Here is a 144,179-nt window from a genome sequence, read left to right on the forward strand (position 1 = left end):
ATGGCTAACACATTTCAATCTAGTTCTAGCTATTTTCAAGATGGGGAGGAAAACAAAGAGAAAATGCAAAACACCATGCTCCACTTACGGAATATTTTTTTTTTTTTGGCCAACACTTCAATACACATCTGTAACACTTCAACACTTCAATACACATCTGTACTAGTTCAATTCACACTGTAGTGCTTCAATTCACACCGTAGCATTTCACAATAAATATTTATATATACATATATCTATATATACACGCATATATAAGTATATCTCCTTAAAAACCTAGATATGAAATATATTATAATATATAATATATATGTGTGTGTATAAATATTTTTACCGCCGACATCACCTGTTCTCAGGTCATGTTTGTGAAGACGATGGAGCGATGCCCCGTGAGCATACAGGCGTAGCCCATGAAGTAGCCCATGAGCAGATTGTGTTCGATGGCACAAGTTTCATCACCAGGTAGAAATTCTACAATGACACACAGATAAATGAAGTTTAGTTAATGTACTTTGCAGTACTTTGAAGATTCACATTTCCAACTCCTTATTTCCATGTCATACAAGTTTAGTCAAGTAAGGGTTATGTCAATTTTCCCTCTTTGTCTCCCAATCTCCTGTCATGCCATTAGGGTTAGGGAAACAGGAAGTGAAAAACTCACGATATAGATTTTCCGACTTCTCCAACTTTGTCACGTGCTCATGTTTTTGGGCTGAGACAGGTGGTATCAACTGCTTGCTTTTGGGTGTCGAGGGTTGGCCTCTCATGAGTTTTTTAACCTTGTGTTCCAGCTCGATCAGTCTTTTGGCAATTTTTCCACAATTGCACTTGCAACACTGGACTGGACTTGTCTCGATTGAGCGCAACAGGGGAGGAAGGCAGAGGATGGCTAAGACCAAGCCCACTGGAGCAGGATGTCTGGCAACTTGAGGGGGTCAAAAGGGCATAAATGCACTTGCGCCCTTCTGGCTCTGACTACTTCTGTATGTTCAGAGTTAAGCCCTTTGGTTTTTGTTTAATAACTCTAAATTCATTAATGTTTTACTTCTAAAATTGTGTCAGTAGAAAGAGCTCTCAGCGCTTTCAGATGATATAACTCAAATTTGACCAAAATGTCACTTACGCCCTCTTCGTTCTCCGCCCCTCGATATATTCATCACCATTCAAAGATACATTTAAAAACACAATATTTAGTATTTTCCAAAACTAAAGGTGCTTTCCACTACATTCAGTCTACATTTCCCTATTCATACACTGAGATCCATCTGGTTCTAATTTTATCAAACCTCTGGGGGACCACTGTCTGGTTTCTCCAAATAGTCTGGTCTGGTCTCTGTAATAATGTGAGCTACTATCATAGACCTGGGACCACAGATGGCTTCAATGTGTTTTGTCTCACTGATGGGCTTTCCAGTAACAGCATTATATGATTATTCATTCGAGTTGAAATATTTAAATGCATGCAAATTTAAAATTTGCCGCATTTCATTGTTCAAGATTTTGTATATAAAAAAATAGGGCTGCATGAAACTTTTTTTCTTCCACTTTTGGTGTGAACACACCTTTTGAGTAAACACATTTGAAGGAGCTGCTCATCACTGCATCAACTCACTTACACTGCTGTTAATTTCTGGCCGACAATAATGTAATTTATTTACGACTAACCTGCACTCTCCGTTAGGTTTCATGGGAGATGTGTTTTTTTCCCCCATACAGAATACAAAATATTTTATTGGTGTGTATCTCACTCATTATGTTGGAACCATGGGCTCTGAAACTAACTGCAGAGATAAAACATGAATCAGACAACTGTTTATTTTCAGTGTGTTTTTTTTTATTAGAACATGGCATGAATGGAAAGAAAACAGACAATTACAAACACATCAGGCTGATATACTAAAAGCAAACCTCCCCACCTTTGCAGGGAAGCTGAAATGAAGACAACGATGGTAGTACTGTTAACTCAGTAGAGAATAAAAGTATAATGGTATGTTCAAGTGCAATACAGTATTCATAACCACAGTCATTTTTGTTCAGCAGTTGGTTCATTGTGAATGTGTGTTTGGGTGCATTATGTTTATTTGTGGTACAACTTGAAATGAGTGCATCATTTTAAATTCCTTCTCTGTTTGGTAATGTCTTGTATAGTGTTGCTGAAAATTCCATCCGCTGTCCTGAGGGTCTGATTCTTGCAACACATTTACCCTCTTAAATGTAAAGTTAAAAAATATACCTGTAAAGGAATCATGCATTGAATTTGTAGACACACAAAGAATCCCAAGTTATAAAATGTGTCATTAAAATACAGATCAAGGTTGAATTCTTGTTTTCTCATCATTCAATATGGCTAGACTTGTTTCCGCTACAATCCACAATTCGGTTTAGTCCCAGAGTCATTTATGTTACTATTCATTTTAGTTTAGGAATCATGGGTCAAATTCAGTTCAGGATTTCCAAGCCTTGCTCAGACACTTTTCTGTAGTATCCAATGCTCTTATGTAATATCCAATACTTTCCAATACTGATAATATTTAATATGTATTAAAGAAATGTTTATCCAGGGGACACTGCCCGTTTGGATTATATCATTGAAATCAAAAATATTTAAATAAAAATGAATAATGACACTTTCAGTGGATGAGAAATGGGATACAGAAGTTTTTGTACATTAAAGATTAATTTACAGAAAAAAATATCAGCAGCAGGTCATATCAGCTGTTCTTAACTTGTGCTTATACTCGATAGTCTACTCTGTAGAATTAGAGTGGAGTTGAGGCCTTTACACACTGGTGGCATTTTCTTTGTGTGATTCATTTCCATGTCAATTTATTTTTTTAACAGTAATTTCATCTTCATTACATGCCCACAGAATGTGAATATTACGCAGCAAAAACGGAAAATACCTTTTCTTTCATAACAGGGTGGGTGTTTCCAGGGCTCTCAAGTCTCACACGTGAGACATCCACATTTCAACCTGTTCACACGCTCACACGCCACATCTAGTATTTCTCGCACAGACAAAACTGTCTCTTATTTTATGAAAATAGTTCACCGAAATGTGTTTCTGAAAACATTTTATGCATGAAATAAACAATGCAGTTGCTGACTCTGTCTTTACTTTAGATCGACAATGGTTAGTTTAAAAGATTTCGTCTCTCGAAACTCACCGCTTTGCAAAGGCATTGCACGGCTTCTTACATAGACGATGAATGGGAAGCGTGGAAATAACGGTGCCTGTGGACACGTACCTTCAGCCAAAATCTCACTCTGAACTAAGTTAAAAACTTGAGAGCCCTGTGTTTCTGAGCTTTCTCAGAATGACTTAATAAAGGCATCAACTAATCACATTGTGCGGTTTTAATAGGAGTCTGGCCGTTGGTCCTTAAATCTATTCAAACCTTTTATCGAAAAAGTGTTGCAACTGTGGAAAATTAGCAGTGCTCCTGGTTTTTGATGCAGTATTTCTGCAGGTAGGTTTTACATAATGGGCTGCACGGTGGTGTAGTGGGTAGCACTGTCGCCTCACAGCGAGAGGGTCGCGGGTTCGATTCCGGGTTCCTTCTGTGTGGAGTTTGCATGTTCTCCCCGTGTAAGCGTGGGTTCTCTCCGGCTTCCTCCCACAGTCCAAAGACATGCAGGATGGGGATAGGTTAATTGATGACTCTAAATTGCCCGTAGGTGTGAATGTGAGTGTGAATGGTTGTCTGTCTCTACATGTTGGCCCTGTGATAGACTGGCGACCTGTCCAGGGTGTACCCTGCCTTCGCCCAATGACAGCTGGGATCGGCTCCAGCCCCCCATGACCCTAAATACAGTAAATGGTAGACGATGGATAGTTTTTCATAATTTCCTGTTGTTTTATTCTCTCTCTCTCTAACTATATATATATATATATATATATATATATTCACACACACACATATTGGCTAATTATCACATGCACAGTATAGTACTCCTTAAACTGGAGTGGTTACACTCACGTAGGCAGCTGTGTGTATTGGATGGACTTGGTACTATCTATTGGTAAAGTAATTAAGAATTGATCATCAGGGTGGATGCATTGCGAACCAGACCTCTAGTCCATTATAGCCCTTTGATTTCAGCCGCACTTCACAAGCACCAGCAGTCTGCCTGTGACCACATAGATCACTGAGCTGAACCACATCGAGATGCTTTTGTTTTGTTTTGCATAGACATCAGTTCAAGTCAGACTCATGCAAATAGACGAAAAACACTTGGAACAAACAAAATAAGAGAAATGCTGAACAAAACACGAGTGTTTGTGTCGAGGACGTATGAGTGATGTGATTAAACACGGTGTCCACAGTTCAGTTCATCAACAAGATCATTGGACTTTATAAAAATAAGTGAGCATATAACACATTAAGCATTGTTTTTTAAACAAAAAGGAACAGAGGACGTTATGCATCAACAAACCATCAAGTTAAATATTTATGTATTTGTTACAGTTGAGATGTTCTCACACACACACACACACACACACACACACACACATACATACATTTGCCTGCCAATGTGTAGCTACTCATCCAGCTCTGTTTATTATTGCTTTTAGTTCACACTTTCAGTGCAATGACCGAGGCCTGTTTGTGTGTTTAAAGTCCGTTGGTTGTATCTGTGATTGGGTTAAACTAATTCAAGTTCGTTTTGGTGTGCGTGTGTATGTGTGTGTGTGATGGAGTCCAAGCAAATATGCAGCATTCGTCTCTGACACTGTTGTCAGAGACCAGCTGAGCATCAGTTTTTTTCGAAAAAATCAAATCAAAGGACGTTGCTTGTATACTTTCACATGCAGAGGAGGGACTCTGCCACAGAACTACAACAAGTAGAAGAACCCCAATCCTAATGCATTGATCCATCGATAAGCATAACACAGCAGGAGAAATGGGAATGATTGATAACCAATAAAAACTAAAGTCTGACAATTGACGGCATTGGACACCACCACTCATTTAGTGTGTGAGTTTTTATATGCAAGCAACCACCCACTGCATTGTGGGTAGGGCAAAAAACATAAAACAAAGAGAGAGATAGTGGATGGGTCAAACAAACAAAGGACTTTAACCAAGGAGACTGCTGTTAGTCTCCCGTGTGGAACTAAAAGCAAACATTGACATTTTGTCATGTCACCTGTTAGTCACGTCACTTATTAGTCAGTCAGGAGAACATCAGCCACAGTCTTTTCCAAAAACCAAATAAGTGGTTTTAATGCCTAAACCATATTTACTGTGAAGAAAAACGTTTATTTTGAAAAGACCCTATGATGTAACGAGTGTGTATTGACAGGCGGTCACTGACATGCGATTTTGTGACTTGAGAGGAATCCGTTTTTGAGAAAGTGTATGTAGAGTTACCTCGTTTAGTCCAGTGGTTCCCAAAGTAGGGGTCGGCCCCTCTAAAGGATCACCAGATAAATACAAGAGGTCCTGAGATTATTAATGTTTTTTTGTTTTTTTTTACATTTTTCCAATGTTTGCTTTTTAAAAGAAAGTGATATTGTATAATTTGGGATTATTATTACTATTATAGTATATATTCTACTATTTTTTAATGAAACCACCTGAGGAACTGTTGACATTTCTGTCAATCTGACAACTGAAATCTGACAACAGGCCTGAACTAGACAAGAATGTATGCAAGCAGTGCAAACTACTGGTTTTATCTTCAAAAATGCATCATCATATATTTTTCCAATGTACAATCTCAATCTGAACAGTAAAAACTAGAACATTTGTCTCTGAAGGGTAGCAGATTATAATTATTAAGTGAATCTGAATGGTTGATATCTCAAAGTTGTGCTTGACTTTACACAACTGATGACAATAATGACTTGTATACATTTATTGAATGGGAAGAGCTCAGTGAACCTGGAAAGTGGGATCATTACAATTTGATTCATACCGATATGATACTGCTCATCGCTACTCACCATCATTTGTAAAACATTTCTGAAAGAAACAGATTTTTAAAAATGTCTGATTAAATAAAAAGTGTCCCGAATTTTTGTTGTTTAATTTTTCTTTTTTCTTATCCATAAATCATTTTTAAAGTCTCTGCATTCTGATCATTTAGTTGCATTTTGTCATGGTTGTAGTCTATCAATGATATATCATATACTGAATCATGTTTGAATATGAATCCTAGCTCCAAAAAGTGCATTTTACATCAGTTTTAAATCTATTGTCAGATGATTTTGATTTATTAATGAACTTATACACCACAACATGTTGTTTTTGTCCATTATATTGTGCATGCATGATAGATTGTCCCTTAAATCTAAGGTGTTTGAGCCAGATTTTGGCTTCCTGGTATCACAGTGTGGTCCCTGATATAGCTGCTGATAGCTGACCTGACTGGGTTATTGATCAATTTACAAGATGAGTCACGATTCCAAAGCTTCTCACTGCGGTTATTTCGCTACAAATTAATTAAATTTTTTTGAATATTTTTGTAAAGGTCAACACGGCAGCACTATGCAGAATTGTTGCACCTTTAAGTCTATGTTGGGAAATCTGAATTACTTATGGTACATCAATCTTTGTCTACTGAATTATAGTTCTGTGGCTGTGGCAGAGACACTTGTCCCGAGTTAGAAAGTATGTGTGTGAAAAGTGAAAATGAAAACACAACTAATTTTCCAACAAAAAATATGGTTATTAGCATTCATGGTAGTGATGGTAATTATTTCCCATTAAGTATTCATGTGTAGCCATGTTGGGGATTTTTTTTTCTGAAACTGCAAATGTGAACTGCAAACTCGTCTTAATAAGTTAAAAATAATTTAAACACATTTCAAATGATAATTGTGACCAAAAACAATTACATAGGCCTACTGTTATCTTTTTATATCTGTTGTATGTTTAAAAAAAACAAAAAAAACTATATACAACAAATATTAAAAATAAAGAAAGAACATACAGGAAGCAGAAAGGAAGTTGTCATATACCATTATACATCATTGTATGCAAAAGCTGAGTTGTTCAGCTCAGGGTTAGTGACCAGTGATATAAACTCTCTGAGGGAATATTTCATATTAGTCAATAAATATGAGAGTATCCAATAGAATAAAGAGAAGGGAACAAAAAGAGAGCAGGAAAGAGAAATCAAGTGAAAAGCTCAAAAGTCTCTATGGCTTTTACAGGCTTGGTGGCCCAATAACCTTTAACATCATCATACAGTTGCTACAAACACCCAAAAAACCCTAAAAAATGTATCTGATACGGGCAGAGCTATGGACAAGTCATAAATAAAAACTTAACAAAACTGACAAAGTGGGATTGTTGGAAAAGGCTGATGTAGGAGCCTAAATCACTCATACGTGCTGGGACAGTTTAGATTCTGATGAATAAGACTTTGAAGCTGTATTATGTCTCTGCATGACTTTACAGAATCATCATCAACGGGGGGTAATAAGCTAGGGTTCTGAAACCGACACAAAGTCCTTAGTCTGCATGCTGCTGAGCCATATCCAGAGAGTAAAGAAGTAGCACTAACACGTATTCCCTTGGTCAGGGACAATGTGACACATGTTATCATTTCATTCGTCTATTTGTGTTTAACTTTAAATATTTTTACTGAAGCTTTAAACAACTTTTCAAGATTGAGTTGGCTTAGCATGGAAGTAGCCAATGAACCAGCTGCTGAAGCTGTTATCTTAGATGGAAATCAAATACCTTTGCATGTTAGATTGTCGCTCAGATTTTGTCATATTATGAATTCAATAAGCTGCATAATTACTGTATTCAACTGGTATTACACGTTAAAAGCCCCTGAAACTTATATATCACATACACAAATTAGTTAAATGTATATCAGTATAATTTGCTTACATGTTGTTGGATAGGAACAAAAAAAATATGGTTGCAGGAATTTGTATGTGCCTGAAGGAATCCATGATCTGACAACGCTCACAGGAGATTGTTTGTATTGTTTTTAAGTATCCGGGATGAGAACTCCACCTCTCAGCGATATTGTGTGGAGTAGCCACATTTCTTTGTGGCAAATCCGTTTCTCCAGCAGGCACTGGCAAGGAAGAGCTGTAATGTCATTAGCTGCATAAATAACAGCTCAACACGGTAATATTGATGTGTTGTTGTTATGTTTTCCATTAGCATGTGGTTGAAATGTAACAAAAGCTAGTTAATATATATATATGTGTGTGTGTGTGTGTGTGTGTGTGTGTGTGTGTGTGTGTCATAGCGGAGGGTGGTAGGAATTGTTTAAATGTATGTTTTGTATGTGAAACCATTGATGGTATCAACAGCAGCCTACACTTTCAGTTCTGGAGGTGTTTGTCACTGCTGAGCAAGCAAACTTGTCAACAGACCTACAAGCTGCACACAGAGACATTAAGACACTAATTGGTTTGGATGTGTAGTCAGGGAAATTCGTTTCTCCAAGATGTTCAAAATTATCTAAAATTCAAAGGATATATGCACATTATGACGAATGAGCCAACTTTGTGAGCTTTGGCTGCGTTAAAGACCACTTGAGTAGAGAGGAGCAACCCTGAGTGGTTTATTAAACCAGTGAATATCTGCACAGCTTCGGTACTTCAGCACTGCTAACGAGCACCAACATAAAGCAACACAGCAGCTGTATAGAGTAATTCATCACCCATAGGAAGCTGCTGTACATGATTGTCTACTTTTGCAGATTTTAAAATACAGATTTGTAAACACAGACATGAAAAGTGAAAAAATATCACAGTGTTAGGATCACAGCGTTGGATATTTTTGTATTTTCAGTAGGCTACAACATCCTTGCCATACTCATCTATAACTTTGAATATTCAGGTCCTCATAAAACTTAACTCCATTCAATGAATGTGGTGTGGAATGGTATGGTATGGAATGTATTATTTCTTGTTCTTTAACTACTAGCAGTGTGGAAATTTGACAACATCGCTTATTGCATTTCTGATTACCCATGAGCAACTGCAGTCTGGTTTCAGGCTGTCACACACTGAGTGTGGCAGCAGGTTCTGAGTTCATTTGTATGAGTTTGCAGAGGAGATAACTACTAAGATTTTGTCGTTTCTGATTTAGCCACATGCAAAATTACAGCTAGTGTTAGTATCGCCCCTTTAGTTGCTCTTTCATTAGGTTTCCCCCATGGGCTTTGGGCTGGTCCTCTTTAGCCACAGCAGGGTCGACCACAACCAACCCAGCATGGTCGCAGCATGGCTCAGGGCAACTAACCCATTGAAAAAATTGTTTTGTTGCTGGACATGGCTTCCATGTCATCAAGTCTTACCTGAAATCACACTCATTCCAATGATCCCACTTTGACATCACATCAAGAGGAAAGGAATAAGAGATAGAAGAGAAGAATCCGAATTAGAAGTATGAGAAAAGAGAGAAGTAAAGAGTGTAAAAGAAAGAAAATAAAAGTGCCCTTTCATCTAAAAGCCAGCCTTATTCCCCGATGATACGTCAGTGATGCAAACTCATCCTTCATTAGTATGGCGCAAATTTCTGTCTCTCTGGCTTCTTCATCCCATTGGCAGAGGCTGAGATCTTGGCCGTGTAGGACGCCAGGGCTGCCGCCGCATGAGCCTGGACCGGAATGGCTGCTGTCGCTGCTGTCTGCATTGAACTTGGCAACATGGGAGCGCCGATAGCTGCCGCTGCTGAGGCAGGAGGGGTGGAGAGTGCCAGGTAAGGGAATGATTTAATTCCCAGAAGGCTGGAGAGGGGAAGGGCATAGGGAGCACCCAGCATTTGAGCATGGGGCAGTGTGGCACCCATCGCTGCCAGGGGGGAGGAGGAGGACGAGGAGGCGGGGGGGGCAGGTTGGGTGAAGCTCATGGTCAGGTCAACGGGAGACGGCATGGAGGAGGACTGGGCAGTGGATTTGGCGGTCTCTAAACTGGAGGAGGGGAGGGATGGCGGGGAGGGAGGAAGGGGTTGGGAGGGGAGGTGGAGGGAAGGGACGGAGGGTGAAGGTAGGGGAGGAGAGGGGTATGGGAGAGGGAATTTTGGATGGAGAAGGGTTAGAGGGTTAAATAAAAGACATGTTAAAATAAAAACGAGTACAAACCAAAACCAAACAGGATATTTTGGAGAATATAAATGAAATAAAGGAAAATTGACAAAACTCAAATCATAAGACAGGTGTGTTTTGCTGGAGGTTGCAACAGATTATTGTAGGGGAGTTCGCTGTACGGATGGGGGGGGGGGGGGGGGGGGGTGCTATATATGTTGGGGTGATGGCTTGGGAGGGGCTTAGGAAGGAGGGAACAAAACCATTATAGATATATTAGGATGGAAGCTTCGTCAGAAATGATTCAAAAACAGGAAAAAGAAGCAGAAAATAAACACAAAAACATATTAAATCTGCCTGAGGCCTGTGTCTGTTATATTGAGAGCCTGACTAGAAGCTGATTCTCATTTTATCATACAAAAGTTGTCAAGTGATCCATCCTACAGATCAACTATATCAAGCACAACAGACTAAAAGTGTGCTGTAAAGTTGTTCCACTTAATAAAACAAAAGTATGCTGTAATCTTTTAAGACATTTATGGTATTCTCCTATTGTATGGCAGAATGTCTGATTGATGCATGCTTATAAAAACTATAATAGCAATAAAAACTTGAACAATACCTTAATATTAACGATAATCATTGAACCGTAAAAGTAATTAAAGTTTAATCAATAGAAATGAAAATGATGGATTAGACTGCATGAGTTGTGTGAGAAAACCCCACTTTCAGGATACTTGCCTCATTATCTGGAGGCAAACCAGTCAGTCATACACAACTCCTTACACACTAACTAGTGAAAACAGAATGGTTTACTCTAGTAATAGCCCAACCCTAAACAAACCCTAATCTTTACAGGTCCAGCAGCCGCTTCCATTAACTTGTTCTACTGGAGTGAAAGGACACATATTTGGCCAATAATGCTGAATCTGATACTGATATCAGGGTGAGGTGATATGCCAGTATTGATGATAATGGTGACGTTTAAAAAATTAAATATTGATATCATGTCAATAACATACATGAGTATATTGTGTTAATGTCCTTTTATATGTACAGTTATGGCCTCTTCAGCTCCCTACACTTGTATTCTGAGTGTTTTTTTCCAGAAAAAGGACAAAACACACAAAAAAGTCTGTAAATAAAGTGTAAATTATAACTTGAGATATCACTGCTGATGATGGTTTACAGGTACATGCTGAGTGACACAAAAAATGGAAAATGTGTGCCCGTATAAACTAATAAGTAGAACTACATTTCGTGAGTATTTCACATACTGCACAGAAGCAACACAGTGGCTTTCGGCAGTGATTTCTCCAGTTTCCTCAGTTATATACGCTGCATGAAATGATTAATCATCATGATTTTGGGGATTAGCTCAGGAGGTAGAGCGGGTTGGCTGGTAACCGCAAGATTGCCGGTTCGATCCCCGGCTCCTCCTAGCTGAGTGCCTGGTGTCCCTGAGCAAGACACCTCACCCTAATTGCTCCTGACGAGCTGGCTGTCGCCCTGCGTGGTTGACTCTGTCGTCAGTGTGTGAATGTGTGAATGAATGGGTGAATGTCAGTCATTGGTGTAAAGGGCTTTGGATAAAAGCACTATATAAATGAGGCCATTTACCAAGAGAAGAGAGTTCTTTTTGTCCGTGATTTCAATTTTCATCTGGTTGATCAGATTCAGCTTCAGATTCAGCTTGATTTAAAATGGAACTGCAGCAGTAAGAGGATTGTGTATGTGTATGTATATATATATTTATATTGCTGGGTGCTGTTCAGTACTGACCATAAACTTAACACTGGACTGTACGAGTGTCAGTAGTAACATGACAGCAGCTGTTGGATCCAGGTTGAGTTGAACTAGTGCTTTAGTTTGGATGCTTACCATGAAGTGATCAAGTACTGAGCCAGGTTGATAGCTATCGGCGTGCCGGTGATGGTGACGTGGCGGCCACTGGTGCTGTCAATCTGACTGCCGATCTTGATTTGAGCCCCCGACACCTGCCGGATCTCGTTAATCTTTGTGCCCTGGCGACCGATGATTGAGCCAATCAGCTGCGAACGACACAGAGAGGATTATGTACTGCAACGCTTCTCCAATTTTTATTTTCAATTAAAACATGCTTGTTTTGACAGCAGGAGAAAAGCTAAAGTTTGGCTATAAACAAACTACATCTATTGGGACCTATTTAATAAGGAAGTGATATTTTCTGCAAGTTTCCATTAAAGCCTTTAAGAATAGAAGCCATCATCTGTCACATATGTTAAACTTTATAACTTTATTAAACATTGTCTTACCCTTCACAATAAAACCCCTAGACATGTAATATTTGCAGGTTAGTTTTTGGCATTTCCATGTTGTTCATGCATCATGCCCCTGGTGTGTAAAGGCATTTTCATACAAGATGCAATGATGAGCAGAATATACCACCCATTTATGTAAAAAAAATAAAAATTGTCACTTGGTTATTATTTTAGGTAAGCAGGTGTTGAACTCATCTTATTTCATGAGCAAAAGATTTCTGTGCTAAACTCGTCCTACAGTCATGCAGTCATTGGAACAAACAGATTACTGTGCTGATTTGGGTGTCAGCTCAGACCAGAAATACTTTTTGTTACCTTTTGTTTTATTGTAAGAGGAAAACCAAAGATTCATGATGACTAAACATCTTTCAGTTAATGTGTTTTTAAAGGATGGTTTTTAGTAGAATTGAATCATAAACGACTCATAACCAGCAGGACTCAGCACCTCATATCTCTGGTCTTTGACCGTCACTACAGGATTTTTAAGCTCAAATGTATGAGGACATGATGGACATAATCAATGTTCGCTACACTGACCTCACTTAGGTTTTTGTCTCGTTCACAATTAAGTTATTATTTCTTTAATTGTTTGCATTTTACTGAGACCTTTGCAACTGTGCATATGCAACAATGGTCTCCTAACACCCCGAAATACCGAGACGGTGCAGTCTGACAACGTAGAGCTCCATTTTTGATTTGCTGTTGGAGGAGGAGGGAAAAAGGCTGTATAAAAATACATCCTGAAAAAATAGAGGGCCCTAGTTTCGTAGACCAGGCGCAGTCAGCACTCAGGGCACCTGCGCCACGCCGACTTTGCAAGTTTCGTGCACCGCGCAGGCTCGCGCAGGCACACCTCCCGTCACTCCCACCCGTGCAAGTGGGAAAGAGGGAGGAGAAGAAGGCGTGAGTGGGAGACGAGGAGGAGACGAGGCGTGGACTGGGATTAATACAGCCGATTCAGATCTTCACCAATCAAATGAGCTCCTCTCCTCACCTTTAATGCGTTAGGGGAGGTTCAGTGCAAGTTCCGTCACTTGACAACCCGATGACAGAAGCAGCGCCGCCGCTCCCACCACGCGCATCACGCGCTGTGCGTGCGTATCATAATAATAACAATGCCCATATTATAAAAAACAGGAGAGAGAGAGAGGGAGATGTTTTGGTCCGAGAGGCTGAGTTTCCGTTACGCGTGCCATCCGCCTTTGATCTGACGTCAGATGTGACGGGACAATCTATATAGATATAAATTCACGTGTTGATTCAATTAGTTGCATTAAATAGTGTTTGTTGTGATTATTTATTGCATTTAAATGTGCCTGGAACTGTGGAAACCTGCCTGTGAGGTCTCGGTGACGTGTGCGCACTGCGTGCCGTCAGCCAAACTTCCACTCCGCCAGCTGTGATTCGCCTTGAATGAATGGACTTTATTTACGCCTTGCGTCTTGCGCCGAAAGTAGACCAGGTTGGAGCTGGCGAGCTTTCAGCGCAGTCTCGGCGAGGCTTTTTGCCACGAAACTTCCGCTACGCCAAGCTGAATCTGTGACGCCTCCCCCTGCTGCGCCGCCACACCCATCTTGGCGCAGGCGATCCACCAAACTGCCAAACTGACCATGCGCAAGGCTGCATTACGTCGGCTCCGCCACCCTCCACCGCCCTGCGCTGCGCCACGAAACTAGGGCCCAGACAGTTCATCCTTATTACACTTGCTCGATCTGATTGGCTGCCTGGACCAAATGTGATGAGGTGACGAGTGGTGCAACAATGCGCCTGGCGGTGAAAAGTTGAGAATATTTAAACTATTACGTTTTCCAACAATCCTGCAAGAAAAAATGTGACAGCATGCAAGAGAGGAGCACATGTCAAGCACTAGCGATGTGTATTTTAGCGATGTGTTTCTAGCGGCATGTTTCTTGCGATGGGATTGTAGCATTTTGGAGCTTTCTGAAACCAATTTACCAAATAAAATCTAATTGCTTTGTTAAATTAGGAACATTGAAGCTACACACAAATGTCACACTTTTACCACGACAAAAGAAGGACCCTCAGTGGGAAAACATGCCTTGGCTTTTACACTTTCTACAAGATTGACTGCTCTGGAGATGCCCCTCCACTCTGAGCAGCTTTATGTAGGAGCTGATGGGTTAAATCAGCTATAAGCTGGAGAGGAGGAGGAAGAGGGTGGGCCAAGGGCTATTTTGAGGCAATTTGCTGTCCTTGTTATTTGGAAAGGTTTACTGAAGGAGAGAGAGCAAGTGTGTCACACAGGGTGGTTGTTAAATCTCTAACTATGAATTACAGGACGTCATTAAGCATATCACACACTTACATGCACAGTGTAAAACCATCTCTGCTCTTTGCTGTATGTGTGAGCAGTGAGGGTGTCATTGTGTGTCTCTTCACAAACGATGACGGTGATGCTTAATTTATACATGACCCTAATTTATACGTTAACCCTAACCCACCTGCAGAGGTTTGATTATTTCATCAGCGTTTCCTGTCAAACTCGACTGTCTGTCCCTCATTGTCACAGACCACAAATACATATGTCAATATAATACCAATACATGTGAGAAATCCTCATCAGAAGGCTGCCGTTAAATACTCAACTACTTTTCTGTATGACTTGATGTATTGTGCTGTTTTTTATTTATGGATGGATGATGACATGATGGGCCACGGAGCACAGACATGTAAGAGGCCCCGCAACCTGCTTACATAGGAACAACACTGCCAAATGTTTCACGTCAAACTATTTGTAGATGTTTTACATTTTATTTAGTGGTTTTGTGTATCTTTTTGGTCATTTTTCATCTATTTCTAGTCAATTTGAGTCCTTTGTGGTAATTTTGCATGCATTTTAAGATATTTTGCATTCCATGTCGTCATTTTAAATACATTTTTAGTTGTTTCGTGTGTCTTTGTGGTCAGTGTGCATCTATTTCTTAGCATTTTACATTTGTATGAGGTCGTTTTGTGTGTCTTTGAGTCGTTTGGGGCTTTTTGTAAAATATATTAAAGAGATTTCCATGAAGTGCTGTCCAGAAATAACCCTTTTTCTATTAGCAGTTTGAATAGACGCCAACAACAACAGCCCACTGGCGCTAGCTTAAGGTTGAGTTAGTGGACCTCAGTACTTATGGTTTGTCTTCCTGCCAACAGCACTGCTGTTTTTAACCCAGTGTTTTGACTGCAGAAAAGAAGCTCTAAGCAACCACTCAATGACAGGCTGAATGATGGAACAAGAATGGATGGTGGATGGAGGCAAAGTGGGAGATGAGTGAGAAAGTCAAGTGAGGCATAAAGGGGCGTAGAGCCTCTCAGTGCTGATGAGAAAATCCGACTTGCTGGCTGTTCCCATTTTACCAGCCAACACCACGGATTAGTAGAGACTCAGGGAACCAAATCCAAACATTTCTGGTGCTTTCATTAAACTGTCATGAGACTCAGATTACATTTCTGTAAACCAAGAAGAATTGCTAACTTTAATGTGAGCAGGAACAGACTGTTACTTACATCTGCATAAAAGTAGAACATAGTGCATAACCCACGTCATCTTATCACACCTAACACATAGAATTGTGAGCCAGGAAGTCCAGGAGGAGGGATGAGTCCATGCTGTGGTTCTGTCTGAATGTATAGTGGGAATTATTATACCCTATATAGTGGACTCAAAATATCCCACAATTCATATCGAAAAGTAGTGCACAAATGATGGTCAGTAACCGAGCATTATTACCTCTACAATAACAGTGAATACTGCTACTTCAGTTCTCACTTTCACAATAAAAGCCTTAGATATATACATGGCTTCACTGCTAACGATAGGAACATAAATGAGAACAAATTAGCTACACGCGCATCTATATATTACAAAAATATGTAAGTGTGCTCCAACAGTGACATAATTTACAACGCAGGCAAAATGCCCGTTTAACCCTTTTAGGTCATATAGCCGATAATATTGTGCACCTATTTAATGATATATGCAAAAATTGACAAAAAATCTGTTTCTTTATATTTCTATATCAAAATCTAAGGTTCTTTTCTTCCTGTAAATTAAAATGACGTGTGCTGATGTACGCTCGTACGAACAAATTCCAATGTAAAATAAGAGCCCTCACATGTCAACCCATCATCTCTGGCTTCAGTTAGTTCCTCTCTGCTGATGTTCACAATGGCAGTTTGATTCTGAGCTGAAAGAGTAAATAATGCCCATAAATATGGAGGTTGTGTGGTTGTGGTCATTATATATCATTTTTATTTCATCAATTTAGATTTAATGACCACATGTCATTTTCTTTTTTGGCAGCTTGGTAGGGGGGTAGGCTAATGCTTTTACAGACTCATGTAAACGGCGTAAAAGCATTGATATTGATGACTTCCTCCCTGTGATGGATGGGAGGACGGGGAGATGAGCAGGAGAGGCACAGGCCGTCTCATGAAAAAAAGGTTTGAAACTTTGAACAGTCAACATGTCCGTCAAATGTCAGAAGTCCTTGAGCGTGAAACTGTCTGTTTCACTGCCTGATGAAAGCAAACAGTCATAGCGACGTGTAGTTGCTGCTCTACTATGCTGGAATATGTACACATATGGCTTTAGTGCTTGTGTGATAAGATACAGTTGAAAAGGTCAGAATGATATCTGCTTTACATCTCCCACTCAGGAATACTTGTAGCGGTGCGATTGATTTTTGAAATGTTTGAACGCCTTCAAACCCCAGAACACATAACTTTTCTCAACACTGTTATAAGTGAGTAGAAAGCAGACCAATTAAATAGTCCTTTTCAATAAATTCAACCGGAAGAAGTTCAAGTTTCAAATGAGGTATTTTAAAGCAAAAGAAAGAGAAAAACCAACAGGAACTGATGGTAGACATGTCCAACAGCCTTTCACATTAAAAGTGTTTCCTGTGGAGGGACACTGTGACTGACTGACCTGTTTTATACAAGGATGGTCCTATACTAACAATGTTCTACAAGAACAGATTTGTATATGTTACACCTGTTGTACTTACATCGTTTGGAATGAGAAGCTCCTGAGATGTGGTTTGAGAATTGGCATCTACTCCTGAGAGAGAAAGAGAGATGGATTCATGTTTACTGATTTCATTTAAAGACCTTATCGTCCTCCAACATACAGGCCTAACAGTCACATTCAGTACACTGTACACTGAATATGTTAAGACTGTCTGCTGACCAGCTGGAAATGGCAAATGTGGAGGATGAATAGTAAGAAATGACAAATGAAAAAAAGTTTTCAAAATAATAATTTGTGAATTTAAAGTTCAACTTAACAAGATATCTGAACACTAACATGATTTTTAAAAATAGTTCAGTCTGCATGATCAATATTCTTCCTTCATTTTCATTTCCTTCCTTCCTCTCTTATCCACCTTCTGTGGCTCCTCTTTTCTTTCTTTCTTACCTTCCTTCCTTCGTTGTTCCATGCCCTTTCTCTCTTTTTCTCCTTTACTTCCTTTCTCCCTCTCCACAGGGAGTGTTTTGGTAAACATTTACATTTAGATTATTTGTCCAAAGCGACTTACAATAAGTACATTTGTGGAAAGAAAGAAACCACAACATATCATTGCCGATAAAGTAAGAGCTAAAAAATAGAAACAAGTGTTAGGTCCTCATCTGAGTAAAGTAGTAGCTGTTCAGCAAACATACCTTAAGAACAACAGTGCTATGATCAGAGTGCTACAGGTAACAATATGCAAGTGCAAATTATTATTATTATTTTTAAACCAACACTTTCTCGTATATTGTGTATATGAATTATTTGCTAGACTGACTTTAATACCTGAGACATAACGGAACAATCATCCTTCCATATCCCTGCATGATAATCGGCTCTTCTCCCTCCAGTTTGCATTTGTTTGAAAATGACGTCCGTTTAACAGTGGAGGGAAGTCATTAACTAAATCTGAACCAACTAACACAAGTTTGATTTCACATGGTCCACACTTTTATTATTAAATTAGAATTATTGATGCATTGTGTTGTATACGATGTGTTCATCAGTTTATTGCTGATAAAAGAGCTCATTTAAATCATTTATATTGTAATTTGGAAGTTTGTGAATTTCTCCCCTGTAATGATGTTTTATTTCAACCTTTAATAACACATCATAATGTACTTTGAACATGTACATGTTATATTATGAATTTGAATTTGTTTTTTAAACTATTAACTGCAAAGTAATTAGAATTTAAGTTATTAAGTAAATGAAGTTGAGTCCAATGTAGATCGAACTGCTGTCACTAAGTAACAGTTGTGTAGCAGCGATGTCACATATGAGTACCACAATCACAAAGAACATGGATTATCTGGAGCCTTCTCTGATTATGTGACAGGTTTTCCAGCAGAAGATGAGCTGTCTAACATTAATAAGCTACAATTATCAATGAGCCGTACCCACTGCACGGATCAAGGTACATGGACCAAGTTACAGTGGACAGACATCTTCTATATCTGGAAAAAGAAAGTCTTGTGATGATGGCCAGGACATTCAGTTCTGATTTTGGTTTTTACAGAGTGTCATCATGACAACGTCCTCTATCTCCACAGAAGTCAAAGCCACTATGGCCTGCGTTCACATGATGTTGTGAACTTTACTGTCCCGCGTGATCCACAAACCAATGGTGAAGCCACAGTGATGATGTCCACTTCTTAAAGACAGTCTGTGGATTTGAGAATTCAGGTCTTGACTCAAAACTAATCATTCACAAACAAACAAATATGAGAAAATAATATCAGACTTTGGTCTTTCTGATCAGATCTTCACAGAGGTGTGTGCATGTGTGTGTGTGTGTGTGTGTGTGTGTGCATGTGTGTGTGTGTGTGTGTGTGTGTGTGTGTGTGTATGCTTGCACATACCTGGTAAAACCTGTGCGGCTGATTGGCCGATGGGGGCCAGGCCGTGTTGCTGCATTGACAGCTGGTGGAGCTTTGCCATCTGAGAAGGACAGAGAGGTAAAAATAAATCGTAGTAGCATCATAAAGTCACATAATATATCATGCGAAGAGGGTTGTTTTTTACCTCTGAATGTGAAATTCCATAGTGACTCTGTACTGCATATGTCTGAAATAGAAGAAGAAAGAAAAACGTGACTAAAGAGCACATCAGTATTCACGCAGCAGGTTCTGGTACCTGAAGGCATCGTTTCCAAGAGCGGAAATTATATTAATTTAATTTAAAGGTGAGACAATTTTGAGAATTCTTGCTTCCATAATATTCAAAATATACATTTAAGTGTTTCAAGGTATGAGTATTAAAAATTATAAAAATGTATTACAACAATCACTAGCTGCAACAAGAGCTGGCACAGGAAGTGATTCAGCTTCTCATTATGCCCCACCTGTTGTATTTTACAGGTATCATTAGCACCATTTGCTTGACGGTCACTTGGTTTGTACCTAAAATTTCTAATCTGTTTTATGAATTGTCCAAATCTTCCATGCAATCATAGCAGATGCCTGTTTCACAAGTAGACACGAATCGTCTCCCGATTGCTTTCAGATCAGTCACACATCACATGAAGCCAAAAGGTAATAAATCCCAATGTCTCCTGGTATGTATGGAAAGTGAGATTGCTGACTTCACTGCTTTTAACGCTGCTAACATTTCCAGGTAGAATAAAACCGATGCAACAGAAGATATCTCTACTTTCACTTCTTTTCACCATTATTTTCTTTCCTGTATCTCCTCTATTTCTCCACCGTATTTCTTTGTTGGGCCACGCTCTATTTATCACTTTCTTCATTTTCCATACTTTCCATCTTGGCGGGACCTTCGTCTTCACCTTGGTTACCATGTCCCTGCATGTCTTAGCCTTTCACGTGAAGAAGAATCGCCGTCTTTATGGAGCCTTCTTGTGCAGAGGTGTTATCTGGGATCCTTGAACTCTCTGGCCATCTATTTTTACGATGCCATGTGACTGAAATCTGTCCCTGATTCATGGAAGATGACTGTTTACCTGCACAGCTCAAGGCACCATATGAAGAGATTTCTTCAAAAAAATATTAAAAAATCAAGTGATTTATCACTAGAAAAAGTACAGCTGTATTGAAAATGAGAATTTGTTTTGATGACACTGACAAGAAAATTGGATCTTTCACGCTGCAGAAGCACCGAAGGTTGAATTTAAGCAGTGATTTGGGGTTTTATGCATTTCTAAATGGTTCTCTATATGAGATTGTATGTATTTTAAAGCCCCCCACCCCCAAGGCAGCATACTCACTTGCTGCAGGTCCATTCCTCCCTGAGCCACTGAGAACAGAGGGTGAGAGCCAAAGTCTGACGCCTCGAACACCTTCAGCCACCACAGAGAGACAAAAGACTAAAATGAGAAATCCAAATAAACTGGATTTTACTATAACACTGAATTCTTATTGAATCCTATGGGTGCTTGGACACCTGGAGTTTGGTTCAACCCATTGACAAGGCAGTTTTTACATGCTCCCTTGTGATTTGCACTTAGTTCATCTGTGCAAGCAGCTGGACCTCAAGCTCAACCTCTCATGGCCAAAATAATTATGACAAAGAAGAAAAGACAACAGGAGCAAGTCAGGTGACGTGTCAATGGAAAGCCGATTTTGATCCTTTTTCATGATGGACATGTGAATTAAATGCATCCATGTGACTTTGCAACTTCCAGATCTGGTGACTATTATTAAATACTGACAAGGGGGTTAATATAGTGACACTGCGTTCATCCACAAATACACGAAACCCCCCAGACAACACAGCAGAGAGACATCCACACGTTGAATTGCTGCCACAGTCCATTTGTGACCAAGCACAGACAGATCATTCTCTCAGGGAAAATCATCCCAAGCTCAAACTGACCCAGGCTGCTGAGCTCGAGGTTCAACCAATTAAGCATCATATGAGTTTCTGTGCATGAAAACTTTTCGTAGCTCCAGGCACTTTGAAAAACCTACAGGAAAACACTATTGATGAAGGGTAATGAAGGTTTGGTTTAGTCATACTTTTAATTGGGCCTAAACAGGTTAGATTCAGCAGTTACTTCTATGTACTTTTGTTGGCTTAAAATAACATCTGTGCATTTTTGTTTTCCACTTCTATAGTCATTTTTAAGTTTTTATCTAAACCTAACAATGTAGTTTTGTAGCATTTTGGTTGTTAACCATGTAATGAACCTGCATTTATATAGTGCTTTTCTAGTTAACTATCTACTCAAGGCACTTCACACTAAATTCAGTCACTTTTACTCACTCACACAAACTGGGGGAACTGGGATTCGAAAATCTATCCATCTATTCCTCACCATCCTCCCATTGTCTATTAGTCCATCTATCCTTTCATTGATCTCTTTCTCTCCTCCTCTCCTCCCTCCTTCCACCTATTATCTATAAATATGTCCATCCCTCCCATTGCCTTTAAATCTATCCATCCATTCACTTAAATATTTCCGTCATCAATAGATGCCTCCCCAGTTTCTGTTTACCTCATGCATCATTTATTAGTCATCTTGTAACAAAGTGTGGAACTACATTTTATGTTCTGTTCTGTGTCGATGCCCAAAGATTTCATGGAAGAGCACATGGTTTTACCTGGTTTCCTGTGAGCAGCACGGTTCCTGGAGTCGGACTGGGTCGGTATGGAATAGTTGCTCCCTTTGGAGGAGACTGAAGGGAAGGATTGAAAGAATGAAGAAAAGAAGGGATGAAAAAGACAAAAAGAATGTAAGAAATGATTCAGGTCCGTGTCTACCAAGCATCTCAGTGTTGTAAAGATGATTTTGATTTTCTTAACTTCAGAAATGAATCCTGCATTTCAGGCGGAAATAATCTGGGCCAGATTATGAACGCATTTGCATCCACTTGAGGTGCCCTCCGTTCGCAACTAACACGTAAAAACAACGGTACCGGACCGGTCTATGTGGAGATACCAGAGACTGATAGTAGCTCACATGAGTCCAGAGACCAGACCAGACTATGTGGAGGAACCAGAGACTGTCTGTGGTCCCCCAGAGGTCTAGATAGACCTGACTATGTGGAGGAATCAGAGACTGTCTGTGGTCCCCCAGAGGTCTAGATAGTAGCTCACATTAGTCCAGAGACCAGACCAGACTATGTGGAGGAACCAGAGACTGTCTGTGGTCCCCCAGAGGTCTAGATAGTAGCTCACGAGTCCAGAGACCAGACCAGACTATGTGGAGGAACCAGAGACTGTCTGTGGTCCCCCAGAGGTCTAGATAGTAGCTCACATGAGTCCAGAGACCAGACCAGACTATGTGGAGGAACCAGAGACTGTCTGTTGTCCAAACATCAAGGTTACTGTATTTCAGCATCCTTTTCATTTGGTTATTAAGTCAGAGCTGAATACTTTATTCTGGTTCCTCCAGCTGTGGTGAAGCAGCCCACGTGTATCTTGCTAGATTCAGTGAATCCAGCTTGGTGAAATCCACCGAGCACCTCTGAATGATTTCATGATGATGGCATGAACCCAGAGAGGATGGTGTTTGGTTTCCTGGTGTTTCTGGGACTTCAACATGTACAAAGCAGCATGAAATCTACAGATGCAACTAGAAAAAGTGATGTCACACCAGTGATGTCACACTCTCTCCAAGGAGTCCTTGTACATATTTGTATTAGTCCATTAAAATGAATGAGTCACCTCCAGCAGCACTACTTGTTTTAAAAGCAACAGTGTTTCATTTATTTTCACTGTTGTGATGTTTCTGAAGGCTCATTATCACAAAGTTAATGATTGTGTTTTTTAGTTGCTTTCTACTAGAACCAGGGACCAAATATTATTGCTTGATTTATTTATTTATTTAGTCACTATGGTTCCGGTTACACGTCTTTCTAACCAGGAATCTTTTGGTTAAAACTGATCAGATATGTCTTCACTCTTATTTATTCATGCCTACTTCTCATCATCCTTCATTTAATTTTTCGGTTGTTATCACCAAGGGTTCAATGTCTCTGCAGCTGCTCTTTCTTTCTTCTATCCTGTCTCACCTTCCACTGATGCTGCATAACCAAACATCAGCTGATTTCTTTAATTCCGTGTGTGTCTGATGCAACAGCAAGACATCAAAGAGACTTTCAATGTGGGGCAAAATAATTTATTTTTTTGATAAAGTCTATATTGTTCTTATGTAGAAGTTGCTCTGCTGCTGGATGTTGCTGTGTTTGTCTGAACAACATTTATTGCTGGTTGGGTCCAAATCTCTATCTGTTAGATGGTTTTAATAGTGACTTTTCGGTGCTTAACTTAAATATACTGTCATATCCTGCAAAATACACTTTTAAAATGTGTGTGTTTGACCATTGAATTACATTTATATAATTTGTTCTCTCTGGTGAGAAACTTAATTGCTGTGTGGATTATGTTCATGAGTGAAGGAACCACACAGACATTTTAGATTTAGTAGCAGAGGAACTGATGTAGTATGAAGAACAGTAAGTCCTCTGTGAGTGGAAGTAGCTGTGGATAGCTCAAACAAACATAGGACTTTCACTCGGGGAAGAGTTGAGTGATGTTACATTTCAAACTCAGAGCTCATTCAGCTTCTACTTTCAGTCATTTCCTTTTAATTCAGAGCTTTTTCTGTAGGCTGCATGACGGAAACGAACCTCGAGGATAACAGTGCAGATGAGTTTAACACACTGGATGATGGCGTCCTGGCTCCCCGATATCGTTACCTCTCTCTCTGTGGAGTTGGGCAGGAGGTCACCTGCCACCTGCACCTGGGCACCTGTCAACTGCACACACACAGACACACACACACACACAGAACACAAAGGAATTATGACCTGGAAGAACATTTGTGGTGTTGTTCATAATCTATAAGAACTTGTATTAATTGACACAATGGAGTGATCACGGGATATATCTCTTAAAATGTGGCTACTTCCGTTTGTATTTTTGCTATGGAAACAAGCACATAGAGGCGATGATAGGCAATTCATATTCAGTTCAATGTTAAGTAGCAGAAGTGACAAAGTGACAGCCTTTGTGAAAATGTTTCAAGATCTTGTCTCTATTCATATTATTGTTCAGTCTGTGTTTTAAAAATCAAAATGATAAATGCTTCATTATCGTTATGGTCATTTATGGTTCTTCCTATCTGGATGCAGAGACCATTTAACATAGGATGTTATGATTATTCTCATCACACTCACCTCTCTGATCTCCTTGATCTTTGAGCCGCCCTTGCCAATGAGAGATCCACACTGACTGGCTGGGATGACCAATCGCAGGGTGACTAGAGGTTTGCTGCTCACTGTGCCATTGACTACCAAGGCTGTCAGGTCCTGAGAGAGACACAAACCCAAGAGTCCTTTATTTTCAGATATGCAACGCTTGACCAGTAAAACTGTGCTGTAGATATTTTGGGAAAACAAATCACATTCATCCCTGCGACCCTGAATACAGGATAAGCAGTAGAGATTAGATGATGGATGGATCACATTCATGTGAAAGACCTTTTGGTTAATTAGTCACACCTCCGATGTGCAAAGGTTTTAAAACAAAATTAAATTACAGGATTAACACTATTAAACAGACAGTGTGAATGTCTCAGGCTTTCTTTTTTTTGACGACAAAAACAAAACTATATTGGTTTAGATAATAAAACCTCTTAGTTGCATTTAGACAACAGAACATCTTGGGTTTAGATAACAAACATCTCAGTTAGGTTGTGACAACAAAACCCCTTAAATAGGTTAAGACAACAAAACCCCTTAGTTAGGTTAAGATAACAAACCCCTTAGTTAGGTTTACATAACAAAACCCATTAGTTCGGTTTAGGCAAGAAAGTATCTCAGTTAGGTTTAGGCAGTAAAATCTCTTAGTTAGTTTAGACCACAAAACCTCTTAGTGATTTCAGTCAACAAAACCCCTTAGTTAGGTTTAGACAACAAAACCCCTTAGTTAGGTTTAGACAACAAAACCCCTTAGTTAGGTTTAGATAACAAAACCCTTTAGTTATGTTTAGACAACAAAACCCCTTAGTTAGGTGTAGATAACAAACCCCTTAGTTAGGTGTAGATAACAAACCCCTTAGTTAGGTTTAGATAACAAACCCCTTAGTTAGGTTTAGATAACAAACCCCTTAGTTAGGTGTAGATAACAAACCCCTTAGTTAGGTGAAGATAACAAACCCCTTAGTTAGGTGTAGCTAACAAACCCCTTAGTAAGGGTGTAGATAACAAACCCCTTAGTTAGGTGTAGATAACAAACCCCTTAGTTAGGTGTAGATAACAAACCCCTTAGTTAGGTGTAGATAACAAACCCCTTAGTTAGGTGTAGATAACAAACCCCTTAGTTAGGTTTAGACAACAACGTCAACAAATCCTCTCATCTATTTGTCTTCAGCCTTTCCAGAGATTTGTAGCGAATCAAAGCACTGCCTATAAAAGGCGTTTGAAGAAACATCCTGTGAGCTTGTTTTCTTAGTCTTCATCACAGACCTTCACTTCCATCTAATCTCCATCTTTCTCCTCACCCATCTCCACCCCTCGACTTTACTCCAAAAACTTCTCTTCTTGATTGTCCATTAGACAGAGAGCCTCTCTGGCCATGTTAATTGAACACTCTCTTTCCCTTCAACAGATCTTCGTATCTTTTACTGTGAACTTTCTTACCTCACCGTCTCCCCCGTTTCTCATTACGTACCATCTCCCCCTTTGGCAGCTTAAAACCCCTTTTTTCTCTCACTGTCCATCTCTGCTCTCTTTAATACTTCCTCTCTTTAATTAACTCAGGTAATTAATAGTAGCCTAAATCACCTAGTCTTAATACGATTGGTTCCATCATTTAGGTTGTGCCCAACTGGCGCCTCATTGTATTTCAGATGTAAATAGCACTGCCGTCTCATCTGAGCTGCCCGTCACATGAACGTGATCTGAATAGATGAACACATATTTCTATTAATATCATGAATAAATGGCCCGTTTCCTTGCGTTATCGTCACAGTAATTGACAGCCTTCCACGCTTGCAGCAGCTTTCATGATGCTAAGTTAAACTGTGAAATGCATTTGTGACTAAATGTGTCGGTGGAAAGCCAGCTGATTTTCGTGATCCTGGTAAAGTTGACCATTTCAGCCCCTTTTCCGTTTTGTCTAGTGCTGCTGAATGTGATGTTTTCTGGTTATTTTGAACACTGCTGCTTGTCTCCCTGCTGGGTTACTTTGGATACATAAAGCCATATTTCCCATCTATATTTCATTGCATTTCAAAATAAACTGCAGATTGCTGAGCAACATGTTGTGATATTTGTTCCATCTCAGTTTTACTCTGTCGTTCCTCAGTCTTCCATCTGTCTCCCATTACACATTTTCTTTAATGCACTCAGCTCCTCCTCCAGCAGCTTAATCTTAATTTATCTCCAACTAGATCACTTTTTACTTTCTCTTTTCAGTGTCCTGCTTTATTTCTTTTTTTCTCGTTCTCCTTTCTTTAATGGAATCTCAACTGACAATAATGTTCCTCATATATTGAAATACATCAGTTCATCAGCCATTCTGCTTTATAAAAACTTTCAGATTCCTTTAATTTAATTTGTTTTTTGCAAATGTATTCTTGATTAAATGTGTGGACTATAAAATTAACCAGGATTTTAATACCAGCTGCTTGGATTTCATTTCTTGGTACTTTCTTGAACGACAAGACAAAGACAACCACATGCAATTCAACCCAGAAGAAGACATGCTGATTCTCTCTGGAAATCATCAATTCAGATTTTCCCTCCCTGTCATGCTCTAACTAGGGTCCTTAAAGCTGCATTCTCTCTACTGAGTGTTCTCTGATTGTACTGTATATAGATTAATACAGGAGGATTGATGGGGGTCAGAGGCACGAATCAGCAGACACTGTGTTGAGACGGCATGGGAGCATAACAAAAAACCTTCTGTACCCAAACAATAAGTTGAACCTGGGAACGTATGGTCCAAGGCCAATGTCGGTGGTACGTAGCAGGATGTTGTCATAATGTGTATCAACAATGTGGAGATAAATTAGGTACGAATACAAACTGTGACACTACTGTGAGCGAGCAGAAGTTCTGAGCTGTGAAGAACTCAACTGAGCCTGTAAATCGACACACTAAGGTCACTCGATTGGAGACTTGTCTAATATTGTACAACAACGTTTTCAATCAATCAATCCAACAGTCCACGATGGAGTTGCTGAGCTGGTCACTGAATGCCATCGACAGAGTGTTCTCAACACGGGGTGCAGGTTCTGGTGAACCTACGTGCCCCGATGGGACCTTCATGTCCGGCTACATCATGGATGGTTGGGGAAAGTGGAGAGTCATCTGCCTCGCTGCTCTGGATGTGGAGGACGTCGAGGACGTGTACGTGTTCACGTTCATGACAATTGGAATGATCGCCTTGGGATGTGGAATCTTCATGCTATATCGGAGAATGAGAAAGATCGCTACTGAGCTGACCAGTGTGAGGGCGGACAACGCCACCACTCGGACTGCTGTGGTCGGGCTGCGCTCTGACATCTCCGCAGTTCGCGAGTTCACGGCACTGATGCAAGTTGAAGTAGCCACTAATCGGGCGGACATGGCGAAGTTAACGGCAGCGAAAGCTGCAGAGGAGATTGATGAATAAAATAAAAATGGCATAAAAAGGGCCCTCACACCATCCCAACAAATAATATCTACACTGGACTTTTGCTCTCTGTCGATTGGACCACCTTCTGACTTTGTGTCATGCCTGGCTATAAGATGAGACTGTTGTTCACTCATGTCGGACAAATATGGACACGTGTGCAGACACACACGTAATCTGTATGCACTGTCTAGAGCTGGACCTCAGCTCTCTATACCACCTACTGCTGTAACATGTTATGTCAAAATGTAAAATGCAAAAGATAAGAAAAGATGATGATGAAGATTTTATCCTGTGGGTAATGGGGGCGGGACTAAGCTTTGGCTTCTCCCGCTTTCCCTTTCGGCCATGTGTATTGTATTATTTGAACAAAGATGAAGTGTGATGATGACGATTGAATTGACATGCCCGAAATAAACAAATAAATAAAATAAATAAATATATCACCAAACTCCACTCTTGATTTATGATCTCAGTAAACATTGTTAAAATGAGTTTAAGGTCTCTCCCTATGTCCACTTTTTATGGCTGCACAATTCCACTGAATGTAAATATTCATGCTTCAAATTTCCTCAAAATTCAGCCAGAGATTTTTTACATCTTTGAAACTTTGGAATCTCTACTATTACTAAATAAGGTTTTGTTGATTTGAAGCATGTTTTGAGTTTGTAAGCAGGAGGCTGTTTGTTGGATCTCACAATGCATCAACAACAACTACTATTCTGTTGATGCCATAACTTTGAAGAAGGAGCTTATTTAAACACATATCACATGGAGGCCCTCGTTCCTACAAAATCATTCCTGTTTAATAAAATATTGAAAATATTATCTTGTTGCAAGTTTTAATCCAGTGTTGACTATTTCAATGTGTAGCATTATGATCCTTAATGTTTTCGTGAAATCCAATCCTATTTTTTGTATGACACATGGTCGGCAGTAGACATTCAACGTATTTACATCCTGAAAATATCGAATCTTTCATTTTTAGAGGCATAGTCCGCCATTTGTTATTTAATCTGATTGATATCAGCATCACTGTTCAATGTATTCTCATAGAAAGGTTTGGCGCCTGGTCAAATCCCTAAAGTCCAGAACCTGTTTAGGCGACAAAACTATTTTGTTAGGTTGAGGAAAACATTGTGGTCTGGGTTAAAATAACTACAGAAGAGACAATACTGAAGTATGACAATTATGTGACAAATAAATCAACGTTGACTTCTGGTTTGACTTCAAGGTGAAGGTCTGATGGTTTTAGATGCACCTGCCCAACCCGACCTCCTGCCCACAGACTTTGCTATGACCACTCCTGGCTGGCCATTATATGGATAAGATATGAATGGATTACATGGTTACATTGGAATTGTAGTGGATTTTTCTCCACAGTTATGTGTTAAGTGTCAACAGTATGTTTATTGTTAAGTCTCTTGCAGCTGTATCACAATTGCTAAAGCTAACCCAACATGTCTGCGTTAGGATTTTGAAGACGTTACTTCTCACATCCAACAGGCTCATTGAACTCTAACTGACTGGTGGGGAGTTCAGGTGTTTAACTTCTTGTAGGGTCCTTAATACTGAGAGCCCCCCCACCAGCCCCTAAGTGAAACCTGGATAAATAATAGTTGTATCATCAGCAGTTGATCCATGGATTGGATCGTAAAACTAGACATTCCCATTAACAGTGGATGAGTTGGGGTTGGATGAAATACATTGTTTCGGACTAATGGTACGTGGTGACTAAATCGCACTCACAATGAAGCAAATGGAAATGGGTTAGGGTTAGGTTTGCTCCAGGTTGCTGCCTAAAAGTCTGTTAAGTCAGTTTTCCCCACCACTAGGTGGCGCTGTAACACTTTGCTCCTGGTGATGTATGGACTCTGAAAATCATGATCCTGTTCGAGTCCGGATCCTGTTCTAGTCCTGCTTGATGTGTAAAGTGTCCTGAGATAACCTTTGTTGTGAGATGACACTATAAATAACATTTAATTTAATTGACAGATGGAGTCACATGTGTGTGTGTGTGTGTGTGTGTGTCTGTGCGTGTGTGTGTGTGTGTGTGTGTGAGTGCATGTGTCTGTGTGTGTGTGTGTGTGTGTGTGTGTACCTCCTCCAGTTTGAGTGTGATCATGGTGAATGCTCTGAACACACAGTCCGTCTGACCCGTGATGGTGATGATCCTCTCTGGACAAGAACCCTCTGAGATGTTGATCCTTGCGCTGCTCTGAGGGTCCGTCCATGGATGGAGGAACAAGGGAGGGATGGAGGAGTCATGGGGGAAGGGGGGTGAGTGGATAATGCAAGGGAGGGGAAATGAAGGGAGGCATGTGTGGGAGTAGAGTGGAGGTGAGTTACGAGGGAAGATGGAGGTTATGAAGAGGGGGAGGGGAGGAACACAGGAGAGAAAAAACACATTAGCGGGAAGGAGGGGGATATGTGCGCCAGGAAAGAGAAGAGGAGTAGAAATGTTTACCACACTGCCCCCTAAAGGAGATTCACCTGTGATGCAGGAGGAGAGGGATTACAAGGAGGCTGCAAAAGGGGAAGAGAGAGGGAGGCAGGACAGTGAGAACAACAGCAATGTAGTAAACCAAGGTGGTTAGGTAGGAAGGAGAGGATAGGAGTAAATGAAAAGGTGGCGAGAATATTGGGGGAGATTAGGGAGAGAAAGATTAAGATGATTTGGAGGAGGAGGAGGAGGAGGATGGTAATCAAGCCCAGGAAATGAAGGGAGAGGAAGAGGTTTATTAAAAGAAAGAGGCGTAAGGGAAGTCGGAGGAAGAGCAGTACAGAAAAGTGAAAAAAGGGATCAGAGAGAGACAAGGAAGTGAAAATATTTGAGGAGAAGGTGGAGATATAGAGGAAGAGACGTAAGAACCATTCAAGGTTAGATGAAGTAGTGTAAACAGAGAAAAGAAGGACAATAAGAATAAGGAGAAGAAAAGGAGAAGAAGAATCTATATCTGTTTTACCAATATGTTCTGTCTATTTACTACCTGGTCTATTTATTTGTTCTATCCATCTCAATCCATTTGTTCTAGTCTGTTGCTGAAACCTAACTATGTAGTTCTGTTGTCTCAACCTAACTGTATTTTTGTAGTCGAAACGTAACCCCGTGTTTTAAACTGTTTAACCTGTTAAGTCCTATAATTGTAACAGTCCTGTCTTTTTTTTTTTTTTTAGAGTAAATGTGTCATAAAATGTCCTTTTTTGCAAATTACTTTGCTCCTTTTTTCAAGAAGTGTAGCTTTAAGCTAAATGCTTAAAACAGTGTGTAAAAACAAAAAAGTAAAAAATGTATTTTCATTTTCATCAGGTTTCTCTTTATGAACCGTTGTAAATGTACACGACGGACATTTTTGAGATTACAGAAGTAATCTTTTTTTACATCTTATCAAACAGTTTTGTTTACATAGAGCTTTCAGTGTCCAAGTTAAGTGTCAGTGTCCTCTCTTGCATTGGTGGGGACATGAAAGTGGACTTGAGTGGGGGGCTTAGGTGGGTCATTGGCTTCTGCTGCTGCTCCTTGTGCACAATAAAGCTTCTAGCGCAGACTCTGCTGTCAGGAGCCGTAGGGATTAGAGCGATCGTGTGAATGGTTGAGGAGTTATGGTATTTAGAATTCTCTATGTCCATTTCTGTCGCCGGCAACAGGATCGTACTTAAATGGTTAAAACTGTTAAAAACTGTGAGTTGAATGCTGGATGAGGTTTTGAGGTGGATGAATTACCACCAGTTCTGGTGATGGGGGTCCCGACCGATACCAAGCTAGTTCCGGTGTCTAGATAGATAGATATTTATGTGTCCTTTATGGCTGTCAAAATTGCTCAAAAATGACGTTTGAATATTCCCTTTAAAAAAAAACGTGTCTTGACGGGGGTCCACCCAACTCCAGTTCCTGTCTGCGCTGGGCCGCAGCAGTCTCCGGTTCCTGTCTGCGCTGGGCCGCAGCAGTCTCCGGTTCCTGTCTGTGTAACAGTTGGATATTTACTCAAATATAATTTCACCAAAATATTCAGTTATTGTTTTATTTTTCGCAATGTTAAGATTTTTCTCCTCTGCCTGTCTGTTTTGGGGAGCTCTGTGTGTGTGTACGTAGGGGAGGGGCTATGACGGGGAGTTTTGAGGTGCTGCGCCTGCGCGTTCTGGTCAGAGTCTTACTGGAACATGTCTGCAGGTAGGATGTGTGGAAGCTTCTCTCCCACTAAAAGTACTAAAATGTTGTTTTATGAGACCGTTGTTTAACGGGACCAGTGCGGTTCATGCCGGGATGTTGTTGGGAGTGTTTTCGGCCGTTAACTGCATTGTGTGTGTGTAAAAAGTAACTCCGAAGCAGTTTGTGAATATCGCTAGTTAGCGTTAGCTTGTGCTAATGTTCGCATTACACGTTTCATTAGCCGAGAGCCGATTCACGGTGTTTTTGTTTTGAGTGTGACTCTTTTTCTTTCTCCTCGGCAGAAGTGTCGACAACCTCCTCATGTACGCCGCTCAAGTCTCTCCTGTTTATGTTTATTTTGTGACAGGTATGGAGATGGTTAATTACGTTTATGATATGTCCACTGGTTAATATGTGGGGATGCTATTTGCATGTGAAATGAATGAATGAGAGTCCTCTGAGAATAATTTAAGTTATTTCAGTTAATTTATTTCTATTTAAGTCAATTTAATATAACGTTTTGGGAATGATATTTTACATTCTTTACATATTATTTTCTGGTTTCTTTGATAAAAACCACTCTTATTTGATGGGTAAAAGAGAGTCTGACTGGAACATGTCTGCAGAAGTGTCGACAACCTCCTCATGTATGCCGCTCAAGTCTCTCCTGTTTATGTTTATTTTGTGACAGACTGAATAAAACGAGTATCAGAGCGCACCAGCCCGTTTCCCTGGTTTCTTATCGCACAACACATCGCAGAGTACCGGCAGAGAGGGTTCTACATGGGTTACATTGGTGCCGTGACCCGGATCATCAAGCATCGATGCCATTCCGATCGCCGAGGGAAGCTCTTCATGCACACCTTCATTTAAAGTTTGGTCATTTCATTTGAGTGGGACATTTTCTGATTGTTGTTGACACATTTAACAGTAATATAGCAACATAACTGAGATTCATATTGTTGTGTAGTTTTGATATGTGATTTACACTGGGTTTTTTTTTTCTTTTTCTACTGCTACTTGGGGTTGTTAACATGCATTCAGCAACTAATATGGGAGACAATGGAGTTCCAATAGGGGAAACTTTTTCTACCACAAGTTTTGGGAGAGGGTGGTTTCTCAATGAGGGAGTTCAGACACCCAGAGTGGGCGGCTTGGGGACCCCTAGGATTAGCTCCACTCGAATCCAGGTTCCCCCTTGTGAGCTTCAGTCCCCACAGACAACACCCCGTGCTGATTTGAGTACTCTAATTTCAGAGCTGGCCGATCAGATTGGTCAGTCCATTGCTGCCCAATTGCGAAGTGATAAAAATACTACTGAGCCTGTGTTAACAGAGAGCCCTAGGTCAGAGCAGGGACATTCTGGGCTGAACCTGTCTGGTGTAAGACTAGTCATGCAGTCTGACGTTAAAGAGCCACCAGTTTTCAGGGGTGACAGCAGTGATAAATGTTCTGTTCGCGAGTGGGTTGATTTGATGAACATGTATTTTGTTAAGAGAAACACTCCAACAAAGCAACAGTCACAGGAAATATTGTCTAAATTAATGGGCAAAGCTAAAGACGTAGTGAGGGTTACACTTCGCAACAACCTTTCACTTGACCACATTCAGACCCCAGGACTGATATTTGACATCCTGAAAAGGCATTACAGTGAGTTGACATACTCCTCCATGCCAATGGCTGACTTCTACAACACTAGGCCACTGCAATACGAAGGGGTTATGGAATATTGGATCAGGCTGAACAATGCTATTGACATCGCTGATGAATGCTTACGGCGACAGGGACGCAGTGTTGAGGATCCAGGCCGAGAAGTCACAATGATGTTCATTAAATATTGTCCTGATCCTGTCCTGTTTAATAGGCTCAGCTTCAAGGCAGCCGAGGAGTGGACAACCAGCGAAGTCCAAGAACGCATCGATAGCTTCCTACGAGAGCTCAGGACACGCTCTCATGCTGGAAATCGAACCCCGCATAAACATGCTGTCAGCCATGCCCAGACCACCATGTTGCAGGGAACTGAGGTATCACATGCATCACCACTGCTCTCCACCCCCCAGTTCACCTCACCAGCCTCACCTACAGAAACTTACCTGACGACACCAACTTCAGCTCCCACCTTTCAGCTCTCACCCACAGCTGACCAATTCGTCCCATCTTCAGCCACAGCAGTGACTCCTCGTGCCTCCCAGGCAGCAGCATCGGCCTGCTCAATACCAGCGCTGGCCTCTCAGTACACACAGTCAGCTGCATGCCCGCCAGTGTCCCAAGTGGCTCACCGCCGTCCTGCCCCACCAGTCACTGCAGCCATAGACGGGAATGGCATGCAGGCTCTGATAGGTCTCCTGGATCGAATGATGGCTCGTCAGGAAGTGCAGGTGGCAACATCTTCGCCAGTCTCACCACAACAGTTTGCTCCAGTCCCTTTCCAGAGAAGGAGCTGCAGGGTTTGTGGGGACACTAGCCACACCACACTTATGCACTGCAGAAAAGAGAAGCTGTGCCATTCATGCTACTCACCTGACCATTTTAAAAGAGACTGTAACAGACAAAACCAGAGGCAGGGGGGCCCCAATAGCTCCAGCCAGAGTCAGCCTCAGGGAAACTAAGACACCCACATTTGGAGAGGGGCAGTGTGGGAGGAGGACAAGAAACCCTCAAGGAAAGTGAAACAGATCTTGAGCTTCTCTATGTTAACACCTGTTCGGCGGTTCCTGAAGGTTACCAAGTCGTGGTTCAAGGATCAGCAGAGGTGCCAGCCTTCAGTGAGTTATTCTACACACAAGTCGGAGTGAATGACAAGGTTGGATTGAAGGCCATGATTGATTCAGGATCCATGGCGTGCACCCTAAATGAAGATGCTAAAGGGTTGCTTAGAGAAGCCGGTGCTCTTGTGGGAGAACCACAGTCAGCAGAAAAGATTGTGTTGGTTGGCTGTGGAGGCAAGCAGACACACCCAAAATGTGTGTATGATTTAACAATGACTGTTTATGGAGTGAAATGCATCGTCCCTGTTTTAGTGGTGCCCGGCCAACGAGATGAGCTCATCATTGGCTCGAATGTCCTCAAACATCTGATGCATGTCTTGAAAAGTGAAGTTGACGACTGGAAGCTCACGTCCATTGGATGCAAGCATTCGCTTACTGACTATGAACACTTCTTAGATATGATGTCATGTACCACCAGATGGAGGGGTAATGAGGTCCCAGACAAGATCGGCTCTGTGAAATTGCCCCATGCTGTCACATTACTTCCCCAGCAAGAACATCTGGTGTGGGGCAAACTCTCTAGCAAAGTCCCTGTGTCCCCTGGCAGCACAATCATTGTGGAGCCTTGCACTTCCAAGTCCAGGCCAAGAGATGTTCTGGTCGGGCGGGTTATCACACCGATGTGGGGAGATCGGTGGGTGCCACTGAAAATCACTAACCTGTCTTCAAGGCCAACCCTCCTGAAGCGTAACTCTCTGGTTGCAGAAGTGTCACCGTGTATTGCAGTGGAGGATTTCAAAAGAGCAGGTCACCAAGTCCACTCCCACTACAGCCAACCTCAAGGCCAGACTCTCGGAGCTGGGGCTAGATGACCTCGACATTGACTCATGTCACACAAGCATCCAGTCAAAAGCAAAGCTTGTTGAGCTTGTTGAGCAGTACGAAGACATCTTCTCCAGGCACTCGCTTGACTGTGGTGAAGCTAAGGGGTTCATTCACCGAATCCATCTGACTGATGACCGGCCAATTTCGCATGCCATATAGGAGAGTGCCCCCGGCCCATTATCAACAGTTGCGGCAGGTACTGACAGACATGGAGGAGAAGGGCATCATCCGTAAATCCATCAGCGAATATGCGTCTCCTCTTGTCATGGTCTGGAAGAAGGATGGAGGGCTACGGATCTGCACGGATTTCAGGTGGCTTAATGCACGAACACTGAAGGATGCTCACCCCCTTCCTCACCAAGCAGACTGCCTTGCGGCCCTTGGAGGCAATGCCTTCTTTAGCACCATGGACCTGACCTCCGGGTTTTACAACATCCCCATGTGCGAAGAGGACAGAAAGTACACAGCCTTTACAACACCTGCTGGCTTGTACGAATACAACAGGATGCCCCAAGGACTCTGCAACAGTCCAGCTTCGTTTATGCGAATGATGTTGAACATCTTTGGTGAGCTTAACTTCACAAGTCTGCTTTGCTACCTAGACGACCTGCTCGTGTTCGCCCCCACTGAAGACGTTGCGGTGTGGCTGTGGACCCTGCAAAAGTGAGCGTGATTTCAGACATGCCAAAAGAGGCTCTGATGGAAGAGGATGGGAACACTCCCTCAGTGAGGCGGGTTAAATCCTTCCTGGGCATGGTCTTATTTGATCAAAGTTTCATCCCAAGGTGCTCAGCCATTGCTAAACCCCTATTCGCTCTGACGGCGGGCCAGAAGAGGAGAGGGCGGTTTGGCAAGGCTGGTGGGGGCGCTGGCCTGTTCAGGAAGCTGACAGCTGATGATTGGAGCCCTGCTTGTGAAGAGGCTTTTTATAAGCTGAAAAAGGAACTCGTCAATTGTGCAGTGTTGGCTCACCCTGATTTTTCAAGACCTTTCATTCTGTCTGTGGATGCATCTCTAGATGGACTTGGCGCTGTTTTGTCTCAGGTGCCTGTTGGAGAAAAAAAGGCACGCCCCATAGCTTTTGCTAGCAAGACCCTTAGCAAATCACAACAGAGATATCCCGCCCATCGCCTCGAGTTCATGGCCATGAAGTGGAGCATCACAGAGAAATTCAGTCATTGGTTGAAAGGACATGACTTCACAGTGTGGACAGACAACAACCCGCTCACCCACATCTTGACCAAGCCCAAGCTTGATGCATATGAACAGAGGTGGGTGGCCAAGTTATCGTCTTACAACTTTGATCTGAGATACATCCCCGGTCCGAGAAATATTGTAGCCGATGCTCTCAGTCGTGACCCTTTCGCCTCTTCCATTAGTGGACGTCTCATCCAAGAGCCTTATGACAGTTTGGTGCATGAAGCAGATGGTGCAGAGGCTGACAAGGTGCAAGATGTTTTCAGAGCTGGCATCCAACACCTTCAAGTAATCCAGCAACATGAACCCACCTTGGTAACACCGGGTTCCTGCAGCTCATCTGAAATCAAGGCTGCTTTGCTGTGTCATAATGACTGGGAGAGTCACGTAGAGACAAGAGCCTCAAGTCTTGTTCATCATGTCCAACAGCTGCAACCTGCTGGTCAAGACACCTTGCCTTCACTTACCTTACAGGAGCTCGAGGACCATCAGCTTCAAGATCTGACCATCTCCAGTGTTTTGCCCTTTGTAGTGCGGAAAAGACGTCCGTCCCGTCGAGAGAGGCATGGTATGGGAGCAAAATCGCTGGCTCTGCTGAAACATTGGGACAAGCTCAAGGTTCAAAGTGGCATTATGTACAGGGAGACAAGAGACCCTGTGAGCAAAGTAAAGAGGCTGCAGTTGGTGTTGCCAGCAGGCTTGTGTAGGAGAGCATTGGAGGGAGTTCACGACTTGGCGGGTCACCAAGGGCAGGCCAGAACTCTTCACTTAGCGAGGCAACGGTTCTTCTGGCCGAATATGGAGAGGGATGTAAAGAATTATGTGCGGTGTTGCGAGAGGTGTGTGCTTGCCAAGACTCCTGAGCCCTCAGCCAGAGCCCCATTGGAGAGTATAAAAACCACCAGCCCCATGGAGCTCGTCTGCATCGACTTTTGGACGGCTGAGGACAAGAACAAAAACTCTGTGGACGTGTTAGTGGTGACTGATCACTTCACGAAGATGGCACACGCTTTTCCCTGTCGTAACCAGACTGCCAAGCAGATTGCTAAACAGCTGTGGGACCGGGTTTTCTGTGTCTACGGGTTCCCTGAACGTATTCACTCGGACCAGGGCCCCAGCTTTGAAAGTGAACTGGTGTCCGAGCTGCTGCAACTGTCTGGTGTCGCCAAGTCACATACCACTGCTTATCACCCGATGGGCAATGGTGGCACGGAGCGGTTTAACAGAACCCTCGGCAACATGTTGCGAGCCCTCCCTCTTGGTGCCAAGAACAACTGGCCACAGCAGATCTACACGCTAACCTTTGCCTACAATGCAACTGTGCACGAGACTACTGGTTATGCGCCTTTCCACTTAATGTTTGGACGTGTCCCGAGGCTCCCAGTTGACATTGTGTTCAAATCTGTGCTACATGATCCCTTGGTGACAGATTTCAGCAGCTACTCCAAGACTCTTCTGTCATATCTCGCTGAGGCTGCCAAAATCGCTCAGCAGCACGCAACCAAAGAGCAAGAACATCAAGCTCATCAGTATAACAGGAGAGTGAAAGGAGTTGCTCTCCATATCGGAGATCGCGTGCTACTCACCAATAAGGGAGAGCGTGGCAAGAAAAAGCTGGCAGATAAATGGGAACCTGTTGTGTACACAGTGGTTGAGACAAACCCTAAGACCCATACAAGATCGGTAATGTTTCAGGCCACTGCAAAGTTGTGCACAGAAATCTACTGTTGGATGTGACTTTTCTCCCTGTTCAAGACACACTGGAGAGCCGGTCTCTGGACACCTCCTCTGGTACTGATGGCTTCAGTGGCGATGGTGAGGCAGATGAGCTCAATAGCTTGGAGAGAGAGTCCTCTCAAGCTCGAACGTCCTTGTGGGTTGAGTCTGAACTGGATCAAGGGGATGATGGTGATTCTGTGGCAGATGAGCTCGCATCACTAGTCTCGGACAGCGCTGATGCTCTATGGGATGGTGTTGACAAGGCGGACCTACCCGACCCTCAGGTCAGCACAGCCTCAGACTTACCTGATCCACGGGTCAGCACAGCCTCAGACTTGCCTGATCCACAGGCCAGCACAGCCTCGGACTCACCTGATCCACAGGCCAGCACAGCCTCAGACTTACCTGATCCACGGGTCAGCACAGCCCCAATCCCAGTAGTTTCCCCTGCTGACTCTGAAGAGGCTCAATCTGCACTGACTGCTGACCCTGACATACATCAGTCTTTGAGTCATGATCATCGACACACTGATACACAGTCCGACCTGACCAGATATAACACTGACCAAGTTGCAGTCCCGGGTAGGGTGGTTACTAGAGCTGGGAGGGTAGTGAGGTCGGTTAATAGACTCATTGAGAACATGGTCCAGAGACCTCTAACATGGCGTAGGTTATCGCCACAGAAGGCGTTGTCTGTAGCATGAAAAGGAGTTAAAGGGTGCTTGACTTTGTATATTGGATGTGTAATTTGATTAAGACACTGTAATACATATGAGCTGCTAAGGAACCGTGTGTAAAGAGGTGTAGACTGCACCTTTAAATTCCTGAGGGGTTGGAGGCCTGATCAACCTTCTAACTGCTTTTGATCTGTGTTAACGGATAGTTTTTTAACTGACCTGAGAGATGTAATCTTTTGGTTTACTGGTCCAGAGAGCGAAGAAAATGTTTTAGTGTTCTTGTACATCCTTCATTTTAAAGCGCCTTTGTAGCCCTGTGTGATTTTGGTGAAATTCGGAAGGGGAGAATGTAACAGTTGGATATTTACTTTAATATAATTTCACCAAAATATTCAGTTATTGATTTATTTTTCGCAATGTTAAGATTTTTCTCCTCTGCCTGTCTGTTTTGGGGAGCTCTGTGTGTGTGTACGTAGGGGAGGGGCTATGACGGGGAGTTTTGAGGTGCTGCGCCTGCGCGTTCTGGTCAGAGTCTTACTGGAACATGTCTGCAGGTAGGATGTGTGGAAGCTTCTCTCCCACTAAAAGTACTAAAATGTTGTTTTATGAGACCGTTGTTTAACGGGACCAGTGCGGTTCATGCCGGGATGTTGTTGGGAGTGTTTTCGGCCGTTAACTGCATTGTGTGTGTGTAAAAAGTAACTCCGAAGCAGTTTGTGAATATCGCTAGTTAGCGTTAGCTTGTGCTAATGTTCGCATTAGACGTTTCATTAGCCGAGAGCCGATTCACGGTGTTTTTGTTTTGAGTGTGACTCTTTTTCTTTCTCCTCGGCAGAAGTGTCGACAACCTCCTCATGTATGCCGCTCAAGTCTCTCCTGTTTATGTTTATTTTGTGACAGGTATGGAGATGGTTAATTACGTTTATGATATGTCCACTGGTTAATATGTGGGGATGCTATTTGCATGTGAAATGAATGAATGAGAGTCCTCTGAGAATAATTTAAGTTATTTCAGTTAATTTATTTCTATTTAAGTCAATTTAATATAACGTTTTGGGAATGATATTTTACATTCTTTACATATTATTTTCTGGTTTCTTTGATAAAAACCACTCTTATTTGATGGGTAAAAGAGAGTCTGACTGGAACATGTCTGCAGAAGTGTCGACAACCTCCTCATGTATGCCGCTCAAGTCTCTCCTGTTTATGTTTATTTTGTGACAGACTGAATAAAACGAGTATCAGAGCCCACCAGCCCGTTTCCCTGGTTTCTTATCGCACAACACATCGCACATGGGTTACATCTGCGCTGGGCCGCAGCAGTCTCTGGTTCCTGCCTCCCTGGATCCCCGGAACGGCCTCCTGCCCCGCCTCCAGAGCAGCTCCACTCACCTTACTTTTCCTTGAATCCTTCCTCCAGACCCTGACTGCCCAACTGACCTGCTCTCAGTTTGGTGTGATTGCATTTAGATACATGTGTGAGTTTTTATTGGTGAGCCTGTTGTCCCTCGTATCATCCTCCATTGACTGAAAATGGAATATGTTTCCATCCAAGCACCTTCTGTACAGCATTTGGTAATAAGTCTTTCCCACTCTCAATTAGTATCTGAATAAAATACATTTTCTGCTGTTTCCTCAATTTGTCTCATCTATCATCCATCTCTTCTTCTCATTTCATCCTTCCCTCTAACTACAAGTATGCCCTTCCTTTCCTCACATTAACGTCAGTATTCGTTTTTATCCCCTCATCATCCATTCCTCCACCACTACCATTCCCTCCTTCATTCATCTCTCCCTCTGTCTTGCATCCTTTTATCTAATCAATCTCATTAACAAAAAAATAACAATACTTCCCCCGTCAACTACTACTTCTACTACTATTACTGACCCTCCATCTTAACCCCTATAGTATCAATTACCCTCTCCAACCCTCCCTTGCTTTCAGCTTTCTCCTCCTCCTATCCTTTCCTTTCTCCTTCTCTTCCTCCCTCTTCCTTTGCTTTATGAAAACAAAAGCCACTTTGAGCAGCAGATCACTGTCTTGCTGTTGCAGAATCTTATCTCCATTACTCTTTATTTGGAGCGGAGGAAGAATGAACAGCATATCATGCAACTGGATTACTCTCTCAAGCTGCATGCATGTGTTTGTGTGTGTGTGTGTGTGCGCGTGAGCGTGTGTGCGCGCATGTGGAGCTATTATGAAGAGCTACAGCCTGACATCGCTTTTATTGACTCGATGAAAAATAATTCTTGCATTCCACGTCCTCTCCTTGTGTGTGTCTCTTTAAAACCCGGCATTGTGTGAAAATGTAGCCTTGAAACTCTGGATTTAGTCAGTTCATTAGGGAAAGTGTGTGTGTGTGTGTGTGTGTGTGTGTGTGTGTGTGTGTACACATGTGATCAGTTTGCATACACAATGACTGAGGGAGTGAGGTAGTAGGATGGGGAATAAAGAAGTGTAATAACTGTAACTTATGAGTCCAGTCTAACTGTATATCCAGTTTTGTGCTTTGTCCTTGAGAAGAAAATATCCTTTTAAATATTCATCCATTTAAATATTCATCCATCCTCTTCCTGCTCTGTGAGTTTCTTTGTCAGACATAAATGCCCATTTTCTTTTCCTCTACCTCCAGATTACTCACTTCCTTGCTCCATGTCTCTTTGGATTTTTTTTCAATAACACAATTATTTATTTATTTAGTTGTTGCACTTTGAGTTCTTACAAAGTCGTTTTATGTCTAATCCTGAACCTAGTGCACCATCATAGTCTTTGGTAGGTTGAACTTGTACATCCTCTGCTGTGCCTGTCTGGTGATGCAGCTGACGTTCTGCTCCCACTTGAGGTCCTGGCTGATGACTGTACCCAGGAAGCAGAAGGACTCCACAGTGTTGACTAGGGAGTCACACAGGGTGATGGGGGAGGGTGGGGCTGCGTTCCTCCTGAAGTCCACAACCATCTCCACTGTCTTTAGAGCAATGAGCTCTAAGTTGTTTTGGCTGCACCAAGTCACCAGGTGGTCAATCTCCAACCTGTAGGCAGTCTGATCTCTGCCAGAAATGGTCCCAATGACGGTGGTGTCATCCGCAAACGTCAGGAGCTTGACAAACTGGTGACTGGAGGTGCAGCTGGGAGAAGAGCAGGGGGGAAGAGCAGGGGAGAAAGAACGCAGCCTTGAGGTCAGGCAGTTGGAGACGTGCTTCCCCAGCTTCACATGCTGCTTCCTGTCCATAATAATAATAATAATAATAATAATAATAATACATTTAATTTAGAGGCGCCTTTCATGTCACCCAAAGTCACCTTACAAAGTATAAAATCTTAAAAAATGTAAAAACAAACATCATGCTAAAAACAAGACAGTGTGATAAAAACAAGTGAAGTGCATACTGTCCAGTTATAGAGTGTAAGCCAGTTTGAACTGGTGAGTTTTGAGTTGTGACTTGAAGGTTGTGACGGTGTCTGACTGTCTTATGTGTGGGGGGGAGGGAATTCCAGAGCCTGGGTGCTGAGCAGCTGAAGGATCGGGCACCCATGGTACTGAGGCGCGATGTGGGGATGGTTAATAGTCCAGCAGAGGTGGAGCAGAGGGAGCGGGAGGGAGTGTATTCGTGAAGGAGGTCGCAGAGGTAAGTGGGGGCTAGGTTGTTGAGAGCTTTGTAGGTGTGGAGGAGGTTTTTGTAGAGGATGCGGTTTTGTATTGTTATTGTAGCCAGTGAAGTTGAATGAGAACAGGGGTAATGTGGTCAGCTGATTTGGTGTGGGTGATGATCCGGGCGGCTGAGTTCTGAATGATTTGCAGTCTGTTGATGAGTTTGGTGGGGAGTCCAGTGAGGAGGGCATTGCAGTAATCGATGCGTGATGTGACAAATTAGTGAACCAGGATTTTGGTGCTGGATTGGGTCAGTGATGGGCGGAGTCTGGAGATGTTGCACAGGTGATGTGTTGAATATGGGGTGCAAATGAGAGGGTGTTGTCCAGAATGACGCCGAGGCTCTTGACTTGGGAATAGAAGGGTACAGGGAATCCGTCGACTATGATGGGTGGAGCTGGGGTGTGCTGTGATTTGGTGAGGGTGGATTTGGAGCCGATGAGCAGGGCCTCGGTTTTATTGCCGTTCAGTTTTAAGAAGTTCCTGCTCATCCAGCTCCGGATGTCGTCAAGGCAGGTGATGAGGGAGGTGGGAGGAATGGCAGCGGTGGGTTTGGAGGAGATGTAGACCTGTGTGTCATCAGCATAGCAGTGAAAGTGGACCCCATGGTGACGGAGGATTGTGCCCAGGGGGAGGGGGTAAATGGTGAAGAGAAGTGGACCCAAGACTGACCCCTGGGGGACACCCAGTGAAACACCCAGACACCGAGACTTGTGGTTCCTTAATTGCACAAATTGTTGACGGTCGGTGAGGTATGATGTGAACCAGGAGAGTGCAGCACCAGTGATCCCAATGCGAGCCAGGCGGTCCAGGAGCATAGGGTGGGAGATGGTGTAAAATGCTGCGCTGAGGTCAAGGAGAATGAGTATGGTGAGTAGTCCAGAGTCAGCTGCACGGAGGAGGTCGTTGGTGATTTTGACTAGGGCTGTTTCAGTGCTGTGTTTTGGACGGAAGCCGGATTGGAAGGGTTCATGGAGATTGTTTGTGTCGAGGTGGGACTGTAATTGTGCAGTGACCACCCTTTCAAGTGTTTTGGAGATGAAGGGGAGGTTGGAGATGGGCTGATAGTGGTTAAGGTCAGCTGGGTCAGCACCGGGTTTTTTCAGGATGGGTGTGATGGCAGCCAGTTTGAGAGCGGGGGGTACAGTACCAGTAGTGAGGGAGGAGTTAATTAATTAATTGGTGATCATGGGGGAAATGGACGGCAGACATGCTTTGACAAGGGAGGTGGGAAGAGGATCAAGCTGACAGGTGGTAGTTTTGGCTTTATGGATGAGTTCCACGATGGTGTGTTCTGATACTGGGGTCAGAGAGGGGGCTGATGTGAGGTTGGCCGGTGGTGATCATCCAGGGTGGATCGGGGGTGCAAGATGAGGCCAGTTGTTGGTGAATGGTGTTGATTTTAGAGCTGAAGAAGTCCAAGAAGGCAGTGCACTGGTCAGTGGAAATGCCTGGAGGGAGGGTTTGAGGAGGCTGAAGTAAGTGGCTGACTGTAGAGAATAGGACTCTATTGTTACCTGTACCAGTGTTGATAATGTTGGAGTAGTATGAGGATTTGGCAGTGGTGAGGGCGTTCTTGTAGTGATGGAGGTGGTCTGAGTACATTTGGCTGTGTACAGTGAGTCCAGTCTTTTTGTAAAGTCGCTCCATATGTAAACCCCTTCTATCTTACATGTTCTTATGTTTTTGTCATGCATATTATTTTTCTGCTTACAATCCTAAAGCACATTGAGTCCACGCCTTTCGTATGAAATGTGTAAATACACTTGACTCAAATTTGATTTTTCTTAAACAAACAAAAGCACCCTAAAAATGTACTATTACATATGGAATATTAAAATATTGTCTTTGTCTTTGTATGAAAGCACATTCATCAGTTTTCATCAGTTTTCTTCTGGTTCTGAAGGCTGACTGATCCACAGAAACTCGACTAAATTCACGTTTCATTTCATTTGTTGATAAAATAAAGGAATTCCCTGGACACATGAATAGAAAAAAATGATCCGTTCCCTCCCTCCAGTGTCCTGATTCATATGCAGTCATCGTCAAACTATTTCTCTGAGGACACACATTTCTAAAACTATTTCTTCCTTCTGAATGTATTTGCGGGAAATTATTTCTCTTTTTTTCTTTCCCCGGGAAGTGACGGACTAAACTGAGCACATTTAGGCTCATTAAAACACGGTGGAGTATTATGTTCTTTTTGAAACTTACCGGAAGCTGTTCTGTGACCTAATTTTACTCAGAGGCTTTTATTTTGCTGGGTTGATGTGATTTCTGCAATATAACAATACGGGTTTGGTGACATCATCCTTCTTCCACCAGTGTGATATGAAGTCACCATTTTACAATAAAGGCATACTCCCTTTCTTTAACTGCATGTCTGTGTAGCCTCGTCGACAAGCTCTGCTCAAACCTTTAGACAAGCCTCAGGATTCCCATCATGTGTTGCATGTATTAACAAGCCACTGATGTCGCTGTGGTCTGTATTCAGAGACATGAACGCACAACATTTGAAGTTATAGATCCACATGTTTAAATATGCATATGGCTGCAGCAAGCAACCCGGTTGCAAATGTAGTGTTTTTTGAAAGAGGAATTATGGAAGCCCACAAGAGAATGTAGGTTCATTGTTTTTTATTGTTTATTGCCTTTCTTCAAATAAAAACTGTTGATTGAAAGGTTCTTTTAAACATACAGACTTTCTATTAACAGTCGTGGTGTCCCAGTACTGGACTACTACTGTTGATACTATTGCTTCTGTTAATACCACCACTACTGTTAATGCTACTACTACTATACTACCAACACCAAGGAACCCAAGGGCCTGGGCTGCACCAGATTTCTGCCTAAAAGCCTATTAAGGCAGTTTTTTCTCGCCACTGTCGCTGTAACGCTTGCCCCTGGGTGATGTTGGGACTTTGTATTGACTCTGGACATTTTGAGTGTATTCTAGTCCTTCTCAATGTGTTAAGTGTCCTGAGAGGACTTCTGTTGTGATTTGACACTATAAATAAAATTGAATTGAATTGAATTGAATAGTACCGGAGGCCTTTCACTGAACTCAGGTCATGAGGTATCTGTTACACCGGCAGTGGTGCGTTTAGCCATAATTACACACAGCAAATAGACCTGCATTTATACAGCACTTTTCTAACTTTATAGCTAATCAAGGCGCTTCACACTACATTCAGTCACTTTTACCCGTTCAGTCACACATTCTTACACTGATGGCAGAGGACCGCCTGCACATCAGGATCTAACTCATTCATACAATTGGGGGATCAATATCTTGCCCAAGGACACTTCGGCATGCAGATTGGAGGAGATTTGAACCACCAACCTTCTGATTGGAGGACAACTGGCTCTGAGCCACAGCCGTCCTGTGACCAGCATCAGGCTCTTAAGACAACACAGCAGTTCCCTGTGACCCGGTGTCTCTGTCCTAAACACCTGGTCGGCCAAGTAACAGGTGTGTGTCAAAATGTCACCTCAGGTTCCACATTGTTCATGTGAAAACAACTCAATCCTCAAATTCTTCAGTTTGGTCAGGGCTTCCAGCGTCACTTCCTCACGTGTCAATGACATCATGTGAAAATACGCTGGAGAGGAGATGCAAAAGCCTGAAAATATTTTTAATTTAGATGCTGGAATGAACCCTGCGCTCATTCCAACTGAAAGTAACCTCTTTCATCTGCTGTACTTGATTATAATGCAGAAGCATTGCTTTTGTGTTATTGGATTTCTTTTATAAAGCTGATGGTTTTCACCTTCCAACAACCGGTTCATTAAAATGTCACAAACAACGTCTGATGGAAAGTGTTTCTGGTGCCACAGACACATTCAGCTTTCTTACTTCCTGCATTGAGAGTAATCTATATCTACCTCTGTCTCACTCTCTCTCTATTTGCATCTGTGTTTCCTTGAAAAGTGCAGAGGACAGATATTGCATAGAGGAGCGCCATGTTCACAGTCCTGATACCATTGTACATGTAAATGTCAACATGTATACCATCGCAGCAGGACACCAGAAATACAAAACAAACCTTCTACAAATAGATGGACGTGAGGAGAAACTACACACCCTATTACTATCTATTAGCATAATGTTTACTATTATCAATGGCGCAAATGCTTCCTGTTTCTAGATGGATTTGCACAGCATTGCACTGGTTTCTGATGATGCTATAATTAGCAGAATGTGAGCTGCCTCTGAAGGGTTGTCATGGATTAACAGCAGATAGCAGAAGGCAACAGAAATGAAAGAATATGCAGGGTGGGGGTGGGTGGCAGGGTCTTACCTCTTCTCGTATCCTCTTCACAGTCTCCCCTTTCTGTGGAAAGACAAGAGACACAAAGCTGAGCTCCAAACTCTTCTGAAAATAGTTGAATTAAAGTCTCTAAAACAGACCACGAAGCTAACAATAGCAGTTGTTGAACAAGTTGGACGTAGTCATGGTGATGTCACCGCAGGGGTTTTGAAACATTGAGTGCGTCACCATTTTGGATTTGGGCCTCAAGGGTCTTTCGGAGTAGCATTTATTCATAACAAACCAACTGGACACAGAGTGAGGTGCTACCTGTGAAGTATGGAGGCAGACACAGCTGACGGGCTTGTGTCCATGCTACCTATCAGACTGGTGTTTGTTGCAGCTGGGCGGCTTGTTAATACATTTTATTTGTATTTGTTCGCTGCAGAGAGCTTAACGTCATATAGTAAAGTAGAATGGAGGAAGTTTTAAAGTATCGAACCAAATAGCCGACACTGGTGTCAGTATGAAATAATGTGAGTGTCATACACAAGTTTATAGAACAAGAAAAAATGGTTCCTTTAATACATAAACCCTGTCACATGACCCAGATAGGACAGCTTTAGTTCAGCCTTGTTTAAAACTAGAAGAAACCCTGCAGACGCTGACCCGACCACAACTGTAACACACTGATGTCATTTTCATGCCATCTTAATGTCACAGTCTGCGAACTAATAGACCACACACTGTAGCTGATGAGGAGGGCGGGTGGGGGTCTAAATATATGCTGAGGGGAATCAGCCTCAATCATGGGTTGGTGAACGTGCCGAGAGGGAATGGTCATTATCACACTTGGCAAGAGTCCTCCAGGGGTTTATTTCACACATCCACAGTGAAATTGACTCGCAGCTCCTTTTCAGTAAAACGAGATTACAATGACATGGCAATGACTGGAAAGTTATACACTATGACTTTTTATTTCCTTGTGGCAGGATTACATTGAACATTATCTGGTGCGGTGTTGATTCTAGAAAAGCACAGACTGGAGATGGGGAGGATTTTTCTCATGTTTGCTCATGCTGCTCAGAAATGACACTGAATGACTATAACATGATAATGTGCACGTGCTTTAATTTGTTCCATTGTCAAAGACATCATATTCTACAGAGAAATTCCTGGAGATAGATTTGAATTGCCTGGCATTCAAACTTTTGTCTTTTGAGTGCAGTGAAGCAACATATGTTGAGATTGAAAGAGAGTATAAGAAGGGAAAAACTCACCTTGCCGATGATGCTTCCTACTTCCTGTGGAGAAAGAGATCATGTAAATCCTCAAAGGACAGATAGAAACACACATACAATCATCAGAAACATTGTAGTCTTTTTTCTCATCATGAATTACATCCTAAAAATCGACCTATTGGACTGCAGATGCAACGATTTCAACCCCGGGACTGTTTGACAAGCTGACATGATGTTGGTGTATTCCTGGTGATGAGGGAACATGTGACGGCTCACTGATGTGTTTTTATTGAGATAGATGAGGTACTACTTAGATGCTTAGATGTGTTCAGTGTTGGTTTGGTCTGTACAAATAAAGATACAGAATACTGCCAGCCTTATGTCATTCCCATGTCATTTTCCCGCCTCCGTCCTCACCTTTCCATGCATGAGAAGGCGCAGCGTGAGCGTGACTCCCATGGCTCCGTCTCCAAACTCCTGCTCACAGCTCATGGTGGTGGTGGTGTGGGTGGAGGTGTGGGTGGACTCTGCTGCTGGGAGACGCATGAAGGTCCGAGGTCCCGAGGCGTATGGAGTGACCCAGAACACCACGCAGAACCCTTTGAAGAACCCGGCGAGTAACCCTTAGAGAGAGCTGTGAGAGGGTGAAGGGAGGCTGGGTTCGTGGTATCGGGGCAGTTCTTTCTTTTGAATCTGTGGAAAAGAGGAAGATGAGGACATAACTGTGATGATTTAACTAATCCACATCATCCTTACAACCATTTTCAATGATGAACACTTCAGTATTTTCTATTTGCTGAACTTCAACAGAGGCATCATCACATGCAACCAAAACAAAGGGCCAAAAAAATTACTTAAAAAAGTGTTGATTAACATAACAGATTGATCCAGCAGATACCGGATAAAAATAGGACACAACACAGCAGGACAGACTGACTAGCAGCTGGTGTGAAAATGCAGCAGCACGAATGAAAATATGCTGGATGCATGAAAATATAAATATATAAATATATGTATTTAATCCGGGAACAGTATGCAAAGTCAAACTTTTCAAATTAACAACTTAACACTACATACGAGAGAAAATGTGACCTGCAGTATATTTTTCAGCATCATGTTCATCATTACATTCCAAGGGGAACAAATTGTGATACTCATTTTTTGTATTGATCATTTTCTGAGTATCATTTTTTTTGACAACCCTGTGTAGATGCAGTGTACACGTAGTTAGCAGCTTTAGCTTAGCAACACTTTGAAAAAAATACCATCATTGTAACAGGCTCACAATGAAAATGCTAACGTACTGATTTTAAGCAGTTCAAATGTTTACTTTTGAAAACACATTGGTACACCAAATTAGGTGGACTCAGTTAGATAAGGGGACGATGCCATGGTGTCTCTGGTTTACCTGGTCAGTGAAGGTTAGCCGAATCTCGTTCTGATCAAGAAGCTGCTTTAAACTGCTACAGGAGATGTAGTCAAGGTCCCCACAAACACAGTAACAAACATTTGTCTGTCTGCTGCAGCCACAAGGCCTACGAGGTATTTCATCGATTCATACGAGGAGCGAGCCGACTGCGCTGCAATAAGAAATGAACATCATTTCTTACGTGTCAGAAGCTCGTCAACATGTCAGCGTGGTCATTTAAAAATTAATTGGGAACTATGTTTAAAAAGCTCAGGGGGCAGGAATTAAATAAGCTCTTGGCCATGGAAACACACTCATGCGTGATGATACTCCGGCATTTCCTTTTACCCCAAACCCTGCAAAACCAGAACACACACACACACACACACACACACACACCACCTGGTAAAGGAAACAGGAAACTGATGAAGAACCAGTGATAGAAAGGAGAGGAAGAATGACATCGTTTTGAGAATGTGTTTGTGTGTGTCTGCAGCGACGTGCATGCGATTGTGTATCTGAGGACGTTGAAACTGTGTCACTGTGCAGGACTCTAACATGTGTGTGTTCTCATTGGACCACTTGGGTATTTGTGTGCATTGGAGTATGTGTACTCGGTTGAGTGATAAATGCATTTACTCTTTTTCTGGAAAGTGTGTCTGTGTGTGTGTGTGTGGTGGTGGGGGGGGGGGGGGGGGGGGGGGGTGTTCGGGGGGCATATGAATTATTGAAACTCTTTGAGATCTTTCACGGTCATACATGATCGAACACACACACAAAGCTGTTTTCAGGATTTTTGACGACATTAGATTTAACTAAATTAATTTCCTGAAGACTTAAACCCAACCAGAACGGTTATGACTGTCATTAACCCAGACCTAAACTTACCTTACCCTAACCTTGTCCTTACAAGTCTTCACCATAAAATGTGATAATGTACATCAGGACATGTGCCGATCCCTACAATAAAGATGAATCCCCACAATGTAATCAGCATCAGATTTCTGTCCACACACAAATAAGGTCCCATGGTGGACACTGGAAGGGGTGGGGCTTAGCTTCTGTGTTTTATGTACTCAGAGTAACTGAATCTGACCACCAATTGCTAGTTTGTCCCAAATGTAAAGAAACCTGTCCAGGGGTTCCTGAGATATCGTGTTGATGGTTTTGATATATGACTGGACAACCTGAAGACATGATGTTGCAGACCTCACAGACACATGTTACTACTGACACATTAAAATATATATATATTTTTTTTAAACTCATCCATGCATTTTTTACCTCAAGGCTGGATTATGGTAATTCCCTATTATCAGGCTGTTCTAATAAATCCCTTAAAGCTCTCAAGCTGGTCCAGAATGCTGCAGCTCGTCTTCTGACTAAAACCAGAAGAAGGGATCACATTTCTCCTGTATTAGCTTCTCTGGCTCAAAGTAAAATCCAGAATAGAATTTAAAATCCTTCTCCTCATTTACAAGGCTCTAAATGGTCAGGCACCATCATATCTTAAAGAGCTCATTAAACCCTACTGTCCTCCTAGAGCACTACGCTCTCAGAATAAAGGCTGTAGTTCCTAAAGCCTCCAAAATTAGAACAGGGGCCAGAGCTTTCAGCCATCAAGCTCCTGGAACTGTCTTCTGGTTACGGTACAAACAATACAATCAACTGTATAAGTGAATTTTGCATTATATATAAATATTAAACACAATATAAATTGCACAATATATGTGTTTTGTCCGATTTATGTACAGTGTAATATACACGCAACCTACAGTACAGACTATAGTGCAGTACTACTGTATATGACTTCATATTCAATACATTTCATTTGTATTCTTTAGTTTTTCCTTGTGATTTTCTGCCGTGAGCCAGTTTTCCTACAGTCGTGACATTTTAGGCATACATGATGACTGCATGCACTGTAAATGATATGCAACTACACATTAATGCGTGTGCAGTTTCTGAGGCTAAAGCAGAGAGGTCTGTAAGAAAGTCGTGCGTGTCATTTTATGTGTTTGTTCTTGTTGTATGATTCACATAGTTGTGGGTGTTTTAAACAAAAACGGACAAAGACAAAGGTCATTGTGATGGGAATTTTTAATTTAGTAGTTTATTATTTGGGGCGGTTGTGGCTCAGAGGTAAAGCGAGTCGTCCGCCAATCAGAAGATTGGTGGTTCGAATCCCGGCTCCTCCATTCTGCATGCCGAAGTGTCCTTGGGCAAGATACTGAACCCCCAAATTGCCCACGATGCTGCGCCATCTGTGTGTTCATGTGTATGAATGAGTTAGATCCTGATGTGCAGGCGGCTCCTCTGCCATCAGTGTATGAATGTGTGTGAACGGGTAAAAGTGACTTAATGTAGTGTAAAGCGCCTTGAGTAGCTAGTTAGCTAGAAAAGCACTCTATAAATGCAGGTCCATTTACCATTATAGGTTAATTAGTAAGTTGAGTAGCTTTGACTTATAATATTCCTGTGTCATGAGGTTACCTGAACTTTGCACTTACTGTATGTCACAGGTTATATGAGTGTTGGAATGGACCATGTGCCAGCGGTACACCTGGCAAAGCAACATGGACCCTTAGACACCAATGAGTGGTTCGTCAATTATGGACCCCACAGCCTGGACTAGGTCTACACAAACAACGGAACAATGCTTCCCTGATAACACATCACCAACAACTGTATACAAAGTTTTTCTCAAGACTGGAGAAAGGTCAGACTCTTGAGGAGTCTGCCCCTATCTGGCCAGATAGTTTAGACTTTGTCTGTTTACAGTCTGTCTGTAGCAACTACTAGCCTAGGGCAGACAGAGTGGGAGGAGGAGAAGCTGGAGGAGGTAGAGGATAAGCTGGAGGAGATGGAGGAGAAGAGGCTGGAGGAGGTAGAGGAGGAGAAGCTGGAGGAGGTAGAGGATAAGCTGGAGGAGATGGAGGAGAAGAGGCTGGAGGAGGTAGAGGAGGAGAAGCTGGAGGAGGGAAAGTAGGAGAGGCAGGAGGAGATGGAGGAGAAGAGGCTGGAGGAGTAGGGTTGTCACGATACCAGAATTTCAGTAGTCGATACCAATACCTGTGAATTTCCACGATTCTCGATACTAATTTGATACCACAATTAAAAAAAAACAACAACAGGACCCATGTACTTTTAAATTCACTAATTTATTGAAAACTGCTTCAAACTGTCAAGTATTTAACACCACTGTGCTTTAAGATCATTTTGCACAGAATTTAAATTGCAGTACCAGCTGCCAACAGACCTATAGCCATCCAGTATAAAAACAAACAATACTGTGCTTGTAAGGCTTTTTGCATGTCGGCTTGTTTGAATCAAGAATTGCTCCGGATTCATCCGCCTCGAATGCAAAATATTTCCACACGCGACTCTTCGCACCTGTCTTGTCGACGAGCCGACGTGTTGTGCTTTCGCTCCCACCTGCTCAAGCCATTTTTTTCAAAGACGGCAAGTTTTCTTCTTCAGCGCCGCTTACTGCTCTGTGCTGCTCACACGCGTATACTGCCCCCGTCAGTTCCGCCAAGAATCGACACGGCTCGCCGAGTGAAAAGTTGTATATTCGGTTCTGACGTTACCAGAAAAAAGCAAGTATCGAATTATTTTTTTCGTGTCGGCATCGAATTGGTACCGAAGTATCGGTTCTTGTGACAACCCTATGGAGGAGATGGAGGAGAAGAGGCTGGAGGAGATAGAGGAGAAGAGGCTGGAGGAGGGAAAGGAGGAGAAGCTGGAGGCTCACAGGTGAGGTTGTCATGAGATTAAGCATTGTGACAAATGTCAGGGTGATGATAATCTGTATCAGAGCTTTCAAAGTTCAAACACCATGCATCTATATATTTTGTCAGATGAAACAAGCAAACTGTACAGTTTTATATTGAGGCCGGTGTACTAAAAAGTCTGTGTAAATGTGTAAAAGTATTATTTTGTTGGTAGGAAATAGTAGCGACTAAGCACCAAGCTCATGAACTGGGTCAGGAACTCACAGTAGGGAGGGAATATTTTTCATCATTATTGTAATTACTGACATGATGCCAGTTTGACCTGTGCTATGTAAATGAGGTCTGTTTACCATATATTCCAAAAATAAGTTGACTAACAAGGTGAAACACAGACGTAGCAATATAAAACTAGAAGCACTAGTAGAAAACACAGTGAACTGAAAGAGTTAGAGTTTTATTTAAAATACTTGTGTCCCCCCCCACCTCTGAAAGCCTCCTTACTGGTGTGTGTGTGTGTGTGTGTGTGTGTGTAGACTCAGGCCGTGATGTAAAGGGGGATGCATTTTTATAATCTTGTTTAGGATAAATGATTTCATGTAATTTTTTTTTTTTTACAAACACTGTACTGTTGTGCTTGATTTTATGTGGACCCCAGGAAGAATAGTCTGCATCATTATGTAGACTAATGGGGATCCAAAGAATACAATAAACAATAAACATCATGGCTCAAAGAACAGAATTACTGATGCCAGATGATGACATTTGAGTGTCAATGTGTCTCATGTCTAACTGACATGAGACACATTAACTGACAGCTGAAGACGCAACGTTCTCTCATTTCATGACAAAATATTTATTTGGACGTCATATATAAATCATAATAATAATAATAATAATAACTTTATTTGTATAGCACCTTTAAAAACAGCAGTTAAAGGAAAACACCACCGCATTTCCATACTGAACTATGTTCTGCTCTGATCTTAGACGAGGTGATACATACCTCCCTCTCCTCTGTGCGTGCACTCAATGGCTCTTGAGCGCACTCCGCGCAGCGCTAATTTGCTAGTATGTAGCTTGTCCCAGTATATTCCTTAGGATCCAACGGGGGGTGAAGTTAGAAGCGACCAAGCACTTCCACATTGTCCCTATTTAAATACGGTTACGTGAGTAGTTACACGACCCAAGTTTGGTTACACAAAATGAAACATGCCAATTTTTCTAAGCGGATAACAAGGATAACTATATAGTATGGCGGAATAACAACTGGAAGCACTTTCAATGAGTCTATCCAAATTTCCTTAAAAACATGAGTGTCAGACTTTTTCCAAATTCTTTCATTTTTTCTACAATCTCTGTTGGTGTGTAAAATCGTTGTGCCAGGGCTGTGGATTAGAATTCTTCTTTTTCATTTTAAAAGGGGCAACTAAATCCAGAGAGATTGACATGTTAGGTTAAAATTGGAGACCAGCTCCTTATTGTTAAAATTATGGTTAAGAGCACTAAAAGAAGCATAGGTAAAAAGTTCAGAGAACTTAAAAGCAGACAGAGAGGTAAAAACTCAGGAAACAGCTGTTTCCTGAACTATATGTAAAACAGATAAAACCACATTAAATATAATTGCTTTATGATCGGACACACATATCCTCAGATCTTAGGTTCTTGGGACCACAGTATAAAACCAAGTCTAGTGTATGACCTTTACAGTGGGTGGGTACATTCACAGCTTGAGTGAGATTAAAAGAATCTAAAACGTCTAAAAAATCTGTGATAAAACTTTGGGTGGGACAACAGACATGGATGTTAAAATCACCTAAGATAAGATCCCTGTCATATTTGCACATAAAATTAGATAAAAACTCTGAAACTCTTGAATAAAAACACTGTTTGGTTTCGGGGGTCTGTAAATGATTAGAATTAAAACTGGAGTGTTTGAGTTTAACATAAAACCAAGATGTTGCATCATAAAAGACGGGTGCATTTAAAAACATTTCTAAAAATGACAGCAACCCCCCCGACCTGTTAGCCGGGGTTGATGTAAAAGCTTGTAATTTGGGGGGGTTGCTTCCGTCAGTGAGCTGCAGTCTTCTTGAGTGTGCCAGGTTTCTGTGATGATAAAAAGTCCAAAAAATTGAAAGTAATAAAATCATGAAATAAAAAGGACTTATTGTTCAAGGAATGGACATTTAAAAGACAGAAGTTGACTGGAGAAGATGGGGTGTTGCTGGCAGAAGACCAGGGGCCTCATCTATCAATGTTGCGTACGCACAAAAACATGGCGTACGTAATTTTCCACACCAACGTTCAGATGTATCAAAAGTGAAATGAGCGTGGAAATGTGCGGTGTCCCACGCCAGCTTCATGGCTGGCGTACGCACGTTTCTACAGCTATTGTTCCTTTGGCGACGCTCTGAGGTGATGCTGGGAAACTGTTAATTATGTGAAAACAATTAGTCCTCAGAGTAATGTGCACATCAGAGACACATTAATGGACAATTAACACACACGTGTTTGCAATCATATGGATGAATATAAAAGCATGCACAAAGTGATGAAAAAATGGCATTAACAATGGCAGCATGGCCTTGTTAGAAGACATCGCAAACGGTAACATCAGACGTGAGAGGGTGTTTAGAAAACGGGAGGATGTTAGCAAATGACGACAACTGGCTCATGAGTCGTTTAAGGTTGCCGAGGCAAGTGTTACTGGAGCTGTGCGCAGAGCTGCGGCCGGCCCTAGAAAGAAACACAGCCAGGAGCCAGGGGTTGTCCGTGCCCACACAGGTGCTGACCACTCTGGGGTTTCTGGCAACAGGAGCCTTCCAGAGGGAACTGGCCGATGCAGCTCACCAACATCGTGGCAAGGTGGCCTGGTTCAACGCTCGTTCATTCTTACTAATAGCATGGTTGGTAACAGGCTGGAGGCTGGCACGGTGCGCGATGGGTGGCTTCTCGGTGAGTAAATGTATCCGTTTAATTGCGCCCCGAATGTAAACCAGCACGATGCCCATTTGGGCACGTGCATTCAAATATGTGCATTTGTTTTTCCCTGGTGAAAATAGAGCTGCAGAGCTATCAAACAAGCCCTTTATTGTCTCCTTGTGTTCAGTATTTGTGTCGATAAATGCGTGCGTAAAGTTGGAAATGTCACACTGCAGTAGCCACGGCGCACTTCTGCAGTCATTAATATATATAATAATATAATATATTATATATTAATATCGATAGGTTCATTGATGACTCTAAATTGCCCGTAGGTGTGAATGTGAGAGTGAATGGTTGTTTGTCTCTACATGTTGGCCCTGTGATAGACTGGCGACCTGTCCAGGGTGTACCCTGCCTTCGCCCAATGACAGCTGGGATCGGCTCCAGCCCCCCCGCGACCCTGAATACAGGATAAGCGGTAGAAAATGGATGGATGGATGGATATATTAATATCCTCCTGTCCCCCCGCCCGTTGCGGTCACGCTTCGGCGGTGGGCCGAAATCCTCCGCTTCACCTCCACCTTCACGTCGGACCATTTCTTTTTTATTTCAGGGAGTGTGCGCTGCTCCGACCCCACAGCGTTCACTGCCTCACACACACGCTCCCACTCACATTTCTTTTTTTGTGTGTTAATGCCTGATGAGAGGCTACCAAATAATACTGGTCTTCGAGTCTCGATTTCGTTTAAGAGCGTTTCGAGCTCAGACTCGGTGAAGTTGCGCTTCTTCCCTTTTTCATTTTGTGGATCTGATGGTGCAGAGAGGGGAATCCCCGGTGCAGGCCCTATTTAAATTCATTTGCATATTTAAATTGAGGTGTGGACAGGGAGGAGTTTAGCACTTCCACATGTGCGCTTAATTCCACGTTGATTGGGATGTACAAAGGAAAAGTGCTTGGATCCATGTGTACGCACACTTTGATACATCTGATTTTTTTTGTGCGTAGGACAGTTTCTGGATTCTAGCGTACGCCATTTTTCAGTAGGAAATCCACGCAATTCTTACTACATGAGGCCCCAGGGATTTTTCAGGGGGATCCGAATGAGATTTTTATTGTGTCCATGGTGGGAAATGGCGGTGGCCTGAGATATGTCGTGTTGATGGGGGTGTCTGAGGCTGATGCTGCTTTTTAATAAACACTCACACATATCGTGATTTAATTGAAGAAAACAGGCCAACATGTGATACAGCTAGCTCATGGAAGAGGAACACAGAGGTTGGATGCATAGGCTTCTGGGACAAACAGGCAGGAAGTAATGGACTCGTTATTGAATTAGATGCTCCACAGAACCAGAGCAGTCATTATTATCCTGCTGAGATCCTGACACAGCCACTGATAACTGGATCCATTAACCCAACTGTCTGCACATTCATTCATCACAAGATGTTTTAAAATGTTTAATGTTTTATTTCTCATATGCTTGCTATCATTTGTAGCTGGGCTTCGGTTAGTCTGACAGGATATTAATCTAGACAGCTCCATCCTTGCTGCTTTTACTCATTTCAATACAAAAACAAATTAAGCACTGGCCCCGAACCAGCAAAGCAACTGCTTTGGTGGAAAAGGGGTAAGAGAGGGACCAGAGAGGAACTAGAAAGGGGAACCAGAGTTGGGCCAGAGAAGAACCTGAGAGTTGACCTGATAATAAAAGCATTTCTAAAAATTCAGCGAAACTTTTTCAGACTCTCGCGACAGAAACACCTGGCGTCGCCGCAGCGGTAGTGTTAGCAGCAGAGGGTAGAAGCTATCAGGAAAGTGTTCTTTTAAATAAACTCCTGGTGTACTTACAAACTTTGAAATGCTTCGTTTTACAGACCCTATGTGTACTACTGCAGAAGTTTGGTAACATTCCATGCATTATTAGTGGGGTATTTTACGAGATAAACACACTAGGGTTGTTCGGTATACCGGTACTAATTTGGTACCGGGGTACTGAGGCATTTAAAACAGTACTATATTGCATTGCAGAGGGAGAGAGAGAGAGAGGGAGAGAGGAGCACGGAGAGGAGAATGGCTGCTGCTACCGTCACCACGCCGCAACTTGTGGACAAACCAGGGTCGCGAAGTGCGATATGGCCCTACTTTAGCTAAAAACAAATGTGCAAGGCGAGGCAGTTAACGCCGAAGCACCACTGTGTAAACGGTGTTTAAAACATGCATGGCTAATGGCGGAAACACCTCCGACTTAGCCAAACACTTAAAGGACAAGCACCCAGACCTGCACACTGAGCTCAGGGAACGACAGGTCATTTACTCAGGAAGAAAAGCCACATTCAGTGCTAAAAGCAAGCGCCACCGCCCTTCACTCTTAACAGAAGTAGCTCTGGAAGAAAAAAAATAGAACTGGTCAATGGAACGGCACCCATCTACCTTCAAACACTGGTCAAACCTCATGCCCCGAAGCGAGCACTTCGCTCCTCTACTTCAGCTGGCCGGCTGGTACCACCATCGCTGAAATCAAACAAATGTGGCTCAGCAAAGTCCAGACTCTTCTCTGTTCTGGTCCTCAGTGGTGGAACGAACTCCCAGCCAATGTCAGGACAGCAGAGTCATTGCCATCTTCAGGAAAAGGCTCAAGACTCACCTGTTCAGACTTCACCTCGACTCTACATAGCATGACCCACTAACACCCCCCCCTGATCATAGCACTGTTGCTCTTGAAGTACTACTTTACTCAGATGAGGATCTAACACTTGTTCTATTTTTAGCTCTTACTTTATCGGCAATGATACGTTGTGGTTTCTTTGTTTCCTTCTTTTGACAAATGTACTTATTGTAAGTCGCTTTGGACAAAAGCGTCTGCTAAATGACCTAAATGTAAATGTAAAATGTTTATTTATATTATATTTTATATTATATTATTATATTTATATTTTCACAGTGATTTTTAAACTTTTTGCCATACATAATACATGCATAATTGTAAAAGTGTGTGCATTAGAAAAGTCTTTGTGGTATTTTGTTATTTACTGATTAATATGTTATTGTTCCAAGATTTTCTATTAAAATAAAGTCAGTAATTACATTTTTTGCATTCTCTTTTTATTTGAAAATGTAATGAAAAGTATCGAAATACATGTTGGTACCGGTACCAAAATGTTGGTATCGTGACAACACTACACTGTACCATTCGCGCCAGTACTAACCCATTCGGCTGATAGCCCTATCTTGACCAATGTTGACCATCGCTTAAAATGCTTCTGAGGGGGTATTTGGCTGGATGTCATGGTGCAACGTATTCTCAGGAATTTTCGTATGGAAACGTACTAAAAGTTATGTACAATTTTTTCCTGTATTATCCTACGAATTTCGAAATAACACCAGTGCCAGGGCTCCAGACTGCGACCAAATGGTCGCATTTTGCGACTTAAATCTGTGACAGTGCGAGTACATTTTTAATCTACTCGCGCATGCGCGACCAGTAAATTTGCTGTTTTTTGTTTTGTTTTTTTTTTTATATTTTTTGTTGCTGACAAACTTACAGCCCACTAGTTGGCGGTAATGCAAAAATGAGCTGGTTTGCCAACCGACATTAACTCCAAAAGAAGAAGAAAGGAGACGGCTGGCCAATGTGCGTGAGAGCAGGGGGGGGGCGAATGACCACTGTGGTAGGCTAATATGTGAAAAGAGGTGGTTCTTTGGGGTTATCGCGCGAATCCACAGATTTCACATACCGGCATCAAAACAATGGACAATGGCGGCGAAGCGGACTATCAGCTCGTACTTTCTACCCAGTTGTGTTAAGGCGGGTCCACACCGCACCGACTGCCCGACTCGCGTCGGTAAATGAAGTCGGGCTACTTAATATGGCCGACTCGAATGGCGGATTACACATTTGAGTCGGCTGAAATGAACGCCGACGTGGGCCGATTCGAACGACCACACCAAGGAGACTCATGTCACGGACGCCGACTCTCTCAAAGACGCCGATTTTCGGTCCGGTGTGGACCCGCCTTTAAACATAATGTTCCGGAGGACACAAACGTCGAGAATGAGTCCGACTCAGACTGTGAGGAGACGGTCGTGGCGAAAAAAGCCAGGAAATTCAGCTTTCGCGACGAGTGGCTCCGCGAGTTCACCTGGCTGAGGTATTTCAGGCAGACGAATTCAATGAACTGCAAATTCTGCTGTCGATACCCACAACATGCGGGGAACACACAATTTGCCGACAAGACTGGCACTACACAATTAAAACATGACACATTGACCAAACACAGTGCCAGTCTGAAACATAAAATGTGCTGCGACCTGTGCAATGACAGTGCAACTCCATTTATCAGTAATACAGTGAAAATTATAGGAAAACTTTGCAAGTCGATTTCGGTGTGTGCTCCTAAATTTTCTGCTTGCGCCCCTAAAATTTTAAGTTAGGGGCCACTGTGCTCCTAGTGAAAAATGTTAGTCTGGAGCCCTGAGAGCGCATGCGTAATTTTTTCGTGTTTTATCCTAAGAATATCAAAATGACGCCAGTGCGCATGCGCGATTCCCTGCAGTGAAAAATGGCTTCCATTCCTTTCATTCATAATGGAAAATGCAGCATAATGCAGCATTTTAAAGCTGTTTCGGCATTTAAGTACATTTTAATGTAATTCCTAGCGAAAAATATGCATTTTGTTCTCATATTAATCCTTCAGTGAATGTATATGATCTTTGGTTTGTTGGTTAGGATTGGGGTAAAAGTTAAGGTTAGGGTTAGAATTGGAGGAGCCTGGGATCGAACCAGCAATATTGCAGTCGCCGGCTAACCCCCTCTACCTCCTGAGCTAAACCCCCGACGGTTATGGTCTGATTTAGGTCTGATGGTCTCTAACTACCAGCATAAAGCGCATCGTTTATGTGACTACGGCTCTGTGTAATACGTAGGAAATCATGAAAATATCGTGCTTTACTTTTCGTACTTTTAGAACGAAAGCTGAGTGAGAGCAGCCTGCATGGTGGAAATGACACTAGGGTGCATTTTACTCCGAACCATCGCTTTAAGCAGGAGTCGATATTATCACTTTAAATCAAATTCTTCCTCTATTTTTCTTCCACCTCATTTACACCTTTTTCTTCAACACCTTACATTCTCCTTCCCGTCTTAGTTTATTAGATACTGTTATTAAATCACTGGGTCACCTTCCTCTTATTGCTTTCATACCCAGTTTTGTCTGCAGTGACAGTTTTGTGGAAGCTTTAGTGGGGGACATTTTGTTTTTATGTATCCTAGCATACACATCACAAATCCATGTCACTTTCCTTTTCTCTCGTTATTTTGCTTCGACATCATCTTTGGGACCCGACTTGTCTTGCAGTAATTTTAGTCTTTCAGTAATAGGTCTTATTGAGTCCCCATGTCTTCAGATTTGATCAAAGAGGAATGTTGTTTTCTTCCCATACCACATGACCAGTCAGCCTGCAGCAAACATAATAACCAATCACTTCACAGACCTGTCAAGATCACAGCACCACTCTATTTATATGCTAGACTTGCCATGGATTTCTTTTCAGTGCATGAAATTAAGATGCCCTGGCTCCAGCCTGATGGGTTTTTTAAACCCATCATAGAGATCTGGAGACAGCTACCCAGTGTTGTCTACTTCCAGGAACATTTTGTTCAGGTGTCATGGAGAGTTCAGGGAGTCTCAGCTGGTTCTAGAGACGTTACCATACCATTTGTCCCGATACTGATTCTAATACTTGTACTTGTGTCCATCCATCATCAACTGCTTATCCTGGGGGGGGCTGGAGCCCATCTACTTCTTTCATTGCAGTGATAAGAGCATGTTAATAGTAGCAGCAGTAAGATATAAACATCTTTTAGTATTTTCCCTTCTATGAATTTGCATCAACTTATGCATTTTAGGTTTTTCTATTCTTACATCGATTTAATGTTATTTTTTTTACTTTACATTTCTTTAATCAAACTCATTAAAACTTAATTAAAAGAAAGAACAAATATGTATCTTTATCTGTTATAAATTCCATTAGGATCATCAAGTGCCCGCATGGTCATTTGGGGGTCCAAATATGGGGTTCCAAAAGAGTCACCTCTGCCCGAAAGGGTTTTTGGACCCCCATAAAACCCCCATCAGTGGTACCATACCTTTCAAAATCATTTTGGCAAGAGCAAAGTTCCCAAATATAACAAATAATCCTGTTTAGAATAAATATGATCATTAATCGTGGTGCTAGGGGCACCCAAAAAGTGAAAAATCACACATGGCGTGTGAATGTTGATTCTGCAGAATTGTGTAGTAAAAACTACAATGAAGTAACAGACCAATGTTTAGCCTTCTATCACTATTAGAACAGAAGTTATTGCCCTCCAAACATGCCAACAAATTAAATGCAAAATTCCAATGTGTCAAAAAGGGGTGTGGCTCTTGAAATTCAAATGGACGCCACGGGCAAACCGTTTGAGATATTGGCCTGAAACTTCAGATTCCCTTGTTTGGTGACATAAGGCATATTTTTACCGCTTTTCCGCAAAAGAGAGGTGTCATGTACAAGGGTGGCTGAGTTGGCATGGAATTACCCTATATATATATATATATATATATATATATATATATATATATATATATAGACACACACACACAGACACACACACACACACACACATTAAGTAAATCTGATTTTAAGAGATTTGGGTCTACTTTAATTTTTTTTAAACTTCTAAACCAGTTCGTTTCACAACCTGCGTTTTCATGGTTGAGTGGAGCGACACTCAGACAGACTCAGTCATGTCAAGTGATGAATCTTTCGTGGTATGAATTCATTTTGCAACATACATTTGTGCGGTGTTGTTCCAAAATCCATGTAACGTAATCTATGGTAATCTTCGGATATGGCTATCTTTAGGTAACGTTTAACTTGTCATCTAAGCAGTGGTGTAGTGCAGGGTATACCAGGTATATGGCGCATACATGTAACTGACGTTACTTATTTTTCCATTGATATTGTGTATATCCACTTCTTAATCCTCTCTGATGCGCATCTTCGGTTTTTGCCACTTAGCCCTTGGGACTGGAAGCGAAATGCTGCCCGCTTACCGTCAAACTTAGCCGTTTTCTGCTTTTGTCCACACTAACTGGCGACCCCAAAGACTTGTCACCCCTGACTACACAGAGATACCACGAGATACCAACGTCGTTATTCTATTGGCCCACAAGCCTTGCTAGAAGCCGCAGCCACACATCACAGATCTACACAGAGGTAAACAAAAAATCAATTTTGGACCCGTTAACATTTTTTAAAATGATTAATTCACAATCAAAAAATGATTTTCACGAGTGATACTTTGATTCTGCACCTTTCTAAAAGCTCTGTGGATGTATTATTTTTTTAAATTATTCATTTAAATAAAAATGTTATCAATATGACCTTTAAGAGCCTTCAAAATCTAAGTTATCATACATACTGATAAAATAGGTGTAAACATGTACTATTATAATCTTTGTTTTCAAGTGTTTTTTATGAATCGTTGGCCCTTGAGAGTTGTGTCCCAGATTTTTGTCAACTGTCAAATTTTGTGTCATAAAATGTTGTCATTAAGAGAACTCTTCAAACTTAGCAACTTTGAACACTAAAATGGCTATAATGCCTCTATCTATCTATACAGTACATAATTAGACAGGTTAATTTCATTGTCAGATATTCTGTTTGTGAGCCAAGTTTCAGATAGAGCATTGACTTTAGGCTTATACTGTTCACCCATACTCTTAGTAAATTGACTGATATTCAGATGTTTTATTTTAAGACCTTTAGTACGATCCAGTTTGACATGGATTTTAGGAGAAAACTACCACTAGCCAACCAAAATAAAGCACAAAGGATCCCAAAGAATACATCGCAAGACATGTCACAAATATAATGATTTGACATCACATACACAGACATAAAGACAGGACACACACTAGACACACACTCATCCACAAACCCACACATACAACAAAAATAAATAATAAAAAAAACAAGACCAGCCCATTCACCCTTGACCCCATAGGCCCAAGGCTATGGGGAGGAAGCCAAAAGAGCTATAGACTGCTTAATAGAACTGAAATGAAATTGAGCTCAAAGGGAATTGAGAGATACATAAATAAATGGAAGGACCACACAAAAACAAAGGACAAACACAAGGTTGCTCCATGAGTGTTAAATTACTCCCATCAGCACCACATCCTAGTGGACATCCTCTCTAGCTCACTACTCCTGTTTCTTCTACGTCTCTCCTCCTGCTTCCTTTCCATCCATCCCTTCTTTATCCTCCAAGCTGATCAGTCTCTTTTTGCTCTGTTAAATGTCCTGACTCTCGCTTCTCTCCATGTCCTTCCTCCACCAGCCTCATCCCCTCTGGTGTGTCACATAATCCTCATCTCCCTCCCTCCCCCCTTCTGTCTCCATACAGTAATGATTGAGAGAACCTGAGACCAGCCCAGAGGGACAGAGACTAAAGAGGGATGGAGGGATCAATAGCTTTTAACAGGAAGGTTCTCCCAGTCCACATTATAGATTTCTGATACACACACGCAATATTACATTCACACAGGCACATGCACTTACACAGAAAACATCCACAACCCCAAATTCAATCTCTGACAATAACATGCAGGAAATAAAGTATGAAATCCTTCAAAAAGATTCATACACAAAAATAACACGATATTAAAAAATAACAAAATATATTTAAAAATTAAGAGAATAAAACAGAAGAAGGAACCGGAGGAATCTGGTCAACAGACAAGATGCACAAAAGAGCTTTGACTGAGATATAATGGGTACAGTTTTAACAAATATTTACATTTTAAGTTGACTAAATGATACTTGAGCCCAGTGAAGGAGCGAGTAGTGCCATTCCACTTCAAATATGAATATGATATTGGCCCCAAAAAAAGATATAGTGTCTGCACCACATGTTCTCACAAACTCCATTCCTCTCACATCACTTGTAGCATTCAAATTTAACAGAAGTTCAGTCAACAAAAGTTTGCTTTAGGAAAAGAGTGTGGTTGACGACAAGGTTCCATTTTAGTTTGACATGAGACACTAACAGCAGTCTCCTGGGTTAAAGTCCTGTGTTAGTTTGACCCGTCCACCTCCCCTCCCTCCCAGTGTGGAATAGGTAACCCTACCCATAATGCACGCACGCATGCACGCACGCACGCACGCACGCACGCACGCACACACGCAGACACACACACACACATGCATGCACGCACGCACGCACGCAGACACACACACACACACACACACACACACACACACACACACACACACACACACACACACACACACTGGGAGTTATGAGTTCCACTGGAGCCCTCAGAACCACAGAAAAGTCCTAGAACATGGTAGTCCTAGAACATGACAAACCAGTGTTGAGACCAGGAAGCAGAGTTGCAGTCTTACACACTTCTCTGCGCCTCCTTTAGAGCAGTCACCCACCCAAAACCAAAACCACATAAGAACGGTGTCTGTCCCCCGACCAACCAAATTAATAAGGTCAAACAGAAGAGAGTTTTCACATGAAAACCTAATAAAAATTAGCACTTCCGATGTAGTAAAACAAAATAAGAGAATTACATGTGGACTCTTAAACATTAGATCTCTCTCATCCAAAGCAGTATTAGTCAACGACTTAATATCAGATAATCATATTGATTTATTCTGCCTGACTGAAACCTGGCTGCGTGATGAAGACTATGTTTGCTTAAACGAAGCTAGTCCTCCCAGCCATATTAATACTCATATATCTCGAGGCAGCAGACGTGGAGGAGGAGTTGCAGCCATTTTTGATTCAAGCCTGTCAATCAATCCTAAGGCAAAACTAAACTATAACTCATTTGAGAGTCTGATTCTCAGCCTTTCGCACTCAAACTGGAAAACAATGCAGCCAATTCTGTTTGTTATAGTGTATCGTGCTCCTGGTCCATACTCTGAATTCCTATCTGAATTCTCTGAGTTGCTATCAAGTTTAGTCCTTAAATCAGATAAAGTAATCATTGTGGGGGATTTTAATGTCCATGTGGACGTTGTAAATGACAGCCTTAGTGTAGCATTTACTTCCTTAATAGATTCTATTGGCTTCAGTCAGAGTGTACATAAACCGACTCACTGTCATAGCCACACTCTCAACCTCGTCTTATCTTATGGCGTTGAAATCGAAAACTTAATAATCTTTCCTCAAAATTCTTCTTTGACCATTACTTGATAACCTTTGAATTATTGTTGCTGGACTTCACTCCTCTAGGAAAAAGCTACTACTCTCGGTGTCTATCGGATAGAGCAGTAGCTAAGTTTAAGGAAGTAATTCCGCCAGTCTTGAGTTCACTTCCATGTCTTAATGAAACGGAGGACCTTAATGCTAATCTTAGTCCCTCCCAGATCGATTCTCTTATAGATGAATCTGGAAGCTTACTGCGAACGACTCTCGACTCTGTTGCTCCGCTAAAACAGAAAACTATAAAGCATAGGAAGTTAGCTCCCTGGTATAACTCCCAAACTCGTAAATTAAAACAAAAACTGCGTAAACTTGAAACCATCTGGCGCTCCACCAAACTAGAAGAATCCCGCCTAGTTTGGCAGGACTGTCTTAAAACGTATAAGAAGGCTCTCCGTAATGCCAGAGCAGCCTACTACTCATCTTTAATAGAGGAAAATAAAAACAACCCTAGATTTCTTTTCAGTACTGTAGCCAGGCTGACAAAGAGTCACAGCTCTACTGAGCCATGCATTCCTAGAGATCTTAGTAGTAACGATTTTATGAACTTTTTTAATGATAAAATTCTAGCAATCCGCGACAAAATTACTTGCATCTTGCCTTCAATTGGAACCGCGTTACCCTCAAACTCAGGAGTTTTAGAACTAGCATTAAGACCTGATATATATTTAGACTGCTTTTCTCCAATCAACCTAAACCAACTAACGTCATTGATCTCTTCTTCTAAACCTTCAACCTGTCTCCTAGACCCGATACCAACCAGGCTGCTGAAAGAAGTCTTACCCTTAGTTAGCACGTCGCTATTAGATATGATCAATGTGTCTTTATTAACAGGCTATGTGCCACAGTCATTTAAAGTAGCTGTAATTAAACCTCTTCTTAAGAAGCCTACTCTAGATCCAGGGGTTTTATCAAACTACAGACCAATATCAAATCTTCCTTTTCTCTCTAAGATCCTTGAGAAAGTAGTCGCCAATCAACTGTGTGACTTTCTCAACAATAACAGTCTACTTGAGGACTTCCAGTCAGGATTTAGAGTACATCATAGCACAGAGACAGCTCTGGTAAAAATTACAAATGACCTTCTTATTGCTTCTGACAAAGGACTGGTTTCTGTACTTGTTCTGCTAGATCTTAGTGCTGCATTTGACACCATTAACCATGAGATTCTAATATGTAGACTGGAAAAATTAATTGGCATCAAAGGAAACGCATTAAGCTGGTTTAAGTCCTATTTATCCAATCGATCTCAGTTTGTGCATGTCAATGAAAAATCCTCCAGGCACACTGAAGTTAAATACGGTGTTCCTCAAGGTTCTGTGCTCGGACCAATTCTTTTCAACTTATATATGCTTCCTTTAGGCAACATTATTAGAGGACACTCTATAAACTTCCATTGCTATGCTGATGATACTCAGTTATATCTATCGATCAAGCCTGAAGAAACCAATCAGCTAGTTAAACTCCAGGCATGTGTGGATGACATAAAATCCTGGATGACCTGCAATTTCCTGATGTTAAACTCCGATAAAACGGATGTTATTGTACTTGGGCCTAAACTCCTCCGAAGCTCGCTGTCTAAAGATATAGTGACTATTGATGGGATTGCAGAAACCTTGGAGTTATCTTTGATCAGGACCTGTCCTTTGACTCGCATATTAAACAAACCACGAGGACAGCCTACTTTCACCTGCGTAACATTACTAAAATTAGGCCAATGCTGTCTCAAAAAGATGCAGAAAAACTCGTCCATGCATTTGTTACCTCAAGGCTGGACTATTGTAATTCTTTATTATCAGGCTGCTCTAATAAATCTCTTAAATCTCTCCAGCTGGTTCAGAATGCTGCAGCTCGTGTTCTGACTAAAACCAGAAGAAGGGATCACATTTCTCCTGTATTAGCATCTCTGCACTGGCTGCCAGTAAAATCCAGAATAGAATTTAAAATCCTTCTCCTCACTTACAAGGCTCTTAATGGACTGGCACCATCATATCTTAAAGAGCTCATTAAACCCTACTGTCCTCCTAGAGCACTACGCTCTCAGAATAAAGGGTTACTTGTAGTTCCTAAAGTCTCCAAAATTAGAACAGGGGCCAGAGCTTTCAGCCATCAAGCTCCTCTTCTGTGGAACCGTCTTCCGGTTCTGGTTCGTGAGGCAGACACTGTTCCCACATTTAAGAGTAGGCTTAAAACCTTTCTCTTTGACACCGCTTATAGCTAGGGCTGGCTCAGGTTTGCCCTGAGCCAGCTCTTGGTTAAGCTGCTATAGGCCTAGACTGCTGGGGGATTATAGTGACACACTGAGCCCCCCTCTCTCTCTCTCTCTCTCTCGCGCTCTCTCTCACTGTGTATGTTCCCCCGGAGTCCCTGTGCTCTCTTGCCTAGCAGGTCTCCCTGGACCGTGGTGGAACCTGATCCGGACTGCACCGATGTTGTGGTCTTGTTTGCCTCTTACCGCCTGTATTTTTAATTAAAGTAATTGACTAAAATCGGCATCTCTACTGTCACTAACTTGACTACTCCCGGGATCACTCCCGGGAGTCTGGCTATGCTTTCTGGTCCAGCAGAGTCCACTGAGGTCCTGACCGATGCAGACTGCTAACTGGCCTGATGCTGGAAACACCACATTGTAGCTCCACCTGCCCGCTGTGTGACTGCTCAACTACTCCTGCTTTCTGGTTTACGGCGACGTGGTTGGGATGAATCCATCTCGGCGTAGCTGTGCCTGCTGCCATGGACTACTACTGTTGATACTATTGCTTCTGTTAATACCACCACTACTGTTAATGCTACTACTACCATACTACCAACACCAAATGCAGTTGGAACCCAAGGGCCTGGGCTGCACGAGATTTCTGCCTAAAAGCCTATTAAGGCAGTTTTTTCTCGCCACTGTCGGTGTAACGCTTGCCCCTGGGTGTTGTTGGGAATTTGAAATTGTGTTGACTCTTGAAATTTTGAGCGTATTCTAGTCCTGCTCAATGTGTTAAGTGTCCTGAGATGACTTCTGTTGTGATTTGACACTATAAATAAAATTGAATTGAATTGAAAATAGAAATGTTTGAGAAGACGAAGCCTTAAGAGGAAATGTGGCGTTAACATTTCTTGCAATGATGCATTTTCCTTTATGATGTAAAATTTTGTACGCTTATGGAGACAGCAGCCAATGTATTGTATAGTGTATTTTTTTAGTGTGCAGTCACAAGCATCAATTATAGTTTAATGTTCTGTTCGTCTGCATTGCTTTTGGAGAAAATTCTCTATTTTTCAGCCGTGGAACTTAATGTTTAATTACAATTTTTGCTGATGCTTTTAAGATGAAACTTTTGTCATCTGACAGTTTTATGCTACAATTAGGCTTGGGCCGGTTTAAACATTTTCAAAACAGTCTGATACTAAGCCTGGTAATAAGACAAGACCAAACCAGTGATACCAACATTTCCCACTAGGCGTCGCACTTGCCATAGCAGACCCTCCTGAGTGATACATTCGTTTTTTTACACAGAAGATTGCGCTGTAATCACGGAGAGAATATGCAGTGATCGTACCGTACCGTAACTAGCAGCTTTTCATCTTCTTCGCATTAATATACACAGCTCATTAAATGCTCCGGTGGTATGTCGCATAGCAACACGTCTTTAAATCGTGGATGGAAACAAACACAAGGTACTGCTTGCGCAGTCCAACCTTGACTGAAATGTGATCTCTATCATGGTTACATCCGTTAATAAATAATCACAATATTATTTTAATCACTTGTCATTATTGCTGCTTATTACTAATGAAAGACACATTGGTCCCTAGTTTCGTGGCGCAGCGCAGGGCGGCGCAGGGTGGCGGAGCCGGCGCAATGCAAGTTTCGACCCGCGTAGCCTTGCGCACCGCCAGTTTGGCAGTTTGGCCAAAAAGCCTCGCCGAGACTGCGCTGAAAGCTCGCCAGCTCCAACCTGGTCTACTTTCGGCGCAAGGCTTAAATAAAGTCATTCATTCAATGCGAATCACAGCTGGCGGAGTGGAAGTTTGGCTGACGGCGCGCAGTGCGCACACGTCACCGAGACCTCACAGGCAGGTTTCCACAGTTCCAGGCACATTTAAATGCAATAAATAATCACAACAAACACTATTTAATGCAACTAATTGAATCAACACGTGAATTTATATCTGTATAGATTGTCCCGTCACATCTGACGTCAGATCAAAGGTGGATGGCACGCGTAACGGAAACTCAGCCTCTCGGACCAAAACATCTCCCTCTCTCTCTCCTGTTTTTTATAATATCAGCATTGTTATTATTATGATACGCGCGCACAGCGCGTGATGCGCGTGGTGGGAGCGGCGGCGCTGCTTCTGTCATCGGGTTGTCAAGTGACGGAACTTGCACTGAACCTCCCCTAACGCATTAAAGGTGAGGAGAGGAGCTCATTTGATTGGTGAAGATCTGAATCGGCTGTATTAATCCCAGTCCACGCCTCGTCTCCTCCTCGTCTCCCACTCACGCCTTCTTCTCCTCCCTCTTTCCCACTTGCGCCGGTGGGCGAGACGGGAGGTGTGCCTGCGCGAGCCTCGCGAGCCTGCGCGGTGCACGAAACTTGCAAAGTCCAGGCGGACACACCCCGTCGGCGCGGCACAGGTGCGCTGAAAGCTGACTGCGCCTGGTCTACGAAACTAGGGCCCATTGGCTCAACCTGTTTGCATAAATCATGCCCAGTTTAGCACCATCCACCGAACCGAACCAGTGAAACCGGATATCGGCCCAACCCTAGCTCCAATAGAAAGTGAGCCATTAGTGGACGAGTCCTAACAGCTTAACAGAGAAAAGGCTGCATATGGTTAATATACACTCAACAAAAATATAAACGCAACACTTTTGTTTTTGCTCCCATTTTTCATGAGATGGACTTAAAGATCTAAAATTCATTCCAGATACACAATATTATCATTTCTCTCAAACATTGTTCACAAATCAGTCTAAATGTGTGATAGTGAGCACTTCTGCTTTGCTGAGATAATCCATCCCACCTCACAGGTGTGCCACATCAAGATGCTGCTCTGACATCATGATTAGTGCACAGGTGTGCCTTAGACTGTCCACAATAAAAGGCCACCCTGAAATGTGCATTTTTTTGCTTTATTGGGGGTCTGGGGACTCAGAACCAGTCAGTATCTGGTGTGACCACCATTTGCCTCATGCAGTGCAACACATCTTCTTCGCATAGAGTTTATCAGATTGTCAATTGTGGCCTGTGGAATGTTGGTCCACTCCTCTTCAATGGCTATGCGAAGTTGCTGGATATTAGTGGGAACTGGTACAAGCTGTCGTATACGCCGGTCAAGCACATCCCAAACATGCTGAATGGGTGACATGTCCGGTGAGTATGCTGGCCATGCAAGAACTGGGACATTTTCAGCTTCCAAGAATTGTGTACAGATCCTTGCAACATGGGGCCGTGCATTATCTTGCTGAAACATGAGGTGATGTTCATGGATGTATGGCACAACAATGGGCCTCAGGATCTCATCACGGTATCTCTGTGCATTCAAAATGCCATCAATAAAATGCACCTGTGTTCTTCGTCCATAACAGATGCCTGCCCATACCATAACCCCACCACCACCATGGGCCACTCGATCCACAACATTGACATCAGCAAAGCGCTCACCCACACGACGCCACGCACGCCGTCTGCCATCTGCCCTAAACAATGTAAACCGAGATTCATCCGTGAAGAGAACACCTCTCCAACGTGCCCGACGCCATCGAATGTGAGCATTTTCCCACTCAAGTCTGTTACGGCGACGAGCTGGAGTCAGGTCAAGACCCCGATGAGGACGACGAGCATGCAGTTGAGCTTCCCTGAGACGGTTTCTGACAGTTTGTGCAGAAATTGTTTGGTTATGCAAACCAATTGTTTCAGCAGCTGTCTGAGTGGCTGGTCTCAGACGATCTTGGAGGTGAACCTGCTGGATGTGGAGGTCCTGGGCTGGTGTGGTTACACGTGGTCTGCGGTTGTGAGGCCGGTTGGATGTACTGCCATATTCTCTGAAACGCCTTTGGAGACGGCTTATGGTGGAGAAATGAACATTCAATGCACGAGCAACAGATCTGGTTGACATTCCTGCTGTCAGCATGCCAATTGCACGCTCCCTCAATGCTTGTGGCATCTGTGGCATTTTGCTGTGAGACAAAACTGCACATTTCAGAGTGGCCTTTTATTGTGGGCAGTATAAGGTACACCTGTGCACTAATCATGATGTCAGATCAGCATTTTGATGTGGCACACCTGTGAGGTGGGATGGATTATCTCAGCAAAGCAGAAGTGCTCACTATCACACATTTAGACTGATTTGTGAACAATGTTTGAGAGAAATGGTAATATTGTGTATCTGGAATGAATTTTAGATCTTTCAGTCCATCTCATGAAAAAGGGGAACAAAAACAAAAGTGTTGCTATATTTTTGTTGAGTGTATAATGCATATTACTTTTGTAACTGTTAAATCAGACTTTTAAAAGCAGCAGCTCCACCTGATTCGTGTTATTCATTCCTTTAGATATACATCATTTTATGTGTAGAGAAATCAATCAACCAATATAAACATGACTCTTTGTCCTGTAACAGATGTTAATGTGATTGTTTTAACGCTTTCTGCTTGAGAAAGACAGAGAGGGAAACGAGAGAGTGGAAGGCGCAAATATAGAAGACAGATCTGAATGAAAAAACAGAAAGAGAACTCTTAAAAGGCAGAAAGAATAGGTAAAAGAAAAAGAGGACAACATATGAAAAACAAATATCAGGAAAAGAAGAGATTAACAAGAAAGCAGCTTACAAATGCTTACTCTCCTTTCTCTGTATTCTGTCTGCAGGCATCAAGACCAGAGGCTTCACAGAACACCTGGACCTAGTCAGAGTTAAAAACGTTTATATATAAATAATTTCATTACTCAAACATAAAAAATGCACAAAATGCTCTCATCTATTCATGACATGGATCTGAATCTACAATATTCATCTCAGTCATGAGCCTCTCAGAAGTCAGCTTGATGGCCTCCCTGACTGGATGGATGAGCCAAATACAAGTCGGATCCAGCTGATTGGATGGAATACCAATCATGAAGAGGAGAAGGAGAAGTAAGGAAACAGAAAAGGAGAGTGAAAACCTGTCAGAGCTCTGAGCTTTGACCTGAGATACAAAGACACAACAACAGCTTCCTGTTGGCTGGATCAGCTCCTATTCAGGTTCATCTAGGCCAGTCTAGTTCAGCAGTGGGGATATAGGCTAGTCTAGTCCAGCAGGACACCGCTCCCCTACCAACACTCTCAAATTGAATATGGAACTATTTGTTTCATCATAGCGACCCGACCCGTTTGAGGATGTTACATCTGATGAAAATGCCTGAGTGCTGTCTGTGTAGCGAGTCGGCCCTCCGGTCATTAGGGTGTGATTCCCAGCTACAGGGGGAACGGCAGGCGCATCCCAAAATAGCACGTTGTTAAATATTTCAGTAAGTCAGATGGCAGCATGAGGAGGCGGGCGGTGCCAGAGACAGGAAACATCAAAACAAGCCCCAAACAAAAACACAGAAGCACCACTGGGCGCGTTTCGGATCGCATGCATTTGCGCCGATGCATGCACGAGACTTGAGAGGATCCGCCGGAACTCGTCATAAACACGACAAGTTCCCACCACGTCAAGTCGGACACAGGTGCACTTCACGGACCTTTTTTTTTTTTTTTTTTTTTTTATTTAAACTTTATTAATAATTGTATACATAACAAAAACTATCGCGCCAGGGGAAACTTCACGGACTTTGCACAAAGAATATGGCCTGCCCAGTGGCGCTGGCTTTCTTCGTCGCTGACGAACTCGAGCCGAGGCATTTGAAGTCCCGTTGTTGACGGAGGCTGAGGAATTTTCTCACGTGGGAAATACCACGTGATAATTCTAACCAACTAGGGCAACGTTGAGGGGAGTGTCTTATGTCCGCACTTATTTCAGACCATCTGCAGAGAAAAGCATGCGAAGGGAGGTACCCTGGAGATACCGCAAGTTTTTAAAGTCATGTGACATGTCGCAAAGGGAAGTTATCACCAGCATTTGTGACGTTTTTTTCCCAGAATGCCTTGTTTTGCGAGGCAAATGCATGCGCATGCTTGATTCGAAACAAGCCTATTGTGTCATCAAGTTTCTTGATCTTCACTCGTTTAGAACAACGCTGATAGTTTTCATGGATGAAGAGCCTGAACAGGATGTGACATCACAACCACAGGAAGTCAAGTACAAACAGTCAAGTCGCCAAAGCCATGGTTACTGTGTTTGGGATACAAACAACATCCCCGAACACACACACACGCACACACACGCACACACGCCCGCACGCACCACGCACGCACGCACGCACACACACGCACACACGCACGCATATTCTACTATAAATTACACATGTACGAAGCTCCTCTGATTCACATCCCTCATCAGCCGCATCAACTTTGCATTTAGCACCACCATCTTTGGGACACGTCCCCTCCAAGATTCAACAGAAATTCACCAGATAAAGTTCAAGCTCAGGGAACTGTTTCAGGAGCTTCAGGATTACACACTGCATAGCTGCTACTAAGCTAAGACTCAATCCACAGTGCTTTTTAAACGTGCACAAATATTTATATGACTTTTGAGGTTAAAGTCAGGAAAAAGGTTTCTTATAAGAACCAGTTAACACTGTCGACATCAGTTACTGGTGTCCACTGTGCATCCATCTACGGTCCTTTGACCGTGTTAACTGGTGGTGACACCAGTGTGTGTGTGTGTGTGTCCTTCTCACAGAACATTGTCAGTGTCCAGAGGTTACTATGACATCACAGTGTTTCCAGTGTCCAGAGGTTACTATGACATCACAGTGTTTCCAGTGTCCAGAGGTGAGGTGTGTGGAGGCGGGTTAGTATCCATCTGTTCTTGGAAGTACATGCTGCAGTCGGTTTGTTGGTCAGCTATTAGTGACCATCGATCCATCCATCCCTCCCTCCCTCCCTCCATCCATCCATCCATCCACCCCTCCCTCCCTCCCTCCATCCATACATCCATCCCTCTTCCTATTTTCGTCTACATAATTCAACCTGACCTGGTCAGATTCGTCAGTCCACCTTTCTCAACATTAAAACTCCGTCACCACCTCTGGATGCTGCATTGTCACATCGATGGCTTTAGTTTGTGTGTTCACAAAAAAAAGGATCCTGACTGAATTTCTATTGCACTGTTTAGTGCTGGGTGACACGAAAGAAACAGACAGACAATCTGTGTCCCCGGTCTCAAACCATATTTAATTTGGTGACTATTTCAAAGTGTTGTGAAGTTAGGTGGTATCAGTTGGGCGTGACCAGAACACTTCTTAAGGGGGGCGTCCAGGAGTTACCCTGATCATATGTATGAACCACTTCAACTGGATGTCTGAGCTCCTCACCACATCCTTCTGGCTCAGTCCAGCCACTGAAGGAGGACTATGTATCATGACCGTAGCCGAGATGCTCTGGTAAGTTCACCAGATCTGTGAACTGCCTTGCTCAGGGCAGTGACTGCACCCTGGAAAGTCCACCGTCCGGACTTGGAGGTCATCGGTCAACTGTAAAGAGAAGCTGGTACCACAGTGTTCTTTCGGACTATTGGACTTTCCATTTGATCTGCTCCACAGTATAAAATGGAAAGTATGTTGCAGGAATGGCCTTGTTTATTCACAGCAATTACAGTAATGTCTCCAAATGTATGTGCTAATGATTTATTGATGTCAAGATGTGGCATGTAGCTCCATTTAATCCATCTAGCCAGGAGGCCGGCTGACCCGGCTTCATCCACCCTTCCATCCATCCATTAAATCTCCCCGTCATTAGTTCACTCATCTTTCCAGCCATCTCTCCACCCACACCGGCCATGCTTCATCCCTCTCCTTCCTTTATGAGAGCTGATGTCTAGCTCTCATTAGCCAACCATCCCTCTCTCTGTGCTCCCCCACAGCACCTTTGCAGAGTCTAGAGTGCATTAGCAGATTAAACAGAAAGAGAGATGAAGCCCCTCCTGTTGGTGAGCCAACTCCCTTCAGCTAGTTACTTCGTCCTTCCATGTTCTTCAGTACTTTTCATTTTTATTGCATCCCTTTCCCTCTCCAACGTAGGTTCCAGTGGGAATGTAACAAATCTGTAAATGCTTATACCAATCATCCTTTTCTATCTCTTTCCTGCTCCTCCTAATCCCCATTTGCTGCCGTTTGCTTTATTGGTTTTAATATTTTTACCCTTTGGGTCTCTCTTGCTTCCTCCCTCACTTTGGCTCTCTGTTATCTTCCTTTGGTCTCAGGGCAGTTTGTGAAACAGTCACCAAATTTAATCCATTGTTTTTGTGCTGGGCGACACAAATTGTGGATTTTTTGCGTCACTCAGCACGACTTCTGTGTCCGTCAGTCGAGGCGATGTTACCCTGCAAAGCCGACGTCCATCGGCGGTCTGGTGGTGGAAGTCCTGTCGCTGTAGCGCATGCTGCTGGTGAAGTTGGGACTTTCAAAATGTATTGGCTCTGTAAATCAACAGCACACAGTTTCCCCTCATATTAAATAATATGTGTTAACTCTAACAAAAGTTATGCTTCATTTATCAGATTACGTCCTCAGTTTCATTCTGTGATGGCTGAATACACTGCATGAAAAGTGGGATTTTCGTCAGTTAGCGGCCCTGTAAATTGACGTGGAAGTTCAGGTTTACGACTGCAAACGGCAATTTGCAGGAAACACCGAAAACTGACGTAAATTGCCGGGAATTGACGTGGGCCTTGCTTGGCAGTTGTCCCCCCATGACCCCCCTCCCCGTAATCCTAGGGGAGGCTTTAACATGTAAATGAAAATGCTGTGAGCTATACAAATGCAAATCAGGGTAGCAGGGGGAGTTTTCCCCCAGGTGACATTTTTCTGAAAGGTGTTAACTTCAGTTCATCTTCATTCAAAGATATAACTTAATTTCATCTTCATTCAAAGATACACAAAACAATTTGCTTCAACAATTACTTTTAATCAGGCTTTGCCACAAAGGTAAAATGTACATTCATGCAAACAACATCACAGTCTCCTAGAGCTCAACCACTGTGCATAGTGGCATGACTACAGTGACCCTTTCTGTGCTTAAATGCACAGTGGATGTGTTAACCACACATCTCCCAGCAATGCGCTCAACAGGCAGAAATGATGCTGGGTATGACGTGTCTGTTCCCTGCAAGCTCCAAATTTCTATTGGCTTTCCATAAAAATGTCTGTCCGGATGGGGATAAAGCCAGGAAACTTGCGCAGTAACATGTTTAAATGCAGTACCTTTTGACACAACATTAACAACTATAAACTGCTTTATAATGGCTGGTCGTAGTTCTGCTAGAGGGTCAAGGATGGGTTCATAGATCATAGATCTCGGCTGTGTTAGAAATGCCATACTAACGTCCTACTCGTACTTAATTGTGACGTAAATTTGAGTACGTAGTGCGTTCACATACAATAGTATGTGAATTTGTGCACGCGAGAAATGCCCGGATGTATACTGCATTGGCAAGAATTTCTGAGTACAGCGGACCTTGCTAAATCTACTCAACTTCCCAAAATGCATTGCGGCTCATCTGACTTCACAAGTTTTGGATAATGGCGGACGACTGCGGTGATTCTGGCGACAGCCCGACACAAACCGCGTACACATGTAAGTATACTGTAACATGACTTTTATGTTTCCAGCTGACTTTTAAATCGTATTGATAATGAACGTTACTTTATTGTTGTTGGCATTGTACGTTAACGTTACGAATCGAAGGTCCTTCCAGCCGGCTAGCCTACTGACGGTAATTTACCATTTAGGGGTTAGCGAGCGCAAGCGAAGCGGAAAATGTGCCGTTTTTACCGACGTTAACTAATAATATAGTGCTTATGTTAAACCGTGGTTATATATTTACTAACGGTGATTAATAACGCCGTGCACCGTTGTCCGCTAAAGGGACGGCAGACACCGGGCGCCTCATTCAGTGGGGGGAACGATGACGAGACGTTCACGTTCACCGGCAGGAGGGATGCTGCTCTGAGAGGCTTCACTTAAGAAAATGTGGTTTAAATGTTATAATTCTTATATCCAGGACTGCTGGAGACTCTCAGGATGTCCCAGGACTGCTGGAGACTCTCAGGATGATTGCGGTAAGAATATGTTCGGTGACTGCTAGCTAAGCTAAAATTAGCAAAGCAAGCCCAAGCTAAAAGTAGCTTAAACGCTAATAGTCCAAGCTAAAAGTAGCATAGTAGCCTTGTAAAAGAACAAGAGAGAGGAACCAGTGTAACGTTAAGTTGCTTTGTTAAGTGTACGTTGGTCTTTTACAGGAAGCAGTACGCCGTCTTCACAACTCGGAGACGAATTGTAGGCGCTACGAACCGGAGTAAGGGTAAGATTTAAAGAATATGCTTTCATTCTGCTGTATAAGGAAATAGATGCGTTAACAGTAGATACCGATCTTAACTGTATTCATACCACTCATTTAATTGTTTTCCAGCTGCCTGTAAGACATACTATGAAACGGTACGCAGGAGCTTCAGACACACACAGCCTGATCTCGCATCGCAGGCGGAAGCTGTGAAGACGTCAGCTCGGAGTCGTTCCAGGAGAAAGAGGGTAAGACTTATTAGATCCGTTTTTGGTCAATGTGACCAAACCTACCTAAACCTATTTTTCAGGTGCATTAATAGATGTGTTGTGTCCATGCGCAGTGCATCGCGCAGTACTGATTGTCTTTATTGATTGTTTTACAGCTGCTGGAAGCGAGACGGAGTGTGCTTGCTGGCGATGAGGTGGACCGTTGGAAGTGCGCCACCACAGACATGATGTCTGATGAGGAGGAGGACGGCGTCGTTGGCGGGGTGTCTGGATGGATCGTGCGACAGCCAGGAGCTCACCGAGCTCTGTGCGACTCTACAGTCGCGATTAGAGAAGACTCCCAAGTACAGGGCCACGCACCGCAGGCGGCTGTAAAATTGACCAAATTCGGACAGAATGTCGCCAGTTCATTTGTTTGTTGTGTGGGCAAATTTGTACAGTTGTGTGTTGTGTTGTCAATAAAGCTCTTTCTTTGAATACTTCCTCCTGGCAATTTTTCCTTTCCTCAATTAATTAATTCATATTTATATTTATAAATATATAAATAAATAAAAATAAATGTGTGTATGTATAAATATACATATATATATATATAAACATATGTATATATATATATGTGTGTATATATATATATATATATACACATGTATGTATATATGTATATATATATATATAGTGATAGATCTGCTAACCAATCACTAGTGATTATTCTTGTTTAAAAGACCCAGTGTGACCAATAGTAACACATCTGCCAACGGGGGTGGGGTTTACATTTATAATGACTCATCAGGTTGACCAATAGTGACAGATCTGCCAACGTGGGTTGGCTTTACATTTATAATGACCAGATCTGCCAACCAATCACGAGCGATTATACTTGTTTAAAACTAGTGGTTTCATCCAATCCTGAGTGAGGATATTCAAGCCATCTCTGGCCAGGCGGGGTTTCGCCGCTATTCATATGCTAATTAGAGCCTTCGCTGTGGTTCGTTTCCGACAATTTTCGGCACAGACGAACGCGGCGTTCGCAGCCTGTAAATTGTCGTTAACTCCCGAAAATTAGGGAGATTTTCGGGCGTTTACAGGGACGAAAATCCGACTTTTCATGCAGTGATACTGAACGGTGGAAACGTGGCTACTCTCTGCTTTCATTGGCACCTTTTCCTGACCTCTTGTATTGATTGGCCATCATCTGAGCGGTTTGTTTGGCCTGAACCAGCATCTGCTACAAACAAGGTTAAGATGCTTCTATGCTTTTCTTTACTAGGAGATGTCAATGAGCATCCTACAGTCATGGTGACCATCTTCAAAAAGGGGAAATGAAGCATAGTGTTAAAGTTAAAAAGTAAATAATAAAAAGAAAATAATCATTGTGGGGTTGTTTCTTTAGAATGAGCCATTTATGTTGTTTTTTTTTAAATATTGAGAGTAATAAAGTTCAAAGCGTATGACTGCAGATATTATGATGTCAAAGTCTGATAAATAGACTGAAGACTCCATTTTGCTGGCACAGAGAACACATTACACATCATTGATGTTATCTGGGCCCAGTGAAGGCCAAAAACAAAACAGAGCTGTCCCCTTCGGTTTTATCGCCACCACGGTTTGACCCAGATCCGATGGCTGTGGGAGTGTCTGAGTGGCTGCCTGGTCCTGCATTAGATATGAGAACGCCATGCTTCTGTTCAACTCGATTATTCGGATGACAGGAGAGCATGGCCGGCTTTATAGCTACGAAGCAAAGACTTCAAGAATCTCGAGCAAACTAGAGTCCTGTTTGATGTTTGCTCACGGAGATAACACAAGTGGGAAGAGCGTGTGATTTCTTTACATTGAAATGTGAATCCACCTCTGCAAACAACTGGGATGGCTTCAGTCTGGATCCACTCAGGCCACTCCAAAGCATTTGGAGTTTAAGTACAATAGTCTGTATGTGGTAAGTCTGATCTGAAGCTCCGTTGCCTTCTAGACAACAGAGGTTAACATGTTCAGCAAAGTGTGAAATATGTAGCATGTTCAGCTCAGCAAACAGAAGACCATCTACCTGCTTGTCCAAGTGTTTCATGCAGTTGTAGAAGAAAAGTCAAAGGGATTGTTCCCAAACAGGTAAGACAATGGTGTTGCACTCGTGACAAAGGCTTAGCTGAAGACCAAGAAGCACTCTTCCCCTGCTCTTTACCCCCTGCTGTGTAGGGCTGTTAGAATGAACTTCGGGAATCCAATATAACTCAAATAGAAAAATATCAGTACTATTTAAAAACTGAAATTAGTATTCGATTTTTTTTATTTATAAACATGTTTTCAAACGTTAGCAAACCTCGCCCTCCTCGCCTTGGCCTACCCGCATAAATGGATGCTTTTGACACACGAAGTCTGATGAACAATAACGTTTTCTGAATCACAACCTCACTATCACAAATAGCCGACAGATAACACACGGAGATAACACACACGGAGATAACGGCGCGGCAGCACTCGCTGAAATGAACAAAGCTAACAAAGATATCAACGGAGCTCAAAAGCGACGACGTCATAACAAAGATACATTCATGCTGCTTACTGCGAGATCGACCCACGTCTCCATCGGCTGAGTCATCAGGAACGAGACCAACAGCAGGATGTATGTGAGAATGTGAAAGTAGAGCTGACGGTGGGACCAGGAGGTGGTAGCCATGGCAACGGGGACACAGCGTCCCCAGGAGACAGCAATGTGGTTGTTTTACTTTCTTAATTATTACTTATGTAGAAAACTGTCACCTGTTGGTAATTCAACATATTTATTGGTAATATTTTTGGAACGCCCTCTAGTGGACAGGAAGTAAAACAACCACATTGCTGATAATGGTATAAGCCTGTGTAGTGTAGTTAATATAATAACAGGCTGAATTTGAGCATTAAATAGTTGAATATAATTTGAATATTGAAAAAAATACAGAATGAAATTGAAATAGTATTATAGCAGAAAAATGACAGCTCTACTGCTGTGTGACAACTACACAATCCTTGAAATGGAAATGTCTCTTGTTTATGCCTCAACATACTATAATGCATGAACAAAGGCTACTTTAGCACTATTATATTATTGCTGTATGGAGGAGACAGGGACTGGTTTGTCTTCTATGGAGACAGCGGGGGCTTAATTTGATACGCTACGCCTTCGTCCGCTGCACAAAGAAACGTCCTTATTGTTGCAGCTGAAGCTCCATAACAAGACTCTGCTTCACAAAACGCCTCAAGAATCCGGCTGAAAACTGTTCTTTCAAAATGGGAACGTTGCTGATGTGAAGCGGAGCAGAGCTACAGTACACGGTGGGAATGGTGTGATAGAAATGGTACAGAGGCAAAAGTGGTTCATCTACGAGATAACAGATCTCTCTCTCTCACACACACACACACACACACACACACACACACACTCATGGAGCTGAATTCATAAATATAATTTCACCCATATCTTTTCTTCGTGAGCAGCGAGGAGACAAAAGAGACGAAGCAGCGAGGAGGCGAAGGAGACGAAGGTGACAAAGGTGAGATGAGGCAAAGGAGACGAAAGAGATGAAGCAGCAAAAAGATGAAGGTGATAGGAGACGAAGGAGACGAAGTTGAGATGAGACAAAGGAGACGAAGGTGAGATGAGGCAAAGGAGACGAAGCAGCGAGGAGACGAAGGTGAGAGGAGACAAAGGAGATGAAGGTGAGATGAGGCAAAGGAGACGAAGCAGCGAGGAGACGAAGGTGAGAGGAGACAAAGGAGATGAAGGTGAGATGAGGCAGAGGAGACGAAGCAGCGAGGAGACGAAGCAGCGAGGAGACGAAGCACGAAGCAGCGAGGCTAACTCAGCATTTTCTTTTTTGTTTTATTTGTGAATGTCCACTTTGGTCCAGGAGAAAATGCTGAAAATGTTTCCTAATCTAGTTGTATGGAAATGTCATGTTTGAAGCGACAGAGTTGCACTGTAACAAACACTATCAGCAGGCTACACTTGTATGAAGACTTCCTTCCAGGAGAGAAGCAGCAGCCAGAAGAGTTCTTTTTTACGTCTGACAGTCACTGAGCTTGAGCTGCTTTTACTGTGGATCCAAACAGAAGTTAATTCTTAGCTTTTTTCCACTTCTGCAATCAATTCCAAGACTTTGCCTTCTGACCGCCAGCAGTCATGGGCAACTTTGGAGTGCAAACTCAGCAGGACGTTTTATTTCCTTTCTGCTCTGAGTTTCATGAATGTATAAATATCCAACTTTAACTTTTTCAGTCTGCTTAAATACGGCTCATAGAGCCACTGAAACATTTTGTTTCTGTCTCCACAACAGGATTCTTATTTACACCTTTTTCTGTCTTCAGTTTAGTTTTAGAGAGACACATCTTCAATGTGATCAATAGTTTGAGCAAAACAGTAGGTCGTTCAGGCTATAGTGAGACATGGGTGAAAAATTAGGGCAATGTCCGTGCTCTGGATGGGAAAAAATAAGTCCATCCCTCAGTTTCACCAAAGTTCTACTATTAGCGTTGCATATTTCCAATCAAAGTTTGTGAAATGTGTGTCTATGCAGACTGAGGTCGGTTTCAGACCTAAAAGGTCCAGGTCCTGAATCAAAACACTGAGAATTTTGCATTGTTTCACTCACTTAGCGGCTGGCTAGCCTGCTAATTCCACCGTGTTTTCATACTACACTGGCTAACATGCAGAAATTGAGCAGAAAAGAGATTGTCACTCATCTGGCTATAGCAATGCGTTTTCTTACAGTGTGTGGATGAAGCATTACGATGTTCATTTTTACTCATTTAACAAATAGATAGATAGTTAGATAGTGAGCTAGCTTGCTATATCCACCATGATTCCATGCTACTGCAGCAGCAGCGCTGGGTCTAAATGGCCCGCCTCACTCCCAGTCTCTACGATACTACAGCGCTGCGGACCACTCTCCGGGCAGCAAGCTGGTCTCCGATCAGGAAACTAGTCTCCTAGTGGGTGTGCTAGGTAGCCCATTAGTTAGCTAATATGTCTCATCTGTGGTTTGACAAAGTAAGGTCATCAAAATCTGTGGTAGAAAATATGCAAATAGGCTACTAGTTTACCAGTCAGCAAAACAGGAAAAGCTATAGTCTTTTTTAACCAATGAAATGACACAAATGCTACACTCTCTGGGCTTGGTCCAGAAACGAAGACCAGATCAGACTTCCTTCAAGGCAGACCAGAGAGCAGTTGTTTCGTTCACACGATGTTGGTGAACGATCCAGGGTTCAGTTCAACCGGACTAAACTGGACCCCCTTCTGCTGGAACCAGATTACATCTCCAACATCACTCGTCATAACCTTCTGTTATTAACCTCCAACCTTCACTATCTGATGACTGCCACCACCTTTACTCACTCCTCTTATTCTCCTCTCTAATCCTCATCCCGGCAGTGGTTTTATCCTCATCTCCCCACAGACACACAGCTCTGCTGTCTCCCTCCTTCCTGTCTCACCAGCGTCTCCATCCCCCTCTCGGCCTCCCCTCCCCGGCTTCCTCTGGAGACTTTAAGTGCATTAGCATAAGAGGCTCTCTACCTTTCTCTCTGCCTTCCTTCAGATGCTATCAAGTCTTTGCATCCATTAGCAACCATCCAAACTAAATACCATCAAAAGTGTCTTTGTCGTGACTGAGGCAGCTGCTTTCGCTGGACACGACTGGACTCGGAACCAAAGGAACTTGGAAAAAGAAAGAATAGATAAAAGAAATAGTTAATATAAAAAAAGAAAGAGATGATGATGCATTTGTCAACTATAACCAGAGGACAGGATTTCACAACACCGAATAAAGAAAAAGCAATAAAACAGAAAAATTACTGGGGTTGCTTTTCCACGGGGCAACATCACGCCAACATCATCATGACATATTTAAGACCAACAGACAGGCCGACCGAGGAACCCAGAACAGGATTAGTTTATGTAGAACCCAACTTTAGGACTCTTAGTTTAATGATTTTCCCCGAAAGAACTGATATTAATTATTATTGTTGCTTCATGGGACTATTTAAACACGGATGACCTAATTAAACTACTAATGATAAGCTAAAGATTAGCTGAGAGGTCCGATCACACAAAATTGATGGTAACTATTTTAATAATGGATTACTTGTTGAAGTTACTTTCTCTGGTTCCAACTTCTCTCCAAGGATAGTTGTATCGATTTGGTTTTACCATTTTATTTAATGCCTCATTGTTGTTTTTTTATGTGCATTCCTTGCTCATAAGGACCTAAATAAACTACTCCTGCTAACATATAATGAATGACTTATGTTTTTAGTTCCCTGGACCTTTAAAATAATGCAATCAGCAACACGACTAGCTAAAAAACAGCAGCTTAACTCACAACCAAGTCACTAGTTATGTGCTTTAGTCTTAGTCTCTCAGTCCATTAGAGTTCCATTCATTAACTAATTGGCCGACAAGCTGACAGGCATTTCAGCAGCCTGACCATGTATTTGCACTATTTGGATGAATCATCAGCCGGCTCCATCAACTATATAAATTGTTAGTGGGTCATGCTATGCAGAGTCGAGGTGAAGTCTGAACTCAGCTGTCCTGACATTGGTCGGGAGTTCGTTCCACCACTGAGGACTAGAACAGAGAAGAGTCTGGACTTTGCTGAGCGACATTTGTTGGATTTCAGCGATGGTGGTACCAGCCGGCCAGCTGAAGTAGAGGAGCGAAGTGCTCGCTTCGGGGCATGAGGTTTGACCAGTGTTTGAAGGTAGATGGGTGCCGTTCCATTGATGGCCCTGAAGGCCAGTGTCATCGTCTTGAATTGGATGCGTGCTGCAACAGGGAGCCAGTGGAGGTCACGGAGGAGGGGGGTCACATGGGAGAATTTGGGTAGATTGAAGACGAGGCGTGCTGCAGCGTTCTGGATACTAAGCTTTAAAATAACAGGCCGTAATTTTATTGTGAATAATTGATAGGGAATGAATGTGTTAATTCGTGTGAGACCCAATCTTTCAAAGACGTTTGCCATACCTTTGATATTAATTTATTAATTGAATTTATTATATATTTATTAGGGCTGTCAAAAGATTGATTTTTTTAATCGCGATTAATCGCATTTTGTCCATAGTTAACTCGCGATTAATCGCAAATTAATCACATTTTTTGGCACATTTTTTTTTCTTCTTCTAAATGTACCTTAATGTATTTTTTTCATATTCTTAATACTTTTAACAACATAAGGGCAAATATACTTGATTTATGAAAATGTTTATTTAACACTTCAAATATCCCCTTACCAAAACATGGGATCAAAACAGGGTTATAAGAATATATCACAAACAATTAAAGTGAACATGTCACAGGAGATAGTGTAACAGGAGATAAGTACAGTTAGGATATAAGTGCATTGGCTTGCAAGTGATATCTCAGACTGGACGTGCTTCTATGGTAGCTCATTTCATACCCACAGTACGCGCAGATGACTTTGGTCTTATCGACTGAACCATCTGGCAGTCTTTTGAAGGTGAATTTGCCGTTCACAAATCGATTTTAAACGCGTGTGGACGCGCCGCTTCCCAGTATTGCACGCTTGGTGGGCTGCCACTAGAGGATGATTGACAGGCGCTCTCCTTTAAACAACACATTTTTGCGAGCGTTCGCGAGCGTTCCCGAGGCGGCGAGTCGAGCCCGGCGCCTCTGATTAGCATAAAGTAGATTCGACTTATACTTTAGGCAAATGAGGAGCGGCCAACTCGCGCGCCGTCTCTCGACATTCGCCGCAACGCCCACAGAATGCATTGCACGGCTTTTCACATAGACAATGAATGGGACGCGGGGAAACACCGCTGGCTGTGGACAGGCACCTTCCCTCTGGATCAAGACTACAGGTGCCACCGACGGCCATAAATCATACAATGCGCGTTTTTTTTTTTTTAAATACCGAGCGTTAATCGCGCGTTAAAAAAATTAACGGCGTTAAGAGGATGTTGCGTTAACGCGTTATTAACGCGTTAACTTTGACAGCCCTAATATTTATTAATAATAATAATGGGTCATTCCATGCCAACTCAGCCACCCATGTACATGACACCTCTCAGATTTTCTTCCTCGTGTTTTTTAATATTTTCTGCACTAACAAAAGAATGTAATGTTCTTAATGTTTTCTTTTGCCCATTGAAACATCTCCATTGGTGTCAGAATGTGGTTTGCATCAGTGGCCTGCAGACTTGCTCGTGCTGCAAGTCGCTTGTCACAGGCGGGTCTCTTTCATCGGGGATAAGGGGTTCATTTGTGATTTTCAGGACATTAATGGCCAGCAGTCTTAATATTTGTTTGCCATCACTGAGCATAATACTAAGTTATTTCCACTATATTCATGCTTTATCATCACTAAATTCTCCCTGATCTACATTCCAGACTTCTGGGAAAAATGTCCAAAATCGTGCATTTTGAAGAATAAAATTCATATGATGGAGCTTCATAGTCAAAGGTTTTATTTCATTAAAAGAAAGAACAAATATGTATCTTTATCTGGTATAAATCCCATTAGGATCATCAATCACCCACGTGGTCATTTGGGGGTCCAAATATGGGGTTCCAAAAGAGTCACCTCTGCCCGGGAGGGTTTTTGGACCCCCATAAAACCCCCACCAGTGGTACCATACCCTTCAAATTCATTTTGGCAAGAGCAAAGGTCCCACATATAACAAATAATCCTGTTTAGAATAAATGTGATCATTCATTTTGGTGCTAGGAGCACCCAAAAAGTGAAAAATAATTTTGCACCCAAACATTAAGGAATGTTGATTCTGCTTTCAGAATGAAATTCACTTTAAATTCAAATGGACGCCACGGGCAAACCGTTTGAGATATTGGCCTGAAACTTCAGATTCCCTTGTTGGGTAACATAAGGCATATTTTCACCGCTTTTCAGCAAAATCTGAGAGGTGTCATGTACATGGTACCCCGATATTGGCTGCTTTCACATGGAATGACCCTAATAATAATAATAATAATAATAATAATAGGCTAATAAAAAGTATCAGAAGAAGAAACTGTTGGGATGTCTCCCTCTTTAATAAGTACCTGTTATATTTGAGTTTCATAACAGTACATTGCACTAAGCAGTTGTGGGTCTCATTAGTTTGTGCCAAGTTCCATGTTAAAGAAATGTTTGAATATTGAAATGTTAACAAGAAATATTTTGATATCCATATGAATTGTTACATTGATCAAGTAATGTGAAATAATCGATAACTGAAAAATAAATTGTTAGATTAATTGAAAAAAATAATTGTTAGATAAGTCAAATAATGGAAAAAATTAATCACTAGATTAATCGTTTGAAAAATAATCATTTGGGACAGCTCTAGACTTGGGAAACTCCCCACAGACAGCGGCCGTTCAAAGCTGCGTGTCAAATGGCTACCCCAACCCTTGAGCAATCATTAAGAAAGGCTGGAATGTGAGGGAATCAGAGTGACGAGAGGGAAGTTATGAGATGGTCAATACAAAGAGATTCAACAAGAGACAGAAAGAAGAGAGAGGGGGAGAAAGAGCAATCCTCTCACTAATTAATAGGTGTCTGAATTTCAATTAACGCTGACCTCAATTTCTGTAACGACGAGGGAAAACAAGAGCGAGAACATGAAGATAAAAGAGCTTACGTAAGAGGCCATTTGGTGGAAAACATTTGGTTTTCTGTCCCCTCTGCTCCTATGAACAATGCTTCCATTATTCAACAGATGAGTCTGGATGCCACCAGGCTCGTCATGATGCTGCTGATTCATTATTTCATAGGCCACATTTTGTTGCCGTTGTCTACCTGTGAGCTGAGTTGTGTTGCTGTCTTCATTAAGAGGCCTCAACAATGGTTTATATCACCGATACAACACAAAATTTGGGTTATTTCAAAAGACATTTTATTATTGTTTTTTTGGGTGCTGAAATGGGCTTGAGTGTGGAAAGATAGAAGATTTTATATATGTACTATATCGCCAAAGGTATTCACTCACCCATCCAAATAACATAAATCAGGTGTTTCAATCACTTCCATGGTGTATAAAAGCAGCAGCTCGACATGCAAACATGTGTGAAAGAATGGGTAGCTCTCAGGAGCTCAGTGGATTCCAGCGTGGTACTGTGATAGACATATATATACACATATATATATATAGAGAGAGAGAGAGAGACAGATTAGACAGAGATATCCTGGTACTGTGATAGGATACCACCTCTTGACAGTTGCTGCTAATTGTAAACTGTTGGAGACTCTTGTCCCAGAGCTTCCTGACTAAACTGGACACACACACATTGTGCCTCAAAAAATATTTAAAAAATAACAAAAATACATGCGAAGTCACTGTGCATCATAAACATGCAGATGATACAACGGCGGCCTTGTACGAGCAGCTACCATCGTTCTATCTTCCCTCGGATCTGTGTTCTCGCTCATTAACTGTTCTGGTGGTGCGTCGCCCACGTAAGTAAACAAACATAAGGTTCGGCGTGGGCATCCCCCCCACCTCGAATGAAATGTGATCTCTGTCATGCAGGCCTTGGCTCGCACCGCAGCATGGCACCCAGTGATAAACAGTTTACGCCCCACCCGCCACAGACACTCGCAGCAGTCTGGTTTTTAATAAACACAGTATTATCTTAATACTTAATCTTATTACTAATGCAATACAAGTTGGATTTAGCGCTGTGACACAGGTCGCTGATGATTTTAATTTCCCAGAACGTGTCATAACTTTAGCTAAGTACACCGAACCAGACCGCTGGAACCAGAAATCGGCCCAACTCTAGTTGCAATAGATCAGACATCAACCCTCATAGACCTCCTCATCACTCCCCCACTGGCCACCTGAGCACCTTGGGGGGCCAGAACCTTAGGGCAGAATCTTAGCTACTGCTTTTTTTTTTTTTAAATATCGCAATATAATCCGCGACCAGATTCTTTGCAGAGCTCTTTAGACTTTTTCTGAACGGGAGTTTTCTGAAATGTTTAGGGACATTTCTGTGTTGAAATAGATGCTTATATTTACTCTGCTTAATATGTGAAATATGATTATAATATATTCTTATCCTTAATTTTCAGGCTGGTGACTTGTATCGGAGCTCCATTGACGATGGCTTTGTAAAGTTGACAGGCATAACTCAAGAGTTGGTTTCACTAATTCAGAACAGCTGTTCTGGAACAGGGGCCCAGAAAGTAGGTTTGAGAAGAGGATACTCTGAGTTTTCCGTTCCAGAAAGAGAGGTAACTCAACCTTTAGGTCAGTTACCATGGTAACTGACTCTGTGAACCTAACCTGCTCGCTGGCAGGTTAGGTTCAACAAACCCTGAGTTTCTCCTACATGTCTTTTTCTGGAATCTGAACCAACTCTGAAAAAAAGTTGCCATCCTTTCCTCGTCAACCATTGATATGGAAATAAACGTGATTCTAGCAGCTTTACGTCGGGAGAGGATTTTAATTATCATTTTTCCTACCAATCACATATCTAAACAATATCCTCATTATTGACATTTCATATCGCGGACATAGTCCAGATTCTTTGCAGAGCTCTTTAGATTTAGGCAGCAACGTAGGCAGCGTTGCTAACCGTTACACCACAGAGGTGTTCTACAAAGCTGAACATAAAGACTTATCACCTTTAGACCAATCGACTGTTTCATTCAGTTATACACATTAAGTCAGGCCGTAAATGTCCGCCACACCAACTATCTACTTTACTGCAGTTACTAGGGGTGCAACGGTACAGGTGGCTCACGGTACGGTCCGTACCTCGGTTTTTGTGTCACGATTTCGGTACAGGTTCGGTACGGTTTCGATATGTGTTTTGTGCATAAAGAGACATTTCATTTCTCTCAAATGATTTATTTATTTTGCTTCTCAGAACAAGTTCCAAACAATTCCAGTGCTGAATAACATAATACTTCAAGTAAACAGTTAGTTAGCAAGCACAACACTTCAATAAACTCAAATAGTACTGTAGACTTGCCTTTGTTTCCTTGCCTACTACTATTACACCATAGCATACAATATGTATAAAAAAATAAAACACACAAAATGTAAACAAAAAAAGGTCGGGAATTATGACGTTGCTGAAATGTGTTCGGCTGGGCACAACATAACGCGGGTCGAGCGTTTTCACCAAGTGGCGAAACCCCTCATCTTCGACCACAGAAAAGGGCTGCAAATCTTTGGCTATAAACGCTCCCACTGCTCGGTTTATTTTCTTGTATTTATCCGAGGTGGCACGGTAGGTCTGTTGAAAAGCATTCTCTATGGACAGTTGTTGTTTTGCTGCCGTTACCGTTCCGGGGCGCTTGACTGTCCTCTGTTCAGAAAGCGTAATATCAGGATGGTTACGCTGGAGATGCTTGCCCATATTGCTTGTGTTTCCGTTTGAGTACGGGACATGTCTCAAGCAGCGTTTACAGACTGTGGAGTTTCTGTTTCTGTTTTCACTCCCTCGTCGGTGTATTCAACAGCAAAACCAAAATGCTCCCACACCGACTATTTGAATAAACCTGGTGCTTCTTCAAACTGTTCTCTCTCAACTTCTCCGCTACCGCTAGCCATGCCTGCTTGTTTTCTTTCATTTCCTGCTTCTATGAGCTGCAGCCAACCGGCCAAAGTGTGATAGGTTGGTTGCGGGGGCGGGCCTCCTGCCTTAAAGGCACACACACGCCTGTGTAACAGTAAAGCCCAATGCAACATTATTAGAACATAAATCCCGCGGGACATAAAAGCGTATTGTCCCGTGCAGGTCGTACCGAACGGTTCGGTATTTTACCGAGTACCGTTGCATCCCTAGCAGTTACGTTGCTCCACTTTCTCAGGAGGAGCTCGTTATCTCCATAAACACTCAGTAATATCTAATAACTCTCCCGGTTGCCATGGTGACTCGTAGTATCGGAGCTCCATTGATGATGGCTTTGTAGAGTCAGCAGGCACGCGTGTAACTCAAGAGTTGATTGAACTAATTCAAAACCGCTGTTCTGGAACCGAAAACTCAAGAGTTGCCCATCTCAGAGTTGGTTGAGCCTGCTTTCTGGAATACATCCCGGCTCAGTTAAGTCCCTGAGGGTTCAGGGTTTAAAGCTATAGGAGGGGGGGGGGGGGGGCATTGAGATTGGGCCTCAGACTCACTGGGTGCAGTCGAATAGTCAAAAAATACTATTCCTATTCCTAACTCCTATTCCTTGACCTCTGGGGAAAAGGTCACGGGGTTAAGGAAAGGCGATAGGAGAACTCAAAAGGATTTAGGAAAAGACGACCGCGGTGCTCAGAGAATCCGACCGGACTTTCACTAAGATACGTCATTATAACGCGGCCGCTGATGATTGACAGCTGATGATCGGCACCGGAGATTGACGTGCGTCTGCGCTGGAGAAACTACAATAATGGACTACAAAAAACGCGTCGTCCACTTCTCCCCATGTTGGTTTTATAAACAGCTGGTTCACTGACCGGCTTCAGGTCCAGCAGCTCCTCCTTCCTGTTTGACCGGTTGCTTTATTTACGTTTCATTTGTGGTTTTAGTTTCATTTTTGTCAAACGTTTGTAACATGATTGAAATAAATAAAAAAATACCATTCAATTATTATCACTGTCCACACATTTATCATCACTATTCCAATTACTATGTGTCTGCATTAAAGTCATTGTTAAATATGTAAATACACATATTGTTTGTTTTCATGAACGGCCGAGGTGTGCGGCACTTTAAATGTTGCTCTCGCTAAGAATTGTGGGTCGGTGTAATCTCCTTTCCTATGGCATAGGAAGGTCCGTTGCATCCTATGCTAAAGGAGCTCTGAAAGGAAGCATTGGAGCTCCTTTCCTTTGCATTTAGAGAATCCGAACAGCTCTTATCATGGCGGCCACTTGTTTACTTCCGGGTCACTTCTTCAGTTAGGAACCTTCCTAAGCAAAAAAGACTATTCGACTCGGTCTCGCTCTTTTTAAAACTCAACCTCAAACTCACCTCTTTAAAAGCACCTGCCTCCCACTGCCTCTCCAGACCTGTTTGTAGTTTGCAGGTCTGTTTTTGTCTTCTCATCGATCTGTGCTCCATCTCATCCTTCCATTCACTCAGCGCCTCTCTATTTACCATATTACAAATACTGTGTATGATAAAGTTGCGTGTTGGAAATATTCAGAGGGTTGATATGTTGTTCAGTGTCCATAATGTTTCTGTTCATGTGATGGCACGCAGCCCCCCCCGTCTTCCCCGTCTTCCCTATAAATAGACCATTACTTTTAAAGTATGCTTCTTGAAATTATAATTTGACATAGTTTTCTCTGGAAATACTTTACAGGAACTCACCCCTCTCTCTCTCTCTCTCACTCACACACACACACACACACTCACTCACTCACTCACTCACTCACTCACTCACTCACACACACACACACACTCACACACTCACACACACACAGACACACACACACACACACTCTCACACACTCTCACACACTCTCACACACTCTCACACACAGTGGTTGGGGGTTGTTGTAGACTGGGGGTCCGGAGGGGTATTCCACCAAACTCGCTAATTAAAGCGGCGCTTACCTGGTTAAGCCTGGTTAGAACTAACGCCAACTTCCACTTGCGGCTAAACCCGTTCCATTAACGCATTTCAGCCGCGCCTTGTTGAGGCTTATTCAAGCCAGGCTAACGTTGTCTTGTGTTACGCACGTTCACGGGATATGAAGCCAGACCAGAACCGTGAATGTCGAATCATCGAGAAAAAGACCAGCGCAAAAAATATTGATGGAACTGTATGAGGAGTACAAACCCATCATAACCAATAAAGGGAATACTGTAGTGATAAATAAAAATCGCGAGTCTGCTTGGGCAAGAATTGCCGAGCGATTAAATACGGAAGTACCGTTAAGAGTAACATGTTCTAATATAACACTGACTACGATTTCTCTAACGTGAGGATAGTGTAGAGGTAACGTGCCGGCTTTACACGCGGACGGCCAGGGTTCAATTCCCGACTAGGGAACATTGTGAAACTTCTTTCTTTGGCCAGAACTCTCTCTCTCTCTCTCTCTCTCTCTCTTTTTCTATCTTTTTTTTAGATAGGCCTAGTAAATGCATCTACATTGACCAACTCATTTATCGCAACAATTTAATGAATACATTCAATGAACCTATTAATGAACTCACCTGAAAGGAATTTATGTGGCTGTAAATTGCATGCAGCAATGCCTTTGTCATTGGGATATACATGCTATTAATAATAACATCTTTATGCCTATCATGTTTTTGGGTTCTGGGGAAATTGTATGACATATTTATCATAGTTAAGGTAAAATGTTGGTCTAGTTCTCTGATCTAAAGACAATTATACAAGCAAAAAAACAAAAAAAAACACACAGATGAGATGTCCTCGCCGGGATGTGAACCTGCGATGCCCACATCCAGGGGCAGGAGCATCACCACTCACCCAACTGGGGGCTTTAGATAACGATATGGCCAGTTGGTTTTAAACAAAATAAACGATTTATTCATATTTTTTTAATTGCAAGCATGTATTTTTAGACGCTTGATGAAAATATAGTCTGTTTGTACTTCATATATGTAATTTTGGTAATTTGTGGTCTTTGACGTGATGAAATCACGAGGCTTGGCGGAACCTTCTGCTGGTACAGTTGTTTCCGACAGACGGACTTCTCTGAAACCCCCACTAAAGTAAGCCTGATGGTTAGCCTGCCCCGGGGCAGGCTAGTTTGGTCGGATAAATTCCCATGGTTACTTAGCGGAGAGTGCCTCAAGTCACGTTGATGGAACGCAACTCTAGCTAAAGGTAGCGAGCCTTATCGAAATTAGCCCGGTTTTGCACTTAGCGAGTTTGATGGAATACCCCTCAGGTGTTGTAGACCGGGAGTGTTACAGGATGTTTTCATATAGTAAAAGGGGTGAACATGAACACACACACACACACACACACACACACACACACACACACACACACACACACACACACACACACACACACACACTTCCTAATTAAAAAAAACATCTCTTCACCAAGTTGGACTAATTTGTATAAACTAGCCTACTACATACAATCTAAATAATAATTTTCCAGGTTTGTGATGCAACAAAACGCCCAAATAACAGGTACAACGAGCAGCGGTTTGCTGCCTTTCAAAATCCACTCCCACTGATCATGGAGCGGCAGGACCCGGCAGAGCCCGGCAGGACCCGGCAGGACCCGGCAGAGCCCGGCAGGACCCGGCAGAGCCCGGCAGAGCCCGGCAGGCGGAGCAGCTTCACCGCTCCGACAGACCGACCAGACTTGATCACCTTGATGACAGTGAAAGCAGTGTAATTAAAGAGCAGCTGTGATGGAAGTTCCAGTCCGTTAGCGGGAGCGAGGCGCGCTCACGTCACAACACAAGTCATCCACATCGCTGACGCACGAGCACAAACATTGAGAGAAACGATCATCGGTTTACCGTAGAAGAGGAGTCGGAGGAGGAAGAAACGACGAGATTATAAATCCGTAGTTGGAGTCCGCATCGTCGTCCGGAGAGGGAGAGGAGGAGGAGGAGGAGGAGGGAGCAGGCTGCTGCTGCTGCTGCTGCTGGGGAATAATCCGACTGTCAGTGACAATAAACCGGAGAGGAGGAGGGGGCGGGGGGTGGCTTCCCCATCCAATTAGAAACAGCAGGACTGATTGACACCGGAAATAAGTCCGCCATGTGTTTAGCGCAGCTATAGACTGTTTGATTGGAGGAACATTTCAAATGTATAATAATAAAAATACTCGAGGAAATAAACATGATCTGGAGTCCTGTGATTTAAGTCAGAAGATAGTTTCAACTCACAGTTTCAGCCTGAGTTTCTGAAGCCTTCAACACACCTCTGCTGCCACCTACAGGGAGGATGAGCTCATTACAGAGACCCACATACAGGCCCATATAATATAAATATAGAAGGCATTACCTATTTATACGTCTTATACACGGATCGGCCATAACATGACCACTGACGGGTGAGTGAATAACCCTGTATATCTCGTTACCATGGCACCCGTCAGTGGGCGGGGTTTATTAGGCAGCAAGTGTACATTTAAAGTTGAGTGATACAAGCAGGGAAAAAGGGCGAGTGTAAGGATGTGAGCGACTTTGACAAGGACCAGACTGTGATGCTAGACCAGTGCGTCATCATCTCCAGAACTGCAGCTCTTGTGGGGTGTTCCTGGTCTGCAGGACCTATAAAAAGTGGTCCAAGGTAGGAAAACCAGTGAACCAGTACGGCCAAGACTCATTGATGCACTTTTGGGAGGAAGGGTGGCCTGTGTGATCCGATTCAACTGACGAGCTACTGGAGCTCAGACTGCTGAAGAATTTCATGCTGGTTCTGATAGAAAGGTGTAAGAACACTTTGTTGTGTATAGGGCTGCCCATGCTGACCCCAATCCACAGACCGGTCAGGGTGCCCGTGCTGATCCCTGTCCACAAACCGGTCAGGCTGAACTCTGTCCACAGACCGTCAGGATGCCCATGTTGACCCCTGTACACAGACCGTCAGGGTGCCCAAGAGTTACCTTTAGATCAATCGACTGTTTCATTCAGTTATACACATTAAGTCAGGCCGTAAATGTCCGCCACACCAACTATCTCTACTTTGCTGCAGTTACGTTGCTCCGCTTTCTCAGGAGGAGCTCATTATCTCCATAAACACTCAGTAATATCTAATAACTCTCCCGGTTGCCATGGTGACTCGTAGTATCGGAGCTCCATTGATGATGACTTTATAGAGTCGGCAGGCACGCGCATAACTCAGAGTTTACATACTCAGAGTTAATTGAACTAATTCAAAACCGCTGTTCTAAAACCGAAAACTCAGAGTTGCCCATCTCAGAGTTCAGGGTTAGGTTCAGAGTTTGTTGAACCTGCTTTGTGAAACGGGCCCCAGGAGAGCAACATAATGGTGCTGGTATGTGACTGGGTGGTTGCTGCTATTGTTAACTTCGTTATATTAGGACCCCCCCCCCCCCCCCCCCCCCCCCCCCACCACCACCACCACCCGTGTGTGTGTGTGTGTGTGATGAGGAGCAGTGACAGATTGAAGAGGCCCTCGGAAAGAAATGGCTAAACAGGTGACGCGCACACACACACACACACACACACACACACACACACACACACACACACACACACACACACACACACAGGAATGTTCCTATTATAACTATGCTGACAATAGATGCAAGGAGATACAGAGGTGAGACTTGTCTGCATGTCACAGATGGACAGACAGACTGATGGATGGAATAAAGTGAAGGGAGGAGCTTTGTTGCCCTCTAGTGCCCAACGCTGCAGAACTACACACCTCAACATGAAGAGAACACTTAAAACCCTCATCAGAACTTGATAAAGGAATTAAATTGTTGAACATCTTTAATGATGTACGTTGAATAATTTGTAGAGAACTAAATAACTGAACAACAGTCGATGGAAACCAGACCCATCAACTCATTGAGGTCTGGATTCAGAATCATACTGAAAACCAAAGTGAAACATTGAAATTTCAGGCTGATCTAACGACAGCTCAACATGCACCTACTTCACTAGGAGGAATCCAGAACCCACTGCAACAGGAGGAACCAGGACTTATTGCACCAGGATGAACCTGGGGCCCACTGCACCAGGAGGAACCCGAATCCACTGCACCAGGTGGAACCCAGGGCCCATGGTGGCTGTGGCTCAGAGGTAGAGCGAGTAATCCTTCAATCAGAAGATTGGCGGTTTGAATCCCGGCTCCTCCAGTCTACATGCCGAAGTGTCCATGGGCAAGACACTGAACCCCCAATTGCCCACGATGCTGCGCCATCTGTGTGTGAATGTGTATGTGAATGTGTATGAATGTCTTAGATCCTGATGTGCAGGCGGCTCCTCTGCCATCAGTGTATGAATGGGTAAAAGTGACTGAATGTATTATGTGAAGCGCCTTGAGTAGCTAGTTAGCTAGAAAAGCACTATATAAATGCAGGTTCATTTTACCACGTTGGGCAATAATAATAATAACAATAAATATAATATAATCAAGAAATATAATCAATAGCTGTTATTAAACTCAAACAAGACTCAATGAATGGAAGTAGTTATAGACAGTTTATGTTGTAAATGTCGACCCGACAGGAACGTACATGCACCTGGGAACAAACCTTTTTCCTCTTGGAGGAATGTCATGGAAATTTAATGGTCGGAAAGTTATTTGCGTCCCCAAGATATTGAGGACGGAACTGTGGTGCTGCATTCAGAGTCTGAACAGCTGGGTGGAGCATTGAGCTTGGATGTTCTTCGATGGAAAAGTTTTAATTGATCTGTGACTTGTACTCGGCAAGAATCTGATGGTTTAGACTTTATTATGTCATTTGTGTCATGCACTCATGCTCCCTCACATCATTGCACCAAAATAAGGATATTTTCTGTATCAATGTTGTTTTGGTTCCCTGGTTTGAGATATATATATATATATATATATATATATATATATATATATATATATGTGATTATCAGTGGGTATGAATGAAAAAAAAATCTGTATCCTGATGGCTTTGACATGTGTTACTGTGTCTTTAACAAAGAACAAAAATATGTCCAGAAGTTACATTTTTTAAGTTACATTGTCAAGATTAAAAGTTTAAGGTCATAAATGACTATATAACGATTTGAACCGTGAACATTCATTGACTGAGCTCCATGCGCTGCCAGCAGAGGGCACTCTGTGACCACAGAACAACTCCCCAGTCAACCAACTATCTGGTTTTCCTCAGGCAGGAAGAGGCGAAGGTTAAATAATGGCTGCCCCCCCAGTCAGGACCCAGAGACCAGGGGCCTGTACTACGAAGCGAGTTCAACATACCAGGGTATCTTTCAGAGATCCAGCTTAAGTAACCCTAACAAAGGCAATCGGAGATAAGCGGTCACACGATGCTGGTTATCAACTCGTTAACTCAACCCAGGGTTTACCTGTCCAGCTATGAGCGCGTGCACATGAAAGAGGCGGCGTTTGCAGCATTTGACCAATCACATACATGGATCAGTCTACGGCAGCGGAGCGGCGTATTTCACGTACGAGGAGCGAACCATAATCTTACAGAAATACGAAGAAGTTAAACATATAATGCAGGCAAAAAGCAACAGTTTCATCTGACAAATGTAGGAAGGACAGCTGGCAAAACCTCACCGACTGACGGCGGAAGTCGTATTAATAGTATTAGTAGTATAATATGACTGCCCCATCATAAGGGCACTAGTAGATCTGACTGATTAAATGATAATCTTAACTTTGCTGATAGCTTAGTGGTAGAGTTACTCCCCCATGTACAGAGGCTCCCTGCAGCAGGCCTTGGTTTGAATCCGCCCTGCGGCCCTCTTTTAAACATGTCGTCACTCTCTCTCGTCCCTTAACTCTTATGATGTCATTCAGCAATAAAAGGCCAAACATATAACTTTAAAATAATGAATTTGTTGCTTGGATGTATTCTTATAACGTGGTTTATGACAATATCAGCCTCATTCTTTCAGCTGCAATCCCGGCGGTGTAAAACGGACTTGGGAGCAAATCAAATAAATATAAAAACATAATTCAAAGTGGTAAGTAGGCTGTACGCTGACACAGAAAAGTCTTTCCCTCCGATGAGAATCTGTATCTCTCATATAAAACATCGTCAGACACAGACAAAAGGGTTTTGCCGGTCTCTGTACACTCTATAGTTCTCCTACGAGACCCTCTCACGATCCACCGAGCTTCTTTTTTTTTTATGTCGGCGCACCAAGACAGCTGATTGGTCAGTCGGCGGTGTGTTTCTCCACGTTGATCTCTTATCAGGAACATAACCTGCTCCGGAGCAGGTTAGCTCCACAGCGTAAGTTACCATGGCGATCTACCCCGGTAAGAAGTGAACCAGCGTCGTAGGACGGAAAACCCAGAGTTAACGCTTAAGTTACCTCGCTAAGCCCAAATCCTGCTTCGTAGTACAGGCCCCAGGTCATCTTTAAACAGATCTTAACACGCTGCTGACCGAAGCATCAATGCTACTGGAATGTGAACAGGCTGGAAGCATAAAAAAGTTTACATTTATTTCCAAAAAACAGAAAAAGTGCCAACTAAAAAAACGTAAAAGCTGGTGGAACTTTTCTCATCTTAATGTGAGTCTTAGTTAATGTCTCTCTACATTCTGATCTGAGACGAATATAACACAACAGCATATTGCAACAATTTAAGAACAATATAACACAGCAACATAATAAAACAATATAACACAACAGCATAATGCAACAATTTAACAACAATATAACACATTAACATAACAAAACAATATAACACAACAGCATAATGCAACAATTTAACAACAATATAACACAGCAACATAACAAAACAATATAACACAACAACCAAAAGAACAATTTAATACAACAATTTAACACAACAACATAACGCAACAATATAACAACAATATAACACAACAATTTAACAACATAATGCAACAATATAACAACACTATAATGCAACAATATTACCCCAACAAAACATAACAATTTAACGCAACAATATAACGCACCAATATAACACAGCAACATAACACAACAATATAAAACAACAACCAAAAGAACAATTTAATACAACAATTTAACACAACATAATGCAACAATATAACAACAATATAACACAACAATTTTACCCAACAATATAATGCAACAATAAAACACAGCAACATAATACAACGATATAACACAACAACCAAAAGGAACAATATAAAGCAACAACACCAATCAATCAAGACAATATCTGCAACTACAGTTTATTTCACTGTTTGGTTTACAAATGGTTTAATGTTTAGTCACAAAACTCAAAACATGAATCATTTAATGTGCTGCTGCTTTTTATTAGTTTGTTGTAAATGTTGTTTTTATTACATTTCTTATAATTTATTTGTCATGTTGTGTCTTCCACCTCAGGCGACTGTTTTTATTTACTTGGACTGCAGACATCAGTGAATTCATTGCATTGTTTGCCACCTGTGCTTATACTTCAACATGCTAAACTTTTCCCCAGTTTATTTCTGTACTCGCATTGCAGGGAGATCCACATCTTGATTACTTTGGATGGAGAGAAATGCCACAAGAGAGCAACTAGCATCACAAAACCTTCCGGTAAAAGCTTTGTTCCCTATTCAACAAACAGGCAAAGTCATAAAAGTCAGTGTACGAATACAAACCTCCCAAAAAAACTAAAGACAGCATAAAAAGCAATTTATTTGTCTGTGCAGGTGCAACAAGAAGAACATATCACCTTCAAAGAAAACGGAAGAGAAAAACAAATAACTAAAATGTCAAGATGTCAAAAAAAGATTACATGTGAGGAATGAATGCAGAATCTACAGAGAGTGGAAAAACAACAAAAACAAGTCGCTTTGTTGAGTCTGAGGAGCAACTTTAATGAAGTTGACAATTCCATATTGATAAAGACAAGGTCCAAACGCTTCAAAGAGGAGCAGCTCCTCTGGGGATGAACCAGCTGCTGGCTTTGTTTGCTAACACTTTATAATTCAGCTGTGGCACACTGGCTCTATTCCGCTGACTCCACTCAGATTTGGATTATTTACCCACCAATTAGTCATGAAACTGAAGAAGTGAGCAAAATACAAATCCCTCATCTTCAGCAAAGGGCCAACAATCATTACAGTGTAAGATGTTCATCTATCTCAAGAGTTAGATATTGAAAAGCTCCAGCTTTTGTTGAACACTTGGACAAGTATAGGACACGTCAGCCTAATGGGGAAGCAGGCTTAGTGGGAGCAGTAGCCCTCTCTGGAATGAATGACTGTTTAAAGTACACTCATCCACTCGGAGACACTCGGCTGAGAGCAACAAAGGCATACAAATAGAGATCCCACGCTCCGTAAGGCTTACACATGGAACACAGTCCTATCACACTTTCTACGCATTCGCTGCTCGCCTTTCTTTTCTGCTGCCCAACCCACAAGATACAATTATTAGGACATTCTGCTCAAGGCATATATTTATGCATAACTATACATAAGTCATGTATGGCATAAGTTCATTCTTCCTTGTGTTCGTTGTAACCAGCATGGTGCACCAAGTGGGTGGGATTTAACAAACCAGTCAAAGAAACTGTTTTATTAAGTTTAGCAGTTTGGCGTTGTACGTTTCTGCAAACCACAGATACGTTGAATGTGGATTTCTTTCATTCGGTCAGTCAGTCATGTAGTATATGAGCCATGGAAGATAACAAATAACCAGTAGTACAAGTGAGAATATCATCCAAGTGAGTCCATGGGCCCTAGTTTCGTGGCGCAGCGCAGGGTGGCGGAGCCGGCGCAATGCAAGTTTCGACCCGCGCAGCCTTGCGCACCGTCAGTTTGGCAGTTTGGTGGATCGCCTGCGCCAAGATGGGTGTGGCGGCGCAGCAGGGGGAGGCGTCACAGATTCAGCTTGGCGTAGCGGAAGTTTCGTGGCAAAAAGCCTCGCCGAGACTGCGCTGAAAGCTCGCCAGCTCCAACCTGGTCTACTTTCGGCGCAAGGCGTAAATAAAGTCCATTCATTCAATGCGAATCACAGCTGGCGGAGTGGAAGTTTGGCTGACTGCGCGCAGTGCGTACACGTCACCGAGACCTCACAGGCAGGTTTCCACAGTTCCAGGCACATTTAAATGCAATAAATAATCACAACAAACACTATTTAATGCAACTAATTGAATCAAAACGTGAATTTATATCTATATAGATTGTCCCGTCACATCTGACGTCAGATCAAAGGTGGATGGCACGCGTAACGGAAACTCAGCCTCTCGGACCAAAACATCTCCCTCTCTCTCTCTCCTGTTTTTTATAATATCGGCATTGTTATTATTATGATACGCGCGCACAGCGCGTGATGCGCGTGGTGGGAGCGGCGGCGCTGCTTCTGTCATCGGGTTGTCAAATGACGGAACTTGCACTGAACCTCCCCTAACGCATTAAAGGAGAGGAGAGGAGCTCATTTGATTGGTGAAGATCTGAATCGGTTGTATTAATCCCAGTCCACACCTCGTCTCCTCCTCGTCTCCCACTCACGCCTTCTTCTCCTCCCTCTTTCCCACTTGCGCCGGTGGGCGAGACGGGAGGTGTGCCTGCGCGAGCCTGCGCGGTGCACGAAACTTGCAAAGTCCAGGCGGACACACCCCGTCGGCGCGGCGCAGGTGCGCTGAGAGCTGACTGCGCCTGGTCTACGAAACTAGAGCCCCATGTCCTCAAATGCAGGACTTTCCAGAGGGGTATTCCACCAAACTCGCTAATTAAAGCGGCGCATACCTGGTTAAGCCTGGTTAGAACTAACGCCAACTTCCACTTGCGGCTAAACCCGTTCCATTAACGCATTTCAGCCGCGCCTTGTTGAGGCTAATTCAAGCCAGGTTAAAGTTGTCTTGTGTTACGCCGTTCACGGGATATAAAGCCAGACCAGAACCGTGAATGTCGAATCATCGAGAAAATGGCAGTAAAGACCAGCGCAAAAAATATTGATGGAACTGTATGAGGAGTACAAACCCATCATAACCAAAAAAGGGAATACTGTAGTGATAAATAAAAATCACGAGGCTGCTTGGGCAAGAATTGCCGAACGATTAAATACGGAAGTACTGTTAAGAGTAACATGTTCTAATATAACACTGACAACGATTTCTCTAACGTGAGGATAGTGTAGAGGTAATGTGCCGGCTTTGCATGCCGCCGGCCACGGTTCAATTCCCGTCCATGGAAGTTTGAGAAACTTCTTTCTTTGTCCGGAACTCTCTCTCTCTCTCTCTTTTTTTTTTTGATAGGCCTAGTAAATGCATCTACATTGACCAACTCATTTATCTCAACAATTCAATGAACACATTCAATTAACCTATTAATGAACTCACCTGAAAGGAATTTATGTGGCTGAAAATTGCATGCAGCAATGCCTTTGTCATTGGGATATACATGCTATTAATAATAACATCTTTATGCCTATCATGTTTTTGGGTTCTGGGGAAATTGTATGACATATTTATCATAGTTAAGGTAAAATGTTGGTCTAATTCTCTGATCTAAAGACAATTATACAGGCAATAAAAAAAATAAAAAAAACACACATGAGATGTCTTCGCCGAGATGTGAACCTGCGATGCCCACATCCAGGGGCAGGAGCATCACCACTCACCCAACTGGGGGCTTTAGATAACGATATGGCCAGTTGGTTTTAAACAAAATAAACGATTTATTCATATTTTTTTAATTGCAAGCGTGTATTTTTAGACGCTTGATGAAAATATAGTCTGTTTGTACTTGATATATGTAATTTTGGTCATTTTTGGTCTTTCACGTGACGAAATCACGAGGACTAGGCTTGGCGGAACCTTCTGCTGGTACAGTTGTTTCCAACAGACGGACTTCTCTGAAACCCCTGCTAAAGTAAGCCTGATGGTTAGCCTGCCCCAGAGCAGGCTAGTTTGGTCGGATAAATTCCCATGGTTACTTAGCGGAGAGTGCCTCAAGTCACGTTGATGGAACGCAACTCTCGCTAAAGGTAGCGAGGCTTATCGAAATTAGCCCGGCTTTGCACTTAGCGAGTTTAATGGAATACCCCTCAGGAGACTCTTGAAAGTACCACAATAATGTTGCGTTGAATCTACACTTGTTACGTAACGTATCGTTTTGCCTCTTGCAAGGTCAGGGATTGGTTGAAGTTTTTAGATAAGTGTTGGGATCGCAACATTGCGACTTCTTTAAGGGGCTGACTAGCAAAGTTAATCAGCTGATCTCAGTCCAGATAAGAAATGATTTCACCGAAAACCAGACTGAGTTTCCATCAGCAGGACATCAAGTATCAGCTGATATTGATGTCTGAATATTAAATACTGTGACCGGAGTAAAGATTCTTAATTCATTAAATTACCCTAAAATTTGAGGGCTATTTAGAAAAAAAAGACAAAACAGGACTCTACTCTAAAATAAACGTTGACTTTATTATTGCAATGTAACTTAACATAAGAAAGTCTGCTGAGGGCCATTATTATGTATTTACAGTATTTAAAAAAAAACAGCTGGAAGAAAGAATATTGGACTTACATTCATCAGGTGGACAGAAACACTGTTTGTTCAGTGGAAGATAGTCAACAAGTTAGCCATCAATCTAAAAAGGTGATCATGTTTCTGCTGACACTAAGTGACTATATAATCAATTATTGCAGGTTTAAATGCATTCATCGGATAAAAACGACTCAATTTGGCACCAAATTAGATCTAAATTTGGCATAGGCTTTTTTAAGTTAATGCTTATCAAGTGATGAAAATGTATAAAAATGTTAATTTCATACGTTGGTGATAATTCTGATGTGTGCTAACAAACTCCTCATTGCTGTTGCATCTCATGGCTACAAGTTGTTTCATCTGAGGTGGATGCTTGTTGGTTGAGAGGCTGTCAAAGAAAAACAACATGAAAAAGAGATTGGAAGCATGTGAAAGTCATTTGCCTTGGCCCTTAAAAGATTGTTCTTAGTCATATTATAAAAATAAGTGTGTTATTAATAGCTGATTTGAGATCATAGAGAAATGCGTCTTCATCCAGAACAATAATCATGAACTCACAGTAACATGATGCCATGATTGCTCCCTCTTAGCCTTGTTAACTCATTATTTCCCCTTCAAAGATGTGAGGTTGATGTTCATCATGTTTACCTTCAACTAATCCCATCAGGTGTGTGAGCGGCTGAAAACAAGGTGTCACATGAGAGGGATTAACTCTTTAAGGTTGTGTATTGAGTTGAAGGAAACACGTGGAAGCCTCTTCTTTTAGCTTTGGTGCAATGCAGAAGGTCTTAACATAAGTTAACACAAATATCTATATTCAACAACACAACAGCATTTTATGAATTACAAATGGCCAAAAATGATAAGTTGTACCTGTGAAGGACTTCCTTTCATTATTGCCATTATTCTACTTTTACTAACTAACTTATGCAACAAAACCACTTGCTTAGGTTTAGGCCAATATTGTGGTTATTTTGGTTTACTACATTTGTTTCATAAAATTACTACGCTTGTTAGATAACTGGCATTAGTAGAGTAAATGTAAAAAATAAATCTGCACTGGCTCCGGAAGCATTATGCTTATGTTTATAACTTCACAAGACATTTCACGATGATGTTTCTAAATTTAATGTGAAAAATCCTTTGTGAGCTTTTCCCAAAGTTCTCCCTCCAGTGTGCATTGGTGGCCCTCTGCTAACACCCAGGTGGAAAGGATGAGGCTTTATAATGGATTTGTTCTAATAAATTGTTCTAATGACTTCTGGAGTTACATTTTAATGCTCCTGTGAGCTGCCCTCGACATATTTCCAGGTACTTCACAAAGATATATTATTGAGAGAGTACAACACTAAATCTCATTATCATTAAAGCTATAATTTCCAGTATGCCATGGAACTTCCGACAGTACTGAGAGCCAGCTTTCATTTCTTTGAATTATTTTAGCTTAAAGTTTTGTTCCAATGTGTTCACCGTTTGAAACTTTACTCAAGATGATTAAATATATGTTGATAAATTATTCTTTATCTGACTATGAAGCAGGACGATAGGTGATCATAAATATGATAAATGGACTCTTGTGCGTTTCACCCTTCCGTCCATACGGATCCGGCGTTTCGCAGCGTGAAAACGCACTTTTTTGAAACCTGCTCTCAGGGTGGAAAAGAAAAAAACGGCACCCCTCCGTTTCGTGATCGTTTTCGTGTGGACGGCGAAAACGAATACGCTGACGTCATCGCCCCGCTCCTCGACCCTCGAGCCTGACTTCTTCCCCCGCGACGTCTCCTAACAACATCAACGGCGGCCTCCGTGCTCGCAGCAGATATTCTGTCGTTTTCAGTGGATTCGTCTGGACGCGGATTTTCTTGAAACGACGCCAAGGCAAAACGGAGAAAAAAAGTTTGTTTTGCCAATCAAGGCACTTTACACTAAACGTCTACATCCATGAAAAGAGCCGCCTGCCCATCTGGATCTAATCTAGCCTAACTCATTCACGTGCATTCACACACTGATGGCTCAGTCTTTGGGGGCAATTTGGGGTTAAGTATCTTTCCCAAGGGCACTTCGGCATGCATAGGAGCCAGGAATCGAACAACTGATCTTCCGCTTTGAGGACAACTGCATGTTACACACACTGACAAGGGAAGAACATGCAAACTCAAACAGAAGGGCCAGCCCACCAATTTGCCAAACCAACTCATTTGGAAAGCAATGTGCTGTGGCCTGTTGTCCTTTCAGGAATAGTGTTAAACATAAGTCAATCCAATCAACACCATCACCATTTAACAGCCTATGCATGTGCGAGTGCTTTTGATTGAGCTTCTGATGTCACCTGGGGACAGCTGTGGGCCTCCAGTGTGGGCAGGATCTGTCAAACTCTGTCACATCATATCTATTTGAGGAAATAAATAAAAAAGTTCAATAAAATGTTTGTCTCATGTAAAACATAATCCTCTCCTCCTTTGAAGCTGTTAAGTGATAAGTCTGTTGAACCTAATTCACTTTGAAGTGTGTGCATGTGTGTGTGTGTGTGTGAGTGTGTGTGTATGCTTAGTGTGTATACAACTGCATAAGGGTGAGTGAGCATGCAGGGATGCATTAAGAGAACACGTGGACGACTCCTGTGTGTGAGATCGACCAAGGATGTATTAAATCAAAGAGTCAAGGTTGGTCACCACATCAAGGCCACAGTGGTTCCATAACAGTGTTTAACAATATGAGGCATTCAGGATTTGTGGAAGGGGGTTGGCTGAGGAGTTGCTTCAAAGACACTCCCGATGCCGAACGCCCCAATGGAAATCCAAATTACTGCTCAGGGCCCAACTGAAATCCCCAGATAGAAGGAAAGAATCAGAGGCAGACAGATTAATAACCAACAGGGAGATGGAAAGTGGGACGATATCCATTCATGTGGGATTCATTTAGAATTAACCCACAGAGAAAAACAGGACCATATTTCTCAGCCAAGTTATGGAAACACATAAAAACATAATGTAAAAATATATACAGTCTCACGGCAGTTTGTGAAATAGTTACAATATTGTAAACTACTGATTGATCTATTCTACATGGTGCTCAGCATGACATTTCTAACTACTGTATTTCAAGTATCGATCCCACCAGTCAGGGTGACGTTAGGCTACAAAACTAATATCAAGTTCAGACAACAAAACCAATGTTACGTTTTGGCAACAAAACCATCCACCTCCATCCTGGTTTTTGCTTCAGCAACTGCTGCAGCCCTTCTGGCCAAACGGTACCTGTTGTTTTGGGAGAACCCTGAGCCAGCCAAGCCCTAAAGGCCTCCTTCTTCAGTCTTCCAAGTGGGATTTATCTGTTGTTCTCAAGTGCCACAACAAACAACAAAACAACAAATTCCGCAGAGTGAGTAAATATTACAACACAACTAGAAATACTTAGAAAGCATTAATGCACTGTGACAGAAATACAGAGACGATATTATGACAGGAAGTCTGTAATATGTGTTATGCTGCTGAGCAAAACACGTGATGCAACACTTTGTATTTGGAGACACAGTCATCCTGTCTTTGTCACCTTCAGTGGAATATTATTTCCTTTTACAGGTTCAATAATTATTATTTATTCATTCATTTTCATTCGTTTGTTTCCTTTCCACAGTGTTGGGGTTGTAGCAGGAGCAGATTTGGTTATCAACAGCTAATTATTAATGTCAATATGATTATCGATATTAATAATTATATTTAATATATTATCATGATATAATCATGAATAAACGGGGCACCACCCTGGGATCAGGGAAAAGATAACCTAAAACTGTATTCAGTCTCAATATAAAGGTTTTATACTCACATGCCAATCATCGTGATCATTGGCATAGAAGTACAAAACCAATCGAACAATTAAAAAGGCGTGAAATTCAAGCACTAGCCTTCACAACCTGCTGTTATCCAGTGACATATACACAACAAGCACAAGAGACCGCTAGTTATAATATAATAAGATTTATTAAAACCAGTAATAATGATCACAATCAATAACACTGCAATTAACAAAGCCTTATTACCTAACTACCTAACACACAAAACTAAGCTAAACAGAAGGAGAGACACACGTGGAGTGTGTGTGTGTTTGTGTGTGCGTGTGTGTGTGCGTGTGTGCGTGTAGAGAGAGAGAGAGAGAGATAGCCGTATGTAGCCACCAGATGTAGCTATGTCCCTAGCGTCCGCCGGGAACAGCTGGCTTAGGACACGTGTGTGCGGCGTGTATGTGTGTGTGTGTTAGCGGGACACAAACAAAGAGAGAGAGGATCCGCGAGCGATATTCTGAGGCCCAGAAGCCGTGCCGCTATCACACAGGCTCGAGTGAATAAACTGGCGTTTATTCCGCGAGACCGGTCTTTTAACTGATAGTAGAGGCTTTCTGAACTCGCGAATATGGCGGAGGTTAGTCGAAAACACTGTAACAGAAATCAACCCAGCTGCGTGGGTACACGATCAGTATTCAAATACAGCAGCACATGAACAAACGGACTCGGCGGTCCGCGATCAGAACTTAAAACACATTAACAAGAATTACAAGCATATCCTACACCAGGTGTGTCAAACCGATCCAGTAAAGGGCCGCTGTGGCTGCAGGTTTTCATTCCAACCAAGCAAGAACACACCTGACTCGACTTATTCACCTACCTGATTTGCTTTCACACCTTGATTGGTTGGATCAGGTGTGTTCTTGCTTGGTTGGAATGAAAACCTGCAGCCACAGCGGCCCTTTACTGGATCAGTTTGACACACCTGTCCTACACTATCACTTGTGTCTCTGCCCAGACTGATAGCCTCTTACTGGTATCGTTGCGTAAGACGATGACGGCGTTCCGTAACGGCGGTAGTTCGTGGGCCCCGGCGTCAGCGGGGGACGTGCTGAGTCGGCTTCGTCCAGACGAGAGCGGAGCGGGTTTCCTCTCGTTGATCAAACTCAAATAAAGAAAACAGTTGGTGTTTCCTCCTTCCACGAGCGGCGATATAATCGCGGCTTGGCGATTTAGTCAGCTTACTTCAGACAGCGTCTGGTAGCTGGAAGGCAGGAACCGGCTTGGTTCCTCTTGTTGCAGCGGTGCGCTGCAGGAGGGCCCCCCCCCCCAGTTGCAACGTGGTGTTGCGCCGGTTGTAGGAAGAGACGCCAGAGTAGGAGTCAGAGTAAGAGAGCGTTCTCCAGGCGGCTTCGGTTTATAAAGCTCAGGCCGCTCCAGGGGACCCCCCGGGGTTCCCTGAAGATGTCAGCCAATGGGGCGCTCGTTGGGTGGCGTCGCATCTCTCACCTGGGTGAGATGTGAAACTAAAATGGTGGTGTAGTTTTTAATCCCCTTTGTCCTGTTGTCCTGGCCGCATGTGTAGGCTTCTGTAGGCCGCATTGTGTAGTCCTTCTAGTGAGGTCCCAACAACAGCCATGAAAAAACTGACCATTGGCATTCGCATTATTGCATTCTTCATCATAATCGCTGTCACAGTCGACATTATCGCCGTTGTGATTACTGTCCCTGCCATTGACACCATCCCTACAATCATCACAATGAAATGAATGATAAAGACCAATTTGCATCAGATTCAATCTTAAAACAAAGGTACTATTTTGTTTCTTATTGCAGATGAGATACACTTGTCTCATGTCAACTTTCACGCTCTTTCAAACAGGGAACTCCTTAGCTTGGAGATCCACGGTGTTCTGTGTGTTCTACATGTGTTTTAACTCCATCATGATGGGGATCAGTAAAAAGTGTGAAGTCATGCTTTGTTAGGTCTGTCTGTAAGACCACAAGATAACTACTGTTAAAACGCTGGTTTTCTGAATGGAGTCTGGTTGATGGGTGCTAGGCTACGCTAACATTGTAGCTGCTCCATCAACACTCCAAATAAGGTAATCTAGACATAAATACAGCAGAGACCTTGTTGTTTGGACCACAGACAGTCTCTGGTTCCTCCACATAGTCTGGTCTGGTCTCTGGACTAATGTGAGCTACTATCTAGACCTCTGGGGGACCACAGACAGTCTCTGGTTCCTCCACATAGTCTGGTCCGGTCTCTGGACTAATGTGAGCTACTATCTAGACCTCTGGGGGACCACAGACACAGGAGACACCATTTGGTTCTTCCATTTAGGATTCAGCAACATCAGGACGATAGAAGGACGATCTCAACGCTGAGTGATTTTACAGACACAGAGCCCCAAAAAATTCGGAGTCTAGTTAAAATATTTCATTTCACACAAATACATTAATTCCTCTCATTCGCGCCACTCAGACAAATTAGTTGATTTTCAAGGTCAAGACTTTAATTATTCATTAAGGGCACATGGATGTTGCTTTAAGAATTTTTCGGCGGTTGCCTATTGTTTGGAAACATGGATTGATGATTTTACACATGGCCACCAATGTGATGATTCTTTAAATGTGCTTGTTGTTGGTGCAGTATGTTTATTTTTGGAAAGTGTGCAGCTTTAATCTCAGACAGACAAGACGGCTAAGGACAAGCAGCATCAGGCTCAAATTAATTGAATGTCTCAGCTGCTTCAATGAAAAGCCACTTCACTGAGCAGCTCATTGCTGTTCATATATGACAGCGTGGCTGAGAAGATGGATGCTGCTGCACAACAACACATGCTCAGAATATTTCATGCATGTAACGTAGTCAGTGTCATATACATACAGTAGGATGTAGAAGGATGTTGAATTATGTAGAAGGATGTTTTAGGGTGTAGAAGGATGTAGAATTACGTAAATGAATGTATAAGGGTGTTGAAGGATGTATTAGGATGTAGAAGGATGTATTAGGATATAGAAGGATGTATTAGGATGTATTAGGATGTAGAAGGACGTATTAGGATGGAGAAGGATGTATAAGGACGTATTAGGATGTATAAGGACATATTAGGATGTAGAAGGATGTATTAGGGTGTATAAGGACGTATTAGGATGTATTAGGATGTATTAGGATGTATTAGGACGTATTAGGATGTAGAAGGATGTATTAGGATGTAGAAGGACGTATTAGGATGGAGAAGGATGTATAAGGACGTATTAGGATGTATAAGGATGTATTAGGATGTAGAAGGATGTATTAGGATGTATTAGGATGTATAAGGACGTATTAGGATGTATAAGGACATATTAGGATGTAGAAGGATGTATAAGGATGTATTAGGATGTAGAAGGATGTATTAGGATGTATTAGGATGTATAAGGACGTATTAGGATGTATAAGGACATATTAGGATGTAGAAGGACGTATTAGGATGTATAAGGACGTATTATGATGTAGAAGGATGTATTAGGATGTATAAGGACGTATTAGGATGTAGAAGGATGTATTAGGATGTATTAGGATGTAGAAGGATGTATTAGGATGTATTAGGATGTAGAAGGACGTATTAGGATGGAGAAGGATGTATTAGGATGTATAAGGACATATTAGGATGTAGAAGGATGTATTAGGATGTATAAGGACGTATTAGGATGTAGAAGGATGTATTAGGATGTATAAGGACGTATTAGGATGTAGAAGGATGTTTTAGGATGTATAAGGACGTATTAGGATGTAGAAGGATGTATTAGGACGTATTAGGATGTAGAATGATGTATTAGGATGTATTAGGATGTAAAAGGATGTATTAGGATGTATTAGGACGTATTAGGATGTAGAAGGATGTATTAGGATGTAGAAGGACGTATTAGGATGGAGAAGGATGTATAAGGACGTATTAGGATGTATAAGGACATATTAGGATGTAGAAGGATGTATTAGGATGTATAAGGACGTATTAGGATGTAGAAGGACGTATTAGGATGGAGAAGGATGTATTAGGATGTATAAGGACATATTAGGATGTAGAAGGATGTATTAGGATGTATAAGGACGTATTAGGATGTAGAAGGATGTATTAGGATGTATAAGGACGTATTAGGATGTAGAAGGATGTTTTAGGATGTATAAGGACGTATTAGGATGTAGAAGGATGTATTAGGACGTATTAGGATGTAGAATGATGTATTAGGATGTATTAGGATGTAGAAGGATGTATTAGGATGTATTAGGACGTATTAGGATGTAGAAGGATGTATTAGGATGTAGAAGGACGTATTAGGATGGAGAAGGATGTATAAGGACGTATTAGGATGTATAAGGACATATTAGGATGTAGAAGGATGTATTAGGATGTATAAGGACGTATTAGGATGTAGAAGGATGTATTAGGACGTATTAGGATGTAGAAGGATGTATTAGGATGTAGAAGGACGTATTAGGATGGAGAAGGATGTATAAGGACGTATTAGGATGTATAAGGACATATTAGGATGTAGAAGGATGTATTAGGATGTATAAGGACGTATTAGGATGTATTAGGATGTATTAGGACGTATTAGGATGTAGAAGGACCTATTAGGATGGAGAAGGATGTATAAGGACGTATTAGGATGTATAAGGACATATTAGGATGTAGAAGGATGTATTAAGATGTATAAGGACGTATTAGGATGTATTAGGATGTATTAGGATGTATTAGGACGTATTAGGATGTAGAAGGACGTATTAGGATGTATTAGGATGTAGAAGGACGTATTAGGATGGAGAAGGATGTATAAGGACGTATTAGGATGTATAAGGACATATTAGGATATAGAAGGATGTATTAGGATGTATAAGGATGTATTAGGATGTATAAGGATGTATTAGGATGTAGAAGGATGTATTAGGATGTATTAGGATGTATAAGGACGTATTAGGATGTATAAGGACATATTAGGATGTAGAAGGATGTATAAGGATGTATTAGGATGTAGAAGGATGTATTAGGATGTATTAGGATGTATAAGGACGTATTAGGATGTATAAGGACATATTAGGATGTAGAAGGACGTATTAGGATGTATAAGGACGTATAATGATGTAGAAGGATGTATTAGGATGTATAAGGACGTATTAGGATGTATAAGGACATATTAGGATGTAGAAGGATGTATAAGGATGTATTAGGATGTAGAAGGATGTATTAGGATGTATTAGGATGTATAAGGACGTATTAGGATGTATAAGGACATATTAGGATGTAGAAGGACGTATTAGGATGTATAAGGACGTATAATGATGTAGAAGGATGTATTAGGATGTATAAGGACGTATTAGGATGTAGAAGGATGTATTAGGATGTATTAGGATGTAGAAGGATGTATTAGGATGTATAAGGACGTATTAGGATGTATTAGGATGTATTAGGACGTATTAGGATGTAGAAGGATGTATTAGGATGTAGAAGGACGTATTAGGATGGAGAAGGATGTATAAGGACGTATTAGGATGTATAAGGACATATTAGGATGTAGAAGGATGTATTAGGATGTATAAGGACGTATTAGGATGTAGAAGGACGTATTAGGATGGAGAAGGATGTATTAGGATGTATAAGGACATATTAGGATGTAGAAGGATGTATTAGGATGTATAAGGACGTATTAGGATGTAGAAGGATGTATTAGGATGTATAAGGACGTATTAGGATGTAGAAGGATGTTTTAGGATGTATAAGGACGTATTAGGATGTAGAAGGATGTATTAGGACGTATTAGGATGTAGAATGATGTATTAGGATGTATTAGGATGTAGAAGGATGTATTAGGATGTATTAGGACGTATTAGGATGTAGAAGGATGTATTAGGATGTAGAAGGACGTATTAGGATGGAGAAGGATGTATAAGGACGTATTAGGATGTATAAGGACATATTAGGATGTAGAAGGATGTATTAGGATGTATAAGGACGTATTAGGATGTAGAAGGATGTATTAGGACGTATTAGGATGTAGAAGGATGTATTAGGATGTAGAAGGACGTATTAGGATGGAGAAGGATGTATAAGGACGTATTAGGATGTATAAGGACATATTAGGATGTAGAAGGATGTATTAGGATGTATAAGGACGTATTAGGATGTATTAGGATGTATTAGGACGTATTAGGATGTAGAAGGACCTATTAGGATGGAGAAGGATGTATAAGGACGTATTAGGATGTATAAGGACATATTAGGATGTAGAAGGATGTATTAAGATGTATAAGGACGTATTAGGATGTATTAGGATGTATTAGGATGTATTAGGACGTATTAGGATGTAGAAGGACGTATTAGGATGTATTAGGATGTAGAAGGACGTATTAGGATGGAGAAGGATGTATAAGGACGTATTAGGATGTATAAGGACGTATTAGGATGTAGGAGGATATATTAGGATGTAGAAGGACGTATTAGGATGTAGGAGGATATATTAGGATGTAGGAGGATGTATTAGGATGTAGAAGGACGTATTAGGATGTAGAAGGACGTATTAGGATGTAGAGGCCAAACTGGCTGACAGAGACAAGCATTTTTGAAATAGAAAGCACTTTAGAGTTTTGAAGAAAAAGCAGTTAGGTGAAAGCTGAGAGCCCACGACGATGCTGCTGGTACTCAGTGTGGCAGCTGATTTGCTGAAGGCTTGGCAGGCTGATGCTGTGGAACTTGGTAAATACTAAGCTCAGAAAGCTGACACGCCAGGGTTTTAGACACCAGGGACCAGGGCTGCAGAGGATAGCCGGTAAGACCGCAGCCATCATTCAACCACCGAACGTGGGAAGAAAGTCGATCGGGCAGATATGTTGAATGTTATGAATGTGAGGAGCTTTAACAGCCTAAGTATTATTCTATGTAGTATACTTTGTGAAATAGTCACAGTATTTAAATCTATTGGTTTCATTTATGTCATGCATCTCAGCACTAAAACAAAGTAAATGTGAAGTTAATTAGTCCAACACAGGACTTAAACCACCAGATCGTGTTGAGAAGTGATGCTTTGGTGACAGTTTTCATGATTTCAAGATGGGTGAAAAAATGTGTTGAAAATGTGTTGAAAAGTTTTATGTTTCCTTTAGAGGCCATATTTTTTAATTGTGATGTTTTTGTTTAGGTGTATTGTCTGAACATGCAGAAGTGTTTTTGTTTGAAATCCCATTAATCGGGTGTTTGCTCCAACACTAGCAGAGCATGGTTTGACCCACATGGCTAACCAGCTCATTCAGTGACTGTGATCATTCTGTGACTGTTAAGGCAAGTTTATTTGTTTCACACAATCCACACACAAGGCAACAAAGGGTAAAGCTAAAGAGAAACACATTCAAAGACTTTAACATTTAAAATAAGTATAGAATTGAAATAGAATTAAAACAACAATTAAACAAGCAGGAGGAATAGATAAGTTATATTTTACATTAATTGGAAAGCTGCAGTAAACAATGTTTTCAGCCCTGATTTAAGGACATTCTGGATGAGCTGCAGCTTCCTGATGGAGGTTTTACTGAGACCTGTAAAGATCCCATTACAATAACCTAAGCCACATCATGCTTTCCTATCTGTAAAACAACATGTGACTCAGATATCAGCAATTTTGGTAATGAGAATGTGTGACCTCACGTGGGAAGCTGCCAGACCTTTAAAACGAGCAGGAGGAACCTTCACACCCTTCAACATTTAAATGAAAAAACAGCCTTCTGCTGTCACACTCTGCACACACATCATTGTACAGAGTGAAGCTGAAACAGGAACTATAACTCGGCCATTTGACCAGAGGGGCACAATGTTCAAAATGTTTCTTTGGAATTTGTCATGTTGGTGTAACATCATCAAGTGCAGAAAAAGATTGATAATTGTCAATGTGGATCAGGAGAAATTATGTTTCCTTAGTGAAGGCTATTGTAAAAAGGAATAACTTGACCTTTCCATTGAAAATTAAGCCTGGATGACTGTTGAACTGAGAGGATTAGATCTCTGTAAACCAGTTATTGGGTCTGTCATGGTCTGTTTTGGTCTGTGCCTCCTGTATTCTTGCTTCCCCAATGACTCCCTCTTTTCTTTCCCTCTCCTCATTGCACCCCCATCTCCCTCAGTCTGCCGTTTAACCACTTGAGTCCTTCCTGTCCGCCGTCACCCAGACTCCCCGGCTTGCTTTGCTCTCCTCAGCTAAACCTGTCTTGTCCTCCCTGAGTCCCTTGTGAGTCGCTAGTCCTTCGCCTCAATCCCTGCCCTGCTTCACCCTTCTTGCTAAACCGGTATAATTTCCTTCCTGGCAAACTTCCACAGACTCCCTTCCTCTCCCAGCGCTCTCCTGGCATCCCTCACCACTTCATTGTTTTATCTCACCCCTACCTTCGCCCCCACCCCAGTCTTCCAACCCTCCTTCTAAGCCATTATCATCTTCTCTCCATTCAGGAATCCCTTTACTCTATCGTCTGATCCGTCATCCTCCCATGAGCTTCCTCTTTCTGTCCTCCATTTCTTTCTCTACATCTCTGGCCCTCACTCTCTTTTTCAGTGCATCTCAGCAGCAAGTGCAACGTTAATAATTCAAGCCATTTCTAATCTTAACGTGTAAATAGTTAATCAGGAGCAGAGCTGGGTGACACCTCCTTTTTGCCGATCATTGCCCCCTGAATCTACCGTCCAATAATTCTCTATCCCAGTTATAATGTTATTTGCTCAATGTTGACACTGTTTCTCTGCAGTTATTCAAATGTTATTATCATTTACAACTGCTGACATTCTCCCTTACCCCCGCGACCCTGAATACAGGATAAGCGGTAGAAAATGGATGGATGGATGGACATTCTCCCTTATTCAGTTTATGCCTCCTTTACCTTATTTGCACAACCGACTGTCAGCTTTGGACCTCATGCAATAATGAGGTTTGCAACCTTTTTGGGTTGGTCAATAACTAGCTATACCTGATTTAATACACAACCACCCCATCCTCTCGGGAGATATTAAGTCTGTGTAATTCTGCATGTGGAGCCAGTGACTTTATTTAAATGTAACACGGTAAGAAGGGGATGAAATAACACCTGACAAATTCCACTGGGAGATGGGAGGCATGTCTGATAGATTGTCTGGTTACATTGCATCTGTCAAATGTTACATGATTGAGAAAGATCCCTGCAATGATTACAGTACTACCTCCATCCTTGCACATATAGGGAACAAAGGAACAAGAAGATAATTGTCATATGGCCAAAGTCAATTGCAGCTGAAAAGACATTGCCATTCCTTGCACAGAATGAGTCAGCCAGTGTAGCTTAATGTTCACCAAAGTACATCTGCATGGGAGTTTCTCTCCTCGCCAGTTAGAGCCCTGTCACATTCACAGAGGATTTAAATCACTGAAGATCACTATAACTTTCACAAACCACCAGATGCCTTCAGGCAATGTTAGTCCTGCACAAAAAGGGACTTTTTCTCTACTTGGCTGTCGAGTATGAGTCACTAGCTTGCTCTCATCCTTTCACATCCTACTGAGAGTGCAGGAAGCTGAATATGCAAACACAACGTTGCTAATTTGACAAGCTAGAAATAAAATACAAGCTGGAGGGTACGATAAGGTTCACAGAATCAAACATTGTGGTTTGCAGAGTTTTACTTTTATTAAATGATTGTGCTATTACTACATGTTTTTTTACACCCTTGCACATCTCTCTCTTCCACTTCCATTTCTGTTCCTCTAGTTGTTTCCGTGTCAGCATGGGCTGAATCACCTATTTGCTCAACATCTTGGCTACATCTACAATTCTATTTGTCTCAATCTTGCTTCCTCCTCCTCCACACCTCACTCTTATGAATCCAAATATATTTCACTGCCACCGGAGGATAGAAAAGCTGTTGCAAAAGTGAGGTACTCTCTCAAGTGAGGCGATGTTTTCCCCCCAGACGGTTTGACATTTACATTTGAGGGCATCTACCTGTTTGCCATAACAACACTGGTTCAGAGGATGCAGCGCTGGAATCTGTGCCTCAACAAACTGAGGAAGGATTTCATATCAAACATTATGGCACATTTTAACGTCAGCAATTACTTCAGCCACACTAGCAGCTTAGAGAGGTCGAGGAAAGCCCTATTAAAATGATCATCAACTATTGGATGGACAGCAGTGACATGACTTTTTAAACTTTTACTGCTCTCATCTTTCCTCTGTCTTCTTCTATTTCTCTCTCTTATCACTGCTTTCAGAAATCTGTTTGGCCTCGTGTCTGTCATGAATGTATCTCACTTTTACATAAATATCCCTCCTGATCATTTGAAATCATCCACTTTATTTGAAATGTTTGTCTGTCTATGTCACATGTCTGTGTTGCTGATACGATCTGAGGTCCCTCTGGTATACAGTTACAGTCAGGGTAATAATGTTTGCCATTTTGGTTCCGACTACGGAGCTTCACTGTTGTAATCGATAGTGTACATAATGAATTTGACTGTTCTACTGTGATTGGTTGATGTTTTTATTTGTGCGAATTAACCGAGGAAAAGGACAACCCCGGCGTGTAAAGGCCTTAACAATGACGTGGATGACCTTGGCGAGGGACGACTGGCCAAGTGTCAGACTTGACTAGTTGTGATTGACGACTCTAGTAGAAACGTTTTCTGGCATTAAACATTTTTAAAGCCCACAAAGAGGAATCTGACAGTATACAGATATATCACCTCTGTACACATGAACATGAAACTCTAATACATATTTTACAAGAGAAAAGAAGCTGGGACTCTGATTCCATATAGAGTCATAATGAAGAAGCAAAGTTGTCAACAGTTTATCACGCTTTGTATTCTTAGGTCGCTTTACCTTTTTTAGCTGTTTTTAACTGTTCATTTGTTTTATACTGTGTACATAATTGATTTTATTGTAGAGAGAGAGAGAGAGAGACAGAGAGAGAGAGAGAGACAGAGAGAGACAGAGATGGATTTGTGATTTTTATGATGTTCTTAATAATCCTGGTATCCTGGTATCTGTTTTTTGCATGTCTTTTTATCTTGCTATAAGTGTATCCTTGCTATCCTGCCTTGTTTAACCTGTTCTTCGTTTATGACTGTTGTATGTCCGAGTAGCTGCATGTTAACCCTGCATGTCCCTGTTGTTTTATGTCTGTATAGCTGTGTTTGTGTGCTGTTGTCCCTCTAACCTATCCTTTTTCATTGCCCCTTTTCCCCTTCCCATCCAAGAAGCTTGTGCTTTTTGTCAGGCCATCACTATAAATAAGAACGTGTTCTTAATGATCTTCCTGGTTAAATAAAGGTAAAAATAAAAACATCCAAAGTTTGCTCTTCACTTACTTTTTTGCATACACAGTTTAAGTAAAAAAAAAAAAAAAAAAATCAGGAAAGGTCATAAAAGATAAAAAATCAAAAGAGCCAAGATTTGATTTTGTGTGATGTGGAGGATTTCTTTTTGCAGAATGCTGGACTTTAAATGTGTTTACTATCATGTTGAGTCGGCAGGCTGTCTGGGAGCTATTTTTCATCTCTGCCCTAATGCAAATAAAGTGAAACAGCTTCCCTCAGCAGAGAGGAACAGAATAGTAGCAGGCAAAGGTTACATCCTCGGTGAGCTGCTTACGTACTCATCTCCAAGCATCTCCATGCAATGAAGCCACTGCAGAAAAGTACTGTACACTGCTCAAAACGATTAAGGGAACGCTTCATCACAGTCCAACACCAAGTCAATTAAACTTCAGATATCAATTTGTCCATTCAGCACACGTGATTAGGAATCAGTTTCAGCAATTCACTCTAATTGGAACTGCCTGTAATTTAGATATTGTGCTTTGGTTTTTGGTGTGATTCTGAATCCAGACCTCATTGGGTTGATGGTTCTGGTTTCCATCCACTGTTGTTACGTCATTTTCCATATTTTTTTTTGCTGTGTACACAGTGGTAAAACATAGACATGCTTTACTGTGAATAAATACACATGAATCCACATCCTTGCATGAACACACCTCTGCACACACATACAGTACGCACACACAACGTGCACTCTGCTAAGCAAAGATGCTTCTGACAGTGTTAAACATGCTATTAAATCATATTTGCCAAATGGAGGGATCGAAGAGGAACAACAGTGAAGGGGGGGATTTCACCTCGCAGGCAAAATGCCATAATAAGTACATTGTTTTTCAAAGTGAAAACCTAGAATCCAAGTCTCATCCCTCCAGAGATGCAAAAGGCTCACTCTCCTGAGCTATTTGCAATTTCAAATAAATTCCTACGTGTGCGTGAATGAATCTGCGTAAAATATGTATGCGAGAGACGGATTCTTGGAGAAGAAGAAACAGAGAGGGAGATGGCAGCAAGGGACTATTGAGGAGAAGAGGGTGGGAGGGAAAAGGACGCAATTATATTCTCTGCTTCCTTTTAATGAAGTGCAACAGTAATTCCCCTACGAAAGCTGGAGTAATTACCCAAACAGTCTTATTATGTGACAATCATACTTATAACAAAATGCACTATGACATTATGAGGGATTTCGAATCAAGGGGAGTTTTTTGCAAAAAAGCCTGACAAGGTAAGATAATTAAAATACATATTTTGTTTTCATTTTTGAAACAGAATGACATTTTTTCCTCCTCTGTCTGCGTGTCAGGATGTCAAGCTGTCCTCTCCATCTCCTCGTGACTGCAACAAGCAATTATATGGCAAGAGATTTGGCTAATTTTCCCAAACAGGCGACATCAGAGGAGAACAGTCTTCACATCCATTCCAATGTGCTGCGACTGGCTCAGTATTCCAGTCATTAAGTCCCGTTATTCACATCAGCTTTGTTTGAGCTTTTTTAAGATCAACATGTTACATAAAACTATCCAAATAATAGATTGTCATGCTAATGGTCAGATTAGAGTCGGGACAAGGAGATTACATTGTGTGGAGTTGAGTCTAATATTCAAAGTCACGCTACTGGGACACTTGAATACTCATGTAAACCGTTTTGGGAGTACATTTTAGAAGGACAATTCTCCCCCGAACCTACTTCACCGAGTTGTAATTCAGCTTGTGATTTCCTCCTTTTGTCTCAGAATGACTGTCAGCAGTCCTCAAGAGACGATGGCTGAACCTGTTGAGTTCAGGCTGTAGATTGAACTCGTAGGTTGAGATAGCAATTAGCGATTAGCAATTATTACTGGTGATGGATTCTCATCCCATTCTGCTCCTCACTTAACATTCTGAAATCTTGCAGCAGCATTCCTCTCTATCGAGGCTACCGGGAGAGGATCAGACTACAGGCCAGCTGTTCCTATGGCGAGGGGTTTGACATACCTCTTGATTTCCTGTTTGGGCTCTCTGACTGTCCCAGGAAGTAAGCAGTACATCATTAATTATCATCTCCGCTGCTGCTCCTCAGCTATATAAGCTGGTAGATTCAGTCAGTTTCTTGTATGTATCTTTGTTGTATTGGTTTAGTTCCTTCTTGGGTTTGTTTATAATGTACTCAATCAAACATGCAAAATATTACTCATGTTACCGTTTTAAGCACTTTAATTTGCTGTTTTCTTAAATTGTAGTGAAAGTCATGCAATTAATCTGACCAATGATGTTTTGAGCCATTTTCCTCAGTTTAATCCAGTTGAAAGTGGTACACAGAGTGCACCTTAACAAAGCCAGTAACATATCCTAATCCTAAATATGGGCGCAGCGAGCCCCAAGATCAACATATTGGTCCTGTCCACAACTGCAGTGGTTCTGGTCTTAAGTGTTTGAATCTATATTGACTGTCATACATATATCGATATGACCATATTAGGTGTGCCACCAGAAGCATTGCACATGGAGAGATGACTGATATTATCCTGGAAATCTCCATTAACAGCCTCATTTTCAAGCTGGTTGAATGTTGTGATGTTTTTTTAAGTTTGGAAAAAAGACTAGGCCCTAGTTTCGTACACCAGGCGCAGTCGGGGCTCAGCGCACTTGGGCCGCGCCGACGAGGTGTGTCCGCCTGGACTTTGCAGGTTTCGTGCACGGCGCAGTCTGGCGCAGGCACTCCTCCTGTCACTCCTCCTGTCACTCCTCCCGTCACTCCTACCCCCGCAAGTGGGAAAGAGGGAGGAAAGCTATAATTCGCCTTGCGCCGAGAGTAGACCAGGATGGAGCTGGCGGGCTTTCGGCGTAGTCTCAGTGCGGCTTTTTGGCACGAAACTTCTGCTGCACCAAGCTGAATCTGTGAAGCCTCCCACTGCTGCGCCACCACACCCATCTTGGCGCAGTTGATCCACCAAACTACCAAACTGACCATGCGCAAGGCTGCGCAGGTCAAAACTTGCATTGTGCCGGCTCCGCCACCCTGCGCCACCCTGCGCTGCACCACGAAACTAGGGCCCTATCTCTGTGCGGAGCCAGGGACAGTTTCTTCTAGTTATGGGGACTCTTTAGTGAGTATTTCAATAACTTGTCAACTATTCCTTCAGACTAAGACTGAAATCTCTGCCCCACTACATTTACTTGTTTATCTACAACTTGATCTATTTAGTATGTGGGTGCCCTAGTAACTACTAGTTCTCTCTTTGCCAAGCTCCCCCAGTTAACACGCCTGCAGTAAGTGACCTGGATATTTTATACAGTGTATTAAAACTATAGATGTAATATTCTGTTCTTGGCCATATGCAAGACGTGATCTTTAAATTGATCTGGGACTTAAAGTCTACCAGTGCAGTGAAGCCAATAATGAAATAATATGAGCTCTGCATGGTGTCTTTTACTGCTGCATTTTGAAACTGGTGTAGTGGCTCAACTTCAGCCTTCAGCCTTTCCTGTCTTCGTTATTTTATTCCGAATCTGGTATGAATGCCAATTATTGTACTATAGTAACCAAACATTCATCCTGATGGAGACAAAGAGGAAGCCAGAGAGAGGCTGCTTGAGATGCCCATTCATACCTTACAACCTTGAGACCTCAAACAGAAGGAGGATTTGTAAAACAAATAAGGGGGTCTTGGAATCCTCCACTTTGTTTCTTGCATTATAATGAACATACAGTAGATACAAATAAGTTCCCTGCAACAGCCTTTTTGTGTTATATGCTTTTAATTTTGCTTTTAATTCTCAGGAAAGCATGCAGAATGATTCAGCCCTCTGACGTGAACTAATACTCAAAAATCAGTTTTCATTCATTCATCCCCCCCCTGCTTCAGTATTCTGTCTCATAGTGGGCTACTCTCCATTTTTCTCTCTGTCTCTCACTCACCAAAGGCCCTTACAGACACCACAACAGCACCATTGCACTCCGAGAACCATTATTTCCAATGGATTTTAGTGAACCATGGCGGCTTCCTGCTGCACTTTGGGTGTTGACTGCTGTGATGTGTGCTGAACCAACCTGCTCTCCTACAAATTAGGTTCCCACCGAACAAAAGTACATTGTCAAATATGTTTTGAGGGAAACAGTTTGTCGTGGATTATGTTTGGTTGTGACGTATCACAAATTACTTTTAAAGAGTCCCTAAAGTTGACGGAGGAGGTCTGGGTGGTGGTCAGGACAAAAAACACTTCACCAGGAGACTGATGTTAGTAGTAGTTTTGATGTCTAATCATAACTATGTAGTTATGTTTGTTTTTTACCATGTATATGTTTAAAACTGCCATTGAAAAAAGTTTCCCTGGAGGCGTAATTAAGAGTGCAGTATGGGAATGATAGGGGAGAGAAGGTGGGCTGAACCCTAGAACGAGTGAAGCCAAAACTGTGGCACAAGCTCCTCTCTTCTGAGTTACATCCATGCCAGGAATCATTTGGAGTCAGTGGGTTGTTATCCGAGTGGAAACAGTTGTCTTTTGCATCTGTGGGCTTTTGCATGCTGTAGAGTGCCAGAAAGTGGTTGCGATAACAAAACCAAAAAAAAATTGAAATTGGGATTTTGGGAGAAAATCAGTAGAGGGCTATGCATGTGTGTGTTATATTGTGACGCCCGCCGTGTAAAGGAGGGCGCCTGGGAATCTGTTGTGGTGATAGATGGAGTGTATATCTTGCCCCGCTATGTCTCTGCTGTGGCCTCTCTCTGTCTCCCCCTCTCTCTCCTTGCAAGATCTGTGGTAGGCCCATATATGGAGTTCCGCCTGCTCAGGTGATTCCAGCAGGAGAAAGCAATCAGCAGAGCACGGCTAAAAGAGATCAGCGTTAGTTTCGGTGAAACAAGGTGGGAGTTAGGTGATGAGAAGATTAAGGAGAGATTTAACAGCGCTGGGTATGACCCGTTTGTGTAAATGGTCCTCATTTATATAGTGCCTTTATCCAAAGCGCTTTACAGTGTTGACTGACATTCACCCATTCACGCACACATTCACACACCAACGGCGGAGTCAACCATGCAGGGGGACAGCCAGCTCGTCATGAGCAATTAGGGTGAGGCGTCTTGCTCAGGGACACCAGGCACTCACTCGAACCAGCAATCTTGCTCTACCTCCTGAGCTAATGTGTAGGAGAACCCTGTGGAAAGCCCGACTCATTGCCCGTCTGAGAGCCTGCCTGTGTACCGAACTTTGCTTGCTCGACTAACCTCACGACCACCTCATCCTCGATCGTATGCCAGCCCGAGCCTGTGTACCGAAACCAGCCCTGTACCACCGATGACGGATCGACAGCCCTGCGGACGCAGTGACTCCCAATCCTCCCTGCCCCTATCACCTCCCTTCTCCCCTCCCCGAATCGGAGGGTGTCAAAATATATATTATTTTACATTATATATATATATATATATATATATATATATATATATATATATTATAGACCTTCATCTCTATTACAATTGAAAGTATAAGGGCTGCTCTTCACTAATGCAACAACACTACTACATGAAATTAAAGCATTCTGTGGCGTATTTGAGTTTGAAACAGGAAGAGTTATTTATTGATTACAAGATTACAAGCTGGGCTGCACGGTGGTGTAGTGGGTAGCACTCTCGCCTCACAGCGAGAGGATCCTGGGTTCGATTCCCAGGTCGGACCGGGTTCCTTCTGTGTGGAGTTTGCATGTTCTCCCCGTGTAAGCGTGGGTTCTCTCCGGGTTCTCCGGCTTCCTCCCACAGTCCAAAGACATGCAGGATGGGGATGGGTTAATTGGTGACTCTAAATTGCCCGTAGGTGTGAATGTGAGTGTGAATGGTTGTTTGTCTCTACATGTTGGCCCTGCAATAGACTGGCGTCCTGTCCAGGGTGTACCCTGCCTTCACCCAATGACAGTTGGGATCGGCTCCAGCCCCCCCGTGACCCTGAATACAGGATAAGCGGTAGAAAATGGATGGATGGATGTCTTCAATAATCATATTATAGCAACATTAAACATTCAAATCCATAGTGTTAAAGGCGCTATATGTAAGAATGTGGCCAAAAACGATTCTACACTCAAATTCAAAACACTGCCGCGAGTCGTATCCGCCTCCCCCTCCAGACTCGAGGTTACCAGAGCTGTTGGCGTATCCAAACACGCCGAAGGCAGCCGGACAGCGGAGTAACGTTACTCATTTCGATCATAGAAACAAACGTTAGCAGCACAGCTCGTAACAGGACAATGCTAATGCTGCTAGCGTTAGCTGTGCTGTCCGGCCGGCAGCGGTTGGACAGCCGGACAGCCGGATACCCGTAACAGGACAGTGCTAATGCTGCTAGCGTCCAGCCGATGTCCGGACGGCTGCAGGCTGGAGAGCCGGATGCTCGTAACAGGACAGTGCTAATGCTGCTAGCGTTTGTTTCTATGATCGAAATGAATAATGTTGTTACTCAACAGTTCAAAGTATTCGAAATGTGCATCCCCGTCAAGCTATGATGCTAACTTAGTTAGCCAAGCTCAACTTACCCGTCTAGGAGAAGTGTAGCCAATTCTGCATCCGATTTCAAATTCCTCTCAGCTTTCTACTGTCTCCACCGTTCAGATGCATCCCCTATATAGACCCTCGCTTTGCCTCGGTTTTTATCTTGGCGTTTTTGTGAATCATAACGAGCTCTTTTGGGTTTCGTTGCCTCCGCCATTGTAGCTCAGTCGAAACTGGCAACCCGTGGTTGCTCGGCAGCTAAGACTCTACTGACTGCAATGATTTGTAGACGCCAGTGGGTGGCGCCACGTGCCAAAACATGTTTTCAAACATAAACATGATTTGCGGTCCACAAAAGATTTTTTTAAATGCAAATATTTTGGCTGTACTGTTGTTGTTGGTGAGTTCAGTATGTTGTATGATCATTATTCCTGAGTCTCATATGACATATTAGGATGATTTTACAGCCAGTTGCTTTAGATTTCTTACATATTGTACCTTTAAATATGTTTTCATATTGTTCTTAGTCCTATAAACTAAAGTCTTAAAAGAACATGATATTTATGTGATACCCAATATAGTGTTGTGTATATCTATATATATATAAATTATGTGCGGGCCGATCTGAAGTTAGAGTATGACTGTACAGTATTTCTGGGGTGGTATTTGAACACAAAGAGCTCAATTAGCTGTGCAGACAAGTAATGTTCCAATACTAAACAAAGCATTTCCAGATCCAACCCAATTATGCTGTGAATTACATCAGCCACGCTCTAATTATATCAGTCCTGTTTGTAATCCACAGGAGAGAGCATTGGCCCGGCAGTTTCCTCTTTCTTAGTCAGCAAAGATGTTAGTTGTGTGTGTAAAAGCAACTTTAGGTTTGAGCTTGCTTTCAATATCATATCATACTGCTCAGGCTCCCTGGGCAACTTTATTTCAGGGTGGTGGAAAGAAGGCTCCAAACCATTGTTGAACCTCGGAGACAGGAGGGACAATGGGGATTCTGTCCTGGTTGTGGAACAGTGAACCAAGTCTTATCCCTTGCAGGTCTGTTGAAAGGGGCATGAGAGTTTGCCCATCCAGTCTACGTGTGTTTTGGGTCCAGGGAAGCAGCCCTGGGGTAAGAGCCAGAAAATACTGGGATTATATACCCTATCCAGCCTAGAATGCTTCGGGGTTCCCCAGGAGGAGCTGGAAAGCGTTGCTGGGGAGAGGGACATTTGGAGTGCCCTCCAAAGCCTACTGTCCCATGACCCATGGCCGGATAAGTGGAGGAGAATAAATAAATGAATGAAAATGCACTGGAGAGAGGTTGATAGAGACAGATTAGAGGAAGCTCAAGCTGGCATGCATGAATAACAGAGAGGGAGAACATGTCAGGATCATATCAGGGCCTGGTGTTGTCCAGTTCTTCATACCTGACACGCTTTCTTGGATGTCGGCCATTGTGATGGTTCCTGGGTCAGGTAAACGGACTGGATCATAAACCATATCCCAGGTGGGCCGACATGAGGCGAGGCTGAAGGCTGATTGGAGGAGACACAAGGAGACAGGGTAGGCTGAAGGCTGTCCATTTTTCTTCTCGAATATATATATATATATATATATATATATATATATATATATATATATAAAACACTTCTCGTCTCAGTCTGCAGTATTCATGTATTCCTTCTCTTCCCTTTAATGCCAAACTCCCTCCTCCGCCTCCTCTCCTTCGGGAGAAACTTGACAGTTCAGGGTTTCGCTCAAGGACACGTCGACGTTCAGACATGCAGGAGGAGCCGGGGATTGAACCGCCAACCTTGTGATTAAAGGACAAGACACTGGGGGCACATGCCTTCCTTTGTTTTTGTTTCTGTCCTCCTGCCACCCCTCCATCATCAGCATTGTTGCTCTCTCTCTCTGACTGGACTTCAATTATTCAGCAGGGGATCAGGTGACACACACACACACACACACACACACACACACACACACACACACACACACACACACACACACACACACACACACATTACATTACTTTACTAAGGTCTGCACTTTACCAACGCCAGTTATGTGAAAAATGCAGTTAGTTAATGGAACAAACTTATTTTAACAAATCACCATATTTTCCAAAACGTACCTAAGCTCTGTGGATGTATTCTTTATTTAAATTATATTTTTACATAATAATGTTATCAATATGACTTTTTAAGGAACAAAGCTACACAGTTATGTTTAGGGAATTACACTACATAGATATAGTGCAATTCCCTAACCCAAAATAAATGTGTTTGAGCATTTTATTAATGACTTTCAGTTAGCAGCAACTATAATGACAATGAATTATTAATAATTCCATGTGTGGCTGTTAGAGCTGATCTTTGAGAATTGGAATGTGTGATTAATTTGTATACATATGGAAAATGTATGCCAAATGTCTGCATGTTACCTAATTGTAATATGTGTATGCATTTATTGAATCGACTTCATGCTTGGTGGGTGTATTGCTGAGGACCCGAGGTAGGGCATTTTAAAGATGTTTGAACAAGTGTTTGAACCGGTCTTCGTTGGGGTCTGTCTGTCCACAGCAAAATAATCATATTTGACTTTCATCTGACATCATTTTATGCTTAGTGACAAGAAATGGACAATGAATGTCCCTGTACACAAATGAAACAGATGCGATGTGGTGATTGTATCAGCATTTGTATTTGCTGCGGCTTGTTTACTTCCTTACTACAGCCTATTAAAGGACAGATTACCATATTTACATGCTTGATCCATTCTCACTCTCTCCTGGCTGTATTTTTGCAGTAATCCTCCATCACCTCTGGTCTGCTGCTTCAGTTACAGGTCTGCAGGTAAAACAATGGAGCCCCAGTGTTTTATGGGGATGCTTAGGGGGAGGCCTGCTGTAAATTGTGATGCTGTGGAAATTTGGCTGGCAGAAACCCCGTCTCTCAGTCAGTTTAATAGTCCACCGGGTGCATCAACTGCACTAATCGATCTTAGTCCTTCTTTCACTGCTCTTTCTCCATCCTTCTTTAACCTCTGCCATTCATAAGTCATGCTGGGTTTTATGTCTTAAAGGCACAACTGCCCTCTTCTGCAGGTGATGAGATTCCTGAGACAGAAAAGTTGCATATTCTTGTCTCTCTCTGCAGCCAAGGTCTTTTCCTCTCCATCGCCTCTTTTCTTCTGCCAGTGTCTCCCTTCTTTGTCTCCCCCTCCATTCCATTAGAAGAGGAACATTCCAACTGAAGCAGAGGCGACGGAGGCCTTGTGTTGGAAAGGCCACTTCAACAAGAGAGCTTTGTTGAAGTTTCCAGCAACACTTCAGTTTGCTGAAATACAGGCGGCAATAAAAGCCAAGTGGGCAAAACAGGATTACGATTGATGACGTTTTTGTGCAGAGGCTGGAAGGAAAAGATGAAGGCATTTTGTTTTACAATTTTCTCTCATATTACCATCTGGTTCCATATTCATATTCCTGTTGACTATATACTTTAGAGAAGCTGCTCGGCTGTGGAATGAATGAATGAGATGTTCTCTAATTAAAAGCTGTTAAAAGCTTCTGTTACTGAGCTCATGGAACATTAATTTATTTATATATTTCATGGAGGATAAAGTTATAGAAAGAATAAATTGTTTCTCATTCATGTGTTCATCGCATGGAGATGGATGATTGGGATGTATTTTACTGTTTTGCAGTCGGGTTGTGTGAGGTTCAGTGTACTGTATTATTTGCAGTAGACAGAGTTACAGCATGGAGGCAAAGCAATACTCTGCCTTGGTCGTGCTTTCGAGTTTAATATGCTATATTTAATATGTGTACCCCGGTTTACCTTTCTGATGGGGGCTGGGGGTCGACGGGGCCCATCACTGCCTTAGAATACAAACAAGTAACATGAGAAATGTTTTAACAAGTGATCCAAAAGTAATGACAGTGTTTCCTTTACATTCATGCACCGCTGATCTTATGACAGACAATCATATACGATCGCTTATTTTCTTGTTAATCAGAGCTCTGTGGTGGAACTTATATATGCTGATGTGAAGAGATGTTTATGTGGATCTAGAAAAGGGACTGATCATAAATACACCCCTAACCTGTGACATCACTGCTAGGTGTGGTTACTATTGCAAAGTTTCAAATGGAGCAGAATATAGCAAACTGCAGTATCAAATACAAATGTTTGGTTTGTATTTTAGACTTTAAATGTAAACTTAACCAGTTTTAGAGATGTATAAATGTGTAAACAGAGAGATTTGTCGATGTTTGAGAAAACCATGAGTGAGACTAAACCATTGCAGGGTATCCACAAAGCTGCAGCACACTTCGTCTATCAACCAAATTCTCCCATGTGACCCCCCTCCTCCGTGACCTCCACTGGTTCCCTGTTGCAGCACGCATCCAATTCAAGACGATGGCACTGGCCTTCAGGGCCATCAATGGAACAGCACCCATCTACCTTCAAACACTGGTCAAACCTCATGCCCCGAAGCGAGCACTTCGCTCCTCTACTTCAGCTGGCCGGCTGGTACCACCATCGCTGAAATCAAACAAATGGTGGCTCAGCAAAGTCCAGACTCTTCTCTGTTCTAGTCCTCAGTGGTGGAACGAACTCCCGACTAATGTCAGGACAGCTGAGTCATTTGCCATCTTCCGAAAAAGAGACAAGACTCACCTGTTCAGACTTCACCTCGACTCTACATAGCATGACCCACTAACACCCCCCCCCCCCCCCCCCTATGTACTTGGCATGTTATTACCTGGCACTTTGATCATAGCACTGTTGTACTTAAGGTATCCTTGCTAAACAGCTACTACTTTACTCAGATGACGACCTAACACTTGTTTCTATTTTTTCGCTCTTACTTTATCAGCAATATGTTGTGCTTTCTTTCTTTCGACAAATATACTTAAAGTTGCTTTGGACAAAAGCGTCTGCTAAGTGATCTAAAGGTAAATGTAAAACCATTTGAAAATCAAAGTCATTGAATGCATTTCACTGTGTTACACCTGGAAACTAGATCAGGTATAAACTCAAACTGACTGATTGCTTAAGTATGCAACATCATGTCTCTCTGAGATGCGTTTATGTGTGTCTGGCCGTAATTACCTTATTTCCCGCTGATATGCAGGCTGAGCGTCGCCACATAAACCTTAGAAACCACTGCTGCTGCCTTCAAAACACAGACAAAAACGCCTCAAACAGGATGAATATTAGACAAAGACACACATACATCATCACATACACTTGCACGTGGACAGAGTTCCTCCAGAAACCAGTAAAACTACCAGAGATGTTGATGGACGTCATTTTTGTCACGTTAATCTTTCTCCCTCTATTTTCTGTGGTAGTCGATGATTCATTATGTGGAATATTATTATTAAAGCTGTACTGTAGAGCTCCTTATTTCATTCACTGTATCTGAATGAATATTTGTATGAACCTGCTTTTAAACTAAATAACCAGTTATTTGTGATGGTGCAGTGACTCTCTCGCCCAACCCAGAAAAGGGTTGTCAGACCGTACCGTACCGAAGGCTTTCCTTCTCCTGAAGGTCTGGTTGTCAGACCGTACGCTGGTGCAGTGGGTCCTAGGTTCCTCCTGGTGCAGTTTGTCCAAGGTTCCTCCTGATGCATTGGGTCCTGGGTTCCTCCTGGTTCAGTGGGTCTTGGGTTCCTCCTGGTGCAGTGGGTCCTGGGTTCCTCCTGGTGCAGTGGGCTCTGGGTTCCTCCTGATGCAATGGGTCTTGGGCATCTCCTCGTGCAGTAAGTCCTGGGTTCCTCCTGGTGCAGTAGGTCCTTGGTTCCTCCTTGTGCAGTGGACTCTGGGTTCCTCATGATGCAGTGGACCCTGGGTGTCTCCTGGTGCAGTAAGTCCTGGGTTCCTCCTGGTGCAGTAGGTCCTTGGTTCCTCCTGGTGCATCCTTCTGGTGCAGTGGACTCTGGGTTCCTCATGATGCAGTGGATCCTGGGTGTCTCCTGGTGCAGTAGGTCCTTGGTTCCTCCTGGTGCAGTGGACTCTGGGTTCCTCATGATGCAGTGGGTCCTGGGTTCCTCCTGGTGCAGTGGGCTCTGGGTTCCTGTTCCTGGGTCGTTCATTTTCCTGGGTCTTTCCTGTTCCTGGGTCGTTCATTTTCCTGGGTTGTTCCTGTGTTTGGGTCATTGTTGTTACTAGGTAATTCCAGTTCCTGGGTTATGTTGTTCCTGTTATTGGGTCACTCCTGTTCCTGGGTAGTGTAGTTCCTGTTACTGGGTGGTTCCTGTTCATGGGTGGTTCCTGTTACTGGGTGGTTCCTGTTCCTTGGTTGTTCCTGTATCTGGGTGTTTTCTGTTACTGGGTGGTTCCTGATACTAGGTGGTTCCTGTTACTGGGTTATTCCTCTTCCTGGGTGTTTTCTGTTACTGGGTGGTTCCTGTTACTGGGTCGTTCCTGTTCCTGGGTCATTCCTGTTACTGGGTGGTTCCTGTTACTGGGTCGTTCCTTTTACTGGCTGGTTCCTGTCACTGGGTGGTTCCTGTTCCTCAGTGGTTCCTGTTACTGGGTTATTCCTCTTACTGGGTGTTTTCTGTTACTGGGTGGTTCCTGTTACTGGGTCGTTCTTCTTTCTAGGTCGTTCCTGTTCCTGGGTGGTTCCTGTTACTGGGCGGTTCCTGTTCCTGGGTCATTTCTGTTCCTGAAAAGAAATAGAATGAAATAGAGCAATGAATGATATATGAAGGAACCCGTTACTACAAACCTTCAGATGACTAAAAGAATCAAGTGTAACATTTGGATGTAAAAGCTCTGGTGAAAGTTGTACTTTCAAGTTCATTTTGAAAGGACAATTCAGAAAATCCTTCCAAAACCACCGACATCTGTGAAGATCCAACTTCGTTTCCATGAACCTGCTGACTTAACTCCACCACCATGATTCCTATTCCGATTCCTGTCTAAATGTAAACAAAAATCTTTTCTTTCTCACTTAAATGGAGTCGTTGTCAGGTATTGATCTCTGCTAAATCACACGTTCCTCAGTCAGTATGTTTGCCCTCCTGATGTCTGCTGAAAATCCTGATCATAGACAGATTCATCAGCAACCCATCAGCATGTTGGGGAATCGATTTGAAATAAATCATACCTCAACAGCATGAAAATGGTTTGGTTGTTTTTTTTGGCTGGTGTGGGTGTACAAATGAGAAGCGAAAACGGAGACGGAGAACAAATCACAGGCATTAAAGTTTACAAGGGACCTCGACAGAAAAGCTGTGATCGCTACAGATGAAGGAGGCTGAGAATCAGAGAGCAAAGGGAAGAGAAACGAGGAAACAGCTCATCGGCTGAATGCCGATCTCAAAGCTGGACTCACAGTCAATATCCTTCTTGTCTCCTTGAATTGTCATTAACAAGGCGGTGGATAGACAAATAAGACAGAAAATTACAGCAAACAGCAACAAATATATTAATTTCACACCCCCACTCTAATTTCAGGCATATTACAATCAATAGGCAGGTGTGCTGCCATCTCCTTCCTCTGCCTCATCCCTCATCTTCACTGCTACACACAGAAATATTCAAAAAACACAAAACAACATAATGAGGGTGCAATTTTAATACCTAGATTACCATGCAATTGTGAAGATACCGGTAGTTTCGTCTGCAGCGGAAATTGCAATGCAGGAAAGAATTTACAAAAGATGAATTATACTTTTGAATTTTTTTTACTGCAAATGCACAAAGGCTAATTCCACCTCAGCCAAACATTGTGTTGTTTGGTCGAGACTTTTGTATCCTACGAATGGAGGAGATGAAAAGCAAGGGAGTGAGGATGGAGTTGAGATATAGGAAGATGAGTAGGGGGAGGGGAGACAGCAGAGGGCAGGTGTAAAATACAACCATTTTTTTTTCTGTGTGTGGCGGAAGGATAGCTGAGGTAAGGACGCGACTATTTGATGGAAAGACAAATTGGGGAGCGAATGGATGTGTGCATGGAGGAGAGGCAGGGGGAGGGGGTGACGCTAGGCGAAAGGAGGAGGAGAACAAGAGGTGAGATTGGTGAAGACAGCGGAGATGAGAAATGAGATGAGGACGGGAGGTCAGAAAGAAGAAAGGAAAGACATTGAGCAGTGCTGAGAATAATTAATTACGTGTACAACCGAGTCAAACATATTGGTGTTGTTCAGTTCTGCAATCAACGACACACTTTGAATGTTGCTGCTTTTTCACCAAAGTATGCGTTACATTAATTCATTTCATGTCAATCTCATAGCTCGCATGCAAAAGTGCACAGCAAGTAGTTAATACTGTGAAAGTGTTGGTGAGGCAACAAAACTACGTACTACAACGTAACGCAACAACCATGACAACATCACTAAAATAACTGCACTTAGCAGACTTTAATTACCATTTGGTAACAAGCGGAAAGTCAATGTTAACATTTGGTGTTACGCAGGACACGAACAACGTTCTCCTGGGGGAAAGTCCTGTGTTTGTTTGGCCCAGCCACCGTCAGTAGTCTTACTTTTCATACTACTTCACTTGCTCTGAGAAGATCTCTTGGAGAGAAGATCTCTTGGAGAGTGTTGTCAATGCCAACCCTGCCATTGTTACAACCCATACAAGCATCAAACCCACTAACAACACAAAGGGAGGCCATAGATTTGTTGACCTTTTAACTTGATTTCCACAGTAATACAAATGCTGGGCGAGCCATTGAGAGAGACAGAGGGCCTTTTGAAAAGCAGCAGCTTGAGACATGGGTGGGATGTCTGTGTTCGATATGAGCTGAATGGCTGACCTTTCCCTAATGGCTCAGCTGCTAATGCAGCAGCCACAGCCTGAACCGGAATACCGCGGAGCTGCTGGACGTTCAGCAGCGCTACAAGGAAGGTGGGATAGGATTTATGGAATTCTAGCTTTCTTTAGTTGTATGAGTGCTTCCTTTTTGTTTTGTGTGTCTGTGGCTGTTTTGTTTAGAGATGCTTTCATTTAATAACAGAAAAAGTCACTTTTTTGTTAGTATGCCTCTTTTTGTGAATATTTTAGACCCTTGGAGATGAAAATCAGCACCACCAGAAAGACAAAAAAGACTGTGATTGTGCATTGTCTTTTTTTGTCTATATGTTTGTTGTACCTGTTACAATGACAAATAAAGATATTCTATTCTATTCTATATTATACGGACTACAGTGGCTCACATTGTTGACCTTCAAAACCTGACTTTCTGTCTAACTCCGACCTTTCTCTAACTTCGATCCTAGCCTGTTTAAGGCTTTCCCTTTTCTCTCCACCTTCCTTATATATTTATGGTGAAATGCCACTCTCTCTCTCTCTCTCTCTCTCTATATATATATATATATATATATATATTAGGGCTGTCAAAGTTAACGCGTTAATAACACAACATCCTCTTAGCGCCGTTAATTTTTTTAACGCGCAATTAACGGTATTTAAAAAAAAACATTTTGATTGTATGATTTATGGCCGTCGGTGGCACCTGTAGTCTTGATCCAGAGGGAGGCAGAAGAAGAAGAAGCAGGATTGGCGCCACTACGGGACAAAGGAGGAAGCGAAGAAATGGAGAAAGGACTTGTGAACGGCAAATTCACCTTCAAAAGACTGCCGGATGGTTCAGTCGATAGGACCAAAGTCATCTGCACGTACTGTGGGTATGAAATGAGCTACCATAGAAGTACGTCCAGTCTGAGATTTCACTTGCAAGCTGTCTGGGCACATTGTTCAGAAGAAGCGAGCTGCCCTGTCATCTGAGAATATTAACAGCCTTGTCTGTTTGAGCAACTGGCTCAGTTCAAAGAAATAGAAGTAAACAGCAGAGACACAGATTTAATGACACAGCTCATTTACTGTGTGTCATATTGTTTTCACTTGCCATGTTTGCATTGATGTTGTTTTCATGTTCATGCTGTTTTCATGTTCAAGTATTAGCTATAATTATATCCAAACTGCACTTATCTCCTGTTAATCTCCTGTTAAAAATTTGCCAAAAAAATTTGATTAATCGCGAGTTAACTATGGACAAAATGCGATTAATCGCGATTAAAAAAATAAATCTTTTGACAGCCCTAATATATATATATATATATATATATATATATATATATATATAGAGAGAGAGAGAGAGAGAGAGAGAGAGAGAGAGAGTGGCATTTCACCAACATTTACAACCAAATGTAACGACTTGATGTGAGATATATAAAAACACGTGGCTAGAAAAAGCAGTTCAGTCAGGACCACTTTGTCAAAAAGAATCTTTATTTATTTGCACAAGTTTCATTTGGCGGTATGGTACTGTTCTGGGACTCCCTGCTCTTCCACGCGCTTGCGTGGAAAGCCTGAGGCAGGAAGAGCACCTTCCTGCCCTTCATGAGCCATCATGAACGGCATAAGCAGGGAGCGTAGCAGCAAGAAAAACCCCAGACAGAGCAGACCAACAAGAACAATGGTAAGGTACATAACAGATGACAGGAGGAGCTGGGGTGGAGGTGGGTTGAAAAAGCCGGCAGAGGAAGCAATGAGGGAGGTCAGGCTAGAGCGGTTTAAATAGCGCGCTCTGAATGCAATTTCCCAATAGGAAGCGGGTACGGGGAGTCAGCTGAGCCGTCAGCTGATCTCCTCGGTTTTGACAGCTACGCTGTTGCTGCTGATTTAGAGCTTGACGTCATGGTCTGCCAGAACTAACGCTACGCTTGATTTTAAAGTAGACTTTAGCTCAACTCTGCATGCAACTTTTAGTGGTCTTTGTCTCTGAAAAAACCTCTTGTTTAATGACAAAGTGACAACTTTCCTTACAGTCTCAAAATCATTGACACATTCATTGCAAACTGTATTTATTATTGATGGGAATATTCAGTATTCAGGATGGATGGATGATAATGGATGGATGATAAAGGATGGATGGACGATAATGGATGGATGATAACGGATGGATGGATGATAAAGGATGGATGGATGATAATGGATGAATGATAACGGATGGATGGATGATAACGGATGGATGGATGATAAAGGATGGATGGATGATAATGGATGGATGATAACGGATGGATGGATGATAATGGATGGATGATAACAGATGGATGGATGATACAGGATGGATGGATGATAATGGATGGATGATAACAGATGGATGGATGATAATGGATGGATGGATGATAATGGATGGATGATAAAGGATGGATGGATGATAATGGATAGATGATAACGGATGGATGGATGATAATGGATGGACGATAACAGATGGATGGATGATAACGGATGGAGGGATGATAAAGGATGGATGATAACGGATGGATGGATGATAATGGATTGATGGATGATGAAGGATGGATGGATGATAAAGGATGGATGATAAAGGATTGATGGATGATAAAGGATGGATGGATGATGAAGGATGGATGATAATGGATTGATGGATGATAAAGGACAGATGGATGATGAAGGATGGATGATAATGGATGGATGAAAAAGGATGGATGGACGATAATGGATGGATGATAACGGATGGATGGATGATAAAGGATGGATGGATGATAATGGATGAATGATAACGGATGGATGGATGATAACGGATGGATGGATGATAAAGGATTGATGGATGATAATGGATGGATGATAACGGATGGATGGATGATAATGGATGGATGATAACAGATGGATGGATGATACAGGATGGATGGATGATAATGGATGGATGATAAAGGATGGATGGATGATAATGGATGGATGGATGATAATGGATGGATGATAAAGGATGGATGGATGATAATGGATAGATGATAACGGATGGATGGATGATAATGGATGGATGATAACAGATGGATGGATGATAACGGATGGAGGGATGATAAAGGATGGATGATAAAGGATGGATGATAACGGATGGATGGATGATAATGGATTGATGGATGATGAAGGATGGATGGATGATAAAGGATGGATGATAATGGGTTGATGGATGATAACGGATGGATTGATGATAAAGGATGGATGATAAAGGATTGATGGATGATAAAGGATGGATGGATGATGAAGGATGGATGATAATGGATTGATGGATGATAAAGGACAGATGGATGATGAAGGATGGATGGATGATGAAGGATGGATGATAAAGGATGGATGATAAATGATGGATGGATGATAAAGGACAGATGGATGATGAAGGATGGATGATAATGGATTGATGGATGATAAAGGACAGATGGATTATGAAGGATGGATGGATGATGAAGGATGGATGATAAAGGATGGATGATAAAGGATGGATGGATGATAAAGGACAGATGGATGATGAAGGATGGATGATAATGGATGGATGATAAAGGATGGATGGATGATAATGGATGGATGATAAAGGATGGATGATAATGGATTGATGGATGATAAAGGACAGATGGATGATGAAGGATGGATGGATGATAAAAGATGGATGATAAAGGATTGATGGATGATAAAGGACAGATGGATGATGAAGGATGGATGGATGGTGAAGGATGGATGATAAAGGATGGATGATAAAGGATGGATGGATGATAAAGGATGGATGGATGATGAAGGATGGATAGATGATAAAGGATGGATGATAATGGGTGATGGATGATAAAGGACAGATGGATGATGAAGGATGGATGGATGATAAAGGATGGATGATAATGGATTGATGGATGATAAAGGACAGATGGATGATGAAGGATGGATGGATGATAAAGGATTGATGGATGATAATGGATGGATGATAAAGGATGGATGGATGATAATGGATGGATGATAAAGGATGGATGGATGATAAAGGATGGATGATAATGGATTGATGGATGATAAAGGACAGATGGATGATGAAGGATGGATGGATGATAAAAGATGGATGATAATGGATGGATGATAAAGGATGGATGGATGATAATGGATGGATGATAAAGGATGGATGATAATGGATGGATGATAAAGGATGGATGGATGATAATGGATGGATGATAAAGGATGGATGATAATGGATTGGTGGATGATAAAGGACAGATGGATGATGAAGGATGGATGGATGATGAAGGATGGATGATAAAGGATGGATGATAAAGGATGGATGGATGATAAAGGATGGATGGATGATGAAGGATGGATGGATGATAAAGGATGGATGATAATGGATTGATGGATGATAAAGGACAGATGGATGATGAAGGATGGATGGATGATAAAGGATGGATGATAATGGATTGATGGATGATAAAGGACAGATGGATGATGAAGGATGGATGGATGATAAAGGATGGATGATAATGGGTTGATGGATGATAAAGGACAGATGGATGATGAAGGATGGATGGATGATAAAGGATGGATGATAATGGGTTGATGGATGATAAAGGACAGATGGATGATGAAGGATGGATGGATGATAAAAGATGGATGATAATGGATGGATGATAAAGGATGGATGGATGATAATGGATGGATGATAAAGGATGGATGATAATGGATTGGTGGATGATAAAGGACAGATGGATGATGAAGGATGGATGGATGATGAAGGATGGATGATAAAGGATGGATGATAAAGGATGGATGGATGATAAAGGATGGATGGATGATGAAGGATGGATGGATGATAAAGGATGGATGATAATGGATTGATGGATGATAAAGGACAGATGGATGATGAAGGATGGATGGATGATAATGGATTGATGGATGATAAAGGACAGATGGATGATGAAGGATGGATGGATGATAAAGGATGGATGATAATGGGTTGATGGATGATAAAGGACAGATGGATGATGAAGGATGGATGGATGATAAAGGATGGATGATAAAGGATTGATGGATGATAAAGGATGGATGGATGATAAAGGGATGGATGATAAAGGATTGATGGATGATAAAGGATGGATGGATGATAAAGGATGGATGGATGATGAAGGATGGATGATAATGGATGGATGATAAAGGATGGATGATAATGGATTGGTGGATGATAAAGGACAGATGGATGATGAAGGATGGATGGATGATAAAAGATGGATGATAAAGGATGGATGGATGATAAAGGACAGATGGATGATGAAGGATGGATGGATGATGAAGGATGGATGATAAAGGATGGATGATAAAGGATGGATGGATGATGAAGGATGGATGGATGATAAAGGATGGATGATAATGGATTGATGGATGATAAAGGACAGATGGATGATGAAGGATGGATGGATGATGAAGGATGGATGATAAAGGATTGATGGATGATAAAGGACAGATGGATGATGAAGGATGGATGGATGATGAAGGATGGATGATAAAGGATGGATGATAAAGGATTGATGGATGATAAAGGACAGATGGATGATGAAGGATGGATGGATGGATGATAAAGGATGGATGATAAAGGATTGATGGATGATAAAGGATGGACTTCATGGATTCAACATATACACAGTGTCACAAGCTGTATGTACAAACTAATGCTTGCTCCTAAATTCTGCATGTGTTCAGTTATGGCTTTAAATAGATCATTTTGTACCCACAGTTTGCTGCTTGTCTTTTAGACCTATGAAATTGCAGTATTACAGTATTGACAGTTTTGTATGTCCACTATGTGCCACTGCAACCAGCATCAACACCAGATCTGCTCTGTTGGAGTTAAGAGGTCACACAGCAGCAGAATAAATGTGTGTCCTTCTCCAGATCCATCACTGCGTCCGTCGTCCCACTGGGACATCACATCGAGATGTGGATAACGTAGACCTACTGTATCAAACCAGAGGCCTTCACACATTCAGACTGGTGTTGATGTCATGAATACTTACCCACAACATACACACAAGCACACACAAACACACACACACATTCAACCTCCATGTTTAATGTTGACGTTCAACCTCCAGGACAACCACAATGAACCAGATATTTACCCAGTCAGCCAAACGATATATGACAAGAACACTCTGAGGACCTGTCCACACATACCAAAACGATCTTTTCATTTCCTCAGTTTTTCCTTGGCGTCGTTTCAAGAAAATCTGCATCCACCCGAATCCACTGTAAGCATCTCAGCACGCTGTAGTACATATTCCAGGCCCTTATGTGGCGCTGTTTCTGCTACAAAAATACACCAAAATCGCAGAAGAATAGACGGAGTATGGGGAAGTAAACACGTTGCTTAACCGGATGTTTGCCGTTGCTATGGCAACAAGTCTACGGCTACTTTCCACCAGATCAATAAACACCCATAAGATGAAAATGTGGCCCTTTTAAACCAACAATAACCATCAACATCATCACCCTAAGGACCCTAATGAGGCGTTGTCACACATTGTGATGGATTAATTCGAAAAATAAATACGACATTCATGGGAAGTTAGCTAGCATAAATGTTGGTTGTTTGTTAGCATCGTGAAAAAGTAGCATATCTGCGTTTTTTTTTTACAGTGGCCCTAATTTGCCGTCGTACAAAGGAGCAGAATATCTGCTGCAGCACGATCACAAGCACGTAGGCTGCCATTGTTGTTGTTATGAGACATAGCGGGGTAAGAAGTCAGGCTAGAGGGTCGAGGGGTGGGGCAATTACGTCATCATATTCGTTTTTGCTGTCTACACGAAAACGAACACAAAACGGAGGGGCGTTGTTTTATTCTTTTTCACCCTGAGACCTGGTTTAAAAAAAGTGTGTTTTCAGGCACCGAAAATGCCGGATCCGTGTGGCAGTCGGCCCAAACACGCACCCACAACCTCACACCTTTGTCTGATCTTATTCACCACAGAAGGATCACCCGCTTAAGATAGTTGAGGAAAAGAGAATTGGAAGAAACGTCAAATGATGGCGTCACATCCCCTCGTCTAAATGGGCAGCTGACAGCCGCCATCCGCCACCGGCCAACACGGCAAACAGACGGCTTGGAAATTGTCTCTGTAATATAAAGGCCTGCCGGCCATGTCAAACCCATTTCAGAATGTCTTCCTGCCGTTCTTGTAGATGCGTTATACATACAACACTATTCCTCCATAACTGCACTTGATTCACACACAAACTTTAGAGCACAGAAAATGTCACTTAATGCTGAAACTGGGACGCGTTTCACATTTAAAGATGCGTTCTGGATGCATGAGGGTTTTCACGTTGCCCTGTGAAACAGGATTTAAACTTAGACATGAAAGCTGTTTCGCAAGGACGGTAATGGATGTCAGTCAGGAAATCTGTAGCATCTTTGTGGGAAAACGCTCAGAGAAAAAAAAGCAGCCTATTTCAGGACGCTGACAACATGCCAAGTGGCTGAGGAATCAACCCTGTGACGTGATTGAAACGCCTGCAAGTGACAAGTGTTTGATGAAGTCACTCAGCCAGAAACACACAGGACAAAAATGCAGAAAAGCACGTTGACGTCTTTCCTTTTGTTCCCTCCTGCAGGAACATGTCAAACATCTATCTACATACATGGATATAATATCACAGATTTACTTTTGTATAAAATAGAACAAACGACCAGGGATTTAAATGAAGATTCTGTCCAGAGGGAAATGAGATTTCAGAAGTTAGTAAAAGACGTAACAAAAGGCTACTTTTTAGATGAACACAAGACACTTCAATATCTGAGAACAGCCACCTTAAATGCATACCTCAGGATCATATTAACAACGCAGCTGCCAGAAAACACTACGGCACCGAATATCAATGTTCCAAACCCCACAGAGGGTTCATATCATGCTGGCAGACATGCCATGTGGCCAACACCTCACTGACTGGTTAGGGTTAGGCAAGCAAACTGCTTAGTTGTCCAAATAATAACATAACAACGTAGCACAACAACCCGAACAAAGTAACTACCATAAATGAATATCAACCACATATTGCAAACATTCTTATTTCAACCTAAATATGTAGTTTTTGTAAAATAAACCTTACTATGTAGTTTTATGTTAATTAAACCTAACTATGTAGTTTTTGTTTAGTGTGTTTCCTATGTGTTTTGGTGACTTGAAGTTGTTCTTTACCTTTCTCCGAGCCAGCGCTCAAACGTTTTCTCTGAATATTCTGTATTTCTGCGCGGACAGAAGCGCCGCTGCATATTTCTGTGAGATTAAACGTGTGCATGTGTGGAGGAGGGAGCTTGCTGTGGTTACTCTCATCTAATAGCAAAAACAACA

General features: G+C 42.2%; 1 protein-coding gene across 4 annotated transcripts; it reads right to left on the reverse strand.

The window, feature by feature from the left end:
* Positions 1 to 8,202: 8,202 nt before the first annotated feature.
* pcbp4 (poly(rC) binding protein 4) lies at positions 8,203 to 95,946 on the reverse strand. 4 transcript variants are annotated; one of them, XM_084034392.1, is made up of 15 exons: positions 95,816 to 95,946; positions 48,801 to 49,076; positions 48,423 to 48,446; positions 47,194 to 47,226; positions 30,400 to 30,432; positions 30,008 to 30,124; positions 24,465 to 24,596; positions 23,916 to 24,044; positions 21,885 to 21,959; positions 20,549 to 20,620; positions 19,348 to 19,389; positions 19,185 to 19,263; positions 17,321 to 17,373; positions 11,887 to 12,056; positions 8,203 to 9,891 (listed from the first exon to the last, which is right to left on the reverse strand). In XM_084034392.1, exons 2-15 carry the CDS (start codon positions 48,927 to 48,929, stop codon positions 9,480 to 9,482), a joined length of 1,500 nt encoding a protein of 499 aa, XP_083890518.1. In that variant the 5' UTR covers positions 48,930 to 49,076; positions 95,816 to 95,946; the 3' UTR covers positions 8,203 to 9,479. The 4 variants fall into 4 exon arrangements, with proteins under 4 accessions (XP_083890518.1, XP_083890519.1, XP_083890520.1 ...); XM_084034393.1 differs by lacking the exon at positions 95,816 to 95,946 and adding an exon at positions 93,330 to 93,435; XM_084034394.1 differs by lacking the exon at positions 30,400 to 30,432.
* Between the last annotated feature and the right edge of the window lie 48,233 nt (positions 95,947 to 144,179).

This window comes from Eutrigla gurnardus, assembly GCF_963514095.1.
Source record: "Eutrigla gurnardus genome assembly, chromosome: 2".
In the NCBI taxonomy this organism is placed as follows: Eukaryota; Metazoa; Chordata; class Actinopteri; order Perciformes; family Triglidae; genus Eutrigla; species Eutrigla gurnardus.

Coding starts and splice junctions, on each gene's coding strand:
- pcbp4 (XM_084034392.1), bottom strand. CDS start 48,929: ATGCGTCTCCCAGCAGCAGAGTCCACCCACACCTCCACCCACACCACC. Junction 24,045..24,464: donor AGATCAAGGAGATCAGAGAG/GTGAGTGTGATG, acceptor GTGTGTGTGCAG/TTGACAGGTGCCCAGGTGCA. Junction 17,374..19,184: donor AGCCGCACAGGTTTTACCAG/GTATGTGCAAGC, acceptor TTTCTCTCTCAG/GAGTAGATGCCAATTCTCAA.